Raw genomic sequence first — 143,408 nt, 5'->3', positions numbered from 1 at the left:
GAGCTATGAAACCTGAGGAGGGAGTCCGAGCAAATGTGCGGTTAGTCCGAACACAGGAGCCCTTGTGTGGCTTGTGACTGCCCCAACGTCCAGGAGCTATGGGCTCTGATTGTAGGGCACTGAAGCTCCAAAGATTGTCACACTGGCCTGGAATGTATTTGGGAAATGTTGACTGAAAAAAATAGAAAATTCCCTTAAGCTGATTACATTTTGCAAATCCAATCAGTTTCCCACGTTGATTCAACATCACATTGAATTGTTCTGTTGACATGACGTGGAAACAATGTTGATTCAGACTTTTTGCCCAGTGGGGTACGGCCTTGGCCTCCTGCCAGTTCTCTCTAGTGTTGGTAGGGGTCTCCACATAAAGGTGTTAAAGTGCTCTTTGTCTTCACAGGAAACAGAAGAGCGGAGCGTGAGCCAAATAGAGCTTCTGTGCAGCCGCCTCTATAATAACATCAACACCCAACCAGGCTGAACTAGGCTATGAAGCGCCCAATCAGCTCACAGAAGGCCACACCAGGCCAAAGCACCCATGTTACTCATGAGTGTGTGTTTGTGTGTGTGTGTGTGTGTGTGTAAGCACGTGTTTGTTTCTTCTACATGTACTGCAGAAATTGATGTTTTAGATTCCAGCAGTGGATCACGTCTTCTGCTGGCTCCAAGTGTCTTTCCAGACAATCATAGTACATTCATCCATAATTAGGGTATAATGACAGTATACTAACTCTACAGGTTACTCATACCCTATCACCCAGGAATAGAGACAGAACAATCCAATTTGACTGTCTATATACAGTGCCTTCGGAAAGTATTCAGATCCTTTGACTTTTTCCACATTTTGTTACATTACAGCCTTATTCTAAAATGGATTAAATAAAAAAAAATCCTCAGCAATCTACACACAACACCCCATAACGACAAAGTGAAAATAGATTTTTAGACATTTTTACAAATGTATTCAAAATAAAAAACAGATACCTTATTTACATAAGTATTCAGACCCTTTGCTATGAGACTCGAAATTGAGCTCAGGTGCATCCTGTTTCCATTGATCATCCTTGAGATGTTTCTACAATTGATTGGAGACTACCTGTGGTAAATTAAATTGATTGGACATGATTTGGAAAGGCACACACCTGTCTATATAAGTTCCCACAGTTGACAGTGCATGTCAGAGCAAAAACCAAGCCATGAGGTCGAAGAAATTGTCCGTAGAGCTCCGAGACAGGATTGTGTTGAGGCACAGATCTGGGGAAGGGTACTAAAACATTTCTGCAGCATTGAAGGTCATCAAGAACACAGTGGCCTCCATCATTATAAAATGGTAGAAGTTTTTCCAGAAGGACAACCATCTCTGCAGCACTCCACCAATCAGGCCTTTACGGAAGAGTGGCCAGACAGAAGCCACTCCTCAGTAAAATGCACATGACAGCCCGCTTGGAGATTGCCAAAAGGCACCTAAATACTCTCAGGCCATGAGAAACGAAATTCTCTGTTCTGATGAAACCAAGATTGAACTCTTTGGCCTGAATGCCAAGCATCACATCTGGAGGAAACCTGGCACCATCCCTACGGTGAAGCATATTGGTGGCAGAATCATGCAGTGAGGATGTTTTTCAGTGGCAGAGACTGGGAGACTAGTCAGGATCGAGGCAAAGATGAACGGAGCAAAGTACACAGAGATCCTTGATGAAAACCTGCTCCAGAGAGCTCAGGACCTCAGACTGGGGCAAAGGGTCACCTTCCAACAGGACAATGACCCTAAGCACACAGCCAAGACAACGCAAGAGGTGCTTCAACAAAGTACTGAGTAAAGGGTCTGAATACTTATGTAAATGTGATATTTACATTTATTGATTTTTAATAAATTAGCAAACATTTCTAAAAACCTGTTATTGCTTTGTCATTATGGGGTATTGTGTGCAGATTGATGAGGAAAAAAACTATTTCAGCAATTTTAGAATAAGGCTGTAACCTAACAAAATAGGGAAAAGATCAAGGGGTCTGAATACCTTCCGAAATCACTGTATATTTATAAACTAGGTTTGAGCCCTGAATACTGATTGGCTGACAGCTGCGTTACAACAGACTGTATAGCACGGGTATGACAAAACATAACTTTTTACTGCTCTAATTACATTGATAACCAGTTTATAATAGCAATAAGGCACCTCTGGGGTTTGTGATATATGGCCAATATACCATGGCTAAAGGTTGTATCCAGGCATTCCGCGTTGCGTCGTCCCTAAGAACACCCCTTAGCCGTGATATATTGGCCATATATTTAAATATCTTACTATATATATTTTACTGTATTTTATTTATTTTACCACAGTATATATTTTCCTAGAATACATCACACAGTGGATTCTTTAAAGAATACATTTTTAATCCTAACTCATGAGTCCTGTGAAGTTATCTCAATTGCTCTTTATTTTATAAAAATATTTACATATTACAATTCAGTTCAGTATAGTGTATGAGTACACTCAGTGAATTACCTTACAGCACACATACTGTGTAAATGATATGCATAGGTATTGATGAAATAAAAATAATTTTTCACAGGGACATGCCGTATGAGTGCCTGTATTTAAAATATGGAGGAATGTTGTGTGTAAAGGTGTTTTGGCAATGGACTACACATGAGATGATATTTATTTAAGAAATAAATATATCTAAGAAATACTATTGACATCTGCTCAGCCCTGTTTGCGTCAGGCAGGCTAAATGACAAGATGTTACCTCTAATACCTCATGATCTATGCCAAAGGTCATATACTGTATCCCATTTTTCCAACAGTCAGGTCAAGGCATTCAATATTAGGGGCACAAGAACAAACTATGCATTCATGAGAATAAAAAGATACAGTTTGTGCAAAGATAAATACATATAATTATTCTTTTTTTTGGGGGGGGGGGGGGGTCACAACTGTGGATAAGTGACACAATAGAAAGTACAAGCACACATCCACACACAGAGGTTCTCAAACACCTGTACTGTGTTAGTCTTATGACTCAGGTTTCTCAGGTCCAGAATCCTTCCAGCCACTTAACAGGCAGGTTTGGGTTCTGACCCATAAAGGATTTGGAACCATTGAGGTCCAGAATGTTTCACTTCAGCTCCAGGTACTGGGGTAAGACATTATTCCAGAACTGTTGGGATTCTTGGGTACTTTTGGCCTGTTTTCCCCCTGTGGTCATCTGTTTGGTACGGGCTGCTGGTTTGGGTTTCTCCCTCGGGGGATCTTCCATCCCTTTCCTGCTGGGGGGAGCTGCTTTAGGTGGTACGCTTTGTGAGCCTTTCTTTTTCCCTTTTGCATATTTTATCTCTTCCTCCTCTTCTTCCTCCTCCTCTTCCTGTTCTTCCTCCTCCTCTTCCTGTTCTTCCTCCTCTACCTCTCCCTCATCTTCTTCTTCAATACTATCTTTCCCTTCCTCTCCCTCCTCCTCTTCTCCTTCTTTACTATCTTTATCGTCATCTTCTTCCTCCTCTTCTCCTTCTTTACTATCTTTATCTTCATCTTCTTCCTCCTCTTCTCCTTCTTTACTATCTTTCCCTTCCTCTTCCTCCTCCTCTTCTTCTTCTTTACTATCTTTATCTTCCACCTCATCTTCTTCCTCCTCTTCCTCCTCCTCTTCTCCTTCTTTACTATCTTTATCTTCCTCTTCATCTTCTTCCTCCTCTTCTCCTTCTTTACTATCTTTCCCTTCCTCTCCCTCCTCATCTTCTCCTTCTTTACTATCTTTATCTTCCTCCTCATCTTCTTCCTCCTCTTCCCCCTCCTCTTCTTCTTCTTTACTATCTTTCTCATCTTCTTCTTCCTCAACTTGTTCTTCTTTAATATATTTTTCTTCCTCCACTTCTTCTTCTCCTTCCTCTTCACCTTCTTCCTCTCCCGTTTCCTCCACCTTCATCTCCCCTTTCTGTTCCCCTGCAGCAGCTTCTTCTAATTCACCATCAATTTCTTTATTTTCTTTCCCTTCTTTTTCATCTCCCTTCTCTTCCCCCTTTTCTCCAGCCTCCTCTCCCTCTGTGTCTTTTCCATCTACTTCCTGTCTATCTTTTTTTTCTTCCTTCTCTTCCTCCTCTTCCTTCTCCCTTTCCTCTTCTTGTTTGTTCGCTTCCTCCACTCTCTCTTCATCCACTTCGATTTCCTCTTTCTCATCTTCCTGTTTTTCACCATCTTCCTCTCCTTCCTTCTCACCCTCATCATCTCCTTTCTCCTCTTCATTATTCTCTTCTCCTTCTTCCTGATCTTTACTTTCTTCCTCTTCTTCCCCTTCACCCTCTTCCTCCCCTTCTCCCTCCTCCCCTTCTCCTTTATCATCTTCTTCTTCCCCCTCATCTTCTTCTTCGCCCTCCTCTTCCTCACTTTTTTCATCTTCAAGTTCCTCCTCTCCACTAGCATCTTCCTCCTCTGCCTCATCATCCTCTCCTCCCTCCTCTTCCTCCTCACCCTCTTCGACTTCACCGTTCTCCTCTTCACCTTCATTTTCATCCTCTTCTTCCTCACCATCAACTGCTTCCTCTTCTTCTCCTACATTGCCCTCACCTTCTCCACTTTCTGCACCATTTTCCTCATCGTCATCCTCTTCTTCTTCCTCCTCCTCACTTACACTTGCCTCCTCTTCTTCACTTTCACAACCTTCCTTACCCTCTCCCTCTCCTTCCTCATCTGTTCCACTCTCTCCCTCTCCTTCCTCCTCTCCTGACTCGGTAGCTTTACTTTCTTCACTCTCTGATTCTTCTGCTTGTTCATCTTCCTCCTCTTCTGCTGATCCCTCACTCTTGCTCTCAGCCTCACTTCCTGATTCATCACCACCCTCCTCCTTGTCCTCTTTGTTTTCATCCCCACTCTCTTCATCACTGGACTCTTCTTCACTCTTATCCTCCTCTTCCCCCTCTCCACTTGTCCCAGAACCACTCTCTCCCTCTTCTCCTTCCCCATCACTCTCTTCACTTTTCTCCTCTCCCTCCTCCTCTAGGCTTGCCTCAGAATCACTCTCTTTGCTCTCCTCACCCTCTCCTGTCCCCTCAGAATCACTCTCTTTGCTCTCCTCCCCCTCTCCTGTCCCCTCAGAATCACTCTCTTTGCTCTCCTCACCCTCTCCTGTCCCCTCAGAATCACTCTCTTTGCTCTCCTCCCCCTCTCCTGTCCCCTCAGAATCACTCTCTTTGCTCTCCTCACCCTCTCCTGTCCCCTCAGAATCACTCTCTTTGCTCTCCTCACCCTCTCCTGTCCCCTCAGAATCACTCTCTTTGCTCTCCTCACCCTCTCCTGTCCCCTCAGAATCACTCTCTTTGCTCTCCTCCCCCTCCGCGCCCTGGCTCTCTTCACTCTTCTCTTCTCTATCCTCCTCTCCTTCTCTGCTGGCCACAGAATCACTGTCTTCTGCTTCTCCCCCTTCGTTCTGTTCACTGCTCTCTTCCAGACCCTTACTACTCATGTCATCCTCCCCCTCCTCTTCTTCCAGACCCTTACTACTCCTGTCATCCTCCTCCTCTTCTTCCAGACCCTTACTACTCCTATCATCCTCCTCCTCCTCTTCTTCCAGACCCTTACTACTTCTGTCATCCTCCTCTTCTTCCAGACCCTTACTACTCCTGTCATCCTCCTCTCCCTGTCCCTTTGTGAAATCTTCATGTTCATCATTCTCAGCCTCTGACCTTTGACCTCTACTAGTGTTTTCATCGTCATCAACCTCGGCCTGACCTCCTGACCTGTCACTAGCAGCCTCTGTGTTGTCTGGGTTCTTCTCAGAACTCCTGCTCCCTGCTTCCTGATCAGAATTCCCAAGAACACTGATGCGTATGGCGGTCCTGTTTCTTTGCGCTACTGCACTGGGATCTGATGTTGAAGAGGAGGAGGAGGAGGAAGGCTGGGTGATGGCGCTCTGTTTGGTGAACCTCTCTACCCGGCTGGACCGCCGAGGAGGAATAGAGGTGGCTGTGTCACTCTCTGACTGAAACCCCCTCACACTTGTCACCGCCTCACTCAAGACCCCCATGGCTACGCCTGCCACCCCCACGGCTGGAAGGAGAGAGGCTGCATCGCTGAGAAATCCTCCCCAGCCAGGCTCCCCCTCCTGGGATTCACCAATGGTATCTTCCCCTGGGACCGCCACTCTATCTTTGACCTGTGAGACAGCCAGTGGCTCTCTAAGCTCAGACTTCACTGACTTCTTATCCCAAGTATTTTGAGGCATTGCATCTGATAATGACAGTGATGCAGATGGTGCTTTGGCCTTTGAGGTAGGTTCTACTAAGATTGGTTGGCTGGAAACCTCTGTTGGCTTGCTTTTCACTTTCACCGGGGTTCCATTCAACTCAGTCAATTTAGCTTTAACCTCTTCAGGTTTAGGCACATTTTTTGTTTTGGTGGGTGCACTTTTTGTTTCTGTGACTTTGCCTTTATCTTTAACTGCCATTTTGTTCCCCTCTGTTGTCCCTGACTCTTTGAGAGTAATAGACTCTCCAGTCTTTTGTTCATTCACCTCTTTTGCCTTCCTTTGTCCCTTTATTGGAGTCCTTTTACCTTCAGATGGTTTGTTCTTCTCTACTACCTCCTTAGGAATCCTCTTTACATTCAAAGGAGTGCTTTCAGCCACAGTTTTAATTGGAATTGGCTCCTTTTCCACAGGTTTACCTTTAACTTTGACTGTAGAGGATTTGGCCTCTTGAATGTTACTTTTCACAGGGGTGGATTTGACCTCTAATTGTTTACCTTTAACTTTGACTGGAGCGGACTTGACCCCTTGAATGTTACTTTTCACAGGGGTGGATTTGACCTCTAATTGTTTACCTTTAACTGAAGCGGACTTGACCCCTTGAAGTGGTTTATTTTGAACTTCAATAGTTTTAGTATCTTCCTTTGCCTCCTTACTTCTGATCTTTACAGGGCCTTTACCTTTCATCTCTGTACCTTTATTCACCTCAGACAACTTGCTTTGATCATGCTTTGGAGTGCTGGGTTTAGACACAGATATCTGGACCTGACTGTGTTTAGGAGTGCTAGGTTTTGATTCAGATAACTTGCTTTGTTTCCTTGCAGGTGTACTTAGCTTAGACCCTGCTTTACCTGTGCTTTGAAGATTGCTCTCTAGTTTACTGGTTTTCACTTTAAGGCCAGCCTTTTCTGTTGTCAAAGTGATGTTCTCCTTGCCCCTGGCTGGGGTTTGGGGGTTCTGAGGGGTCTTTAGTGGTTTGGAACTCTTTGTGGGAATGGCCTCTGCCTTCAACGAACTCAAACTGGAACTTCTCTGGAGCTCAGTGGGAAGGGCTTTATGGGAAGGTAGCTCCTCCTTCCTGTTGATCAGGGTTTGTTCAACCTTCCTCTCTGCCTCCTTCACAGATCTCCAAAGAGCCCTACCCTTTTTATGTCCCTGGAGAGATGAGAAAGAGACAAGGAGACAGAGAGAAAAGAGAGGAAGTGGCAGAGAGAGAAAGACAAATAAAAGAAAGAGAGAGGAGGGTAACGTTTTGCAAAGAGAGAATATTCAGAGGGTAAGGTAGAAAGAGAGAAGGATTTGAAACATGAAGAGTATACAGTAAAGTGTAAAGCAGAATAAAGGAGCCAAATGTACAGTGAAATAAAGGAGAAAGGAAGACAGACATGTAGATGCCAGTCCTTCTTTCCTGTCCCTCATAGTAAATACGCTAACATACCTTATCCTTCTGCTCTGCAGATGTAGTCCCAGTCTCATCGCCAGAATCTCCTCTCGATAGTGATGCCTGCCTCAAAAGGAACGGGACACAAGTCTCACAACCAAACTCAACATCTCATTTAACTATGTTGAGATACGTTAATAACCTACATACAAGCTCTTACATGAAACAACTATAAAGGGTTACAACACAAAAGCCAGAACCTTCCTTCCATCAGGAATGTAAACAAGTATGGGTAGTCAGCTTTCCTGCAGGCAAACATGAGCCTGTATAATAACTGCATAACAGAATAAAAAGCAGAAACTGGTAGGAAGAACTACGACACGTGACGATGAAATCCATCTATTTTCCCCCCCATCCCTGCTGGAAATAAATCATAATCCAAGTTAATGAGAGGGTATTGAGGTGTTATGCAAAAGCAGACCGATTCGCTCATTGCCACGGCAACCTTTATTAGAAGCCTTTCCATTCAGTCCATTAACACATCCACCTTCATCATCGGGTGCCAAACTCCTCACATATTATACTTCAGAGACTCTCTATGGAATGGATTAAACACGTATCCACGTACAGTATACACACAGGCTCATAGCACACAACACACTCTAGAGGTTCTGTGTATAGAATGACCTAAAGTGCATGGGAGACGCAGCACAACAAAAATAAATGCCTGGTCTTCCCAGCATCATGTGTTTTTCTAGCTGCTCTCTCTCCTCCATGTCGGTTGTTCACACTGCTGGGTTTCACTGTGTGCTGAAACAAGAGTGGGCCGATGAAGACCACGATGAAGATGTTGAAAACGTTGTGCATGTATCAGTAAAAGCAGTGTTAGGGTGTGTGTAGCGAAATACTCTTGTCCTCCGAACACAGGAAACTCCCTCACAGTCTCCCTCAGCAGGAGTCATGGAAAGATGGGCGTGAAGTGTGTCGACATCCCAGTCACGTCAAGACTACGGATTAGCTATGAGCCAGGAGGAGCTGTGTGTGTGTGTGTGTGTGTGTGTGTGTGTGTATGTGTGTATAATTACATGTGTGTATGTTGATGAGAAGAATGGCGGCAGGGACAGCGATTAAGCTCAAACCCATTTGTTTATTGGCATCTCTAACGCTGAAGCTGCAACAGGAGATTTATGACATGTTTTCTTGGAAAAGCAAATGAGCAGGAGACAGACGCAGAGACAGACGCAGAGACAGACGCAGAGACAGAGAGACAGACGCAGAGACAGAGAGACAGACGCAGAGACAGACGCAGAGACAGACGCAGAGACAGAGAGACAGACGCAGAGACAGAGAGACAGACGCAGAGACAGAGAGACAGACGCAGAGACAGAGAGACAGACACAGAGACAGAGAGACAGACACAGAGACAGAGAGACAGACGGAGAGGCAGATGGAGAGACAGACGGAGAGACGGAGAGACGCAGAGACAGACGCAGAGACAGACGGAGAGACAGACGGAGAGACAGAGGGAGAGACAGACGGAGAGACGCAGAGACAGACGCAGAGACAGACGCAGAGACAGACGGAGAGACAGACGCAGAGACAGACGGAGAGACAGACGCAGAGACAGACGGAGAGACAGACAGAGAGACAGACGCAGAGACAGACGCAGAGACAGACGCAGAGACAGACGCAGAGACAGACGCAGAGACAGACGCAGAGACAGACAGAGAGACAGACGGAGAGACGCAGAGACAGACGCAGAGACAGACGGAGAGACAGACGCAGAGACAGACAGAGAGACAGACGGAGAGACGCAGAGACAGACGCAGAGACAGACGGAGAGACAGACGCAGAGACAGACGCAGAGACAGACGCAGAGACAGACGCAGAGACAGACGGAGAGGCAGACGGAGAGACAGAGAGACAGACGCAGAGACAGACGGAGAGAGACAGATGGAGAGAGACGGAGACAGCCGGAGAGAGACAGACGGAGAGAGACAGATGGAGAGATGGAGAGACAGACGGAGAGACAGACGGAGAGACAGACGACTGCGTGGTTGAGCCCGACTCCAACACCATCATTAAGTTTGCTGACGACACAACGGTGGTAGACCTGATCACTGACAACGATGAGACAGCCTATAGGGAGGAGGTCAGAGACCTGGCAGTGTGGTTACAGGACAACAACCTCTCCCTCAACGAGGCAAGACAAAGGAGATGATCGTGGACTACAGGAAAAGGAGGGCCAAATACACCCCCATTCACATCGACGGGGCTGCAGTGGAGCAGGTTGAGAGTCCACATCACCAACAAACTAACATGGTCCAAACATACCAAGAAAGTCGTGAAGAGGGCACGGCAACACCTTTTCCCCCTCAGGAGACTGAAAATATTTGGCATAGGTCCCCAGATCCTCAAAAGTTCTACAGCTGCACCATCGAGAGCCTCCTGACCGGTTGCATCACCACCTGGTATGGCAACTAGTGATGCACCGATATGTCATTTTTGACCGATACCGATTTCCAATATTTTCCTTCCCAAAAAACCCTGATACCGATATTTAAATGTTTTGCTGCCTTTTAAGCATTCTAGTACAGTTAAATAGTTAACACACACACACACACACACACGTGAACATAGCGGTCTAAGGCATCTCAGTGCAAGAGGCGTCACTATAGTCCCTGGTTCGATTCCAGACTGTATCACATCCGGCCGTGATTGGGAGTCCCATAGGGCGGCGCACAATTGGCCCAGCGTCGTCCGGGTTTGGCCTAGGGTAGGCCGTAATTGTAAATAAGAATTTGTTCTTAACTGACTTGCCTAGTTAAATAAAGGTTACACACACACACACACACACCACACTGACCAAAAGGGTTTTGTTGGCATTTTGTTGGCATTTATCAAAACATAATCAAAACCTATTTCTTTCACTTACTTGCTGTGCTGTTTCATTGTTCATTTGTTCAGTCTTTTCATTCATCCAGGATTTCATCATACTGTCACGTTCGCTATCTTCAAACTCCCGATCATAAATAAACCAAGGTGCAGCGTGCATGGAATTCCACATCTTTTAATGAAGATGAAACTCACCAAACAACAAAACAGGAGAAAAACGAAATGTGACGTTCTGGGCTGCTCACAGGCAGCTACACAAAAACAAGATCCCACAATCACAGGTGGGAAAAGGGCTGCCTAAGTATGGTTCCCAATCAGAGACAACGATAGACAGCTGCCTCTGATTAGGAACCATACTCGGCCAAAAACAAAGAAATAAACAACATAGAATGCCCACCCCACATCACACCCTGACCTAACCAAATAGAGAAATAAAACGTCTCTCTAAGGTCAGGGCGTGACACATACATGTCAAGCAGTGAAGTTTCAGCTCTGTCTGTCCGTGGCCTCCGTGTGCACTGTCACTGTGTCAGTTTCCATTTTGTCTAGCTGTGTATGTAACATTTCACGTAAACCCTGTCTCTTGTCTGCATCGAAGTAGCAGCCCTTGTACATAGCGTCGAGCACGGTGGCGACACAGTAAAGAGAGAATGCCACCGAATCGCTTGTTCACAGCCTGTCGGCGGTTTAGTTGAGCAGACGTTTCAATGCCATGACAGAGGGTATCACGTCTGCGCAGGCACAGTTGATGAGCTTATTTCTCCAGTCAGTTGTTCGAATGGAGCTAGCTAGTGTGTTCATATTTCCAAGTTTCAAACATGTTCTCAAATACCATTGAAATGGCAGCAGCAGTATGACAACCATCATATTCATGAGCATGCAATACGACTTTCCTCAGTACGAAATCCTCGACGACCCACTGTGCTGTCAGACTCAGCATGCTCATTGGGCTGATATCGCTGGTCCAAATGTCAGTCGTGAAGTTAATAGCAGTGACGCTATTACTGTGTAACTCCGGTAGGGCAACATCTGAAAAATGGCGCACTTGGTAGTGTGTACCAGTGTCGGTGAAAGCCAACATCACCGATGACAGAGAACGGTTGATTGTCAAGGGCAAAGAATTCCATTATCTTGGCGTTAATGGATTTCGCCTTAGAGTTGTCTCGCTGAAATGTTATGTTTGACTTGTTGAATGCTCGATCCACACAGCAGACATTGTGGGCTAGGTTAAGAATGCTGTGTTGCACGTGTAGTGCAACATTTTACGTGGCGTCATCATGTCATGTACAGTTGAAGTTGGAAGTTTACATACACTTCGGTTGGAGTCATTAAAACTTGTTTTTCAACCACTTCACAAATTTCTTGTTAACCTCTCTAGGGTATGTGGGACGAAATCGTCCCACCTAGTCAACAGCCAGTGGAACCGAGTGGCGCGAAATACAAATACCTTACAAATGCTATTACTTCAATTTCTCAAACATATGACTATTTTACACCATTTTAAAGACAAGACTCTCGTTAATCTAACCACATTGTCCGATTTCAAAAAGGCTTTACAACGAAAACAAAACATTAGATTATGTCAGGAGAGTACATAGACACAAATAATCACACACCCATTTTTCAAGCTAGCATATAATGTCACAAAAACCAAAACCACAGCTAAATGCGCACTAACCTTTGATGATCTTCATCAGATGACACTCCTAGGACAATATGTTATACAATACATGCATGTTTTGTTCAATCAAGTTCATATTTATATCAAAAACTAGCTTTTTACATTAGCATGTGACGTTCAGAACTAGCATTCCCACCGAACACTTCCGGTGAATTTACTAAATGACTCACGATAAACGTTCACAAAAAACATAACAATTATTTTAAGAATTATAGATACAGAACTCCTTTATGCAATCGCGGTGTCAGATTTTAAAATAGCTTTTCGGCAAAAGCACATTTTGCAATATTCTGAGTAGATAGCTCGCCATCACGGGCTAGCTAATTTGAGACCCACCAAGTTTGGCGTTCACTAAACTCAGAATTACTATAAGAAAAATTGGATTACCTTTGCTGTTCTTTGTCAGAATGCACTCCCAGGACTTCTACTTCATCCACAAATGTTGTTTTGGTTCAAAATAATCCATAGTTATGTTCAAATATCCTCTGTTTTGTTCTTGCGTTCAAGACACTATCCGAACGGTGACGCGCGGACGCGTATCGTGACAAAAAATTTCAAAATATTCCATTACCATACTTCGAAGCATGTCAAACGCTGTTTAAAATTAATTGTTATGCGATTTTTCTCGTAAAATAGCGATAATATTCCGACCGGGAGACGTCTTTTTCGTTCAAAGACTGAAAATGTAAAATGGCCTCTTCACGTGCCGCGCGCTCCCGTCTCATTGTTCTCAGATCGACCACTATCCAAATGCGCTACTGTTTTTCAGCCATGGGCTGCAAAGTCATCATTCAACGTACTGGCGCCTTCTGAGAGCCTATGGGAGCCTTAGAAAGTGTCACGTTACAGCAGAGATCCTCTGTTTTCGATAAAGAGAGTGTAGAAGGCCAAGAAATGGTCAGAGAGTCTGACAGAATGTCTGACAATTTGTTGTCCTTCTGTTGCATCTCTATCGAAAATACAGCATCTGTGCTGTAACGTGACACTTTCTAAGGCTTCCATTGGCTCACTAAAGCCACCAGAAAGTGGAATGGGGTGTCTGCTGTCTCTAGGGGGGACAGTGAGACTGGAGATGTGCGGTCACGAGAACTCGCCATGTTTTTCTTTCTCTCTTTGAATGAATACAACGTTGCCCGGTTGGAATATTATCACTATTTTACGAGAAAAATAGCATAAAAATTTATTTTAAACAGCGTTTGACATGCTTCGAAGTACGGTAATGGAATATTTTGATTTTTTTTGTCACGAAATGCACTTGCGCGTTACCCTTCGGATAGTGACCTGATCGCACGAACAAAATGGAGGTATTTGGATATAACTATGGATTATTTGGAACCAAAACAACATTTGTTGTTGAAGTAGAAGTCCTGGGAGTGCATTCTGATGAAGAACAGCAAAGGTAATCCAATTTTTGTAATAGTAATTCTGAGTTTAGGTGACCCCGAATTTGGCGGATGTCAAAATAGCTAGCCGTGATGGCCGAGCTATGTACTCAGAATATTGCAAAATGTGCTTTCACCGAAAAGCTATTTTAAAATCGGACATAGCGATTGCATAAAGGAGTTCTGTATCTATAATTCTTAAAATAATTGTTATGTATTTTGTCAACGTTTATCATGAGTAATTTAGTAAATTCACCGGCAGTTTTCGGTGGGTATGCTAGTTCTGAACATCACATGCTAATGTAAAAAGCTGGTTTTTGATATAAATATGAATTTGATTGAACAAAACATGCATGTATTGTATAACATAATGTCCTAGGAGTGTCATCTGATGAAGATCATCAAAGGTTAGTGCTGCATTTAGCTGTGGTTTTGATTTATGTGACATATATGCTTGCTTGGAAAATGGCTGTGTGATTATTTCTGTCTATGTACTCTCCTAACATAATCTAATGTTTTGCTTTCGCTGTAAAGCCTTTTTGAAATTGGACAATGTGGTTAGATTAACGAGAGTCTTATCTTTAAAATGGTGTAAAATAGTTGATTGTTAGAGAAAATTGAATTGTGGTATTTTAGTTGGTTTTGTATTTCACGCCGTGCAATGCCATTCGCTGTTGGCTAGGGGTTCCGCAGGCGGAACGGGGTTCTGCTAGCGGAACGTCTGTCCTCAACAGGTTAAATTACAAAGATGAGCACTAACCACACTGCGCCTTGGTCTACTCCATTCAACAGCCGTTACAGAACTACCCACCTACAGCGTGGTAAGGAGGAGCAGAGGGTTTAGGACTCCTGGACTTGGGAAGATATACTGGACGGAAAGGGACCCTGGAGACAGGCTGGAGAATACCGCCGCCCGCCGGAGGAGATAGAGGCAGCGAAGGCAGAACAGTGTTTCTGGGAGGATCGGCTGGCACGGCAAGAGGAGGAGAGGCAGCCCCAAGATTTTTTTTGGGGGGGGGGGGGCACACGGGAAGGTCGGCGGTGCCGAGGATGGAACCAGAGCCAGTCGGGGTGAAGTTGGAGGTGAGCAAAGGGAGCGAAGCAGAGACAGTGAAGGAGTTGATGGGGAGATTGGAGGAGAGAGCTATGAGAGAGCTGCTGTGTTGGTGCATGAGGCACGACATTCACCCTCCTCGAATTGATGTCACCTGAGTCAGCTCTCCATACTCGTCCTGAGGTGCGTACTAGCCGTCTGGTGAAGACTGTGCCAGCCCCACGCACCAGGCCTCCTGTGCACCTCCCCAGCCCTGCACGTCTTGTGCCTGCTCCCAGAACCAGGCCTCCTGCAAGTCTCCCCAGCCTGGTGAGTCCTGTGCCGGCGCCCAGAGCCAGGCCTCCTGCATGTCTCCCCAGCCTGGTGAATCCTGTGCCTGCGCCCAGAGCCAGGCCTCCTGCAAGTCTCCCCAGCCTGGTGAGTCCTGTGCCTGCTCCCAGAGCCAGGCCTTCTGCATGTCGCCCCAGCCTGGTGAATCCTGTGCCTGCGCCCAGAGCCAGGCCTCCTGCAAGTCTCCCCAGCCTGGTCTGTCCTGTGCCTCCTCCACGGACCACGCCTCCAGTGGGTCTCCCCAGCCTGGGGAATCCGGCGCAGCCAGAGTCGCCCGCCTGTACTCCGGCGCAGCCAGAGTCGCCCTCCTCCCCTATAGGTTCAGGTTTTGTGGCCGGAGTCCGCACCTTTGGGGCAGTGTATATATATATTTTTTGAGCAGTGTATATATATATATATGTATATGTATATATATATATACTGCTCAAAAAAATAAAGGGAACGCTTAAACAACACAATGTAACTCCAAGTCAATCACACTTCTGTGAAATCAAACTGTCCACTTAGGAAGCAACACTGATTGACAATAAATTTCACATGCTGTTGTGGAAATGGAATAGACAACAGGTGGAAATTATAGGCAATTAGCAAGACACCCCCAATAAAGGAGTGGTTCTGCAGGTGGTGACCACAGACCACTTCTCAGTTCCTATGCTTCCTGGCTGATGTTTTGGTCACTTTTGAATGCTGGCGATACTTTCACTCTAGTGGTAGCATGAGACGGAGTCTACAACCCACACAAGTGGCTCAGGTAGTGCAGCTCATCCAGGATGGCCAATCAATGCGAGCTGTGACAAGAAGGTTTGCTGTGTCTGTCAGCGTAGTGTCCAGAGCATGGAGGCGCTACCAGGAGACAGGCCAGTACATCAGGAGACATGGAGGAGGCCGTAGGAGGGCAACAACCCAGCAGCAGGACCGCTACCTCCGCCTATGTGCAAGGAGGAGCAGGAGAAGCACTGCCAGAGCCCTGCAAAATGACCTCCAGCAGGCCACAAATGTGCATGTGTCTGCTCAAACGGTCAGAAACAGACTCCATGAGGGTGGTATGAGGGCCCGACGTCCACAGGTGGGGGTTGTGCTTACAGCCCAACACCGTGCAGTACGTTTGGCATTTGCCAGAGAACACCAAGATTGGCAAATTCGCCACTGGCGCCCTGTGCTCTTCACAGATGAAAGCAGGTTCACACTGAGCACATGTGACAGAGTCTGGAGACGCCGTGGAGAAAGTTCTGCTGCCTGCAACATCCTCCAGCATGACCGGTTTGGCGGTGGGTCAGTCATGGTGTGGGGTGGCATTTCTTTGGGGGGCCGCACAGCCCTCCATGTGCTCGACAGAGGTAGCCTGACTGCCATTAGGTACCGAGATGAGATCCTCAGACCCCTTGTGAGACCATATGCTGGTGCGGTTGGCACTGGGTTCCTCCTAATGCAAGACAATGCTAGACCTTATGTGGCTGGAGTGTGTCAGCAGTTCCTGCAAGAGGAAGGCATTGATGCTATGGACTGGCCCGCCCGTTCCCCAGACCTGAATCCAATTGAGCACATCTGGGACATCATGTCTCGCTCCATCCACCAACGCCACACCACAGACTGTCCAGGAGTTGGCGGATGCTTTAGTCCAGGTCTGGGAGGAGATCCCTCAGGAGACCATCCACCACCTCATCAGGAGCATGCCCAGGCGTTGTAGGGAGGTCATACAGGCACGCGGAGGCCACACACACTACCGAGCCTCATTTTGACTTGTTTTAAGGACATTACATCAAAGTTGGATCAGCCTGTAGTGTGGTTTTACACTTTAATTTTGAGTGTGACTCCAAATCCAGACCTCCATGGGTTGATAAATTGGATTTCCATTGATTATTTTTGTGTGATTTTGTTGTCAGCACATTCAACTATGTAAAGAAAAAAGTATTTAATAAGATTATTTCATTCATTCAGATCTAGGATGTGTTATTTTAGTGTTCCCTTTATTTATTTGAGCAGTGTATATATATATATATAATTTTTTTTTTCTTAACTATTTTTTTAACTGCATTATTGTTTAAGGTCTTGTAAGTAAGCATTTCACGGTAAGGTCATTTCACGGTAAGGCGCATGTGACAAGTAAAATGTGATTTGATTAGAATAAGCAGGAATCCGGAATCCTCCAACCAAGATTTCTAGAAAACCTGATATTTTTGGGGAAGCTACTGTAACTTTAAAACCTAGACCAAAGTAATGAGCCATTCTGATCCCAGGCCAAAGACATGGAGCCCACATACCTGACAATAGCAAGACATCAAACCTAATACACAAACAGATCTATAACACATACAGGGCCTTCAGAAAGTACTCATACCCCTTGACTTTTTCCACATTTTGTTGCGTTACAGCTTGAATTTAAATAGATTAAACTGAGATGTTGTGTCACTGGCCTACAGACAATATCATAGTGTCAGAATGGAATTATGTTTTTAGAAATGTTGACAAATTAATAAAAAGTCAATAACTATTCAACCCTTTGAGGCAAGCCTAAATAAGTTCAGGATCAAAAATGTGCTTAACAAGTCACATAATATGTTGCATGGACTCTGTGTGCCATAACAGTATTTAACATGATCTTTGAATGACTACCTCATCGCTGTACCCCACACATACGATTATCTTTCACATCTACTCCCGCTCCACCGCTCGACATCGCCGGTTTACTAACCACCGGTCCTGGCAACCCATCATTACGCACACCTGGACTTCATTACGTCCCCTTTATTTAGCCCTCTGTGTTCATCAGTCCTTAGGTGTTATTGATTGTGTCTTACGTTCAGTATGCTTCCCATGTTTGTGCTTTTGTATCTGTTCTGTATTAAACTCACCTTCTGCACCTGCTCTCTGACTAACATTATCTGTTAGGTCCCTTAGTCGAACACTGAATTTCAAACACAGCAAAGACCTGGGAGATTTTTCCAATGTCGCGCTAAGAAGGGATCTGATTGATAGATGATTTTATATATATATATATATATATATATATATATATTTTTTTTAAAGCAGACATTGAATATTCCTTTGAGCATGGTGACGTTATTAATTACACTTTGGATGGTGTATCAATACACCCAGTCATTACAAAGATACAGGCATCCTTCCTAACTCAGTTGCCGGAGAGGTAGGAAACCACTCATGGATTTCACCATGAGGCCAATGGTGACTTCAAAACAGTTACAGAGTTTAAAGGCTGTTTATTTTATTTAACTAGGCAAGTCAGTTAAGAACAAATTCTAATTTTCAATGACAGCCTAGGAACAATGGGTTAACTGCCTTGTTCAGGGGCAGAACGACAGATTTTTACCTTGTCAGCTCGGGGATTCAATCTTGCAACCTTCCGGTTACTAGTCCAACACTTTAACCACTAGGCTACCTTGTGATAGGACAAAACTGAGGATAAATCAAAAACATTGTAGTTAGTCTAAAATACTAACCTAAATGACAGTGTACAGAATAAAAAAATATTCCAAAACATGTATCTTGTTTGCAATAAGGCACTAAAGTAAAACCGCAAAAGTGGCAAAAACTTTATGTTCTGAATACAAAGCATTCTGTTTGGGGCAAATCCAACACAACACATCACTGAGTGCCACTCTTCATATTTTCAAGCATGGTGGTGGCTGCATCATGTTATGGATATGCTTGTCATCGGCAAGGACTATGGAGTTTTTTTTTTAATAAAAAGAAACGGAATAGAGCTAAGCACAGGCCAAATCCTAGAGGAAAACCTGGTTCAGTCTGCTTTCCAACAGATACTGGGACACAAATTCACCTTTCAGCAGGACAATAACCTACGACACAAAGCCAAATCTACACTGCTTACCAAGACGACATTGAATGTTCCTGAGTGGCCTAGTTACAGTTTTGACTTAAATCGGCTTAAATCTATGGCAAGACTTAAAAATGGCTGTCTAGCAATAATCAACAACCAACTTGACAGAGCTTGAAGAATTTAAAAAATAATATTGTGCAAATATTGTACAATCCAGGTGAGTAAAGCTCTTTGAGACTTACCCAGAAAGATACAGCTGTAATCGCTGTCAAAGGTGATTCTAACATGTATTGACTCAGAGGTATAAATACTTATGTTTTCACTTTGTCATTATGGGGTATTGTGTGTAGATGGGTGATAAAATATATATTTAATCCATTTTGAATTCAGGCTGAAACACAACAAACTGGAATAAGTCAAGGGGCATGAATACGTTCTAAAGGCAGTGTAGTACACATTATAATATTTTAGAATAAAGCCGCTGTACTCACCAAGTTTGATAACGTGTCCTTTTCATCCTCCATATTCTCAATGAGCATCAGGCTCTCGGGGGCTTCTGTCACTGTGTCCTCGTTCCTCTCTGTAAAAACACACAGAGAACACTGGGATAGGTCATAGAATATGGGTTGCAGTTATGCCTACAGCATGTGGCCATATAGTTTTGCGAAAAAGGTGAGACAGCATTGTAGGATTCAACTACTGTACCTGTCTGTGGTGAGGTGGGACTCCGAGAAGGGCTTGGGTGCCCCTTAGACAGCGTTTTGGGGTATTGGTTGTAATCTGTGGGCTTTTTAAATGGGCTTTTAGGGGTCAGTGTGGGGTCGGGGATGAGTTTAGGCATGGATTTGAAGGACTGTGAGGGGCTAATGGGTTCTTTACATGTGGATTTTGATGATTTTGACGGGGTGGGCTTCTTCTTCTTAGGGCTGGACTTTGAGGAGAGTGAAGGGCAGGGAGGGTCTGGGAATGTGAATTGGGGTGACCGTGATGGTGTTAAAGGGGGTTTACCTCTGGGTTTCAGTGACAGAGAGGGACTGGGGGCGTTGTTTGGGGAGGGATTGGAGGACAGTGAGGAGGTGGAGGGGTCTTTACATGGTGTTCTGGAGATGCGGATGTTCCTGGACACGGGAAGGGAGGTGTTGAAGAAGCCAGACATCAGAGGAGGAAGGTTACGGAACATCTGGCCAAACTGCTCTGGAGAACACTCCTGAAACAGACCATACAGATAAGTAAACTGAACAAAAATATAAACGCAACATGCAACAATTTCAACAATTTTACTGAGTTACAGTTCATATAAGGAAATCAGTCAATTTAAATAAATTCATTAGGCCCTAATCTATAGATTTCACATGACTGGACAGGGGTGCAGCCATGGTGGGCCTGGCAGGGCATTAGCACACCCACTTAGTAACCAAACCCACCCACTGGGGAGCCAGGCCCAGCCAATCAGAATTAGTTTTTCCCCACAAAAGTGCTTATTACAGACCAAAATAATCCTCCGTTTCATCAGCTGTCCGGGTGGCTGGTCTCAGACGATCCAGCAGGTGAAGAAGCTTGATGTGGAGGTCCTGGGCTGGCGTGTTTACATGTGGTCTGTGGTTGTGAGGCCGGTTGGACGTACTGCCAAATTCTCTATAACGAGTTGGAGGCGGCTTATGGTAGAGAAATGAATGTTCAATTCTCTGGCAACAGCTCTGGTGGACATTCCTTTCTTCAGCATGCCAATTGCACGCTCCCTCAAAACTTGAGACATCTGCGGCATTGTGTCGTGTGACAAAACTGCACATTTTAGAGTGGCCTTTTATTGTCCCCAGCACAAGGTGCACCTGTGTAATGATCATGCTGTTTAATCAGCTTCTTGATATGCCACACCTGTCAGATGGATGGATTATCTTGGCAAAAGAGAAATGCTCACTAACAGGGATGTAAACACATTTGTGAACAAAATTGGAGAGAAACAAGCTTTATGTGAGTATGGAACATTTCTGGGATCTTTTATTACAGCTCATGAAATATGGGACCAACACTTTACATGTTGCATTATTATTTTTGTTCAGTACTGAATAATGGCTGCATAAGGGCTCAGTTGCTCCCTCAGGCCATATTAGTACTAAAGTGAAGTGATTGAGACTGGTACACACAAAGTAGGCTACTACACATGACCATTACCAGAGAGGAAGAGGTGAAGCGAGAGGCTCCACTCCAGTCAAAATCTGTCCATGTGAGAATACAGCTATAAGCAGACCAAGTGGGGATTTTTGGTATCAAAGGCTAAGAGAAAGTGTCAGATTTGGTCAACAAGAAATATGATTGTTAATTTGCCACGTGAGACTTATTTGATCGAATAGAAGTTTAGTAATGTTTAGATTGTTACTTAAATAAGTGGCCAAACGTGGCATCTCGGCAGCTTTGAGAAAATATATTTTATATTGGAGTTGTGTCTGTTTGTTCACACACATATCTGCCCTTTCATTGGCTAGAATGTCCCTCCTGATCTCGCATCCACCCACCTGCCTTTACGCCTTCACGATAACGACTTCTATTGCTGGGCGCAGACCATCTCATCATTATATACAGTATCTCTGCAGAAATGTGATGCAACACTGCTCCCTAGTGAAGGCAACCAAACACCACAACTCTGTCACTCCTTGTAATCAACACTCCGGTTCTCCTTTCTGAAACGTTCTGATGCTGTGGCCCAGTGCTCACCCTCTCCCTGCGGCGGGCCCTAGCAGACAGGGTCCAGAGAGGAGGTGCGGTCGGTGGGTTGGACATCAGGAGGGAGGGGTCCATCAACAGCAGCTCAGTGTAGGTCTCCAGAGTCTCCAGAATGGTCTCTGTGACATCATCTTCCTCTATCACCACTTCCTCAACCTCTGGGCGTCTGGGCATAGCCAGCACCAGCATGTGAGAGCTGCCACCTGCCACCTGAACACACATGCACAGTATTAGCACATGCACAAACACAAACACACTCACACACAAACCCACACAGCTTGACTCACTGACTGGACACTGTATTTGAGGAAGCGTGGGCACAGTGTTGGTCTGAACTGGTTGGTGAAGTTCTCTTCCCCCAGTCCTAGTTTACCATGGCGACCATCCCCAAAGGTGTACAGAATCCCACTGTCTGGAGGGTGAGACATGGGGTCTCAATGGAACATGCTCAGGTTTCAAATGTCTGAATGACAACTTCTATTCAACAGTGTATACTTAGTAGAATAGATTACAGTAGAATAGAAGCTTGCCTGTGATCACAGCGGTGTGGTTCTCTCCACAGGTGACGTGACTGACTCTGCCGTTCCGGAAGTGGACCAGTGCTTTGGGCAGAGGTGCTTCGAATAGGAAGGTCCCATGGCCCAGCTGACCATGCTGACCCCGCCCAAACGTGTACACATCCTCCTCTGGAACACGGAGAGGAAGCAAGAGAGAAAGAGAGAGAGAGATATACGCCTTCAATAGGGGGAAACACTGAAGCAATACAAACACACCCTAAGAACCAAAAAGGAACAGCTGGATGGAATTGAGGAATCCATAGAATCAAACCACTTCTGGGAGAATTGGAATAAATGAAACAAATCTCATCAGGAGGAATTGGCTATGCAAAATGGGGATATGTGGAGAAATCGCTTTACAAACCTCTACAGCAATATAGCAAAGAGCCCAGAACAAAAAGATTTTCAAGAAAAATTACAAATCCTTGAATCAGCAGTCAAAGACTATCAGAATCCTGTGGATACCCCAATTACAGAAGAAGAATATTGGAAAAACTACGCACTCTCCAACCCAAAAAGGCCTGTGGTGCTGATGGTATTTTAAATGAAATGATCAAATATACAGACCACAAATTCAAATTGGCTATACTCAAACTCTTCAACATTATCCTCACTGCAGGTATTTTCCCCCCGATATTTGGAACCAGGGATTGATCACACCAATCTATAAAAATGGAGACAAATTTGACCCAAATAATTACAGAGGAATTTGCGTTAACAGCAACTTGGGGGAAATTCTCTGCAGTATTATAAATAGCAGACTACACCATTTCATTGATGAACACAACATCCTGAGCAGAAGCCCGATTGGATTTCTAAAAAATGATCGTACAACAGACCACATTTACACCCTCCACACTCTAATTGACAAACAAGTAAACCAAAACAAAGGCAAAATCTACTCGTGTTTTGTAGATTTCAAGAAAGCATTTCATTCAATTTGGCACGAAGGTCTTTTTTATGAACTAATAGAAAGTGGTATTGGAGGGAAAACATATGATGTTATTAAATCAATGTACACTAAAAACAAATGTGCGGTTCAAATTGGCAACAAGCAAACAGACTTCTTCTCTCAGGGACGGGGAGTGAAACAGGGCTGCCCAGTAAGTCCAACACCATTTAACATCTACATTAATGAATTGGCAAAAACATTAGAAGAATCGGAAGCACCTGGTATCACCATACACAACACTGAAATCAAGTGTCTGCTGTACGCAGATGGCCTGGTGCTGCTGTCTCCCACTAAAGAGGGTCTGCTGTACACAGATGACCTGGTGCTGCTGTCTCCCACTAAAGAGGGTCTGCTGTAGACAGATGACCTGGTGCTGCTGTCTCCCACTAAAGAGGGTCTGCTGTAGACAGATGGCCTGGTGCTGCTGTCTCCCACTAAAGAGGGTCTGCTGTACGCAGATGACCTGGTGCTGCTGTCTCCCACTAAAGAGGGTCTGCTGTAGACAGATGGCCTGGTGCTGCTGTCTCCCACTAAAGAGGGTCTGCTGTAGACAGATGACCTGGTGCTGCTGTCTCCCACTAAAGAGGGTCTGCTGTAGACAGATGACCTGGTGCTGCTGTCTCCCACTAAAGAGGGTCTGCTGTAGACAGATGACCTGGTGCTGCTGTCTCCCACTAAAGAGGGTCTGCTGTAGACAGATGACCTGGTGCTGCTGTCTCCCACTAAAGAGGGTCTGCTGTAGACAGATGGCCTGGTGCTGCTGTCTCCCACTAAAGAGGGTCTGCTGTAGACAGATGGCCTGGTGCTGCTGTCTCCCACTAAAGAGGGTCTGCTGTAGACAGATGACCTGGTGCTGCTGTCTCCCACTAAAGAGGGTCTGCTGTACGCAGATGACCTGGTGCTGCTGTCTCCCACTAAAGAGGGTCTGCTGTAGACAGATGACCTGGTGCTGCTGTCTCCCACTAAAGAGGGTCTGCTGTAGACAGATGACCTGGTGCTGCTGTCTCCCACTAAAGAGGGTCTGCTGTAGACAGATGACCTGGTGCTGCTGTCTCCCACTAAAGAGGGGTTACAGCAGCACCTAGATCGTCTTCACAGGTTCTATCAGACCTGGTCTCTGATATTCCAAAAAAGGTCCGGAAATCAGGATGACAAAAATAAATTCTATTTGAACACAGTTCTATTAGAACACACCAAAAACTACACATATCTAGGACTAAATATCAGCAACACAGGTAGCTTTCACATGGCTGTGAATGAGCTGAGAGACAGAGCAAGAAGAGCATTCTATGCCATTAAAAGGAACATCAAAATCGAAATTCCAATTAGAATCTGGCTCAAAATATTCCAATCGGTTATAGAACCAATTGCTCTATATGGCAGTGAAGTATGGGGTCCACTCTCTAATAATGAATTCACCAAATGGGACAAACATCCAATTGAAATACTGCATGCAGAGTTTTGCAAGACTGTATTGAAAGTGCAAAGAAAAACTCAAAATAACGCATGTAGAGCAGAATTGGGCCAATACCCCTTTCTCATTCAAATAGAAAAAAGAGCCATCAAATTTTACAACCATCTAAAAACAAGTGACCCCAAAACATTCCATCACACAGCTCTACAATGTCAAGAGATAAAACCAGAGAAGAGTCCCCTCAGCCAGCTGGTTCTGAGGCTCAGTTCACAAACCCAAACCAACCCCATAGAGCCTCAGGACAGCACTCAGAAAATCGGGCCCAACCAAATCATCACAAAACAAAAAGAAAAATATATCACCTATTGGAAAGACACCACAAAAAATCTAAGTAAACTTCAATGCTATTTAGCTGTGACTGATAGAAAACTGAGGAAAACACTGACTAGGTACAGACTCAGTGAGCACAGTCTGGCTATAGAGACCGGTCATCACAGACAAACCTGGCTGCCCAGAGAGGACAGGCTGTGCTCATTCTGCTCCAGGGGAGAGGTAGAGACAGAGCTGCATTTCCTATTACACTGTGACAAATACTCAGACCTAAGAGAAAATTTCTTTCCCAAAATTATAATTCAATACAAAGAATTTGAAACTATAAAAGATTAAGAAAAAATCTAATATTTATTGGGCGAAAAGCCAAAATGTGCAGTTTTAGCAGCCAAATATGTGTCCCCCTGCAACAACCTGAGGGACAGCCAGTGAAAAGTGCAATGTAATGTCGATAATATTTCCCATCTTGTTTAGTTTAGTCTTTCATACCTGGTCATGTGTCTTCTCAGTCTTGTTGACACTGGTCTACTACCATCGCTTTAATGTATTGTTGTTCTGATTAATATTGTTGTTGTAGTTGTTGTTAATGGTAACCCCATGTCCACTACTACTATTATTGCTGGTGGTCCCACCATTTATTTATATATGAATATATATATATATTTTATATATATAGAGATTTTTTTTCTATATGTATACTTTGACAATGTAAGTAATAATGAACTTGCCATGTCAATAAAGTCAATTGAATTGAATTGAGAGATAGAGAGGTATAGAGGAAGCAAGAGAGAGAGAGAGGTATAGAGGAAGCAAGAGAGAGATAGAATGGTATAGAGGAAGCAAGAGAGAGAGAGAGAGGAAGCAAGAGAGAGAGAGAGATAGAGAGGTATAGAGGAAGCAAGAGAGAGAGAGATAGAGATGTATAGATATAGATAGAGAGGTATGGAGAGAGAGAGCTATAGAGAGAGATAGATAGAGCGGTATAGAGGAAACAAGAAAGAGAGAGAGAGATAGAGCAGTATATAAAGAGGTATAGAGGAAGAGAGAGAAAGAGAGAGATAGAGAGGTATAGAGGAAGAGAGAGAAAGAGAGAGATAGAGAGGTATAGAGGAAGAGAGAGAAAGAGAGAGGTATAGAGGAAGAGAGAGAAAGAGGTATAGAGGAAGAGAGAGAAATAGAGAGATAGAGAGGTATAGAGGAAGAGAGAGAAAGAGAGAGATAGAGAGGTATAGAGGAAGAGAGAGAAAGAGAGAGATAGAGGAAGAGAGAGAAAGAGAGAGATAGAGAGGTATAGAGGAAGAGAGAGAAAGAGAGAGATAGAGAGGTATAGAGGAAGAGAGAGAAAGAGTGAGAGAGAGGTATAGAGGAACAAAGAGAAAGAGATAGATAGAGAGGTATAGAGGAAGAGAGAGATAGAGAGGTATAGAGGAAGAGAGAGAAAGAGTGAGAGAGAGGTATAGAGGAAGAGAGAGAAAGAGAGAGATAGAGGTATAGAGGAGGAGAGAGAAAGAGAGAGATAGAGAGATATAGAGGAAGAGAGAAAGAGAGAGATGGAGAGGTATAGAGGAAGGGGAGACAGTCACAAACTGGAAACAGTAGACAGACTGTTTAATTGTATTAACAGTACTGTATCTATGAGTTAGTATTAATAGTATTTCCCAGAGGTATTTACTTGTGAGTGCCACTGTGTGCTCCCCTCCACAGGACACTTGGATGACCGGGTCCTGGATGCCTTCCACCTGCTGAGGGACTCTGTGATTGGCCAGCTGGTCAGGGAATAGACCCAGCCTTCCGTTCCGACTCTCCCCAAACGTGTAGAGGTCCCCGTCCACTGGAACAAGCCCAAACCAGCCACAATAACCCAGCCGAATTATTATAGGACAACAGGTTAATGGTATGCATAAGGTTCAGCTCCTCAATTTAAATGAACCCTGTGTGTGTTACCTGTGACGAACGCTGAGTGGTGGTATCCACAGGACACCCAGGCCACTGACTGCCCCACCATCACCTCTCTAGGCTCTGAGGCGTAGCTCTCTGCCCCCAGACCGATCTGGCCAACCGAGTTATCACCCCACATGAACAGCCTGCCATCCTCTGCCAACACATATACAACACAGCACAGATACTGACAGAGAAGACTGACCAACAGACAGACACACACAGTAGACAGACAGTCTGTCTGTTGTCATCGTTACCTGTCAGAGCAGCTGAGGTGTTGCAGCCAGCAGCAAGCATTTTGATTGGTGCGTGGTCAGAGAAGGGACGAATCAGGTGGAAGGTGTTTGTGTCATCACAGTGTCCCAAACCAAGCTGCCCCTCCTGGTTACTGCCAGCACCATAAACACGCCCACTCCCTGAGAAACATGGGTGAAAGCCTCATCAGTCATTGTAATGGCACATATTCTTAACATGTTCTATAGTAATGTAGAGTAAAATAACTTGGTTCTTTTACATGTGCACACAATTGTGTGGTCTCTTCCACATGCTGCAAACTTCACTTTTTCAGTCTTCAACACTAAAGAAAAAAAAAACGTGTTTTAACGTTACAAAACTTTGACAAAATGTGAGTGGAACATAATCCTTGTACATGATGGACTGACCTTTCACAGCAGTGGGCTTGTTGACGTTGATGTTTAACCCCAGTCCTAGCTGACCGCAGGTATTACTTCCAAACATGAACAGCCTGCTATGGCCTACACATAGGAGAAGACTCAGTAGGCTCCACTTATTTTTCATAAACTGCTATTAAACATAATTATACTGTTTTTATGTATTTCTTTGTGTCTTTGAACAAGTAAATACTATACATGTCTTGAAGTAAAAGGCATTTTGTTCATAACACTGTTTGATTACAGGTCCATTAATCAACTGATAATGAACCATTGATAATGATTTACCAGCATTTTATAAACAACAAACGAGCTATGTATTGATCGTTTTATACAGTGTCCCCAAGTCAGCCAGTCATATGGGAGAGTGTAAGTTACATTATTGATCACCTGTTACGACAGCAGTGTGATCACCCCCACACGAGATTTCTTCTGGATGGTCATTCTTCAGCCAGAATTTACTGGGCACATTATCAGCAAACTTGCTCTTCCCAAAAGTGAAGATTGCTCCTGTTTCTGTTAGGGTAAAAAAAAAATTTAAGACAGAAGAGAAACTATGACATTTCATAGGAGTTTGAGGAAATATCAGGTGCTATAATTTTGCACTACATGATTTCACTACTAGGCTTCACAGCAGTAGGTAAATCCTAATGCCAACCGGTTATCACGTATTTAGGTCGCTGCAAGCCAGAAATAGCAACAGGTTAACTAATGGTCCCTACCATGAATTACTGTCTAGTGCTAGTATAGCAACTATTGAGCTAAATAACAGCCATATGCTTCAAAAAAGCGATTCGGACACAGGTTTCCTAACCAGGTATTTCATGTTCCGTCTGACCGGTCATCTCTTCCCTGGTGTCGGCTCACCTCGCATGTGCCAGTCACATTCCTCGGCAGAAACAATCAGCGGATTTCAGAAGCTGAGCGCCGGTCTACGGCACTGGACGTGACCAGTGTGAGCAACAATAGCGGAATCGGCGGTTTGCCTTCAAAATAATCGTCTCCCATTGAAACTGATGCAAACTGATAAAAAATTGTGGAATCACGCCACAATTGTATTAAAGGAAAACTATATTTTGATATTTGTTTAATTAATCCATTGTTGTTATAGTCCCAAATGTTTTGCATGTCAGTAATCAAGTTTTGAAGATATGTAACTTTCAAAATACATATGATGAAAAATGCACCATACAGGCCAGATTTCTGTATTTTATGAATGTTCCTCCTTTTCTTTTGCAGAGTACCCTCAGGTGGTTCAGGTGCTTCCTCCCCTCCTTCTCCAGACACTCTATGTGGGCACTCCAGGACATGTTTTCTTAGAATGTTACCCCAAGGAACTTGGCTGGAGTGCCTTTCCATACAGTTTAAGGTGCACTTACTTGGTTATTTTGGGGTGCCTGGAGAAGAGGACGCACTGTGTCTTCAGGGGATTGAGCTTGACCGTCCACAGATTTAACCCAGTTCTCCATCTCTGTTATGCTCTTCTGTAGCTTCTTTCCAGCATGGACAATGTTTTTGGAGGAGGCCCAATAACAGAGATCGACTGCGATCTGGGCCACTTGTCCGTCTCTTGGGTGGGGGAAATAAATATCACAGATGTATATTAAAAACAGTAGAGGACAGACGGCGGAGCCTTGGGGTTCTCCCGCCTCTGGAGAGAACCTGAATGATGTGGCTTCTCCCACCCTCACAGCGGTCTCCCGCTGATTTAAAAAGCTGTTTAAAAGAGTGACCATCTGAGTGGGGAGTTTCAGGTTCGTATCCTATAGCTTATAGATGAGCCCATTGTGCCACTTCTTATCGAACGCCTTTTCAATGTCCAAGAAGACAGCCACCATTACCTCTTTTTTTGTCAGCCTCAGGATGTCGTCAGTAGTTGATCTCTTCTTGACAACGACAATCTTTGGGACTGGTAGGGACATCTCAGGGCTTCATCCCCTCTTCTATCCCTCTTCTCCATGTATCGGTCTGGTGAAGGTCAGGTTTGGCAAAGTACAAGGGGAAGGGGGTGATGGAGTTCTCCTTGATTTATTTATCTCAACTTCATGTAAACAAACTTTAATGGATTTAAAGTGCAGTCAAACCAGATTTGATGTTGCTAAAATGTAAGCTTCTATCACAGTGCCTATCCTCTTCCTGTAACCCGTAGGTGTGGTAGGAAATATAGTTGGCATGTAGGTTTCTCACTTATGTATGGCACAAATTGCAGCATGGGGGAGGGGAATGGGCAGGGTATATGGAAATGAAAACTGTAGTATTTAGTATAGTTAAAAAAGTGTACCGTTTTTGCGGACATTACTGTAGTATTTACTTCAGTCTTTTTTGGGGGGGCTAATACTGTAGAATTTACTATAGTATTCTATAGTATACTACAACATTCTCTGGTACGTACTACACATGATCGAGTGATACTACAGTGTGTAGTATAGTATTTTACAGTATACTACAGTTTACTATAGAATTCTATAGTAAGTACAGTAGAATTCTATAGTAAACAGTAGTATGTTTTCATGTGAGCAGACACTCACAGAACACAACTGTGACGAGTTTTCACAAATATTAGCGTCGTACCGCTTATTGTGGGACAGTTGTGTTCTGTTGGTGTCACTGAGTATGCTGATACCACATTTCATGGACCCAAGATCTATAAGTAATTCTGTACATTCCAATATCAAATCAAAGTTTATTTGTCACGTGCGCTGAATACAACAAGTGTAGACCTTACAGTGAAATGCTTACTTACAGGCTCTAACCAATAGTGCAAAAAAGGTATTAGGTGAACAATAGGTAGGTAAAGAAATAAAACAACAGTAAAAAGACAGGCTATAAAAGTAGCGAGGCTATAAAAGTAGCGAGGAGGCTATAACGAGGCTATAAAAGTAGCGAGGCTCCATACAGACACCGGTTAGTCAGGCTGATTGAGGTAGTATGTACATGTAGATATGGTTAAAGTGACTATGTATATATGATGAACAGAGAGTAGCAGTAGCATAAAAGAGGGATTGGCGGGTGGTGGGTGGGACACAATGCAGATAGTCTGGGTAGCCAATGTGCGGGAGCACTGGTTGGTCGGCCCAATTGAGGTAGTATGTACATGAATGTATAGTTAAAGTGACTATGCACATATGATAAACAGAGAGTAGCAGCAGCGTAAAAGGAGGGGTTGGGGGGGGGGGGCACACAATGCAAATAGTCTGGGTAGCCATTTGATTACCTGTTCAGGAGTCTTATGGCTTGGGGGTAAAAACTGTTGAGAAGCCTTTTTGTCCTAGACTTGGCACTCCGGTACCACTTGCCATGCGGTAGTAGAGAGAACAGTCTATGACTGGGGTGGCTGGGGTCTTTGACAATATAAGTATGCTCCAAATGCAATTCTGAAGTCTATACATCCACAGTGCGACTTCAACTGTTTTTTTGGTGGGTAAAATTAACTCATTAATTTATTTTGTTTAATTTATATAACGACATTCCAACCTTGTTTAGCATTACCTAGTCTAGTCCAATTGTGGCATGATTCCACTATTTTCATCAGTTTGCGTCAATTTCAAGTCGGCTTTTATTTTGAAGGCAAACCGCAGATTCAATTATTGTTGCTCACGTTGTTGTTCACAACAAACACGTAGTGACGTGAGTGTGCATAAAGCGGTGAAGGAGGAGTGCCCTCACACCCGACAGTAATCAGCACCAATCCGGAGAAGAAGAAAAGTCAACCTACCAATCTACGTGCGATATTTGGTGAGACGAAACCCCACCCTCTCTACTCAGAGTGGATGCAGGCAACAACACATACATGCTGTTTTCACTTTTTTCATTCAACTTTATTTTCTTTCAGATATCAATTTATACAATTATAGTATTTTAATCAGTCATGACAACAAAAATACTTGCCATGAAGAATTCAGTGTTCTATGGACTGAAGACTCTCCAAAGTATCCATGCTAGGGATTTTAGGTAAGAGAAGTAACGTTAGTCAGGAACGTTGGCTAGCTAGCACGCGGATTAATTGGTAGTGTCAAAGTGAGCTCAGCTGTCAGGCAAAGTAGTTTACAGTACAATCTATATCCATCGTTTAACATTCAGAGTGCCACACTGTATTTGTTGTGTTTTTGAGATTTGTAAATGCACATTTTTGAATGGGGAGTCTGTCTATTTTTATCTTCTTGTCATTTGCAGCATTGGAGCACTAGCTCTGGGTCCGGTCAACCTCAAGGGTCGCAGTTTCCTGACTTTAAAAGACTTCAGCTCAGATGAGATAAAACATCTTCTATGGGTGGCAGGTGACCTAAAGCACAGGATCAAACATGAAAAACAGGTACAGTCAGGATCCATGTCACTAACACAAGTTTTAGTTTCAAATGGAAGATTTATAATGCACTGCTGATCGAGTTCAAGTGAGATAACGGTCACTTCTATTTTCAGTACCTTCCTCTTCTTCAAGGGAAGTCGATTGCCATGATATTTGAGAAGAGGAGCACCAGAACTAGAATGTCCACAGAAACAGGTGTGAGTTACATTTGTGTCAGGGTCAGGGTATGGTCTATCTACGCTTTTGGAGTAGAGAAATACCAAAATAGCTACGCCACTCATGTTGGGTCATGCATAGGGAGTGGTTCAATTAAAAGTAATTTCAAAAGCCTCTTACATCATTGTGGATATTTAAGATACAGCAAATACAAGTTCCCACATAGCTTTTGTGCTGTGATTTTAAATGTGTGGGTGCATTGGAAAGTTCAGTTGCATTCTTTCATGGGGTCACAATGGGTCAGGAATCAGGACTAATGCAGAACACAATAAAACTGCTGAAAAGACACTCTCCCTCCATTTGTGGCAAATTTAACTCAGTTAGACTCACTTCTCCCTACTATTTCACCTTGCTATCCTCACATTTGTATCTATCTCAACCACATAGTTTTCCCCTGTTTTGTAAAGAGGAACATTGCATTGCAGATAGAAATGCATGATGAATGGACACAACTGTCTTCCATGTGGAATATGCAATTACTTTCTATCAGCAATAGTAACATTTTGTGTGTTTGAATAAGCCCGTTATAACGTGTACTTCCTGCAGGTTTTTCTCTGCTGGGAGGACACCCCTGTTTCCTCACGTCTCAGGACATCCACCTGGGAGTGAACGAGAGCAGCACAGACACAGCCAGGTCAGTCAGCCAAGGCCACAGAAATGGCCAACTTTTTGCTCCTTGACGACACCAGTTTATCATCACCATTGAAATAAAACTTTATAATGTGTGTGTGCAGGGTTCTCTCTGGGCTGTCAGACATAGTCCTGGCACGGGTGTACAGCCATACTACTCTGGAGGAGCTGGTGAAGGATGCCTCCATCCCCATCATCAACGGCCTGTCTGACCTCTACCACCCCATCCAGATCCTCGCAGACTTCCTCACCCTGCAGGTACTGAAGCCTAACAAACTGGGATGAAAACTTGTCACCTTTCGGTGATATTTGCCATTTTGAAGGGATTCGTGTAGATCGGAGGAGAAACCTTTTTTTGGGGGGGGGGGCTTTGGATGACTACTGGCTGGATGCGAAAGAGTGATCCATGTTTGGAGCAATACTGGCTGGATCCAAGGCTCAGCTAATCGTTCACATAACAGCAGAATGCAGCACGCGACTGGAGAGAGAAGAGACAACCAATTTACTAGTTACAGCATCAGCACGCGCTCTGGAAAGAGCTGAGAGAGGAATAGCAGTTTGCCAGTTAATTTACAGCAGCGCGTCCCCTGAACGATAACGAACAGGTAAAGTAGGTGAGAAGCCTGACCACGGAGATGGGATGAAAAGGTGAAGCGTACTTCATAAGCTGTAACCGAAAAACAACTGGCATTTGAAAAGTTTGAGGTGAGGGAGAAAGTGTGGTGGAACAAGTATTGTTAGCATTGTTAAGTATCTTGCTAGCTGATCGAATTCTCCGTTAGCTAGCCAGAGAAATGTTGAGCAACATTAGCCAACTTAACTGATCAAATAAGTTAGTTTATGGTGTGAAAATGAGCTGGCTCATAAAGTCAGACAGCTAACGTTACAACATCAGATGAGCTAACGTTAGTAACCTAACCAATTCGACTCCTTGCCGTTCCTCAAGTTATAACGCGTTAGTTGCTTACTGGACCCTGGCAATCTGTGAAACGTTAACTAGCTAACGAACTAACTACTATATGTGAACTAAAGTTCTCTACAGTATGTGGTTAATTTTCAGAATGAGAAAATTAGGTGAAAATGAGGAGTTGCTTGTTAAACAAGTGGATTCAGGGATCAAGTGTAGCTGGAGCTGGACCTGGTTTAAGCTGGATGCCACTAGAGGTGAAAGGAACACCACACACTTTCCCTGTTTCTCACTTTTTCAATACAGTGGATAAAAGGGGTATGCCAGGTGTACTCTCTGCCTGAAAGAGATCAATTATGCCAACAAAGGGTATCATGCTCTGCTGGCACATTGTAGAACAGATGTCCACAGGCAGAAAGTGTACAATGTAATAATGTACAGTGTAGCCCAAAGATATTGTTTTTTTGTGTTGAATTTGACAGTAATGCGTGTGTGAGTGATGGGGGATTATTATTATTTATTTATTTTTACCCCCTTTTTTTCTCCCCAATTTTGCGATATCCAATTGGTAGTAGTTAGTCTTGTCTCATCGCTGCAACTCCCGTACGGACTCGGGAGAAGTGAAGGTCGAGAGCCATGCGTCCTCCGAAACACAACACAACCTAGCCGCACTGCTTCTTGACACAATGCCCATCTATAACCCGGAAGCCAGCCGCACCAATGTGTCGAAGGAAACACCGTACACCTGGCGACCTGGTCAGCGTGCACTGCGCCCGGCCCGCCATAGGAGTCGCTAGTGTGCGATGAGACAAGGACGTCCCTGCCAGCCAAACCCTCCCCTAACCCGGACAACGCTGGGCAATTGTGCGCCGCCCCATGGGCCTCCCGGTCGCGACCGGCTGCAACAGTCTGGACTCAAACTCAGAATCTCTGGTGGCACAGCTAGCACTGCGATGCAGTGTTTTAGACCACTGCGCCACCCGGGAGGCCCCCCACCTGGGAGGCCCCTGATGGGGGATTAAGCTATTATAGTTTATTTTTTACCATTTTAATTGATAAAAAATTCACAGTAAGGTACTTAATTGTTACCCAGAAATGATTTGATATTGAGATAAAAACAACTGCATTGGCCCTTTAACCCCAACCTAATTCTAACCAATTCTGTAAATACCGTTTTGCAGGTCAGGAGTGTCTGTATAGCCTTTTCCGACTGTGCCAGATTCAAAATGGCGCCGCTCTGTGTTTTACAGGAGCATTATGGTTCGTTGAGTGGGCTGACTGTAAGCTGGATCGGAGACGGAAACAACGTGCTGCACTCCTTCATGATGACCGCAGCCAAACTGGGTGTCCATCTTAGAGTCGCCACGCCCAAGGTACAGATTCTCCCCTACCCATCGCTCCCTTTTCCTCCTTTATATATCAGTTTATTGTTAGTGGCCAAGCCACTGTGTGTTGTGGCCTGTGACGTGTACTGGAGCTCTCTGTATCTTCACTCTCAGGGTTATGACCTGTATAGTACTGGTAGTGGAGCTCTAACTAACCCCATCACTCTGTATAGTACTGGTAGTGGAGCTCTAACTAACCCCATCACTCTGTATAGTACTGGTAGTGGAGCTCTAACTACCCCATCACTCTGTATAGTACTGGTAGTGGAGCTCTAACTAACCCCATCACTCTGTATAGTACTGGTAGTGGAGCTCTAACTAACCCCATCACTCTGTATAGTACTGGAGCTCTAACTAACCCCATCACTCTGTATAGTACTGGAGCTCTAACTAACCCCATCACTCTGTATAGTACTGGTAGTGGAGCTCTAACTAACCCCATCACTCTGTATAGTACTGGTAGTTGAGCTCTAACTAACCCCATCACTCTGTATAGTACTGGTAGTTGAGCTCTAACTAACCCCATCACTCTGTATAGTACTGGTAGTGGAGCTCTAACTAACCCCATCACTCTGTATAGTACTGGTAGTGGAGCTCTAACTAACCCCATCACTCTGAATAGTACTGGTAGTTGAGCTCTAACTAACCCCATCACTCTGCCCTGCCTCCCTCTCAGGGTTATGACCCAGACAGCAGCATCATTCAGGAGGCACAGAGACTCTCCAAACAGGTGAGAATTTCTAGACTTATGGCGTCAGACTCTTTATTAGGATTGTATTACCTGGTTATTATTATTCTGATCCATACTAATGGTGTCAATACCAATAGCACAATGTCCTTCATTTTGTCTGCTATGTGTCAGCATGGGACCCAGTTTCTCCTGACCTCTGACCCAGTGGAGGCAGCTCGAGGCAGTAACGTCCTGGTGACAGACACCTGGGTCAGCATGGGCCAGGAGGAGGAGAAGAAACAGAGGATCAAGGACTTCCTTGGCTACCAGATCACCATGCAGGTACATACAACAATAGACTCAAATAGTGAATCAATTGATGAGTATTCTCTTGCTGAATACTAACCCTCCCCAGGCAGCCCCCCTACCTCTAATCCCTTTATGTATGTGCCTAGGGGTTAGGGGTAGATTTGGAATGAATCAATCATCATTTCTCCTGGTTATGTCCACCCCAGACAGGAAGTGTGGCGAAGCCAGACTGGACCTTCCTTCACTGTCTTCCACGGAAACAAGAAGAGGTAGACGACCAGGTGTTCTACTCCCCTCGCTCACTTGTCTTCCCTGAGGCTGAGAACAGGAAGTGGACTATCATGGTAAACTAAGCTGTATACAGTAACAATATATAGTTAAATGTGGACTAATAGTAGTATTTGAATGAAGTTAAAGTTGCCTTTTTAGGAACTCAGTCGGGGTCTCAACTTACTGTTGAGTTAGAATAGTAGAATACAACAGATGCAATTTAGAAATGTGGTTGTGCATCAGCAGTTTTTCTCTTATGTCAGTCACTCAATAAGCCCATGTCAGTTAAACATTTTTTGATTGGTAAGTTAGCTGGCTAGACTATCTAAACTTGTAGTAATCATGGTCGAATTACTGACCGAGGGCCCCCATTGATTTTGTTAGTCACTCTCACTCAGATATCCTATTAAAAGCAAAATGTGTAGAATTGCAGGAAATTGGCTTTAAAACTGCACATTTTTCTATCCGCCCCATGGCAAAATGTGTAGAATTACAACTTGCTTTAAGACTGCAATATTTTCTCTATGTCCCATGTGTAGGAAATTAACTTAACAGTTTTTTAAATCTCTGCTGTCAAGAGCGGGGCTGTCAAATTGTTTTGCTCACAAGATGGGGGGGGGGCCCCCAACAAAAAATTACTTAGGGCCCCCAAAAGGCTAGGGGCGGCTCTGACTGCATGTGTGGATATAGGGGCGGCAGGTATTCTAGTGGTTAGAGCGTTGGGCCAGTAACTGAAAGGTTGCTGAATCGAATCCCCAAGCTGACGAGGTACAAATCTGTCGTTCTGCCCCTGAATAAGGCAGTTGTTCAGGGGCACTACTGTTCCCCGGTAGGCTGTCATTGTAAATAACAATTTGTTCTTAACTGACTTGCCTAGTTAAATAAAGGTTCAAAAATAAATGTAATATGGATGTGGATACACAGACCCACCAGCCACTGCGGCCCCGTGATGGGTTCAGATCTTTTTTGTGGCCCTCACCCCATTCAAATTTGACCTCTTTATTCTCAAGGAGAGATTCTTTCTCTTCTTTTATTTGTGCCTCATGCTCTCTTTAATTATTTATTTCTCTCCATCTCTGCAGGGTCTGATGGTCTCTCTGCTGACTGACTACTCCCCCCAGATCCCCATGCCCAGATTCTAACTCTATCCCTACTTGCCAAAGGTATCCTAAGTTTACAGTTTTGTAATACTACAAAACAGCGCTCGGTCAAGTACTTGATTGACTTTGTAGTCTGCCGGGTACATTGGAGCCTGCCAGGTACATTGGAGCCAGTTTTAAAAGTGCAAACTTAAAATGTGCACTTAATGCATGAAAGTATTTTACAAATGTATTTGAACCAGGTCTGAATCTGAGAGAATAAAAGCTTGTTTCTTTGTATTGGACATGTGATTTGTATACACAATTCTAGTTTGTTTAAGATGTTATGGAATTGATTTTGTGGTTACAAACAAATAAAAGTGCCTCAATATGAACAGGCGTTTTCTGTCCTTATAACACTACTTTCTTAGTTTACCAACAACTGCAAATTTGACCAAGTCTTTGGGGAAATGCTGCATTCCATGTGGTGCACCACAGAGATAGCTAGCATGTGCACCTAACGTTACCCTGCTCAGATTTGGCTGGGAATATTAAATGTATCCTTCCACATACAGGTTGCATCCAAATAAACAGAATTACAATGTCATGCACAAATAACGTTTGTAGAATGTAGGAAATTTAGCACACCATTTGCAACAAAAGTCATGTCTACACGACTTCTGCTATCAGAATACGAAGCTCGATTTGAAAAGACGGGTCTAGACGCACAAGTCAGTCGCTTTGTGTTTAGATCTGTCTGACCACTTTAAGAAGTGGTCAAGGGATGCATTGTGTGTGGATTTCTCCTCAGTCTGGACGCAATCAGGCTACCGAAAGCGCATACAGTGGGCGACATCATCAGCACTATTCCCACAAGTCTCCAGAAACAAGTTTGATTTTTGTATTTGTATTTTGAAACATGTTCCTAGCGTGTGTTTGCTTGCCTCATAAATGCTAGCCAGCCAGCTAATATTTAGGAAACCTGTTTTTTTTGTGCTAACTAAAACTATTTTATGCTAACTCGTTTGCAGTCCCTTTAGCAATGCTTGCTATGTTAGCTTGCTGGCTAGCTAGAGGTTCGCTGGTTACTTAGCAACAGAAGTTAGCTTCTGTCATCGACTACTGTTGTGTTGTATTTTTCCTGTTCCATCGTTTGTAGAATGCATACTTTCATTTGAATATAGTCCGGGAACAGACACAATGTGGACACATTTAAAAGTAGACACAAGGTGTTTTCGGAATGTCATGATCAGAACTCCATTATCAGAGTACAAAATCTGCATGAACTGTCAAGTCTAGACACGGCCTAACAACATATGTATATTACATTGCATATAGAACAAGCTAATATCAAAAGCACAATAATAATAATGCAACCCCAATGTATTTGACCCATTCCCCTTTGTGGCTATCTGCTGAATGAACCCAGAGAGGAAGAGGTGAAGTCAGCATATACAATGAGTATACAAAACATTAAGAACGCCTGCTCTTTCCATGACAAGACTGATCAGGTGAAAGCTATGGTCCCTTATTGATGTTACTTGTTAAATCCTGGGGTGCCATTTAATGTTAGGAATATGTTCTTAATGTTTGGTATACTCAGTGTACCCCACCGTCTTTGATTAAAATGTGTATATTCTCCAGTTTACTGTGTTCCATAAAGAGCAATGGAAACATTTGGTTCAGAGAGCACTACACCCCCTAACTTCTACAGGAGTGAGATAAAAAAAACAAAGAAGATAGATTTGGAGTTAGATAAACGTGGATTTATTGTCAGGAACATATACATGATGCTACCCTCCACAACATAACCTTCACTCCAAATCAAAACTCAAAACCTACAACCTGATTTTGGACGGAATTACGGAATCACCTGGAAGGCTTACAACTACCAAAGATTATTATTCCAACACTTTACAGCAAATGCTCTGTAAAACAACAGAAACCTGAGAACACCATCCAACCTGGTACTGAGTGAGTAATGTTTAGTCTGAAGCTCTATTTTATTTCCTAAAGCCAAGAAGAAAAATACATTCAATTACTTTATAAGGACTGAACGCTAAATTAAGGCTGCCAAGCTTGATACAACTTCAATTAGCACTGATGTGTCAGGTGAGAGGTGTCAAAGTCCTTCAGCCCAACAATGGCAGGAGAGTCGCACAGTCTGCTCAAACCAAATGGAGAGGCCTTAGAAGCTGCCTCCTGCTGTTCAGAGGTAATTAAATACAGTACCCTGTGTATGTAAAGAATGAGAAGGCAAGAAAAGATCACAAAATGAAGCTCCTTATGGAAAATCAAGAGACACTTTTTGCTGACTATTATAAAAATGGGAACATCAACAACCTCATCTTCCACACAAACCATCCCCTGGCATGGCACAGTGCTATATTAACCAGACCATCCCCTGGCATGGCACAGTGCTATATTAACCAGACCATCCCCTGGCATGGTACAGTGCTATATTAACCAGACCATCCCCTGGCATGGTACAGTGCTATATTAACCAGACCATCCCCTGGCATGGCACAGTGCTATATTAACCAGACCATCCCCTGGCATGGCACAGTGCTATATTAACCAGACCATCCCCTGGCATGGCACAGTGCTATATTAACCAGACCATCCCCTGGCATGGTACAGTGCTATATTAACCAGACCATCCCCTGGCATGGCACAGTGCTATATTAACCAGACCATCCCCTGGCATGGCACAGTGCTATATTAACCAGACCATCCCCTGGCATGGCACAGTGCTATATTAACCAGACCATCCCCTGGCATGGCACAGTGCTATATTAACCAGACCATCCCCTGGCATGGCACAGTGCTATATTAACCAGACCATCCCCTGGCATGGTACAGTGCTATATTAACCAGACCATCCCCTGGCATGGCACAGTGCTATATTAACCAGACCATCCCCTGGCATGGCACAGTGCTATATTAACCAGACCATCCCCTGGCATGGCACAGTGCTATATTAACCAGACCATCCCCTGGCATGGTACAGTGCTATATTAACCAGACCATCCCCTGGCATGGCACAGTGCTATATTAACCAGACCATCCCCTGGCATGGTACAGTGCTATATTAACCAGACCATCCCCTGGCATGGCACAGTGCTATATTAACCAGACCATCCCCTGGCATGGCACAGTGCTATATTAACCAGACCATCCCCTGGCATGGTACAGTGCTATATTAACCAGACCATCCCCTGGCATGGTACAGTGCTATATTAATCAGACCATCCCCTGGCATGGCACAGTGCTATATTAACCAGACCATCCCCTGGCATGGCACAGTGCTATATTAACCAGACCATCCCCTGGCATGGCACAGTGCTATATTAACCAGACCATCCCCTGGCATGGCACAGTGCTATATTAACCAGACCATCCCCTGGCATGGCACAGTGCTATATTAACCAGACCATCCCCTGGCATGGCACAGTGCTATATTAACCAGACCATCCCCTGGCATGGTACAGTGCTATATTAACCAGACCATCCCCTGGCATGGCACAGTGCTATATTAACCAGACCATCCCCTGGCATGGCACAGTGCTATATTAACCAGACCATCCCCTGGCATGGCACAGTGCTATATTAACCAGACCATCCCCTGGCATGGCACAGTGCTATATTAACCAGACCATCCCCTGGCATGGCACAGTGCTATATTAACCAGACCATCCCCTGGCATGGCACAGTGCTATATTAACCAGACCATCCCCTGGCATGGCACAGTGCTATATTAACCAGACCATCCCCTGGCATGGCACAGTGCTATATTAACCAGACCATCCCCTGGCATGGCACAGTGCTATATTAACCAGACCATCCCCTGGCATGGCACAGTGCTATATTAACCAGACCATCCCCTGGCATGGCACAGTGCTATATTAACCAGACCATCCCCTGGCATGGCACAGTGCTATATTAACCAGACCATCCCCTGGCATGGCACAGTGCTATATTAACCAGACCATCCCCTGGCATGGCACAGTGCTATATTAACCAGACCATCCCCTGGCATGGCACAGTGCTATATTAACCAGACCATCCCCTGGCATGGCACAGTGCTATATTAACCAGACCATCCCCTGGCATGGCACAGTGCTATATTAACCAGACCATCCCCTGGCATGGCACAGTGCTATATTAACCAGACCATCCCCTGGCATGGCACAGTGCTATATTAACCAGACCATCCCCTGGCATGGCACAGTGCTATATTAACCAGACCATCCCCTGGCATGGCACAGTGCTATATTAACCAGACCATCCCCTGGCATGGCACAGTGCTATATTAACCAGACCATCCCCTGGCATGGCACAGTGCTATATTAACCAGACCATCCCCTGGCATGGCACAGTGCTATATTAACCAGACCATCCCCTGGCATGGCACAGTGCTATATTAACCAGACCATCCCCTGGCATGGCACAGTGCTTTATTAACCAGACCATCCCCTGGCATGGCACAGTGCTATATTAACCAGACCATCCCCTGGCATGGTACAGTGCTATATTAACCAGACCATCCCCTGGCATGGTACAGTGCTATATTAACCAGACCATCCCCTGGCATGGCACAGTGCTATATTAACCAGACCATCCCCTGGCATGGCACAGTGCTATATTAACCAGACCATCCCCTGGCATGGTACAGTGCTATATTAACCAGACCATCCCCTGGCATGGCACAGTGCTATATTAACCAGACCATCCCCTGGCATGGTACAGTGCTATATTAACCAGACCATCCCCTGGCATGGCACAGTGCTATATTAACCAGACCATCCCCTGGCATGGTACAGTGCTATATTAACCAGACCATCCCCTGGCATGGCACAGTGCTATATTAACCAGACCATCCCCTGGCATGGCACAGTGCTTTATTAACCAGACCATCCCCTGGCATGGCACAGTGCTATATTAACCAGACCATCCCCTGGCATGGCACAGTGCTATATTAACCAGACCATCCCCTGGCATGGCACAGTGCTATATTAACCAGACCATCCCCTGGCATGGCACAGTGCTTTATTAACCAGACCATCCCCTGGCATGGCACAGTGCTATATTAACCAGACCATCCCCTGGCATGGCACAGTGCTATATTAACCAGACCATCCCCTGGCATGGCACAGTGCTATATTAACCAGACCATCCCCTGGCATGGCACAGTGCTATATTAACCAGACCATCCCCTGGCATGGCACAGTGCTATATTAATCAGACCATCCCCTGGCATGGTACAGTGCTATATTAACCAGACCATCCCCTGGCATGGCACAGTGCTATATTAATCAGACCATCCCCTGGCATGGCACAGTGCTATATTAGCACACTACCCCTCAGTTAAGAGAGGGGGTGTTAACGAGGGTTGAAAACTCAGGATACTAGACAACGAGGACTCTGAGTCAGCTAATATATATCTCTATAAGTCTGGAACAGTAATGGTACAGGGCAACCCCAAACAGTTTCAGCTGGACCTTCACCTAATCAAAGAATTAGCCCAGCAGGAGAAGCTCTCCTTTGAGAAAGATACCCCGAGCGGGTCAGACCAGACCTCTTCATTATATAACCCCACAGACGAGCAACCCCAAGCAGAAAGTCAACCTCCCAGCACAGAGTACTACTCCCTCATTGAAATGAAGGATACATTTACCCAGCTGGAGGAAATGGCAGGTGGAGCTGGAACAGCAGGTGATTACACTCCAGTCAGCACCGACCCAGACAACAGTCCAGCACAATAACACCCCCTTAACCAGACCCGGAGAGCTGGAGGTGGAGAGAGACATATCTGCACTCTGGACTGTGGTGAGAAAACTTCAATATAAAAAGCAAGAGCAGGAGAAGAACTGAGCACTAGAGGAGAGGATCAGACTGCTGGAGGAGAGGATGAGGGGGATGGCGTGTGACAGAACAACCCACTAGAGAGGTGGTCACCCCTGCAGAGAAGCCAGCAGACCAGCCCTTCTCAGCTCCCAACAAAAGTCTTGACATCACAGCAGAACAGTCCACACCAGACCCTGACCATAGCGTTAACATCACAGCAGACAAATGAAGAACCCCAAGCCCAGGGGATCTGACCCCCTCTGAGCACCCCCCCTGTCAGCCACCCTGATAGCCCTCCTGACAACCCCCCCCACACCCACTGAGGACATACACAAGACACAGATTGTACTCCTTATGGACTCAAATGGGAAATAAATACAAGAAAAAAAACGTTTTCTCAAACACAGTGTGTCTAAACTCTGGTGTCCAGTAGGAGTGGAGCTAGGCACTGCAGGTCCTGGATTAACCTCTACATCACCAGAGGAACAGAGGAGAATTAGGATAAGGGTATGGCTAAAGGCTATAAGATCTGGCCATCTAGCACGTTCGGGAACAGAGAGTAAAAGGAGCAGGTTTCTGGGCACGATAGCATAGATTCAAGGCATAATGTACAGACAAAGGTATGGTAGGAAGAGAGTACATTGGAGGTAAACCTAGGCATTGAGTAATGATGAGAGAGATATAGTCTCTGGAGACGTTTAAACCAGGTGATGTCATCGCATATGTAGGAGGTGGAACAACATGGTTGGTTAAGGCATATTGAGCAGGGCTATAGGCTCTACAGTGAAATGAGACAGTAATCACTGACCAGGACAGTAATGGACAAGGCATATTGATATTAGGGAGAGGCATGCGTAGCCAAGTGATCGTATGTGTCCAGTGAGTAGTTGGGCTGGCTGGGGACACTGCGATTCAGACAGTTATCAGGCCGGGGCTGGCAAGCTATCAGTTAGCAGGCCGGAGCTAGCAAGCTTGTATAAGGGCCTTAGAGGGACGTCGCGATGGGGGAAAGTCTGTTCTTGTTGTCATTGCAGGCAATCTCAACTCTGTGCGTTACAGGGAAGACATCCTCCTCCCTCATCTGGTACCCTTCCTGCAGACTCATCCTGACATGACCCTCCAGCATGACAATGCCACCAGCCATACTGCTCATTCTGTGTGTGATTTCCTGCAAGACAGGAATGTCAGTGTTATGCCATGGCCAGCAAAGAGCCTGGATCTCAATCCTATTGAGCACGTCTGGGACCTGTTGGATTGGAGGGTGAGGTCAAGGGCCATTCCCCCCAGAAATGTCCGGGAACTGGCAGGTGACTTGGTGGAAGAGTGGGATAACATCTCACAGCAAGAACTGGCAAATCTGGTGCAGCCCATGAGGAGGAGATGCACTGCAGTACTTAATACAGCTGGTGGCCACACCAGATACTGACTGTTACTTTTGATTTTGACCCCCCCTTTGTTCAGGGGCACATTATTCCATTGCTGTTAGTCACATGTCTGTGGAACTTGTTCAGTTTATGTCTCAGTTGTTGAATCTTATGTTCATACAAATATTTACACATGTTAAGTTTGCTGAAAATAATGCAGTTGAAAGAGAGAGGACGTTTATTTTTTTTGCTGAGTTTATATCCCCTGACTAGAATCCCCATACTTTAATGAAGACAGCTTCTCCATCCTGGAGGGGGAAATCAATCATTTCCAGGCCCAGTGACATGTACTGGTCTGTGGCGACCTAAATGCCAGAACTGGACAAGAACCTGACACCCGCAGCACACAGGGGGACAAACACCTGCCTGGAGGTGACAGCATTCCCTCCCCCATATGCCCCCCTAGGCACAACTATGACATCATAACCAACAAAAACAAGTCACAACTCCTGCAGCTCTGTCGCACGCTGGGTATGTACATAGTTAATGGTACACATATAGCTCATCTCTTGGCAGTAGTACTGTAGACTACTTTATCACTGACCTCAACCCAGAGTCTCTCAGAGCGTTCACAGTCAGCCCACTTACACCCCTATCAGACCACAGCAAAATCACAGTCTACTTGAACAGAGCAATACTCAATCATGAGACATCAAAGACAAAGAAACTGAGTAATACTAAGACATATTGTCGTTTGGAAACCTACCAAAAAACAATTAGGCAACAACAAATTCAATCCCTTTTAGACAACTTCCTGGACAAAATGTTCCACTGTAATAGTGAAGGTGTAAACTTGGCAGTAGAAAATCTTAACAGTATATTTGACCTCTCAGCTTCCCTATCAAATCTAAAAATCTCAAATAGAAAACTGAAGAAAATGAGAAACAATGACAAATGGTTTGATGAAGAATGCAAAAATCAAACAAAGAAATTGAGAAACCTGTCCAACCAAAAACATAGAGACCCGGAAAACCTGAATCTACGCCTTCACTATGGTGAATCACTAAACAATACAGAAATACATTACGGTAAAATAAGGAACGGCACGTCATCGATCACCTCAATGTAATTGAAGAATCCATAAGCTCTAACCACTTCTGGGAAAATTGGAAAACACTAAACAAACAACAACACAAAGAATTATCTATCCAAAATGGAGATGTATAGGTAAACCACTTCTCCAATCTTTTTGGCTCTATAACAAAGAACAAACAGCAAAAAGATATACATGATCAAATGCAAATCTTAGAATCAACTATTAAAGACTACCAGAACCCACTGGATTCTCCAATTACATTGAATGAACTACAGGACAAAATAAAAACCCTCCAACCCAAAAAGGCCTGTGGTGTTGATGGTATCCTAAATGAAATGATGAAATATATAGACAACAAATTCCAATTGGATATACTAAAACTCTTTAACATCATCCTTAGCTCTGGCATCTTCCCCAATATTTGGAACCAAGGACTGATCACTCCAATCCATAAAAGTGGAGACAAATTTGACCCCAAATTTGACTGTGGGATATGCGTCAACAGCAGCCTTGGGAAAATCCTCTGCACTTTCATTAACAGCAGACTTGTACATTTCCTCAGTGAAAACAATGTACTGAGCAAATGTCAAATTGGCTTTTTACCAAATTATTGTACGACAGACCACGTATTCACCCTGCACACCCTAATTGACAAACAAACAAACCAAAACAAAGGCAAAGTCTTCTCATTCTTTGTTGATTTAAAAAAAGCCTTCAACTCAATTTGGCATTAGGGTCTGCAATACAAATTGATGGAAAGTGGTGTTGGGGGAAAAACATAAACAATTATAAAATCTATGTACACAAACAAGTGTGCAGTTAAAATAGGCAAAAAACACACATTTCTTCCCACAGGGCCATGGGGTGAAACAGGGATGCAGCTTAAGCCCTACCCTCTTCAACATATATATCAACGAATTGGCAAGGGCACTAGAAAAGTGTGCAGCACCTGGCCTCATTCTACTAGAATCTGAAGTCAAATGTCTACTGTTTGCTGATGATCTGGTGCTTCTGTCACTAACCAAGGCCTACAGCAGCACCTAGATCTTTTGCACAGATTCTGCCAGACCTGGGCCCTGACAGTAAATCTCAGTAAGACCAAAATAATGGTGTTCCAAAAAAGGTCCAGTCGCCAGGACCACAAATACATATTCCATCTAGACACCGTTGCCCTAGAGCACACTAAAAACAATACATACCTTGGCCTAAACATCAGTGCCACAGGTAACTTCCACAAAGCTGTGAATGACCTGAGACACAAGGCAAGAAGGGCATTCTATGCCATCAAAAGGAACATAAAATTTGACATACAAATTAGGATTTGGCTAGAAATACTTGAATCAGTTATAGAACCCATTGCTCTTCATGGTTGTGAGGTCTGGGGTCCGATCACCAAACAAGAACTCACAAAATGGGATAAACACCAAATTGAGATTCTGCATGCAGAATTCTGCAAGAATATCCTCTGTGTACAACGTAGAACACCAAATAATGCATGCAGAGCAGAATTAGGCCGATACCTGCTAATTATCAAAATCCAGAAAAGAGCCTTTAAATTCTACAACCACCTAAAAGGAAGCAATTCCCAAACCTTCCATAACAAAGCCATCACCTACAGAGAGATGAACCTGGAGAAGAGTCCCATAGGCAAGCTGGCCCTGGGGCTCTGTTCATAAACACAAACAGACCCCACAGAGCCCCAGGACAGCAACACAATTAGACCCAACCGAATCATGAGAAAACTAAAAGATACATTGGAAAGAATTAACAAAAAAAGAGAGCAACCTAGAAGGCTATTTGGCCCTAAACAGAGAGTACACAGTGACAGAATACCTGACCACTGTGACTGACCCAAACTTAAGGAAAGGTTTGACTATGTACAGACTCAGTGAGCATAGCCTTGCTATTGAGAAAGGCCGCCGTAGGCAGACCTGGCTCTCAAGAGAAGACAGACTATGTGCACATTGCCCACAAAATGAGGTAGAAACTGAGATGCACTTCCTAACCTGTCGCACAAACTCCAAAAAGTTCTGGGACACTGTAAAGTCCATGGAGAATAAGAGCATCTCCTCCCAGCTGCCCACTGCACTGAGGCTAGGAAACACTGCCACCACCGATAAATCCACGATAATTGAAAAATTTCAATAAGCATTTTTCTACGGCTTGCCATGCTTTCCACCTGGCAACTCCTACCCCGGTCAACAGCCCTGCACCCCCCACAGCATCTTGCCCAAACCTCCCCCATTTCTCCTTCACCCAAATCCAGTTAGCTGATTTTCTGAAAGAGCTGCAAAATCTGGACCCCTACAAATCAGCTGGGCTAGACAATCTGGACCCTCTCTTTCTAAAATGATCTGCTGCAATTGTTGCAACCCCTATTACTAGCCTGCTCAACCTCTCTTTCGTATCGTCTGAGATCCCCAAAGATTGGAAAGCTGCCGCGGTCATCCCCCTCTTCAAAGGGGGAGATACTCTAGACCCAAACTGTTACAGACCTATATCTATTCTACCCTGCCTTTCTAAGGTCTTCGAAAGCCAAGTTAACAAACATATCACCGACCATTTGGAATCCTACCGTACCTTCTCCGCTATGCAATCTGGTTTCACAGCTGGTCATGAGTGCACCTCAGCCATGCTCAATGTCCTAAACGAAATCATAACTGCCATCGATATAAGACAATACTGTGCAGCCGTATTCATCAACCTGGCCAAGGCTTTCAACTCTGTCATTCACCACATTCTTATTGGCAGACTCAACAGCCTTGGTTTCTCAAATGGCTGCCTCGTCTGGTCACTTCTCAGACAGAGTTCAGTGTGTCAAATCAGAGGGCCTGTTGTCCGGACCTCTAGCAGTCTCTATGGTGGTGCCACAGGGTTCAATTCTCAGGCCAACTCTTTTCTCTGTATACATCAATGATGTCGCTCTTGCTGCTGGTGATTCTCTGATCCACCTCTACGCAGACGACCCCATTCTGTATACTTCTGGCCCTTCATTGGACACTGTGTTAACTAACCTCCAGACGAGTTTCAATGCCATACAACTCTCCTTCCGTGGCCTCCAACTGCTCTTAAATGCAAGTAAAACTAAATGCATGCTCTTTAACCGATCGCTGCCCACACCTGCCCGCCCGTCCAGCATCACTACTCTGGACGGTTCTGACTTAGAATATGTGGACAACTACAAATACCTAGGTGTCTGGTTAGACTGTAAACTCTCCTTCCAGACTCGCATTAAGCAATCCAAAATGAAATCTATAATTGGCTTCCTATTTCGCAACAAAGCATCCTTCACTCATGCTGCCAAACATACCCTTGTAAAACTGACTATCCTACCAATCCTTGACTTCGGCGATGTCATTTACAAAATAGCCTTCAACACTCTACTCAGCAAATTGGATGCAGTCTATCACAGTGTCGTGTCTTTGGGGCACCATTAAACTAAAGACATGTTTATCAAATAACTCCCTGCAATTATTATTACGCGATTAAACTGATTAATCATTTAACTGTAATTAACTAGGAGATTGGGGCACCAAGGAAAATATTCAGATTACATTTTTTTTGTTCGTACTGGCCCCCCGTGGGAATCAAACCCACAACCCTGGCGTTGCAAACACCATGCTCTACCAACTGAGCCACACGGGACGGGGATTACAAAGTTATAATTTTCCTAATATAACTTTCCTATATTACAACATTATATATTATATTATATTATCTGACCGATTATCTTCTGGTTTAAATGGTGTATTCTTTACCTCGTCCAGTCTCATTCCAAACGTCATAAATTGTTATCTGCACGAACCCAGTCTTCACTAAGTCATCCATACATCAATTGTCTTAAAATGATTTATTTACTAAACTAAGTAATTCACAGAAAGCATACAAACAGTAGTTATCGTTACAAAGAATTGGTAGAGTAATGTGCCCTAGTGGGCTAAACCGGCATGGCGGCTTGTTAAACAAAAGAGTAGTGGGGGGGTCAGCGTAGAAGGCACAACAGAGTTGATAAATATTAACAATTGATATGCGAATCCTTTGCACGTGAACGCTCACTCATTCGGGAACAATTGCAATCAATATATATTTACGCTCAGTGTGTCGTCGGGATCCTTGTTGGAGAGTTTTTGTCCTGTTGGAGAGTTTTATCCACGTTCTCTCTCTCTCTCGGTTAGGATGGATCTTTCAAAGCGACATTCATTAATGTCGTTATAGAATGGATGTTTCGTCGGTCTTCGCGTTCAATGATACCGGATTTCTAGCTGCAGACTAGTAATTAATATCAAAGACTTGTTATTATTCTGTCGGTATCGATAGTCTAAATGTTTAACCACGTGGTATGGTTAAACTTCAGTAGAGGGATGCATGGTCAAACCTTGGCTCTCTCTTCTGAGGTAAGCTGGTCTGGTGAAAGAAATTCTGGGTGGGGGTTTTATACTGAACATAGAAAAGCCTGTCACATGACACCTTGTCCTGTCTGTGTCCCTGGGGGCGTGCCGATGACTTAGTTAAACTTTTGAACAGAAATACAATTCTCTCACATTAACATCAGTACATAGCATCTCAACATATTCCAAATAGCTTTATCCTTATTAATCCATTTGATACAACCATTTAGATGTAAGTCCCATAGCTGAGGCTATTATATAAACATTATTATGGTAATATGGCAATATTGTCTCTCATGGGTTTCATAAAATTGTACCAAGCGGACCAGTTCGTAGCTGGATTCTTCACTGATCTTTTATACCTTCTCCAGAACAAAAATGTCGTTCGGTTCTCCAATTCTGTGAGGTGGAAGAATCCTTTGTTCTCTCCATGAAAACACACTGTCTCTTTACTGTGGCCTGTTAGGCAGGACATTCCCTTTGGAATTTACGACCGCCTTCACACAGCCTTGTGTCAGAAGTATAGAGGTCGGGGGATGGTGCATAGAAAACCCAGAGGGCAACGTCATGACAACAGTGTCATCCGTTTTGTCACCAAAGCCCCATATACTACCCACCACTGCGACCTGTATGCTCTCGTTGGCTGGAACTCTCTCGTCATATTTGTCGCCAAACCCACTGAGTCCAGGTCATCTATAAGTCTTTGCTAGGTAAAGCCCCACCTTATCTCAGCTCACTGCTCACCATAGCAGCACCCACCCGTAGCACGTGCTCCAGCAGGTATATTTCACTGGTCACCCCCAAAGACAATTCCTCCTTTGGTCGCCTTTCCTTACAGTTCTCTGCTGCCAATGACTGGAACAAATTGCAAAAATCACTGAAGCTGGAGACTCATTTCTCCCTCACTAACTTTAAGCACCAGCTGTTAGAGTAGCTCACAGATCACTGCACCTGTACATAGCTCATCTGTAAATAGCCCATCCAACTGCCTCATCCCCATATTGTTATTTATTTATTTTGCTCCTTTGCACCCCAGTATCTCTACTTCCACATTCATCTTCTGCACATCTATCACTCCGCGGTTTAATTGCTAAATCACCACTATGGCCTATTTGTTGCCTTACCTCCCTAATCTTACCTCATTTGCACACACTGTATATAGATTTTTTTATATTGTGTTATTTTTGTGTATGTTTGTTTATTCCATGTGTAACTCTGTGTTGTTGTTTGTGTCGCACTGCTTTGCTTTATCTTGGCCAGGTCGCAGTTGTAAATGAGAACTTGTTCTCAACTGGCCTACCTGGTTAAATAAAGATGAAATAATAAAAAAATAAAAATAAACTCCTGCCCAATGTATGACTATATTAGAGACACATATTTTCCCCAGATTCACAGATCCACAAAGAATTTGAAAACAAACCCGATTTTGATAAACTCCCATATCTTTCTGGGTGAAATACCACAGTGTTCCATCACAGCAGCAAGATTTGTGACCTGTTGCCACAAGAAAATGTCTTAATTCTTTTGGAACTTCTGTGAGTGTAATGTTTATTGTTCATTTCACTTTCGTATATTATCTACTTCACTTGCTTTGGCAATGTTAACATGTGTTTCCCATGCCAATAAAGCCCCTTGAATTGATACACTCAGGATTTAAGTAGCGTCACATAAGGTACTCACTCACCGACAATAACATTTTATTTGACAAACTCATCAGGTGAGAGTGCGAACGGAGTCCCCCATTACCAGAAATTATGCAATCGAGAATTCCACATTTGGGAAAATCTCAGGGGTCAGTACAGCCGGAGTGCAATGGCTGATCCTCGCCCTGCGTGAACCGTCTTTTTGATCACGGTATCGCCCTAGCCAGGGATTTATAGGTTGGTGAAGAGCTACTGATTTCAGTACAAATGTTATCGGCTAACGGTTACCACTTTGGATCCTGATAATAACGCATCATATCGACCAGGGGGTTCGTGACATTTATGAATGCAGTTGTGGAATGAGCGGTGCAAATGAGATTCATTTTGTTTATGAGATTATATTAGTATCGCGTTTTTTCCCATGATGCAACACGGTATACATTATTGATACGTTTACCTTTTAATATCTAAACGGCTGTCTAATATCACAATATCACAAGGTGATGTACCAAATTCTGAAATTACGTTTGTGCACATAGCCAAACGAATGACACCAAATATATATGTTTCGTAGCAATTCAGGCATTGTAAGCATAGTAGTTTCCTTGCGCTTGTGTTCTGCGCTCAGTAAAACATGTAGCAATTAGACCATCGACCACAGGGTGGCAATGTGCATACAGCCCCTAGATACGGTTTCCACCAGATTCCACAGCCACACAATCAAAATGGTCTATATCGTAAAAATGTTGGTCTTCATTGAAGGTTAGGCATACGGTTAGCAATGTGGTTGTGGTTAAGATTTGAAATCAAATTTAAAGAAGGTAATTTTAGAAAAAGGTGGGGTTTAGCCATCATTTTGACTTTGTGAATGTGGAAGCTAGTAGCGACCCCCAGATATGGGGAAGAGGACCCATAGCCCAGTGGAGACACAGTAGCCTACTACTTCCTCCACAACAAGACAGAGTAGGAGGCTGGGCTAAATTACAGTAATAGTACGCGGGATAAACGTTTTTCTTAGCAGTAACTGTTACATGTATTTATGCATAAACCATGCACATCACTCACTTTACGTTTTTGCAGGTAGGTCGATATAGCCAGGCCACAAGTAGGGTACACCTAAATTGTCCACCACATCCACAAATGCATTAGACTACATACAACCATTTGGCTAATTGTTATCATGCAGATTAAAGCTCTTTATCCAAACTAAATAGAAGAACACTTTTAAGTTCTCAACTATCCCCCTTCATCAGGTGGGTGCACTCATTGGCCTAAGTAGTCTTTTTACTCACGCGAGATGTTATAATTACTAATTGTACAAAATAATAATAATAATATATATAAATAACTAAACCCAAAAGGGTTGCCTATTTTTGTAAAAATATATATAAACGGTTTACAATGTGGCAGTACATCATACCAATGTCTAATACGTTTTTGTATCAGTTGAATTTTGTATTATTTCAATTCTATGAATGTATGTATGACAAATCCACTCTGCTTTTCATCATAAAGTAAATTCAGATGTGGTTGGAAAACAATTAATAGTAGGACAATTTTTGAACAGAAGTTTAAAATTATCAGTGAAAGTAGGCCAATAAGCAACGTTGGAGACAGTTCCACATGAAAGCCCCTACTTATAATTGTGTCAGTCCCTCTTGCTGTTGCTAACTGTAACTTTTGAAAATGCATCGTACTCGTGAATTTAGTGGTGGGTCGTGCGAACAAAGGTCCATTCCTGAATTTGCAACTCGCCTCAAGAAGATTCATTTCTGAGTGCGTTGGTTGGAACGTCATCGCTCTCCATTTGTGTGTTCATTGTTAGCAGCAGCAAGCAGGCAGGTTGGCGTGTGCCTTCACGAAAAGGCACCCAAAGAAACATTACCACAATCACTACATTTGGAAACAGACGACGGCGTTTCTTGTTATTTTCTCGCAAAAATAGTGTTTTATATTCGTTTGATAATGTCGGTGGGCATCGAGTCGGGATTCTCAAGCGAGGAGGTTCTGAACGTTCGCTTCCCACTCCACCGGGCGTGCAGGGATGGAGATATCGGTGCGTTGTGCTCGCTTCTTCAGTGTACCTCAAACCCGGCGGACCTAGCAGTGGAGGACTCTTTCTACGGCTGGACACCCATACATTGGGCTGCTCATTTCGGAAAGGTAAAATGATTTATTATTTTGTTTACAATGAAATTATAGCGAAAAGAGGCAAGGCCTCCAGCCACTTTCAGTAGACAGGCTGACACTGAATGATACACATTCACGAAGCTAGCTAACGTACCATAATTTGATTAATTGTTGCCAGGAAATGGTTTGAAACATGTACTTTGTAGGCTACTCTTTCTCTATATAGGCTAATGTAATGTGAAATTTGACATTGGGACTGTTGAAAATGAACAGACGTGTGCCTCCAGCTCAGAAGAAAGTGTAATGGCCTGACTGACTAGACTCCATCAAGCAATCAACGAATATCGTTCAGCCGTCGACGGCAAATATTTGTTATATCTGTGGCGGGCTCGATTGTTTATTGGTTGCGGTGGGAACCAATAACCTGCAACGCGCCAAAAAGGCAGTTTATAAACACGCGGGGATCCTTCCCATGCGGAAGTGTTTACGTAAACATAGTAAACAAGTCGACTGAAGGACGATGTGTGCATGGTTTTAAATCAGCCTCATCACTGACTAAATACTAATGCATTTTGAGAGAGCAGAGTAAAGTACAACAACAATAGCGACACTGTATCAATTGTAACGTCTATGTCAAACAAACAGAGAACAGCACCCCCTGTCCATGTCCCTGCCTGGTTAGTGATGTGTGCCTATCTCAGCCCCAGGCATAGGTTCTAAAATCCAATCAGCCATTGACTCTGTCTCCTCTGTGCTGCTGGGTGAACATGATTCACCCTGAGTTACTGTATCCTGATGGGAATTAGGGATGTTTAGATGAAACAGCTGGGTTTTAAAAATAGCACAGGCATGGTCTGCCTCACTTAATGACTGACCACAAGGCATTTTGTGTTTGTGAGAAGCAGTTGTCTTACTTGTGTTGATCATAAAAGAGGAACTCACACCGACACTATATTGAGCATGGCCAACGTCCAGGTTACACCGCTGTGTTAAATGTCCTGCTACATCAGACACTGCTACAGCACTGCTGGAGGAAAACACGTTTGTTCAAGCCAATCTGAGGGTCAGCCTTGAGATTGTATTTGCATGGGGCAGGGATGCGTAATCATCGGCCTGTGGGCCCCCTTTTGGAATGCCCTCGGATCCAATAAAGTGTGTGTGTGTGTGTGTGTGTGTGGATCTATCTACATTGTGGAATAATAGTGAAGACATCAAAACTATGAAATAATGGAATCTTGTAGTAACCAACAGTGTTAAACAATTCTAAATATATTTGAGATTCTTCAAAGTAGCCTTGATGACAGCTTTGCACATTCTTGGCATTCTCTCAACCAGCTTCACCTGGAATGCTTTTCCAACAGTCTTGAAGGAGTTCAAATCCCACACATGCTGAGCCCTTGTTGGCTGCTTTTCCTTCACTCTGCGGTCCAACTCATCCCAAACCATCTCAATTGTGTTGAGTTCGGGTGATTGTGGAGGCCAGGTCATCTGATGCAGCACTCATCACTCTCCTTCTTGGTCAAATAGCCTTTACACAGCCTGGAGATGTGTTGGGTCATTGTCCTGTTGAAAAACAAATGATAGTCCCACTAAGCGCAAACCAGATGGGATGGCGTATCTCTGCAGAATGCTGTGGTAGCCATGCTGATATAGCAGACCAAAGGACAGATTTTCACCAGTCTAATGTCCATTGCTCATGTTTCTTGGCCCAAACAAGTCTCTTCTTCTTATTGGTGTCCTTTAGTAGTGGTTTCTTTTCAGCCATTAGACCACGAAGGCCCGATTTCACGCAGTCACCTCCGAGCAGTTGTTGTTGAAGAATCTAACATATAAAATATATTTCGATTTTAACACTTTTTTGGTTACTACATGATTCCATATGTGTTATTTCATAGTTTTGATGTCCTCACTATTATTCTACAATGTAGAAAATAGAAACCCTTGAATGAGTACTTGTGTCCAAACTTTTGACTGGTACTGTATATATATATGTGTGTGTGTTTAGAAACTCAGTGGGGTCTAAACTTACTGTTGATAGGTAGAATAGTAGAATAAACAAGGTGCAATTTCAAAATGTGGTTGTGCATCAGCACTTTCTCTTATGTCAGTCACTGACAGTACCTAAATAAGCCCATGTCTGCTCAAATGTTTTAGATAGTCTAGCCAGTTAACTTACCAGCTAACTTCCCAATCTAAACTTTGCCTTTGCTCGGTGGTTGATTTTTATCTGCTGTGTAGTGCTAGGGAAAAAACAAAACGTGCACCCAGGGGGGTCCCAGGACTGAATTTGGGAAACCTCATCTAGGCTAGTTAGAATTGATGCATTATTATATTACTCTGGTGGTGGTTAACTGGGTGTGATTGTACTGGCTGTAAAAATAACCCTAGGGCGGGATTTGATTACAGGAAGTAGTCATACTGTAGGCCTTTGTCTTTTGATTTATTGTTACACTATAATGTTTTGCTTGAAGGACTGTGGATTACCTCATCAAGGCAGGACAGACACAGCAGAGTGTTTTCTATTACTGTATTGGTATTTAGTAATACAATTAATTTCTCTCTCACACACACAGTTGGAGTGTGTGATGCGTCTGGTGCAGGTGGGCTGTGGGGTCAACTCGGTGACCACGAGGTTTGCTCAGACGCCCACTCACATCGCTGCATTTGGGGGCCACCCAGAGTGCCTGCTGTGGCTGCTGCAAGCTGGTGCTGACATCAACAGACAGGTACAGTGCACATGGATGGACACACACACACACACTTACCAAAACACACACGTCTATGTGCGCACACACACAGCAGGGTTTCCGTTAACAGGTAATAGCCGGCTTTTGTCCAATCTTTATTTAATAGAAAAGCCATTAAATAAAATGCTTGTGGCCAATTGTCCGGGAGAAGAAATCCCATTGTAAAATGTTTTTTAGCCTATTCATTGATTTTAGTTGATTTCAGTTGATTGAAATGCATTTGACTGGTCCTGGTTATCGGTCTATATGTTAATTAGCATACTTTAGTGGAATTAAATTGGCGTGTGTACACAGTATATTTATTATGTATCTTATTTATCACACATGTACAGCATACAGATACAGAGCCTTTGACTGGAAAATCTGTCAGACAGCGCAAGAAAAAAACCAATGCATATAGGTCCGTTAAATGAAAATGTTGCTGGTCAAATGTCCGGCACCACATTTTCCTAACGGAAACCCTGACGCATGTCCGTATGTAGAGGAAAGGGGGGCAGACCTAGTGAAAATGACGTGTGTGTGTGTGTGTGTGTGTGTGTGTGTGAGAGAGTGAGGCTGAGCTCAGACTGATCCTATCAGAGGGATCATCCTGGCTTTGGGCCACTCGACCTGACCCTTGACCCCTCTGGACTAGTGCCTGTTTACACAAAAATAAATTCAATGTGGCGGTTGAGAGGAAAAGTACCAAGGCACTTGCAAGAGATTCTGTTTTGAGGTTATCGTCGTTATTGAATCCTTAATACCCGTTCAACGCTGCGTTTGAAGAGCCCCAGACAGCCTGCTTCTGCCCTCATGTTGTTGGATTAAAGACTGAAAAGCCTGTCTGAGCCCCAGGCCACTAGTTGGTGTGCATGTGTGCACGTACGCTTATCTACATGTGAAAAGCCAATAGGGTTTGCATTTAGACTTGACGTCAACGTGTGAGAATGTGTGTGTTCTTCTGTCATGCTCTTTTGTTTCTGCTCCTGTCTTGTGTACACACACTTCACTGACCATCTCTGATGCTTCACTGCACCGCTCAGAGAAATCAGATTAGTAGGTCACGATTACACAACACTTAGCTGCATCTCCTCTTGGCTTGCTGCAACACATCCCTGTTTTTTCTAATACAGCCTACATTTAAAATGTCCCTGATCCAACACGTTTAAAAATTAGCCATCCAGTTTCCCCTGCATTAAACACATCACCCTCTTTTAAAGGCCCAATGCAGTCAAAAAGGTGATATTCCTGTGTTTTTTTTTTATTTCCACACTCCTCCCCGGACAGTCCTAGCAAAATTTCTTGCTTGAAAATTGCTCTTTGCTAAGAAGCTATTTTTGTTTCTGTGACCATTATACATTTTTTAAAAATGTATTATTATGTTTAAATAAATCACAGTAAGCTCCTTTTACATTTTTCCCCAGAAATGATTTGATATTGAGATAAAAACAGCTGCATTGGCCCTTTAACCCCTCCCTCCCTTGTGTGGTTTTAATAGAGCCACCCTACATTCCCTGGGTGTGGACAAATATGGCTATGGATGGAGGAGGGATTTTGTTTTGAAAAAATCTGTCTCTTCCAGCACCTCCCTCACTTTCTCTCTTCTGAAGGAGGGATCTATTTTGAAAAATGCTCTTACTACCTTGCCACCGCCCTCCCTCTCTACCACCTTCCTCCCTCCCCCTCTCTTTCTCTCAGCCTGTGGCCCGCTGTGTAGCTGGGGTGAAGAGTTCAGGGTCTGCCCCTGGAGCACTCTATCCTGGTGTGGGAGAGGGGGAGTGAGGCTAACCGGCTGCGTATTATTGCCGCACTAGAAACCAATGTGAGCAACTCATTCAGTTTGTGTAAATACGGTGTAACATGTTTATTTCTGTCTGTGTATCTCCTGTCTCTCTCTCAGGACTATGTTGGTGAGACTCCTATCCATAAGGCTGCCCGTGCAGGCAGTCTGGACTGTGTCAACGCTCTCCTGATTCAGGGGGCGAAAGCTGAGTAAGTCGAGCTACTGCACCCCCTGTGTGCTCGGTCTTCCACTCACTGTAACATCCAACATCTCCCATATCTACAACGTTTACAGGAGGACTCCATCAACTCAAACAACCTGTACTTTCTGGTACGCTTGACACTGTGCTCCATGTTCAAACGGTGGAAATTGGTCTATGTTGTTGTTGTTGTTGTATGGGTCTTGGGTTCTCTAGACTGATAAGGAAGTAGAATTACTACACAACCAGTGGAATAACCCCTGTAGTTACCCTGTATCAAGCTAGTAACTGCATGCATAGATATACCATGTTTAACTTTTTATTTTCAAAACTTTAACAATGGTAAGCGCTATAGCTGCCTGTACTTACACTTTGTTAGAAGGTCATTTCATGAGTTATGTCCTTAGTCAGTAGTTACTCAGGAATTGCGGCTATGAAAAGTTGTTGCTGAGATGTCCACCTCAGTGTAAGTCCTGTTACTGTAGCAACCAGACAGGACAGCAGAACCATTCATTTCATTGGAGAGATACACATTTCCAGATAAATGAAGAAACAATAAAAGATTCATGTTAACTTCAATCTGAATCCCATCATGTTGCTCCACTCTCCTTGGCTGTGCCTCTGTTTGGGCCATCTGAAGTCACAACACTACCTACACCAAGGGATTCTAACTATTCCTGGAGAGTTACTTGTGGTGCAAGCTTTTGCTCCAGACCTGTAGTCATACCTGACTCAACTAATCATGGTATTCTGTTTGGAGCATGATTAGGTGCACTGAGTGTGTGCACTCAGGGCTGAAACAAAAGCATGCATACCCAGTCCCTTTCCAGGACCTAGTCAGGTGTTTGAGACCCTACTCTTTAAACTGGTCTGAGAGAACCTCACTCTTCAGCACTAGGCACTATCTGAACATGGAGCTGTGCCTTTACAGGAAAACAAGTTTTGATGGAGTTCTCCTGCAAATGTGACCCGTGAGCTTTACCATATTGAAAATGTTATTTGGATGTTATGTTTAAACTGTAGATTATGATTTGTATAATTGAGAGCCTTTGTCTTCTTTGTTCACATGTTGATTTGGTAAGTGTATTTCTATAGTTGTAGCGGCTGACCAAATGCACATTTCCTCCTTGAATGAACGCAGAGAGGGGAAAGGGCTGATTCCTGGTAAATCTGAACAAAACATCCTTTTTACTTGCTTGGAGATGACACTGAAAACCCATCATCCCTTAATGAGTTTCTGCCCTCACTCCTCATCTTATTTTCTTTGACCCAAACGATGTGAAAGGATTGGAACGGTTAAAAATTAGGCAATGTGGCAGAAACACCGCATAATGAACTTGTCACCTATCCAGTCCTTTCTCACCATTGGAAATAAATGAAGACATAGTTGAGAGGAAGTTAATATTATCTGTAGGTAGCCAGCCATAGTCTCCCATCACTACAAAAGGGCTTGTCACGATGCATACAGACAGAGAGATGGACAGGGAGCAAAGAGAGACCTACTGAATTAGTATGAATTATCTTAAATTCCCTCCTCTGTTCTTGCCCTTTTCAAAATGTCAGTAGATAAGTTCAAATTTTAAATAAATAGGAGAGATTCCCAGCCTTGTAATGGAGAAGAAAATGATATGCCGTGCAATGGCTGCCATGATCTGAACCAAGGATGGAAGCTGTTGCCATTTTCTAAAAGCTTGTTTGGTGATTTGGCAAACACGCAGATTTGTAGTGAAACTACACCAGCCAGTCAGCTCCGGTGGCCAAGGTTCCAGGTAGCTGGTGAGTGGTTTACCTGATGTGAACTACACACCTCACCCTAGACAGCTGTTTTTGTGGTTCAGCAGTATTTTAGGTTTGTGTAACTCTAGAAGGAACCATAAAAGAAAGTTATTGTTGACGCCAACAGTTGTTAATCCCTCACGCCCTCAGTATGTTTTCCAGAGACTCTGACTTCTAAATGGACACATTCAGAAACATACAACCAGCCAGTCCTGTTTGTTGTCTTTTGATTGAGTGCTATTTGATATACCTGAGGAATTGCAGTATGAAGTGAAGATTACATACTCACTTGCAAGACTTAAAAGGTGTGTTTGAGGTGATTAGAATGGATACAGGAGAGGCTCTGCTCCCCATACTGTGGATGTGCTCCTAAACGTTCTCAGTGCCAGCTACTTTATCTCCTTACAAGTAAATGGGTTGATTGTTGTCTGAAACAGAAAGTGCCTCACCAAACGTCAACAGAGATGAATCTCATGGGGAGGGTAGACTGTACCTGCGCTGTCCCACAGATGACGGATGTAAAATGGACAGTCTCTCATAGGGAGAACTTTTTTTTTTGTCCTTTTAAAACGGATGGATTTTTAATATAGGCCTGCATTTGTTCTGCTGTCAATTATTCTGTAGGTTAGACGCTGCCTGAGGCAAACTGCATTGATTGATATTATTTATACTAGTCACACACAGATAGTGAAAAGTTAGTACATGTATTTAGTAAAGGCTACTACCATGCCCTGCAAATATGGCTCTTCCAACAGTTTTAGGATGTTCCTCATTGTATGACCAAGTGCCATCGTGTTTAGGTAGACGGCAATACTAGAATCCTACTACAAGAGTAGTTTTAAAACCTTGACAAGAACACATCTGTTTGCATGGACAAGACGCATTGTTGACAGCAGCCAGCAGAGATGGTCTGTTTGACAGGGATCTAATTATTTCACAGCAGATTTTGAATGAGTTGCTATATATAATTTTATTTTTGATTTATGTTTTTCTGGATCGAGGACAAATTGCACACAAACATTCATAGTTTAATTCTGTCAAGGGAATTTGAGGCAGAAATAGTTGTTTTTTAAATCCTCTTCGTCTCATCTGTGGGACAACCGGTATACATTTTCAGCTGTCCGTCATTCATAACCCGAACACACACCAGAAACTACCAGTGAGTTTATATGCCATGTGTTATTTTAACACTGCCTGGGTTTACGATATAACTGTTACTAGAACCTTTCTGATTAGGAAGAAACTAAACGACATGTATTGCCAGGGAGAAACAGAAACCAGCAGGACACTGCAGCGCTTTAGGGTTTGAGTTGGAGGCCTACATCCCTGAACTAGTGAAATGTAACATCTCTTATTGCAGGTGGTCATAAGCTACTCTGCTCCTTATTTAAGCTGACATGCAGTGAGTTATGCCATACTGCATTGAGGTGAAGTGTATTTTAGTTTCTGGCAGGCATTATGACAATTCTTATAATTCTCATCAAGTAGAGAGTTGCGACCTAACCAAACGTTGTATTACTTAAATGAGCCTATAGTTTTGCTTGTCTTTGAACGACACATAAACCCGAATGCCAACAAATGTAGACAATATTGTTATAGTAATAGTTAACCCAGGTAGAAAACTAAAATAAAACTTGGTATGTCAATTTCATTTAAAATCACTGGTGTTGGGGGGGGGGGGGTAACATCTACATTATGTTCATTCTTCTGATGAAATGTGCATTTGGTTACCAGCCACTGAACTATTTTGAAAGTTGTTTATGACTGTTTTTCCCTAAAGGTCCTAGAAATGCTATTGTACAGCTGTTTGAGTTACTGTTTGATGTCACCATGTTTTCTTTGACAGCTGTAGCTCATGTTCTGTTTCTGATGGCCCAGCATTCTATAGTAACAGAGAAAGCAAACCAGACAGGAGGCTCATGGCATTAGATTCTTTTTTGTTTACAATACATTCTCAAATTCAAAAATATTGCCCGTCTAGAAAGTGACCTAAGAAATTATAGGTGAAAATAAAATGAATCACAACCTTAAATATATATTAATGTTAGCCTCGTCTCGTTATTACCAAGCAGTAGTTTTGTCCCCTGCATGCTTCCATTGACCTATGGTGCTTCAAAGGGCCCAAGGGTTTAACCAATAGCAAACTGATTGTAAAATGTAGGCTAATCAACGTGAAACTAGCTTTTATTTTGGCTTCTGAAAGACAAACTATAAAGGGTGTAAAAATACTAATCTCCGCAGGTTTTGGATGGACCCATTTTCTCCTGTGCTCCGTGGTTACTTCCACATCTGCTCAGTTCCCAGAGATGGAGCTGATAAAACTGAAATGGAAACCCATTTGACCATTGATTTACATGTATGGCTCAGGTTATAGCCTTTAGTTTTCGTCCTGTGTTAAAGGTAGCTATAGTTTAAGTAAATCTAGCATATCGATGCTATTAAGAGCAAAAAATACACTACATGGCCAAAAGTATATGTGGACACCCCTTCAAATTATTGGTTTCGGCTATTTCAGCCACACCCGTTGCTGACAGGTGTATAAAATTGAGTACACAGCCATGCAATCTCCATAGACAAACATTTGCAGTAGAATGGCTTGTATGGAGGAGCTCAGTAACTTTCAACATGGCACCATCATAGGATGCCACCTTTTCAACAAGTCAGTTCGTCAAGTTTCTGCCCTGCTAGAGCTGCCCCGGTCAACTGTAAGTGCTGTTATTGTGAAGTGGAAACATCTAGGAGCAACAGCGGCTCAGCTGCGAAGTGGTAGGCCACACAAGCTCACAGAACAGGACTGCCGAGTGCTGAAGCGCATGTAAAAATCATCTGTGCTCGGTTGCAGCAACACTACGAGTTCCAAACTGCCTCTATAAGCAATGTCGGCACAATAACGGTTACAAGCCTAAGATCACCATGCGCAATGCCAAGCGTCTGCTGGAATGGTGTAAAGCTCGCCACCATTACTCTGGAGCAGTGGAAACGTGTTCTCTGGAGTGATGAATCGCGCTTCACCATCTGACAGTCTGACGGATGAATCTGGGTTTGGCGGCTGCCAGGAGAACGCTACCTGCCTGAATGCATAGTGCCAACTGTAAAGTTTGGATGAGGAATAATGATCTGGGGCTGTTCTTCATGGTTTGGGCAAGGCCCCTTAGTTGTGTTGAAGGGAAGTATTATTTTTTTTCTTTTTTGTTGTACTTTTACCCCCGTTTCTCCCCAATTTTGTGATAGCCAATTGGTAGTTAGTCTTGTCCCATTGCTGCAACTCCCTACGGACTCTGGGGAGGCGAAGGTCGAGGGCCATGCGTCCTCCGAAACACGACCCTGCCAAGCCGCGCTGCTTCTTGACACACTGCTAGTTTAACCCGGAAGCCAGCCACACCAATGTGCAGGAGGAAACACCGTCCAGCTGGCAACCGAGTCAGCTTGCAGGTGCCTGGCCCGCCACAAGGAGTCACTAGATCGTGATGGGACAAGGAAATCCCAGCTGGCCAAACCCTTCCCTGACCCGGACGATGCTGGGCCAATTGTGCGCGAGCTCATGGGTCTCCCAGTCACATCCGGCTTTGACAAAGCCTGGGATCGAACCCGGGGCTGTAGTGACGCGTCAAGCACTGCACTGCAGTGCCTTAGACCGTTGCGCCACTCGGGAGGCCTGTGAAGGGAAATCTTAACGCTACAGCATACAATGACATTGTAGACGATTCTGTGCTTCCAACTTTGTGGCAACAGTTTTGGGAAGGCCATTTCTTGTTTCAGCATGACAATGCCTCCGTGCACGAAGCGAGGGCCATACAGAAATGGTTTGTCGATCGGTGTGGAAGAACTTGACTGGCCTGCACAGAGCCCTGACCTCAACCCCATCGAACACCTTTGGAATGAATTGGAACGCCGATTGGAAGCCAGGCCTAATCGCCCAACATCTGTGCATGACCTCACTAATGCTCTTGTGGCTGAATGGAAGCAAGACCTGCAGCAATGTTCCAACATCTAGTGGAAAGCCTTCCCAGAGGAGTGGAGGCTGTTATAGCAGCAAAGGGGGACCAACTCCATATTCGATGAGCACTTGTCCACATACTTTTGGCCATGTATGCAAGCTCTCTCGCTTATGTTGTGAATCATCAGAGAATGCTGAACACTTCATTTGAACTTGATCAGATGGGTGGCAATGTCCACGTAGAGGAGACGGCGTCGATGCGCTAGTCTAATAGTCATGTTTATCCTTTTTAGTGCTATTGACCCATTGAAGCATGCAGGCTAAATAAAATGTGCGTATTAGTTTGAAATAGAACATTACTAAAGCCCTTTTGAAAACTTACATTTATTATAAATGGCAATGCTACATAAATGCATTCAGCTTTAAATAACCTCTACAAACAACATTAGGCTGTGTTATTGGGCCTACCGTTCACCCACCAGCTCTAATTCTACTGTAAACGTAGCTCTCAGTTGCACGCAGACGTTCCCACACAGACTGGTGCCAGGTTTACACGACTGCTTCCTTTGAATTCTGGAAGTTATGTCTACACCAGCCAGATGAATGTTTGTTTGAGGGGAGCTTTTTTAAATTTAAATTAACTGCTGACAAAGGAAATTTGTTTTATTTTTGTAAGATTAAGCCGCATGTAAACAGACTTATTTTGACCGGCGGCAAATACAATTGAACAGCCTACAGTATGAATCATATGCATAAATATTGCATTTTCTTACTGTTGCCAACTGTACGTTTATCATGATATTGAATAGTACATTACATTTTGAACTTTCAAATGCACCCAACCATTTTAAAGTTGTTACTCTCAAAATACTTTGTCTAAGCTGTTATCTGGTGTAACTATCAGATGATTGCACACTCCCTTGTTTTGATGCTGTATTGATGGAAGGCGTCCATGCCAAGCGCCACCATTAGCAACGCCCTCTGTCATTAATGTGTTGCATGGCACAGTTCCACCAGGAGGATTCAATTCTGAGATTTTTTTTTAAATGTTCCTGTCTACCTAAACGGTCCATCCCTTTTCCCTTCACTGTGACGCATTCAGTCGTTGAGCCAAAAACATCTCAATCTTGAAATGTATTTCAAAATAATTAGAACTAATATGGGTGAACTAATACTATAACTTCCTTTTTGTTCTTAATCAAATAGGGATTTGATCTGATATTCCTTGGTCAAACTTGTCCCCCATTTGGGGATATAGCTACATTGTTGCTGCTGCTACACAAATTGTTAATAGATATTTATTGTACCATACTTCTCTCTGCGTCTCATGAACAGAGCTCTCACTTCTGAAGAGGACATTTGAACCTTGACCAATCACAGAAGTCGCTGTCATGGCTGCTGTTGCGCTGTGCTTTTTCTGCTTTGCCACTTTACTCCAGTACTCTTTCCCCTTCCTGCTTCTCGCCCCTCAAGAGGAACCCCTCCTGATCTTTGCTGTGACTTTCACCTGACCTTAGATTGACCTTCTCCTTGGCCATTTTGAGCGAAGATGGTGAATAAATTAAATGTCCAACTCAGGCAGTTTACCATAGAATTTTTTTCTCTCTCTCACATTTCTGGTCTACTTAACGGGTGGTTCTCCCATAGACACCAATGTGATAGCAGCTAGGTCTGGTCTACGAACCAGAAAAAATGAGGGAGATTTCTCGCTTCCATCTGATTTGAGCTCTTGTCTGCTCCCCCTCTGTTTCCAGTCTGACTTACCATTTAACTGACCAATACCGCTGCATTGTGCTACACTATTTACTTCAGAGGCCAAGCCTATTCAGCTTCTCAAACCACAACATGAAGAGCAGCTAGAATGACTTCTCTTTAAGATAGACCCAAATATGCAGACCATGGACATTTTCTGAAGCCATGGAATGTGTCCTTGTTTGTCCCCGAACCATCTCAACGAGCCTGAAACATGATTATCATAATGAAGAGTAGCTCAACCATCTAGCATAGTGTTTTCTGCATCTCAAGACTCAAGTTCAACATAGCAAGACTATGACCTATTTTTTGGGGGGGGGGTTCGATAGTGGCAGTACATTAAAACCGTAGCTTGTTATTCTGGACACGTGCTTTTCTTGTGCCCTGATCATCTTGAATAATCCGGCGCAAACATCTCAGCCTGCAGACTTGGTTGTATTCTATCGTTTTTGATTCAGGCCTTTTATTTCCCCGTTAACACACTACTGCCCTTTTTCCAGATGACATTTGGCAATTGACCTAATCTCTTGGTATCATCGATCTGAGATCTTCGTCAATACATGCAGAAGAGCAGCAAGTGGCGGCAGCATTCTGTTCAGGGAATTTCAGGTCAAACATTCTAGTTCATTAAAATGTATAAATATATGCTTAAAATATAAATTTATATTAGTTAGTTTCACTCAAATAGTCATCCATTTCAATTTTGACAAACATTCAGTCAACCTCGAATACCTAAAAACATGCATAGATCGTTTTGATGTTTAACACAATATTTTATTTCACTTTTGCGTTCTCCTTTTGGATTTCTTGTCATGAGCCTCAAGCACATTCAGGATTTTACAATGAGCTCCTCTAGGGGGAAAGCTCAGCATAGGTAGTTGATAAATCCTCCCGGGTAGGGTAGTGAATAGTTCAGAGTAGCACAGTCTCTAGGGTCAAACAGTGCCTGAACTATTTAACTGTATAATGCTAACAATTCTGTCATAATGGTTCTTAACTGTCATATTATACCTTTTATAGGGCCTATACTATTTCTGCTGCGTAGAAGAGAAACTGTTCTGTTTTTGAATGTCACCTTCAGTATTAACCCTATGATACCATAAGATCTGTTTTAATTATCTGATCTTCTGTCACCTTTTCCCTTATGAAAGTGGCATTAAGAAAGAAATACTCCAGAAAAATCTTATGATCTCTTCTTCTTTTGTACTGTTAACAAATAAGACTCAGAAACCTCCACGTCTCAATGTTTTGCAGCCATTGAATTCGAAATGACTTGATTTTTTCAAGTAATCCTAGAAAAGGGGGAGAATAGACACTGCAGAGTCTGCCCCGTTCCCTGGGATAGCCGTACTGTTGTGGCATTGAGTGTTCTCACTATCGCTTCCTATCTACACACTGGCAAACTGTTGAGGTATTTCTTGCGGTGATTGGTTTTAATGCTAGGACATTTATGAATATTTTTAAAAAGTAAATTTCTTTAGACATGTTTAGACCTGCATGCTTTGCTTAATATTACCTGTTCCTGTATTTATTTGTTTGTTTCTGTTTGTAAACTAACCGTAGGACCCATTTATGAGTAGTGAGCTTTAATCAGTCACAGGTCAGCATGATTTTAGGATCTCTCTTGAAGGTGATAGGCTAGCAACAGAAGACAGTGGCTGTGTGCTCAGAACTCAAAAGCAAAGCATACCAGGCATTTAAAAAGAGAAATTAACGCTTCCTTACTTACTGTTCAGATTCGGACATGGTCATGATCATTTCAAATCCAACAGGCTGATTCTTCAAGGTACTGTATCATTCTTCAGCATTTCACACACAGATGACGGGTCTCACTGACAGGACATTATGATTTTGTTTATTATTGTAGATATCATTATGGGGTGTGTTGAGGTTAAAATAAGGATGGCCTTAATTTCCCCCTCTCTACCTGACCTGAACCATAGATTCATCAAACTTTTCAGCAAAGCAAAACATCTAAGTGGATTGATTACTTTGTCACTAGAGCACTGGTTTCCAACCTGCGGTCTGCAGCAGTGTACAGCAGGTTTTGTGCAATAAAATAAATATCTTCCATATTTATAACAGTTGGGGGTATTAGTGGTATTATAAGCAATTTTACATTACTTTTCACAATGCAAATTAATAATAGGCCTTTTAATTTGTTACATTGATTGCTAAAATTCACTAAATGTTATGTTGAAAAAATGATTAAACTCAAGCTTTTGATGGTGATTTAGTCATCCCTGTAAGAGAAAAGGTTGGGAACCGCTGCACTAGAGGAACCAAATGGGAGCAGAGGTGCTGGGATGTGGTGAGAGGTTTGGAGATGGAAGAGGGGAAATGCAAGGCCTCCCTTATCTAAAGGATTTTCCCTGAGCAAGACAGCAATTAGCCTGTCGTTGTCCATGCCGACTCTGACATGTCATTCGATAGGCTCCCCTGCTGAGGTATGTGATGCGTTACACCAGGGACAGAAAAAAAGCAACAAAAAGAAAACTGCAGGATTAAAAACCCACTTAACTAAGTGTTTTTATTGGACATTCCGTCTTAACGCTAGGCACCTTTACAATATTCAGGGACGTGAGATCTGATTCAAATGCACAAAATACATTGTCTTCTTGACTTACTAGCCATAGTTTATTAATGGATTACTGTAGATGTTTGAGTCAAAACTTCTAAAACAATCTTGCCATGTTGTATTTAATCAGTACATGAAAAGGAACATAGGCTAACTGCATACAAATCAAAACATGCCTTTTATTGTGCTGGAACAATGTTTTTGGGACCTGTCTCCAAATATAATTCACAGGAGACTGGGGTATTTCCTATTGCTTATTGACCTATTTAAAGACAAGACAACACATGCAGAAAGAGTAACAGAAAATAGAGACTACAGTGGGGCTTGGATCCTGTGAAGGGAAATACACCATTATTATCAAGCTTTAACAGCATTCTGAGCACAGTGTTGCCAAAATAGAAGGGTTACTATGGAGACGCTTGGAGATTTTGATAAGAGTTGGAGAGGGACAAGAAGAAGAAGAAAAACCTACTCCATCTCCATAATTAAGAATGAAACAACAGAACTCCAGCTGAGGATCCAAAGTTGAGGGTTTAGATTAGATGTCCATTACTGGGTTTGAGTCAAAGGCCATTACTGACATGCCAATTGATGAATACATCTAATAATGCTGAGATTCTAATGTCGTCTACCAACTCATTCAAGTGCAATAATTAATTGAAACATTAAAGTCAAATTGGCAGTGAAATATATTTTCCCTCTGTCTCAGCAGTTGTATTTCAGTAGCTGGAGGTCATGTATGTAGCTGATATTCAGTTTGAGGGTTCATTAATGAAGTTGTAGTGACAGTTTACTTAAGGGGTGGTCACAATGCCTCAATTGCCTTTGGTGAATGGACATTTATCATCAACACTTCAATTAAAGTCTCACTGAGGGTTTTTCAGACTGGATGCCAGTCTGTTTCTGCTATAGCCAACTCCTTTGTCGTTGTCATGGCATCATAATGATAATCAATCAAATGTATTTATAAAGCCCTTTTTACATCAACCGATGTTAGTGCTATACAATAACCCAGCCTAAAACCCCAAACAGCAAGCAATGCAGATGTAGACGCACGGTGGCTAGGAAAAACTCCCTAGAACGGCAGGAACCTAGGAATAAACCTAGAGAGGAACCAGGCTCTGAGGGGTGGCCAGTCCTCTTCTGGCTGTGCCAGGTAGAGATTATAAAAGTACATGGCCAAGATGTTCAAATGTTCATAGATGACCAGCAGGGTCAAATAATAACAATGACAGTGGTTGTAGAGGGTGCAACAGGTCAGCACCTCAGGAGTAAATGTCAGTTGGCTGAGTAGTTAAAGGATAAACGGTGACATCCTTGCAATGGGGACCACTTTGTGTACAAAGGAGCATCACAGAATGTTTCCCAGAAATGTTGGTAGTTGGCTTCTTTTTCTGACTACTTTCATGTGTTTCAGTCACATTTATTCTACATATTATGCAGAATGTAATGTAATCAAATTTGAGGGGAAAAAACTATGTAAACGTGTGGTTTATCTGAAAATGTTTTAATATACTTCATATACAGGTAAAAATAAAGGAAACGCCAACATAAAGTGTCGTAATAGGGCGTTGGGCCACCACGAGCCAGAACAGCTTCAATGCACCTTGGCATAGATTCTACAAGTGTCTGGAACTCTATTGGAGGGATGTGACACCATTCTTCCACGAGAAATTCCATCATTTGGTGTTTTGTTGGTGGAGGAAAACGCTGTCTCAGGCGTCGCTCCAGAATCTGTTCAATTGGGTTGACTGAGACAGCCATGACATATGGTTTTCATGCTCATCAAACCATTGTGACCACTCGTGCCCTGTGGATGGGGACATTGTCATCCTATGGGGGCCTACCCAGCCTTTTTATACATGACCCTAAACATGATGGGACGTTAATTACTTATTTAACTCTGGAACCACACATGCTTAGTGTACAATATACTTTGTACCGGCATTTACTCTAGTGTTTCCTTTATTTTCAGACCTTTCCCTGTTATATTCAATGAAGATTGGTGGGGGCTACAGTCTGTTCATAACATCATGTTGAGTGCTCCATTATTTTCTTCACTCAATAACTGACAGGATCTGTGTGGGGTGATGAAAGCTTGGCCATTATGATAGTACAGGTAAAAGTGTATGGGTAAAGCGTTACGCATCACATGTCACTCATTAATGTAACGTCATAAGGTAGTCTGAGGAGCAACCTGTCACTTTGGATATGTTTCCACAGGCAGCCCTATTGTAATCTCTCTTTTTACTAACTGGTCTTTTGACCAACAGATCTGAAAAAGATCTAATGTGAAAAGATCTGAACTGACTGGTCAAAATACCAATTAGTGGGGAAAAAATATCAGTATTGGGCTACCTGTCTAACCCCAGCCATTGGTACTTTTGGGTGTATGCTATCCTATCGGTTACTCCAGGATCTGATTACACATTATGGTCAAATTATGGCTCCCGAGTGGCGCAGCAGTCTAAGGCACTGCATCTCAGTGCTAGAAGCGTCACTACAGACACCCTGGTTTGAATTCAGGCTGTATCACATCCGGCCGTGATTGGGAGTCCCATAGGGCGACACACTTGGTCCAGCGTTGTCCGGGTTTGGCCAGCGTTGTCCGGGTTTGGTCATTGTAAATAAGAATTTGTTCTTAACTGACTTGCCTAGTTAAATAAAGGTTAGAAATTATTGTATTGAAATCTTATTTCCATGATTTCTTAAAGCCCATGTGCTCTAAAAAAAAATACTATTGATGTAAACAAGAACACTTTTTCGCAGTTTAACTCTTCGCTATTTTTCTTTATAAAAAAAACTTAAAAGGATCTTTAGTCGGTGTAATTTATCCATAATAAATCAGTCAAATTCAAGGAGGTGGAGTTTCTACCTTTTATTTTAATCCCTATATTTTAATGACATCTGGTCTTTGTTAGTTACAGCAGGGGGTGGGTCCAGGCCTGGGATTGGATCAGAAGGTTAGGGGTTAGGCTGTAGACTGTTCCTCCTTAACAAAGTGGGACAGAATGGGAGATTATTGGTGGGATTATTTCTAAACTCTGACCTTTCCCTTCCTAATAAGAGACAATTCTTTCATCAGCGCCTCATTATTTGGGTCATAGTTCAGATATAAATAGACTGAAAGATGGGTCTCTGTGTGTGTACACACTGCATATAACCTACATAGTATCATTTAGTTTGGTTGATCATAAACTATATCCTGTTTCTCCCTTCAACATATTCACTTGCAGAGTTGGGTTGAAATGTTACCTGATTACCTATACAAAAATAGGATATTTCTCAGAGAAGCCAGAACAGAATACTTTGGCGTCTTGTTCTTTGTGCACATCGTGTTCCCCACACTGGTTGTCTCAGATTCTCTGGCACCCTGAATGATTGTTACTCCTCTTAGTGAGACCCGTCAGTCTACATGCTCACAACAACATTCTATATAAACAAAGCTGTTGCTTGAAGGTAGAATCTCTTGGAAGCGTTAATTTTTGTTTTTTCAAACTTGGTCAGAAGGGGGGGAATATGTATGCAAGTTAATCATGTGATTTTTTTATTTTTTTATTCAACAGAGAAATGTGATCTCAAGCACGTTATTTACAGTGCGTTGTGTTTGTATTTTTGTTTGACTGCACATTAAGATAGTAATAGGGAGTGTAAGAGAGACAAAGCAGTGAGTTTATGAATGAGTGAACCGTATCTAAACTGAAGTGTGTGTGTATATAACTTTCTGGATGTCACTGGGTTGCTGCACCTTTCACTTTATGTATATTTACAATTGATATTTCTACAGTACATCCATAAGATGATCCTACGACCACGTACAGCAACACAAAACAATGGGGTAGTTTCTCAGATTTCATTTGTTCTTAGTGCATCATTGGAATCTAAGAGAGGCACACACTGCCCACAGAAGGTCAAGTGTTCCCATTTTCTCATTTCCAAATAGAAGTTCATTCCTTGACACACAGGCCTGCCTCAACCCTCTTCCCCTCACAAAGACCTGGTTGTTCGTCTTGCACAATCATTTTGCCGCAGAATCCAATGGTGTTTAGCCTCAGAGACAAGTGTGGAACTGTTCTCCCGCCAGCCAGCAGAAATTTTGGGCAATTGGCTTCCAGACAGTCAAGCTGATGGCCTCCGTTTGCTTAGAGTATTTTTCTAGACACTTCCAGGAAATGAATTGAACCGGTTCCATGGCAGCGCAGACCTCTATCCTTACAAGGGAATGTTTTTGGTCTGCTACAACGCGTGCCAGGACAGGAACAGTGACCTGGAAATTCTTTACTTGTTTATGACCTACTTAGAAGCAGGTCTTTTTGGTCTGGCCCTATTTGATAGCTTTATATTTGGCTTCGTACCCAGGTTAGAGTAGTACTATATTTTAGACTCATTTGCTTTGACACTCACTTATCCCTTTCACATTTTTTACCCAATGATTTAAAAATCCAAGCCGAGAGCCGCCCAAACACTGATGCAAGAGTGACGCTAATAAGCTGAAGTGTTACCCACCCAGTGACATCCTTGTCTTATTGATAGCATATCTAGAAGCATTATGGAAATCATGCTCACTGCATTGCTGTTTGCTCATTCATAAAGTCCTACTGTAGGTTTATTACAGGTTTATAGCGGCAACAGAAAATGACTAAACAGACTGTTATGCACACGCCTGAATCTGAGACCAAATCACCCATTGGTATTGATGTTGTCTGTTGCGATACCAACGTGGATGGTATGGTGTTTTCTTAACCTTATTGGGCCCTTCTGATTGGATGCCAGCCACTTTGACACCATGACATGTCTGTTTTCATGTCATTTTTTTTATCTTCTTAAACAGTGAGTGGCACTGAGCTCCAACTCAGTCTTTTTCACTTTCCTATCCTGGAAGAACGAAGACATCTTTGGTCATTCTTGTTCCTTGAAGATTACTCTGCCATTCTGTTCGCTTCTTCTTTCGCTTTTCCTTTCCCTGTCTTTTCCCTTTATTTTTCTTTTTTTTTTCTTTGTCATCAAAACATGGACATCATGGATGTAGTGAAAAAGGCCGCTTCCCCTGATATGTGCCTAACCGATGAGGAGTTGGAGGACCTCTGAACGCCTGTCCTGTGGCCTGCAGTTGGACCATATTTAGAAAGAGAACATTGATCCTGTTGCCAGTCTCTTCTACTCACTTTGTCAAGATTGTCATTATTCAGCTTTTTTAGACCTAAAGTTTCAAAGGCACTTTTCTTAAATTCTCTCATACATACATTTTCACAGAAAATAGACTTGACCATGATTTTAAACCTGCTCAACATCGCTGTACCTGAACGTCAAGAATTGACACCACCTTGCATAACTTTTAATGTGAAGGAAATGTCTTCCTTTGGAAATTTGTGCCAATTTGAGATGTCACCAATCCAAAACCGAAAAATTCCTCTTTGTGATGGCTTTGAACTGAACTAGTCCATGATCTCCAAGGACGTACATTTCTTCTGCTCAATCTTTCAGACGTTTGATACCAGGAATCAACCTAAGGAATATTTTGACATTTTGAACAATCTATTTCTGGGATGTGGAAATGATTTTGGTTTTGAGATTCACGCATTATTCAAATGTATGTATAACAGTTGTTTATCATGTTCTCTTGCAGTGGACATATTTACGTGTCATTTAAAAATTAATTTTATTTCCAAAACCTTAAATTATAATAAATAAAGGGGGGAAAATGATCTAATAGGATCAGTCGTCATCTCTCCCTCAAAGAGATGATGATGGTGATGATAGGCTAGCAGAGGCAGTCAGGGACCTGTGTGTTTGTGTATGTGAGATTGTGTGTGTGTGTGTGATCCCTGGCTATGGCAGGGTGTGGGTTTCTCTAACACTCTCTTCTCTTATTGCACAGTATGAGGAACGCTAGTGGGCTGTCCGCTGCTGACCTGGCCCATGCCCAGGGGTTTCGCGAGTGTGCCGAGATACTATCCAATGCCCAGAACCTGCAGCGGTACCAGAACCTGACCCAGCTTAATGGCTTTGGTCTGAACGGTGCCATCCAGAACGGAGGCCACTCCCACCCTCTCATTCAAGGGCGGAGCCTCCTTAACGGGGCACCAAATAGAAAGAGGTCGTTTGATAACATGGAAGACAATCAAATCAAGAAGGCCAGAACTGAAGGTTAGGTTTTTGCATTTGTTAGCATTTTTTTATACTTTATAAAAAATAACCTAATCAAACCTGGGAGGAGGTTATAAATGTTTTTCATGACTTTCCATAATTATACGTGATAAAGCATCAAGTGTCAAAACCTCATAAAATCCTGTTGTAAAACCAGGATTAACCTTTGAGTGCTGGCCTATTGTGAATCTGGTTGAATACATTATTGTTCCCTTAGTTGTGCAGCGTTACAATGAGCAGTATGAAGAAGGGGATGGGAGGGGACTTACCAGTGGCTGCTTGCCAGGGCTCTGATGTTGACATGTGTAAATGCATGGCTTGTTTTATTGGACTTCTGCAAACTCTGGAGTAGAATTGTGAGCGGTTGCCAGGAAGTTGATTGACGCTGCAGGGTATCAGGTAATGGGGCAGTGGATGATTATTACTGAATGAAACCTACAATTGGACTTTGGACTCACTTAGTAAGGTTGATTATTCTAGCATGCTAAATAGTAGTCTCCCCTTATGCCCAGGCAGCTGTGCATGATGGAATGGCCTCTTTGGGACTGTAGGGTATTCTGCCCTGTATGTTGTGTTCTCATCTAGTCCTGTTCTTTATGGTAGTTCAACACGCTCATCCACTGCTCTCACCAGGTCTGTGCCTGCCGCTGGGGATGCTGAACGGAAATGGGTTGGTCTGCGGTGTCGGAGAGGTACTGATGGAGAGCATGCACCAGGAGAGTATGGAGTCAGCAGCGCCGCCGGCAGTGAGCTCAGGTGGGCCAGGACCCTTTGCGTTTGGGATGAATGGGTCTGCGCCGGTGCCAGGCCTGGTGGGCCAGGGGGGAGTGGAGGTGTCTACCCCAGCCGCTAAGGAGCAAGAGATCTTCACTGTGGCCTCCATGCAGATCCCCTGTCGCTGCACTAACTCCTACGCCTACCTGTAGAGGCCTTAGTGTGTTGAGTAAGAGTGTTGACCCTCCTAGTGGTTATATCTTGGTAGAATGTCCACCAGGCCCCCTGGCCATGTTTTCCAACAGATGGCATTACTTATTTGGCATGGTGTTTTTGGCATGGTATTGTTGGGTTTTTGGCATGGTATTGTTGGGTTTTTGGCATGGTAATGTTAAACTTTTGCAGTTCTAAAAAATATGGGTGTAAATAACTTGTATTGTACACATTGTACATACATGTTATGAAAAACATTGCCTTGCTACCATAATCGCTAGAGAAACATGAGTTTGTTTTGTTTTACCGGTAGCTTTGAATGATTCACAAAATTCTTGTTAAAAAATCTCTTGTGTTTTTGGCAAAGCCCCTTTAGGATGAGTGAATTCTGTTTTGCACAATTATCCTTCCACCTCCCCTACATTGCACAATGTTAACTGTAATAACGTTGTCAAATGATAATTACAGTTCTTTAATGTAGAAATGCCCACACCTTGTGGACAATGTACTGAAACAAGCCTCCGTTTATGGAGAAGGTTAGAGTTCAAGTCACTGAGGCTGCACTGACGTTTCCCTCTGCATCATGAATATGCAATGACAGAATTCTGCCCTTTTTATGATGATGAGTTAGACAGTGATGTGTTTACTGAGTACTGTATTTAGTGGTGCCATTGTGACGCCACTCCGCCCAATAAGGGGCAAAAGACAGAATTTGTCCATCTCATGTCAGAATGAAGAGGCCACTAGAGAATGTTCCTGCCCTCAGTGTAATAAGATGAAGCATATTTTGTTTTATTAGTTACATTTCCCCCTCTGAGAATTTTTTTTATTAACTCGTCTTGTAGCTATAAAGCTATTTAGTTTTTTTTATACAAGAACTCTTATGCCAAAGCATATCTTTACATAAATATATAAAGTACATAAACCTTCGCTATGCAGCTTTTCTATATTATGTGAGCTTTTAGGTATTTCCAAGGTGCTATTTGAACTGACACTGTCCTGTTAGCTAGCAGACTGTAGACTTTGGTTCTGTTAGACACTTCTAGTGCCCCTTCTTTCTGCTTTTCTAGGAGAGGACTTTGTACGCTTTTCTGTATAGTCTAGTACCTATTGTGTGTGTGGTGTTGAAAATGGTGTAAGTTTATATTGACTGTTTTTCTAAGTGTTGGCTTGTTTTGTTGTATTATAATGTACTATTGCTTTGCTGACTTCACTAATGACAAAAGTTAAATGTTGATATGATGAGTGATTAGTAGTGCTACCATTTTCACGAAACAAGGGGAAGCTACTCTTTCCTAAGGCTGGAAATCGTTTTTTGAGAAAAAAAGAAAGGAACCTTCGTAAATATATTGTTCAAACTTAAAATCCCTCCTCCCATCCATCTGCTTCATACATGAAGGACAATTGTTCTGTCAAGGAATCTGCCCTGCACTACTATTCAGTCTGTACAGAATCACAAATGTTAACGAGTAGATTGCATTTATTAGAGCTTCTGATGCTCAGTGCTGAGTAGTTTTGTATACTTTTAAACTCATTAAATGTTCATTCCTTTGAATAACATGGTGGCTTTGTTTTTTTTTTGTGTACATGAGAAAGAATCTCAACATTGGTCTGAACACAGAGAAATCTATTTAATCTTTCAATTGAAGTGCCCTGAATGATTGGGAGGTTTGGCACCCTCTAGTGATATTGACATGTCTGGGCAGGCCCTCAGTTGTGCTGTTTGTTTCTAACAGGCTGACTACACAGTGCGTTGCAAAATAAATGTAGAAATCTATATTATTCAATTATTGCACCCACTGCTCGCGCGCGCCAACAAGCGTCTGCGTTGCCAAGGGCTAAAATAGAAGTCAGTTCTATTTGTGATGCAAATTGCGCTGCAAGTCCTGCCTCTCCCATCTCATTGGTTTATAGAAGCAGGTACCCACGTGCCATCTCTTCATTGGTTATACACACGTGGGTGACTGAAAGACGAACGAGGTCAGTAGCGGTAATGCACCTAATTTATGAAAGTTGCCAATCGCAATATAAAGTCAAGAGAAGAAAAAGCCTAGGAGGAGAGATGCCTAGAAACGATTCGGTTGACTGTTTGTGTGGATTAATTGTCGGAGTAGAGGACCTTGAGTTATTTTACTTGAAATGCACAATGTTTATATTCCAGGACAAATTAGCTAGCAACAGCAAGCTAGCTAAATAGGACAGATTAGCTAGCAAGTGCTAGCTAAATTGCCATAAATGTTTAATGCTTTTAGAACTGTCCCCAAATTAATGTAATTGGTTCAGAGTTTGTTTTGATATTTTAACCTGCGTGTCGTGATCGCGTTTGGTGTGGGGGGACAAAATACATTTATGCACAGTTGGGTTACTGGTTTTACCTCGGTAACCCATTACCGCCACCGACCTCGTTCGTCTTTCAGTCACCCACGTGGGTATAACAATGATGAGATGGCGCGTGGGTACCTGCTTCTATAAACCAATGAGAAGATGGGAGAGGCAGGACTTGCAGTGCGATCTGTGTCAGAAATAGAACTGACTTCTATTTTAGCCCTTGGCAATGCAGACGCTCGTTGGCGCAATAATTGAATAATATAGATTTCTAAATTTATTTTGCAATGCTCGCGCACGCAACGCGAGCGGTGTAGTCAGCCTGTTAGGATTATGCCCCATTACAGCAAGTTAAAATCTTGTTTCTAGGACTATATGATAATGTCTCATAGAAACCATCTTAAGTGTGGTGTTTTATGACGTTGTTGTCTGTTGACGTTTATAAGGGACTTTGATCGTCTCATCTTGCCTGAACCAATGGGAGTGGGGAAGGGGGAGAAACTAGGGTAGTGTGCCAAGGAGGAGCAGTGATTGGTGTGTCAATATAACCAGGAAGAGTACAGTGAATCAGGATGTGACCCAGTGCAATCAAGTACAAGTGTGAAAGATACCGAGATTATGTAAAATTTTCTGGAACCCATTTGGCAACATCGATTTGAATTCCTGCATAGATTGAGTCACAGGTTTACAGTTTCTGAAATGTTCATCTCTATGGGGAATAGTTGTGCAAAACAAAATCAATTTGTATATATTTGCTTATCTCTTTGAGTATGAAGTTGTGGCCCCGTACTGGCAAACACAGTATTTGAAATTATTTTGACCAGGTGTCTCATTTCCAATGGCAGGTGACCCTCTAGAAGCAGGGTTAGGGTGTGAGGGGACCCCCTTAAACAGGCACTGCCCCCCAACACACCTGAATGGGTGTGACTCTACCATCGCACCTGCCGACATCGTCCCCCACCACGTCTACAGGGATGCAGCAGAGCACATGGTTGCCACTGGTAACGCGGGCAGCCAGGTGGAACACCAGACATCGGTGAAGGCAGAGCAGCAGTACAACCATCAGCAGTATAACCATGCCCTGTTCAGCACCATGCTCCTCTACCACGGCTCCTAAGGTGGAAGGATCCCGTTGTCAGGCCATCCCTCGGTTTGCCTGTCATTTACGCTTGATATAAGCAAGCATTCATACGCCTTAAAACCATGAAGTGAGTTGAGTGGCTGCTTCTTTATATGGTCATTGTGTTGTTTATTTATGTAAAGGGAAGGGCCATCTCTCCTAAAAGGGAGTGTTTACTTTCCAATTTATGGATATGAAATGTTCTGTAAAACAGTTACTTGTTTCGTGATACATTTTTGTGATGTGAAAAGTCGTTTTTGAGTGGCTAAAGAAAAAGCTATAGTAAAGGCATATACGGCATTCTCTTTATTTTCAACTTATACAAATGTTTTTTAAACTCTTTTTGTTCAGTTATCCTTGGGTCAAAACTAGCCTGAATGTAAATGAAAGTGTTATGTCAGATGTCTCAAATGAGATGGGTTTTTCTGAGTAATGAAATGATGCCTCAACCTTTGAAACCCTTGTTTGTTTAAAGAATGTCTTAACTATGATGCAGGTTTTGTTTTGTCATCCTCGTTCATCTGTATCCTGATGAAAATTAAATGACCTAAAAGCACATTGAGATGTGATTATTCTTTAATTGTCAGAAGATGTAACTATGCACTAATGGATGGGGAACAATACAGTATGCTATGATATTGAAATACAGATAGGATATTGAACTACTATCCTCTATGCCTCGTATAAAGATTGAATATTTGAAGATCTGTTTATTCAACAAGTAAACTGAAATTTAACTTCCAAATTGTACACATGGGATTGGAATTTCAATGTACTTTTTGTACAGACTGAAGTGACCCTGGGTGCTCTGGACCCTCTGTTGGATTGCATATGACATGACCAGTGAAATTTACATTTACATTTTAGTCATTTAGCAGACGCTCTTATCCAGAGCGACTTACAGTAGTGAGTGCATACATTTTTCATACTGGTCCCCCATGGGAATCGAACCCACAACCCTGGCATTGCAAGTGCCATGCTCTACCAAGCGAGCCACACGGGATCTGCTGGAGCGTGTGCTACGGGTGGGTGTTGCTATGGTGACCAGTGAGCTGAGATAAGGCGGAGCTTTACCTAGCAAGGACTTATAGATGACCTGGAGCCAGTGGGTTTGGCGACGAATATGTAGCTAGGACCAGCCAACGAGAGCATACAGGTCGCAGTGGTGGGTAGTATATAGGGCTTTGGTGACAAAATGGATGGCACTGTGATAGACTGCATCCAATTTGCTGAGTAGAGTGTTGGAGGCTATTTTGTAATTGACAAAGTCAAGGATCGGTAGGATAGTCCATTTTACGAGGGTATGTTTGGCAGCATGAGTGAAGGATGCTTTATTGCGAAATAGGAAGCCAATTCTAGATTTAACTTTGGATTGGAGATGCTTAATGTGAGTCTGGAAGGAGAGTTTACAGTCTAATCTGACACCTAGGTATTTGTAGATGTCCACTTACTCTAAGTCAGAACCGTCCAGAGTAGTGATGCTAGTCGGGCGGGCGGGTGTGGGCAGCGATCGGTTGAAGAGCATGCATTTAGTTTTACTAGCATTTAAGAGCAGTTGGAGGCCACGGAAGGACTCTTGTATGGCGTTGAAGCTCATTTGGAGATTTGTTAACACAGTGTCCAAAGAAGGGCCAGATGTTTTCAGAATGGTGTTGTCTGCGTAGAGGTGGATCAACAAATTACCTGCAGCAAGAGCAACATCATTGATATATACGGAGAAAAGAGTTGGCCCGAGAATTGAACCCTGTGGCACCCCCATAGAGACTGCCAGAGGTCCGGACAACAGACCCTCTGATTTGACACACTTAACTCTATCTGAGAAGTAGTTCGTGAACCAGGCGAGGCAGTCATTAGAGAAACCAAGGCTGTTGAGTCTGCCGATAAGAATGCGGTGATTTGACAGAGTCGAAAGCCTTGGCCAGGTCGATGAAGATGGCTGCACAGTACTGTCTTTTATCGATGGCAGTTATGATATTGTTTAGGGCCTTGAACGTGGCTGAGGTGTACCCATGACAAGCTCGGAAACCAGATTGCATAGCGGAGAAGGTATGGCGGGATTCGAAATGGTCGATGATCTGTTTGTTCACTTGGCTTTCGAAGACTTTAGAAAGGCAGGGCAGGATGGATATAGGTCTGTAGCAGTTTGGGTCTAGAGTGTCTCCCCCTTAGAAGAGACGGGGGGACCTGGGGGCTTAACAATCTTTAGGAAGCATGATCATTACACAGGTGCACCTTGTGCTGGGGACAATAAACGGCCACTAAAATGTGCAGTATTGTCACAACACAATGCCACAGATGTCTCAAGTTTTGAGGGTGTGCGCAAATGGCATGCTGACTGCAGGAATGTCCACCAGAGCATTGAATTTTAATTTCTTTACCATAAGTCACCAACTTCGTTGTAGAGAATTTGGCAGTACGTCCAACCGGGACACAACCGCAGACCATGTGTATGGCGTTGTGCGGGCGAGCGGTTTTCTGATGTCAATGTTGTGAACAGAGTGCCCCATGGTGGCGTGGGGTTATGGTATGGGTAGGCATAAGCTACTGACAATAAATTGCATTTTATTGATGGTATTTTGAATGCACAGAGATCCTGTGACGAGACCCTGAGTCCTATTGTCGTGCCATTCATCCACCGCCATCATCTCATGTTTTAGCATGATAATGCACGCCCCATGTCGCAAGAATCTGTACACAATTCCTGGAAGCTGAAATTGTCCCAGTTCTTCCATGGCCTGCATACTCACGTTCGTGATTTTTTGTTGTTGTTGTTGTTGGGGGGGGGGGGGTGCTCTGGATCAACATGTACCACAACTTCGCACAGCCATTGAAGATGAGTGTGACAACATTCCACAGGCCACAATCAACAGCCTGACCAACTGGATGCAAAGGAGATGTTTTGCAGTACATGAGGCAAATGGTGGTCACATTAGATACTGACTGATTTTCTGATCCACGCCCCCCCCCATTTAAAAAAAAAAGTTATCTGTGACAAAAGATGGATATTGTTGCATGTTGCGTTTATTTTTGTTCAGTATAATTCCCTTGGTGGGGCACTGGTATGATTCTCCTGACATGTTCAGAACTTATTATCACACACCGCAGGATAGAAAGAATACAGGTGAGATTGCATAACAGAATGCAACAATATGCAGGCAGTTATAATATGATGTTGTACTGAACTGCTACCGAATAGCTGGGTGTATAAAGTGATTTACTCCTTTGCCAAGCACTAACTTGTTTTTAAATTTTAACTAGGCAAGTCAGTTAAGAACAAATTAGTATTTACAATGACGGCCTGTACCGGCCAAACCCGGACGACGCTGGGCCAATTGTGCACCGCCCTATGGGACTCCCAATCACGGCCGGTTGTGATACAGCCTGGAACAAAACAGTACATTTATTTGTATTACCTTTATATATTTAGTTTACGATGGCTACTCCGGAAAGAAGACGACTGATCTCTCCATTTACTGTTCACGTGTCAGAACACCCGTTTGTCACCTGTCGCCCAAGCCTGGCCGACCTTGATTGCTGGACATTTATTGACCTCACTATACAAATTCCACGTCATTGTAACCCCGCCCCCCGTCAAACACGATCTCAAAGCTAAAGGAAAAAAAGAAAAATAGGGTGAGACTATGTAATTGGACACGTATTAATCATTGTTTTTTGATACATCATACGCCATTCAATTCACATACTTAAGGAAGAAGTAACACATTCAAGGAAAAATACATTAAAAGTTAAATTATCTCTGTATCGTTTTACTTAAGAAGAATACACTAAATACGTCGCCTATTTGCTGAAGTGGTATCGCCTAATAAACCACGCACTAGCGGCTAGGGTAGGAGGATAGGATTTCAGAGGCGACAGCGAAAAAGGAACTGAATGTTGTTGTAAACACAACATTAACCAGTTAGCTATATTATAAATACATTTTGTGTAAACAAAACAGTACATTTATTTGTATTGCCTTTATATATTTAGTTTACGATGTCTACTCCTGCAAGAAGACGACTGATGAGAGATTTTAAGCGGTGAGTTGAACATTTTTCACGGGTGGTGTTAATGATATGCCTGAAGCTAGCTTGTCAGCTAAGGGTACTTGGCTAGCTAGCTAACGCGTCCAAGTCATCCAGCCGTCTATTTGATGATATTTGGGGTTTTATCTAGTTGAACAAATTTGCAATGTTGCATTGAAAATAGCGGATGTTTTACACAACAGTCTGCCGCTAAAGTCGACCCTGAAACAGTAGCGACTTATTTCGTCAGCAAGCTAGCTTGCTTACAATACTTGACTAGCCAGCTAACGTTACTTGGCTAGCTAAGAAAACAACTCGTTCTCCAAGGCGAGTCACCATAGTTAACTCGCAAACGAAACTGAGTTAAATTAACTAGACGTCATAAAATTACTCAGGTTGGGTTTAATATTTCGAGGGATATTTTTGCGACATCCTTGAACTTTATATCAAACCATAACGTTTATGAATACGAATGACTTTTAGCTAAACACTAATCTAGGGCTGATGCATTGGTTGATAATATTGCAAGTAAATTAAGAGTTCACTAATTCAGTAATTTTTCGACTTGTAATATACTACAGCTATCAGTTTGAAAATAGGGCTAACAAGTCCTTAAGTTAGATAGCAAGTAATTTGAAACGTGGAAGTTTTTTTCCCCTTCGGACCCCCATAGGCTACAAGAAGACCCTCCGGCTGGCGTCAGTGGTGCCCCTTCCGAAAACAACATCATGGTGTGGAATGCAGTCATATTCGGGTAAGAAGGTGAAGCGCAACCGGTCCGATGTGCACATTGACTGTGTTGTTCTGTCACAGATGTTAAGTAGAAATATTACATTAACACCTAGCCAAAGATCTACTCATAAGGAGGAGCCTAGCTTTACCTTTACTCCTTAACTTCTATGGGCTAGGTGGGACGCTAGACCTGAGGGACACAGCCAGTGAAATATCAGGGCGACAAATTCAAAAACAACAAAATGTCATAATTCAACTTTCTCAAACATACAACTATTTTACACCATTTTAAATATACACTTCTCCTTGATGTAACCACATTGTCCGATTTCAAAAAGGCTTTACAGCGAAAGCAAAACATTAGATTATGTTAGGAGAGTACATAGACAAAAATAATCACACAGCCATTTTCCAAGCAAGGACATGTGTCAATAAAACACAGCTAAATGAAGCACTAACCTCTGACGATCTTCATCAGATGACACTCCTAGGACATTGTTACACAATACATGTATGTTTTGTTCAATCAAGTTCATATTTATATCCAAAAACAGCATTTTACATTGGCGCGTGATGTTCAGAAAATGTATTCCCACCAAAACGTCCGGTGAATGTGCACATCAATTTACAAAAATACTCATCATAAACGTTGACAAAATATATAACAATTATTTAAAGAATTATAGATGGACTACCCCTGGATGCAACCGCTGTGTAAGATTTTAAAATAGCTTTACGGAGAAAGCAATTTTTTTTCAATATTCTGAGTACATAGCTCAGCCATCACTGTGAGCTATTCAGACACCCGCCAAATTCGGGGCAACATAAACTCAGAATTAGTATTAGAAATATTCTCTTACCTTTGCTGATCTTCGTCAGAATGCACTCCCAGGACTGCTACTTCCACAAGAAATGTTGTTTTTGTTCGAAATAATCCATATTTATGACCAAATACCTCCGTTTTGTTCGTACAGATCACTTATCCAAAGGCATAACGCGCGAGCGCGGAACGAGAGACAAAGTCAAAATGTTCCATTACCTTACTTAGAAGCATGTCAAACGCTGTTTAAAATCAATCTTTATGGTATTTTTTTACGTAAAATTGCGATAATATTCCAACCGGACAATAACATATTCATTCAGGAAGAAAAAGAAGGAACGGCGTGCTCGCGTGACCGCGCATATCCAATCCCTTTGTTGCCAGTCAGACCACTCAGTAACTGAGCTCCTATTATCTGCCCAGTGAAAATGCTCAAACCACTTTCTGAAGGCTTTAGACAGTCAATGGAAGCCTTAGGAAGTGCAACGTCCCCCACAGACACTGTAGCTTCGATAGAAAATCAAAAGAACTACAATTCTCAGACTTTCCACTTCCTGCTTGGAATTTTCTCAGGTTTTTGCCTGCCATATGAGTTCAGTTATACTCACAGACACCATTCAAACAGTTTTAGAAACTTCAGTGTTTTCCATCCAAATCTCCTAATAATATGCATATTCTAGTTTCTGGGCCAGAGAAGTAACCTGTTTAAATTGGGTACGTTTTTCATCCGGCCGTGAAAATACTGCCCCCTAGCCCAGACATGTTAACTTAGTGACCCCATAACCTGTTAGGGACAGACGTTCCGCTAGCGGAACGCCTCACCAATATCCAATGGTATAGCGTGGCGTGAATTACAAATACCTCAAATGCAAAAACTTCAATTTCTCAAACATATGACTATTTTACACCATTTTAAAGACAAGACTCTCCTTTATCTAACCACATTGTCCAATTTCAAAAAGGCTTTACAACGAAAGCAAAACATTAGATTATGTCAGGAGAGTACCCTCCCAAAAATAATCACACAGCCATTTTCAAAGCAAGCATATATGTCACAAAAACCAAAACCACAGCTAAATGCAGCACTAACCTTTGATCTTCATCAGATGACACTCCTAGGACATTGTTATACAATACATGCATGTTTTGTTCAATCAAGTTCATATTTATATCAAAAAACAGCTTTTTACATTAGCATGTGATGTTCAGAACTAGCATACCCACCGCAAACATCCGGTGAATGTACTAAATTACTCACGATAAACGTTCACAAAAAACATAACAATTATTTTAAGAATTATAGATACAGAACTCCTTTATGCAATCGCGGTGTCAGATTTTAAAATAGCTTTTCGGTGAAAGCACATTTTGCAATATTCTGAGTAGATAGCCCAGCCATCACGGCTAGCTATTTTGACACCCACCAAGGTTGGCACTCATCAAACTCAGATTTACTATAAGAAAAAGTGGATTACCTTTGCTGTTCTTCGTCAGAATACACTCCCAGGACTTCTACTTCAACAACAAATGTTGTTTTGGTTCGAAATAATACATAGTTATATCCAAATAGCTCCGTTTTGTTCGTGCGTTTAAGTCACTATCCGAAGGGTGACGCGCCGGCGCATTTCGTGACAAAAAAATTCAAAATATTCCATTACCGTACTTCGAAGCATGTCAAACGCTGTTTAAAATACATTTTTATGCTATTTTTCTCGTAAAATAGCGATAATATTCCAACCGGGCGACGTTGTGTTCATTCAAACACTGAAAGAAAAAAATGGAGTCGTCTCGTGCACGTGCGCCTCAGTGTCATTGTTCTCAGCAGGACCACTCACAAAAACCCCTGCTGTTTTTCGCCCAGAGACTGGAGAGCTATCATTCCACTTTCTGGCGCCTTCCTAGAGCCAATGGAAGCCTTAAATGTCACGTTACAGCAGAGATGCTGTATTTTTGATAGATGCCCTAGAAGGAGAACAAATTGTCAGACAGGGCACTTCCTGTATAGAATCTTCTCAGGTTTGGGCCTGCCATATGAGTTCTGTTATACTCACAGACACCATTCAAACAGTTTTAGAAACTTGAGTGTTTTCTATCCAAATCGACTAATTATATGCATATTCTAGTTTCTGGGCAGGAGTAGTAACCAGATTAAATCGGGTACGTTTTTTTATCCGGCCGTGAAAATACTGCCCCCTATCCCAAACAGGTTAACAGGCGGATCCCGTTAGCGGGATCGATTTGACAACAGCCAGTGAACTAGCAGAGCGCCAAATTCAAAACAGCAAAAATCTCAATTAAAATTTCTCACACATACAAGTATTATACACCATTTTAAAGATAAGATTCTCCTTAATCTAACCACATTGTCCGATTTCAAAAAGGCTTTACGGCAAAAGCAAAACATTAGATTATGTTAGGACACCACCTAAACAAGAAAAGCCACACAGCCATTTTCCTAGCAAGGAGAGATGTCACAAAAACCAGAAATACAGCTAAAATTAAGCACTAACCTTTGATGATCTTCATCAGATGGCACTCATAGGACTTCATGTTACACAATACATGTATGTTTTGCTCGATAAAGTTCACATTTATATCCAAAAACCCCATTTTACATTGGTGCGTAATGTTCAGAAATGTTTTCCATCCAGACTTTCCGGTGAATGAGCACACATATTACAGAAATACTCATCATAAACTTTGATCAATATACAAGTGTTATGCACAGAATTATAGATACACTTCTCCTAAATGCAACCGCTTTGTCAGATTTCAAAAAGGTTCACGGCGAAAGCACAATTTGCAATAATGATTACAGCCCAGAAGACACCAACAACAAGCAAACAGAAACCCGCCATCTTGGAGTCAATAAAACTAAGAAATGACATTATAAATATTCACTTACCTTTGATTATCTTCATCAGAATGCACTCCCAGGAATCCCAGCTCCACAATAAATGTTCGATAAAGTTTATCTTTATGTCCAAATACATCCATTTTGTTCGCGTTAGGTTCACTATCCAAATCCACAACGCACGTGCTTACTTAGTCCAGACGAAAAGTCATACTACAGTTTGTAGAAACATGTCAAACGATGTATAGAATCAATCTTTAGGTTGTTTTTAACATACCGTAAATTCTGGACTATAAGCCGCAACTTTTTTCCCACGCTTTGAACTCCGCGGCTTAAACAATGACGCAGCTAATAGATGGATTTTTCCCGCTTTCAATTTTTTTTCTTCCAAAAAAACACATTCTGTGACGTGCTCAGTTTTTTGGCGGCATGAAGCTTTCATTAGACCAATGAAATTGCCGAATGGGTTAAGGTCAAACAACTTTTTTGTTTACTGTTTAGATTAAATCGAGCGCTCTCAAACTTCCCATCATTCTGATTACGGTAGTCATTTTGTCACCATCATCATGGCAAAGACATGGAGAAATGCATATGATGCAGCTTTCAAGTTGAAGGCGATTGATCTGGCTGTTGGAAAAGGAAATAGAGCTGCTGCACGGGAGCTTGGTCTTAATGAGTCGGTAATAAGACGTTGGAAACAGCAGCGTGAGGAATTGACTCAGTGAAAAAAGACAACTAAAGCTTACTGCTAATTTGTTTTTTGTTACAAGCCGTGTTTCGTTAAAGCCTGTAAAGTTAATTTGTTTCAATGTACCGGTAGGCACCTGCGGCTTATAGACATGTGCGGCTTATTTATGTTCAAAATAATATATATTTTTTTAATTCAGTGGGTGCAGCTTATATTCAGGTGCGCTTAATAGTCCGGAAATTACGGTATATCTTCAATAAAATTCCAACCGGACCTATCCGTTCTCTTTAGGAATGAATATGAACTTAGCTCGCTCCCAAGTCTCTGCGCGTGACTGAACCCATGCCTTATAATGGGACACCTACTTCCTTGGGCTGTTATTCCCTTCAAATTCACCATAGAATCCTCAAACAAGGTTCTAAAGACTGTTGACATCTAGTGGAAGCTTTAGGAAGTGGAAAATGAACCCTACGTCACTGTATACTGTAAAGGCAATCACTTGAAAAAACTACAACCTCAGATTTCCCACTTCCTGGTTGGATTTTTCTCAGGTTTTTGCCTGCCATATGAGTTCTGTCATACTCAGACATCATTCAAACAGTTTTAGAAACTTCAGTGTTTTCTATCCAAATCTACTAATAATATGCATATCCTACCTCCTGGGCACGTTTTTCATCCGGCCGTGAAAATACTGCCCCCTATCCCTAAGGATCCAAGGACCTTGTGTTCATTTCAGATGTAACAGTAGACTGGCAGAGAACAGCCAAATACTCAAATTTTTAAACGTGAATCGATTCACAACTGCGATACGGTTCAATAAATATAAAGCCCTTTACTTTCATATCACAATTAACACAAATGCAAAAAAACAAACACATATACTGTTTTAACCGACTTTATCACAGTTGCAGCAGACCGTATTTTTCAGTGACAACACGTTTCTGGTGGCCTTTCGTTATACACAGGTGTTCAGCGCATGCTAAATAGCTAAGTACCACAAGTTGTCGCTCTGTCTTAAGTAAACACAGGCTCTAACATGGAGAGATGTCGGTGTGGGAACTCTAACCCTATAAAGGTGTGTATCTATTTGTGTTTTTCTCGCCGATATGAAAGATAGTCCTAATGCTCCCAAAACGGTACCGCAAGTGATGCATGTTAATGTTCAGACTTAGCGCCAGGGCTCTTAACAGAACTCCCCTTTACAGAAGACGCCTTCTTCCAATGACTCTTATGTGTAATATCATGGAACTGGGTGAGAGACATGGTAAAGGGCTATGTAACACCATGCTCCATCAGCAAATATTTCAGAGCTGAGTTTGGGTTCTGAAACAGCCGTTGCTAGTTATTGGTCATTCTGTGAGAGCCAGATCGTGTCAAGACCTTTTTAGGCCAATGATGCCAACAATTTCAAGTGAATTATCTGCTCATTGTAATGTACCTTCTTCATCCGTATAACTTAACCTCTATGGGCTAGGTGGGACGCTAGCGTGCCACCCGTGGTGCACTCCATCAACAGCAGGTGCATTTCAAGAGCGGCAAATTTGAATCCAAATAAATGTCAAAATTCAAATTTTTCAAAAATACAACTATTTTACACCATTTGAAAGATAAACATCTCCTTAATCTAACCACGTTTTACGATTTCAAAAAGGTTTTACGGCGAAAGCATAAATTTAGAGTATGTTAGGACAGTACATTTACAAGAGTTGTGTGTAATGTTTTGTCAAGTCAAAGACAGGGTCACCAAAACCATAAAACCAGCTAAAATGATGCACTAACCTTTTACAATCTCCATCAGATGACACTCCTAGGACATTATGTTAGACAATGCATGCATTTTTAGTTCTATGAAGTTCATATTTATATCCAAAAACAGCGTTTTACTATGGCATTGATGTTGAGGAAATCGTTTCCCTCCAACAACCGGCAGTCAAGTCAGCGTCACAAATTAAATAATTAAAATTAGAAAACATTGGTAAAATATTATATTGTCATTTAAAGAATTATAGATTTACATCTCTTGAACGCAATCAACTTGCCAGATTTAAAAATAACCTTACTGGGAAATCACACTTTGCAATAATCTGAGCACTGCGCCCAGAAAAATACGCGTTGCGATACAGACTAGACGTCATGTTGGGGAGATCTAAAATCGAAAATACTATGTAAATAATCCATTACCTTTGATTCTCTTCATCAGATGTCACTTCCAGGTATCACAGGTCCATAACGAATGTAGTTTTGTTCAAAAAAGCTCATCATTTATGTCCAAAAATCTCCGTCTTGTTAGCACATGATCTAAGCCAGCCGGACTTCTCGTCATGAACGAGGGGAAAAAATATATTTACGTTCGTTCAAACATGTCAAACGTTGTATAGCATAAATCATTAGGGCCTTTTTTAACCAGAACATGAATAATATTCAAGGTGGACGAATGCATACTCTTTTATAACGTATTGGAACGAGGGTACCCAACATGAACTCGCGCGCCAGGTGTCTAATGGGACATCATCGTTCCATGGCTCTTGTTCGGTCAGATCTCCCTCCAGAAGGCTCAAAACACTTTGTAAAGGCTGGTGACATCTAGTGGAAGCAATAGGAAGTGCCAAAATATTCCTCAGCCCCTGTGTTTTTCAATGGGATAGGTTTAAAGTCAATACAACACATCAGGTATCCACTTCCTGTCAGAAAATGTCTCAGGGTTTTGCCTGCCAAATGAGTTCTGTTATACTCACAGACACCATTCAAACAGTTTTAGAAACTTTAGAGTGTTTTCTATCCATATATAATAAGTATATGCATATTCTAGTTACTGGGTAGGATTAGTAACCAGATTAAATCGGGTACATTTTTTTTATCCAGACGTGCAAATGCTGCCCCCTAGCCCTAACAGGTTAATGGGGAACTGACACATTAATATTTCATGCACACACAAACTTTCAATGTATTTATTTCCCTTTACAGCCCAGAAGGGACACCTTTTGAGGATGGTGAGTACAGCACTGTACACCCCATTCTTTGTGTTTGCATACTCTGCAGTTAAGGTTTGTGTGACATTGTTGAATTGATAAATTCCACATTACTTATCAACTCCCTGTTTTATCTAACGGCGGTATTGCAGACAATGCAACAGCTGTAATTGCAAAATCGTTTTCTAACATTCTTGGTTGCGTGATATTAGCCGTGGTTCTAATTCATATTCTCCCTCCATCTTTTATATGTTCCAGGGACATTTAAGCTCACTGTTGAGTTCACAGAAGAATACCCCAACAAACCCCCCACAGTGCGATTTGTGTCAAAGATGTTTCATCCAAATGGTATGTTGTCACAACGACAGTAGCAAAACATTCTGATAATGATTAGTATTGCCTACAAAGGTTAACACTATTTTTACCCTTCCATTTTATTTAGTGTATGCAGATGGGAGTATATGTCTGGACATTCTACAGAATCGATGGAGTCCAACCTATGACGTATCATCCATTCTTACCTCTATCCAGGTAGACAAATTTCATGTTTTCCATGCATCCTCCTGTCAACATTTAGTCCTACTGCGACAGAGCAGAGATAAGCCACAACAGACCTTAGACTTCCCATACTGAACATCCTGAAGTGCCATAAGTCATGGTGCATATTCCCACTGTTATGCCACACTCCCTGTGCTGTAGAATGCCTGTCTCATCTACTCTGTTGGCCTATCACCCCTCTCTCCCTTCCCTCCTTCCAGTCCCTGCTAGACGAACCAAACCCCAACAGTCCGGCCAACAGTCAGGCGGCCCAGCTTTACCAGGAAAACAAGAGGGAGTACGAGAAGCGTGTGTCTGCCATTGTAGAACAAAGCTGGAGGGACAGTTGACCACACCCTCTCCCTTCTGTCCCCAGCACTGAGCTGTGTGTGACTCGAGTTCTAGTGGAGTACATCTTCATTTAGTTTTTCTTTTAAGCTTTTATGCACTTTACCTCTCCCTTCCCTTGTAGAACCTTTTTTTCTGACACGCTTGGAGTGATTGTTTTACTTTTTTTTGTATTTTCCCCTCTCATTTTGGCCTATTGGGACGTATGTGCTGAATCTTGCCTTTGCCACCACGCTCTTCAATTGAGGACCATTTTTGGATGTCAATTACCTTGCCTCATCCCTTCACTGAAACAAATGAGTTGGACTGATTTTGTTTAATGTTTGGAAGAAATATCAATTATGATAACCTAGCTTGTAGGTTTCTTCTTTGGTGTGCTCCCCTTTATATCAAGCTCATTTTACAAAGCAGCATCTGAGCTATCAAGCTCTACCTTTCTTTGGACAATTGCTGCCCATGTTCATCCTAAACACCCTGATTGAGAATCAGACCCACAAGCTTAACCCATGTCTTTGCTGTGTTGTGAGCTGTTACATGCATGACAGTGAGTGCATTCATGTTGTTCAGTACCCTCAATGTATATAGGAAAACATACATCTGGATTTATGTACAGATTTTGCACTGGTTGTCCATGTCATTTTTTCCAGCACTTGTAAATAAAGGCATAACTACCTTTACTGTAGTACTGTTTCTCTTGGACACCGACAGTAAACCATGTGCTCCCTACAGTATTCATCAATCCACTCTATATTTAGCATTTGTGGCAAATAATGTGATATCAGTGAAACTAGCTTCAAAGTTCATGCATCTGTTAACCTCTTTCAACACACAATATTGAAGCAAACCTTAATGAGAACTCTACACATCTAAAACCAATCACAATTGCAGAACCGCATGGAGTGATTGTGTACACACACAACACCAAATGACACGTTATTGCTTTGCTATTGACTGACAGTACGCAAAGAGCAGAGGGGGAGATGTCATTTGCAGAACCCCTTGGTAAGACTGTTTGGGGTTTTAGTCTAGGTTTCTGTAAAATGGGCTTTCATAAATACATTTGATTTAATACTACCGTTGGACTAGATACATTTAATTCACCTTACCGGTGTCAAGTGAAAGTCCTCACGAACACAGGCCCGTTGCCAAGGGGATTTGGCATCACGCACGCCGTCAAACATTTCCAACTGGATCATCTCCAATGCATTTTGCTAGGGCAGTCCTATCAGTAATGGCACTTCAAGCAAAGGGCAGTCACATATCAGTACATACACATGTGATGACAATTCAACAGAGGAAGTTCATAGATGTATTGCACAATCTTGGATGAAATGTTTTATTTGTTCGGAGGAGCATTATGGTTGCATGCATGATACAGCAGCGTCAATCATTGGTGTGGCTATTTGATAAAATAATCTATTACATTATGCTGTATCTGCTCTAAACCAGTGGTCGTGAACCAGGATGTCCATCTTCCAGTACAGCATTTACTAAAATAAGTCCCTCTTTCCAAATAGCATTGGGAGTAGACAAAACTAACCTAACATGACCACGATGTCCACTGGGCTAGGTAGAGAAGCTACCTGTTGTAGGCCCTTTCCTTCTTCGCCCTCTCTAGGGCCTTGTCCATGGTCTTCTCATTCTCGCCCCTGCATTTGGGGCAGAACCACTTCCCCTTAGGCTTGTGATCCAGCGCCACACAGGAGAAGTGGAACCACTCGATGAGACACTCGTCGTTATCACAGCCAATCATCTCGCCGTAGGATACCTGTTCACACAGGCAGTAGGTGGGCTCGTCTGGGTCGATGGGCAGATCTAGGGGTGACACCTCCCTCTCTGACTTCCCCTTTGACCTCTTCTTCTTCTTGGACGACAACGTTTTGGCCCTCTTCTCTCTGGGTACCCCCATGCCCACCTCATCAACATGACCCATGCTTCCATAGCTCTCCCAATTCTCTCCGCTTTTCTGCCGCCGTGACCGTTTCCCGCCAGACTTGTCCCCCCCACCGACTGAGCACAGCGTCACCTTGTCACGCCTCTTGTCATGGTGACCTGCTTTGCCCGGAGTTGTTTCTGCCGACGGCACTATGGAGGCTGCGGTCGTCATGGCAGTTGATGTGGGTACATGGGTATCAGGGTTCTCCTTGGAGGCGTGGAGGAGCTCAGAATGCCAGTCCACCTGTCTGCTACAGTTCTCCACCAACTCCACCTGGAACAGTACAGAGTGAGTATATATATAATATATATATATCACACACTGTGGGTTTTGATCAAAAGGGTGACATACAGTACCAGTCAAAAGTTTGGATACACCCACTCATTCCAGGTTTTTTTCTTTATTTTTACATTGTAGAATAATAGTAAAGACAAACTATGAAATAACACATACGGAATCATGTAACCAAAAAAGTTTTTAATCAAAATATATGAGATTCTTCAAAGTAGCCACCTTTTGCTTTGGACAATATTGGCAATCTCTCAACGAGGTTAATGAGGTAGTTAACTGGAATGAATTTCAATTAACAGGTGTGCCTTGTTAGTTAATTTCGGCCAATCCGTTGTGTTGTGACAAGATAGGGTTGTTACGCAGAAGATTTCCAAATATAGCTAAAAAGACCAGGTCCATATTATGGCAAGAACAGCTCAAATAAGCAACGAGAAATGACAGTCCATCATTACTTTAAGATGTGAAGGTTAGTCAATGCAGAAAATGTCAAGAACTTTTAAAGTTTCTTCAAGTGCAGTTGCAAAAACCATCAAGTGCCATGATGAAACTGTCTCTCATGAGGACCGCCACAGGAAAGGAAGACCCAGAGTGACCTCTGCTGCAGAGGATAAGTTCACTAGAGTTACCAGCCTCAGAAATTGCAGCCCAAATAAATTCTTCAGAGTTCAACAGACACATCTCAACAGCAACTGTTCAGAGACTGTCAATTGCTGCAAAGAAATTACTAAAAGGACACCAATAAGAGACTTGCTTGGGCCAAGATGGAAATCTGTCCTTTGGTGTGATGAGTCCAAAATTGAGATTTCTTGTTTCCAACCCTTGTGTGTTTATGAGATGCAGAGTAGGTGAATGGATGATTTCCGCATGTGTGGTTCCCACAGTGAAGCATGGAGGAGGTGGTGTGATGGTGCTTTGCTGGTAACACTGATTTATTTAGAATTCAAGGCACACTTAACCAGCATGGCTTCCATAGCATTCTGCTGCGATAAGCCATCCCATCTGGTTTGCACTTATTGGGACTAGGGCGTATACAGCATTTTATGATATACCAGTATTGATGCAGGGACCAGTTTGGGTTTTTACTTTACCTTCTATACCAGTATTTGAATGTTTGGTTTGTTAAAATGTGATACGCCATGTGTAATGTCAAATTTTTATAGTTTACGTCGCTACTTAAGTCATCTCTTTCCGCCATTTTCTCCCATGCCACTTTCCACGCCCCGTCACTGAAGGAGCGCATTCGACGTTCAACCACGAGACACTTGCGTTCAGTCTGCATGGTCAATGCTGCTTTCACTTTGCTTATAAATCAACTAGCGTTCTATAATGACACGATTAGTTTGTTTCTTACGTCAGCAAACAGCTAGTTTGTCTTTTCTTAGCAAGTTGCCCTAAATCTTGTGAGACTAATTGTTAGCCGCTAATGCTAATAGATACTGAGTAAGAGCAAACGTAGCTAGCTAATACAGGTGATAGTGTAGACCTAAATCAGCATGTTGTTTGTGCAACAGCATCTTCTAAATCAAAGAGGAATATGCAAAGCAAGAATGTTAGCTACATGAAGTAGCTAAGAGAAAACATGCAATGTAGCCAAAGCTTACAGGGTCCCCTAGGAAACACTTATCAAACCTTTAGTTCCTACCCTGTCACAATAACTCCTCCCTGGCATTTTAATTAATTGTCATCTCAAAACACTATTCAAAGTGCCCACTATTATATTCTAACAATAGAATTAGAATAGTCATTCTATTTCCAAGATTCCAGCAGTTCTGCTCTAATTCGCAAGTCAAATCCCAATTGCAACGTTTGGTTAAAAATAAGTCTTAGATTATTTGCCCATATCATGCAGCCCTATGTGGCAATTCTCAATTGAGCAGAGGTTGTAAAGTACTTAAGTAAAAACACTTTCAAGTACTACTTAAGTCTTTTTTGGGGTATATGTACTTTATTTTACTACATTCCCAAAGACAATACTGTAATTTTTACTCCATACATTTTCCCTGACACCTAAAAGTGCTTGTTACATTTTGAATGCTTAGCAGGATAGGAAAATGGTCCAATTCACACTATTGTCAAGAGAACATCCCTGATCATCTAATGCCTCTGATCTGGAGGATTCACTACACACAAATGATTTGTTTGTAAATGATGTCTGAGTGTTGGAGTGCGACCCTGGCTATCTGTAAAAAAAAAAAAAAAAAAGTGAAATGGTGCCATCTGGTTTGCTTAATATAAGGAATTTGAATTATTTATACTTTTACACTTAAGTACATTTTATTCATAAAATATTAACTTTTGATACTTAAGTATATTTAAAACCAAATACTTTTAGACTTTTACTCAAGTAGTATTTTAATTGGGAGACTCACGTTTACTTGAGTAATTTTCTATTAATGCATCTTTACTTAAATCAAGTATGATAATTGGGTACTTTTTCCACCACTGCAACTGAGTGCAGGAAATGCAGAAGTGATAAGTGCTGAAATTTGTATATATATATATATATATATATATATATATATATATATATATATATATATATATGTGTGATATAATATTTTGGCCATATCGCTCAGCCCTAAGTGGGACTATCATTTATTTTCAACAAAACACACCTCCAGGCTATGTAAGGGCTATTTCACCAAGGAGAGTGATAGAGTGCTGCATCAGATGACCTGGCCTCTACAATCACCGGACCTCAACCCAATTGATATGGTTTGGGACGAGTTGGACCGCAGAGTTAAGGAAAAGCAGCCAACAAGTGCACATCTTATGTGGGAATTCCTTCAAGACTGTTGGAAAAGCATTCCAGGTGAAGCTGTTGAGAGAATGCCAAGCATGTGCAAAGCTGTCATCAAGGCAAAGGGTGGCTACTTTGAAGTATCTCAAATATATTTAGATTTGTTTAATACTTTGTTGGTTACTACATGATTCCAGATGTGTTATTTCATAGTTTTGATGTCTTCACTATTATTCTACAATGCAGAAAATAGTAAAAATAAAAGAAAACCCCTTGAATGAGTAAGTGTCCAAACTTTTGACTGGTATTGCAAGTTGGTCAAGGAGAGTGACCAATATGGGCTTTGTTACAGCCTCATCCATCAATATTATTGCTTTTCAAGTTGGAAAATCAAACTTCTTCAGGATTGGTGTCCTGTCCGCGGGACGGTTGAGCTAACGTAGGCTGACGTGATTAGCATGAGGTTGTAAGAAACAAAAAAAGATTCCCAGGACATGTACATATCTGATATGGGCAGAAAGTTTAAATTCTTGTTAATCTAACTGCACTGTCCAATTTACAGTGGCTAATAGAGTGAAAGATTACCATGCTATTGTTTGAGGAGAGTGCACAACTATGAACTTGAAAATGTATCAATAAACCAATAAGGCACATTTGGGCATATTTGAATAGATATGCAAGATTTCACTGCATCACTCAAACTTTGCACATACAGTGCTGCCATCTAGTGGCCAAAGTCTAAATTGTGCCTGGGCTAGAATAATTCATTATGCCCTTTCTATTGCATTTCAAAGACGGTACAGAAAAAAATACCAAAAAAGGTTGTTTTTTTCTTTTGTATTATCTTTTACCAGATCTAATGTGTTATATTCTCCTACATTCCTTTCACATTTCCACAAACTTCAAAGTGTTTCCATTCAAATGGTATCAATAATATGCATATCTTTGCTTCAGGGCCTGAGCTACAGGCAGTTAGATTTAGGTATGTCATTTTAGGCGAAAATTGAAAAAGAGGTTTAAGCAAAGTTCATATAAAAAGGGAAGACACCTTTGTCCATAAATAATAATACAGGCAGCCAGCCACGTTCACGCACCATCTGCCCAGCAATCTGGATCTTCTCATCTCCCAGCTCCTGGCTGCGGATAAGAGCTCTCTGGATGGCCAGCTGAAGTCTATGCCGCTGGAGAGGGTCGGACTCCAGACTGTAGCGCTCATAAGCATCATCCAGCTCTTGCAGGCCATCTGAGACAGGGGGGAAAAACAAGAAGATGCAAGAGATGTAACAAACATGGCCCATAGATTGCGTAAAGTGGATGGAGTGGCAGTTTTATTATGGATCTAAACAAGCGTGTATTACGCTAGTAAGCTAAATACATTTACATAACTTGACGTGGATATTGTTTTAATTTTACATAGAATAGTAGACACCTTTTATTCAAATTGTAACTTAATCAAAAGATGCACAGGCTAGCTAGCTTGTATCTGGATGCAAGTAACCAGCTACTTCTAGAAACTAACAGCGTAACTTCAGCTAGCTATGTTAACAGACTAGTAACAGTTATGTAAACTAGCTATGTTGATTAACGTTACCTAGCAGGTAGCTAGCAAAGATGGTCAGTGGACGAAACGTGAACGATTTACCTTGATATTTAGCATCAATTTCCTTCATAAGCGACACACTCCTCTGTAGGTCGAAAGGCAGTGATTCGACCAAGTCCAAATATTCTTCCACATAATTTGTAACGACATGGACCGGGTCGCCGTTAGCCGGATTTAGCATTCTCGTCTGTCAATGTCCACAAAAAAAGAAATACAATTGTTACACAGAACATCCTTCTTCTACAATATTATGGCACACAGAACATCCGAAACTCATAATCCTACAGTACACGTTGGACGAATAAAAAAAACATATTTGCAATCTCTTTAACGTTTGAGCTGACCTTTTCCCTTACTGTATCCATGAAAACTAATTCCGCTATCTAACGTTTAACAGGAGGAAGCTAAGCTAACAGCTACCATTAGCTAGCTAGTAGCAGTAACGTCGCTTACAGCCTTCACACTGATTACGGTCTGAACACGCAAACGACCCATTTTTACTCACCAGAAACGTTGTATTTTCCGTTTACTGAAGCTCATACAATGTATTCAACCCAACTGGAGAATATTCTAACGGTGCATTGATTGCAGCGTGAAGAACGGTAAACTTGAGTTGAACAAATAAACCGGTTTATTTTGAGCATGCGCATCCTGTGAAACAAACTTGACATGTGTCGATTTTTGTTGTTGTTGTGAAGATACTTTTTTGGCAACGACGTTTTTTATCTGTTGTGTCTGTTTGTTTATTGTTTTAATGCATTTAGTTTACAATTATGCAGATCTTGTGAAAATGGTTGATGCCTGACATGCTTGATGTTACATCTTAGCTTGATACAGTTCCAGTTTTGCTCTGATGTTATGAAGGCGATAACCCGCCATATCGGAAATACAATGTATGCGCCCTCTGGTGGCAGTATGACAGAATGGCAATTATTTAAAATGTAAACAAAGTTTCTCTCCATCGCAGACATTTCACACTGTTTGAGCTGACAGTTATCATTGATACATTGGATAATCTAACTCTGTGCAACACTGTGAGGAAGGTAGAAGACAGAACAAAGAAGTGAACTCTCAATCAACATTTTAATATTTACAATGTAAAAGATGTTTCTGACAAAAACAGGAGACCACACCGGTGCCACACTGTCACTGTAAGATTCTATTCTGGATGACAGTAAAGATAGGAATGTCATGATGGAATAGGATGAACTGTCTGGAAGGAAATCACAGAGAATTCTATGCTGTAAATCATCAAGTATTATTAAATGTGTTACATAGTATGTGTACTGTTTGAAGTCTGTTAGGTAGTCTGATAATATTGATGTATAATCATCTCAGCTCAGCCTTGTGTGCCCCTTTAATACTGAAGTGCTGGCTGTCAACATTTTTAAAAGCCAACGAGGCACTTTGAGGAAAATAAAATAGACTCCAGTGCAGAGGGAATATTTCATAGACACCTTTTCTTTATCCATTTAAAAATCATTAAAGTCTAGTTTATTTAGCACCAATAGACGTGGTTTCATATGTTGGAGCCCTACTTCTTGTATTATTTCTTGTTGATTAAACAAAGTCTTAGGTCGAGATTCAATAACGATCACAGGTTCTCGAACAATGCAGCTTTTTAAGGCAATGTTACTGCGTTCATGGAAATTGCAATCGTGGTAAAAATAAACTGCAACGTCGGCTCAATTGGAAATTACGGATTGAATCCCGGCCTTAGCTTTCCTGTCTGGAGGAACAGACTAGCTACAGCTAAAAGATCTGAAACGTTTTGATAGTTGGGCTCTTTGGCCCAATGTCAATGATTATAGAGAATGGATTTTCAGGATTCCCATGGAAGAGCGTGTCGTTATGTCTATGTACTGTATGCATGTATGTAAGTGTATGTACAGTATGTATGCATGTATGCAAGTGTATGTACAGTATGTATGCATGTATATAAGTGTATGTACAGTATGTATGCATGTATGTAAGTGTATGTACAGTATGTATGTAAGTGTATGTATAGTACGTATGTGAGTATCTTGGACCCCTCCCTGTAGACCGTTCTCAGCTCTCAAATAGTTTTTTGAAGGCGGAGCTGATCTCCTGGATCATGTCTGTGGTGGTGGTGGCTCGGCCATGTTTGTGAAAGGCCTGTCTGTTACACTGTCTGGTCAGAGAACAGGCCCCGAACGCTGCCACCACTGATGGGTTCACACTGAGGCAGAGATTGGAGAACACATTACAGTTACAGCAATGACAAATAAACTGTAAAATTAGGCCAACTAAGTAACAATGGCAGCCCCTTCTAATGTTCTCATAGAACTATATTCATTTTGGCCATGTCAGTGTATAAGCACATAATGTTAATGAATATGGTACCTTTTAGTCATGTCTGCTGAGGAGGTATATGCCCAGTGTGCCAGCACTCCCAGAGAGCCAGATAGGAGGTCTCCTTGCCCCCCACACCTACGCCCGCTGCCCTCCTGTCTGCACAAGATCACTGGACACCACAGGACACAGTCAGAGCTTTACAGGAATATGTGTGAATGTAGCATTTAGTCTAAGTGTAGCTGTGCGTGTGTGCATGACAGACACTAACCCTTGTTGCCGTCAGTGATAAGGTCTTCCTCCCCCTTGAGCACCACAGTCAGGTTGCCCATGGCAACACTGAGCTCCATGGCACTCCTCTGATGGTCACTGCTATCCAGAGGCTCATGGTGCTGAAAAAGACAGACAGACAGTAGGATAATGATAAACACACACACACACACAGAGCTGAACTGGCAGACTCACCATAGCCTCATACAACCGGGTGAATTCCATGTAGTTGGGAGTGAGGATGCCCTTCTGGTACCCTTGGATGACTGATGGTTGCTGAGCAACCAGCCACAGCCCGTCCTATTGGTGGAACACACAATCACTGCACATCTTTGTGAAGAAATCTAAAATCTATTAACAAAGTGAAAATATGTTTTGTGTACAGTACTTACTGCATCAATAACAATAGGAATATCTCTTGCTTTGGACTTCTCAATTACTTCCTGAAGAGAGAAAAAAAAAGAGTCATGAAAACATTGGTAATATGTCAACTGTCAACTAAAATTGACTGTGTGTGTTCAGTGTCCCATGTGCCTTGGCGTTTTTCAGCAGCATTTCGTCTCTGCCCAGCCCTGGGCCCACCACCAGGCAGTGGAGTCTGGGGAGCCATTTCTCCATCTCCTCCACTGCATTGGGGCTGTCCCTATAGATAATATTAACACAGTTATCATCAACAAAGACATCCATTATATGCACACTGCTTACAAATAGGCTTCCATTCCGAGACAGAACTTACAGCACAGGATGAACTATGAGCTCCGGACTGTAGGATTTGATCACTGTCACTGCAGCTTTAGTGCAGAATACGTGTGACAGGTCGGCTCCCTGGGAAGTGATACAGCAGAGGTTTTGTCGTCATATCAATGTCTCCACCAGAGTAAAAAATGACACAGGACCAAGAAAGCTACTTTGTGCTTACCACTTTCAATGCAGAGATAGCAGCAAAGTACGGAGCTCCTGTATACCTTACCATGACAAGAAAAATAATTAGAAAGAAGGATGGAACGAAAGAAGGATACAAAGAAGAACATTTTAGAATATCTTTGGTACCTCACACAATATGGGTATACTCCAGAAAACCTTCATTTAGAAATCCAAGTTAAAGGTGGGGCTGGGTCACTTGGATAACTTACTCCTGACATCCCCCAATAATCCCAATCCGCCCATCTTGGCCTTTGTGCTTTTTAGACGTCAGCGGAGGGACTATATTCTTCACCAGCGGAAGGATATCATCCATTCCTCGGCGTGCTGCTGTCCCAAGGGAGAAGGAGCGCTCGAGGACTGAAAAAGGAGAGAGAAGTATTCAGAGTTTACTTAAAACTTGTCGCTTACCTGCTTGTGTGTGCATTTAGTTCAGCCTAGATGTCTTTGTGGGTCTGTTTCAGCCTTATTCAGTTCTGTTTGACCTTCTTGTCGACAAGCAGTCTCACCAGAGCTGGCCATGGTTAAACACAGGCCAACTGAGTAAGAGAAGCAAATACCTAAACCTGCGTTGGACTGTGGTTGACTGTGGTAGCTGGGCCACTCAGCCTGGGACTGGGGCGAGCGGACTCGGCGGTGACACGACCGACCACGCCTCATTTGGCCGGAGGCGGACATGGGCACACCGGGCTGCATGTTGGACTCCATGGTATTCAGAGCAGGCGGCATTGCTGTGTTTGCGGTAGCTGTGGCGACGGGGTTCCTGGTGGCGATGCTGGAGAACATCTGTCCCAACACCTGGAGCATGTGGAGCTCGCGGGCATGTTCGGCTTCTCGCCGGTGGTCCTCGGCCTGCAGACGCTGCTCCTCCATCTGGTAGAAGCTCTGCTCAGCCTCGGCACTCTGCTCCAGGAGCCGCTTCGTCACACTGTCCAGGGCCAGGTCGACGTGCCGCTTCTTGGGCCGCTTGGAGGACGGTCCACCAGCTGACTGGCTGCTGATCTGTCTGACTGTAGTGCCTGTTGACGAGGAGTGGATGGAGTTTGAGAGCTGCCACTGTGGTAGTATCGGTATACTAGATATGGTTGATTTTACAAATACGGGCACTTTTTGGATGTTTTTGAAAATGAAACCTCTTGAAACTGTTTTTTTAATCTATCTGGAAACAAGATCAAATAGTAGCTGAGACCATATTATTTAAGAATATATATATTTTTTTATAGGTTTCCCCAAATACCTGAGATGAAATGTCATTACCACCACATAAAATTATCCATATATGCCTTGATGATACTCAGAAACATGCATTTACCACATCAAAATCTTAATATTTGACATTTTAGGAATTATCTTAAGAACAAGCATATAAGGTTCACATATGGGAATCATCATCTATAGTAATTTAATACACATTTTCCTAAAAAACATGTACCGTAATGGTAATGACTTAGCGTTGTGGTAATGACAGTGTGGTGGAAATTACATTTCATATAAAACTGATGAAAAATACCATTAAACATTTTGAACGTCACAGGTGTACATGTTTCATTTTATTGAAGATATAGAACACAACATTAAAAACCTCAAAAAACAAAAAGGTTACATGCCTCAAGAACTTAAAGCATATTTCAGAACAATTGTTGGATTCAATGCATTAGGCAGAAATACATCTATAAGGTTGTAAACACTAGGTGACATTAAACAAATTGTTGTTCACTGGCTGCAGTCTATTGATTCAGACTCACTCAAGATTATGCTCTCTATTGCTTAACGAGAGAGCAAATGTCCTCCCAGACTGCGCCATCAGGCATCATATGCCATTTGGTCACTGGATGAGGCTCAGGGACAAGCCCAAGCACATTCTCTGGTTGGTACCATACAATTTCCTCTCTCCTTGGCCAAAAGAATCTGTTTGCTCTCACACGACTCATCGTCTTGACTAGAGCACTGCTCTCTGCATCAACACCTTGTATAATACCAAGGTAAGGGTCGTCATCATATTTCACAACACACCACTTTCCAATCAGTCTCTCATGTATGTCTGCAATGGGCAGTTTTGCACTAAGAAATAGTTGTGGTGCTGTGCAGGTTGAGGTGAAGATTGTGCTTTGTCTGCCTCTGTTTGTTGAATTATCTCAGTCTGTGGGCCAAAACAATCACAGATGTGGAGTTGAGCACCAACAACTTAGAACTCTCCATGTGATTTGTCCTGGAATGGCAGTGACGATCTGTAAACAACATAGAAGATTTCTTAAATTGATGAATATACAGGAAATCTAACACATTCTGTTAACACCTTCAGTAAACACTTAAATGTTAGAATGAAAAGATAGTGATTTGAAAATCTACAATTTGATCTACATTTTGTAATTACAAATCTATAGTTTTACATTATACATATTACCTGGTGTATTTTCATTGTTCCACGGGTCATCTCAATACGATCTGGAAGCAGGAGATCAATTTTCTCAATCTCTTGCTCTGTGACGTAAAATAGCTTCACATTTGACTGCTCTTGGGAAAGTTCCTCGTAGAACCCTTCCATTCTGAAGGTCCATTCCTCTTGCCACCATGGAATCAACTTCTCTTCACAGCTGCGTCCAGCCTTCAATTGTGCTCAGGTAGAATAAATTATTCTTGGATCTGTACTGTGTGGTTGGTCCATCACTTACAACATGGAAGACAGTGGCAGATGGATTCAACTCATGAAGGTGGGAGAGAACTTTGGAGAGATGACTAATACATTTAGTCATTACCACCACATTGTCCTTACCATCACAGTTCATTATGTGGTGGTAATGACATGTGGTGGGAATTACATTTTTACAGTATTTGGTCATAAATAGCAGGGATTCTAGCATGAAGTTGAACAGCAAGCATACAATGTATCCTAAATAATTATTTGATGAAATTACAGCCAATTTGGTAATGACGTACAATATCTCAAAACATATTTACCTTTATTTTCTGTCATTTCCTGGCATCAAACTCTGAATCTCCCTCCATGAGCTCCACTGTCTCTATTCATAATAACCAAGTACACAAACTAAGAAAAAAAAAAAAAACTCATGTAATTTTCTTGTCATGGTGGTAATGACACAATACTTAGAGACTACTGTAGTGTTTTTTTTTAAAGTAGCAAATGGCTTATGCCCATCTAATATGTAAACTCAGCAAAAAAGAAACGTCCCTTTTTCAAGACCCTGTCTATCAAAGATCATTCATAAAAAAAATCAAAATATCTTCATTGTAAAGGGTTTAAACACTGTGTACCATGCTTGTTCAATGAACCATAAACAATTAATGAACATGCACCTGTGGAACGGTCGTTAAGACACTAACAGCTTACAGATGGTAGGCAATTAAGGTCACAGTTAGGAAAACTTAGGACACTAAAAAGAGGGCTTTGAACTGACTCTGAAAAACACCAACTGAAAGATGCTCAGGGTCCCTGCTCATCTGCGTAAACGTGCCATAGGCATGCTGCAAGGAGGCATGAGGACTGCAGATGTGGCCAGGGCAATAAATTGCAATGACCGTGCTGTGAGATGCCTAAGACAGCGCTACAGGGAGACCGGACGGACAGCTGATCGTCCTCGCAGTGGCCGACCACATGTAATAACACCTGCACTGGATCGGTACATCTGAACATCCCACCTGCGGGACTGAGGGCTTGTAGGCCTGTTGTAAGGCAGGTCCTCACCAGACATCAAGGGCAACAACGTCGCCTATGGGCACAAACCCACCATCGCTGGACCAGACAGGACTGGAAAAAAGTGCTCTTCACTGACGAGTTGCGGTTTTGTCTCACCAGGGGTGATGGTCGGATTCGCGTTTATCGTCTAAGGAACGAGCGTTACACCGAGGCCTGTACTCTGGAGCGGGATCGATTTGGAGGTGGAGGGTCCGTCATGGTCTGGGGCGGTGTGTCACAGCATCATCGGACTGAGCTTGTTGTCATTGCAGGCAGTCTCAATGTTGTGCGTTAAAGGGGAGACATCCTCCTCCCTCATGTAGTACCCTTCCTGCAGGCTCATCCTGACATGACCCTCCTGCATGACAATGCCACCAGCCATACTGCTCGTTCTGTGCATGATTTCCTGCAAGACAAGAATGTCAGTGTTCTGTCATGGCCAGTGAAGAGCCTGGATCTCAATCCCAAATGAGCACATCTGGGACCAGGGCCATTCCCCCCAGAAATGACCGGGAACTTGCAGGTGCCTTGGTGGAAGAGTGGGGTAACATCTCACAGCAAAAACTGGCAAATCTGGTGCAGTCCACGAGAAGGAGATGCACTGCAGTACTTAATGCAGCTGGTGGCCACACCAGATACTGGCTGTTACTTTTGATTTTGATCCCCCCTTTGTTCAGGGACACATTATTCAATTTCTGTTAGACACGTCTGTGGAACTTGTTCAGTTTATGTCTCAGTTGTTGAATCTTGTTATGTTCATACAAATATTTACACATTAACTTTGCTGAAAATAAACGCAGTTGACAGTGAGAGGACGCTTCTTTTTTTACTGAGTTTATATAGTTTCTATTTTACTCTTTTTTTAATCAGGTGCATTAAATATTTTCTAATTATCAAGACTTCTGTAAGTGTAATACATAGCAGAATGCCAAAAGTCAGTGTGAGACAGGGCAAAAATAAAATGAAACACTGAAAGCTGAAAAATAGGTTAAGGTAATTTTAGTCTCTACTTAATGGATGTGAAATAATAAATCTAAACTAACATTGTAACTTAAATCTAACCCTGTGACACAAAAAGGCCCGTATTTGCAAAATAAAACATAATAACAATGTAATGTCATGCCATACTAATGGTACTTACTATTTCCCACTGTCACAGGGATGGGAGGGTATTCGACCTTCACTTGGGTCTCTGGGTAGGAGCATTCCCCTGTGCTCTCCAAGTATGGGTCCTGTGGAGGGTCTGTGTCCACTTCCTCCTCGGTCTCATCCCCCACGGCCCCACTGTCTAACAACTCCTGGGGGTCAATCTGGGGACGGCTGCTTAGTATCCTCTCCATGGCATCGTAGAACTTGCAGATTTTGTGGTATTGTCCATTGTTCCTCAGGTTGCCCTCCTTGGCCAGGATAAACTGCCTTTTCAGGCTTTTGATTCGCACCCTACACTGCTCTGGGGTTCTTTCGAACCCCATAATTCCCAACCTTCGGGCGACGTCGCGGTAGACATGACTGTTTCGGAAGTTTCCGCCCAACGCCGTCTGGATGTCCCGCTCCCCCCAGATATTCAGCAAGGTTCTGGTTTCGACATCCGACCAGAGAAAGCCCCGTGTTGAATTGGCGAGCATAATTATCAGGTGCGAGAACAACTGATGCGTAACTTATCTTTTAAAGCACGCAGTACAGTCAGAACACCAAGAAAGGTTGGCAAGTCAGCTGGTGAACAAGACTAGCTAGCTAGCAGCAGGAACCGGTATCAAACCTCGACATTCAGAGCCTGATTAAGAAAGGCTATAACGACCAGGTAACATTTTACCTGGACATGGATGGCGCACATTCAGCAGCCAGATGTTGTTTTTCAGACAGTGCACTTTCATACAATGGAGATTAGTGTCTGCAAAACTGATTATGGGCCCCTACCATACACTCGAGTACCGCAACACAAACGGTCCTTGATATCCGGAATCCTTGGGACGTCACTACCCCCATTGAAGTTGAAACGCAAAATGGTTAAGGTAAGGTTAGGGTTTAAGTTAGGGTTAGGGTTTAAGGTAGGGACATCCCAACGATTCCGAATAGCACTGACCTAAAACCACCGTCAGGGACAGCATGTGTACTACATCACAGGGATTAGCTCGCAGAGCTCCACTGGGTCCTAAAGGAAATAGTTCGCTTCAGGGATTGTGGTGTATAAAAAGTGACAGCGACGTAAAAATAGAAATAAAAAAGCAGTACAGTATTTGTTGTTTCCACTTTACCGTCATCGTTCATATAGGTTACAGCAATCAACAGTACAACAGTAGAGGCAAAAGACAACCAAATATCCAAGTTTGCATGATTCGGTCGTCCTCTTGCGAGCCTATTAGAGGCCGTAGGTAAACCGTGTAATGAGAGGTGGCCCGCACACACTGGCAGTTCTTACTTAAACACGAATTGTGAGTTACTGCTGAAAATAGGATAAATAGACGCTTCACTGGGACGAGAGGCGCTAAAAGATCCAAACAAAAACAGAAAGTGTGTTGAGAGGATCATAGAACTAGATAACGGACTTATCTTTATATCTGTGTCATTATAGGTCTGGCAGCGATCTCCATTTTGAAGTAGTTAATTTTCTTCTTCACGATTGGCTGATCTCTCCTGATGAGCCGTTGGACATGACTCCAACAGGGTTATCGGGAGGGATCAGCCAATAAAGTCGGACATTCCACCCAGTTGACTACATTAAAATGGTGGAAGCCCTCGATGGCACTTTTCATGCTAAAATGGCCTGAAAGCCACTAGAGGCCTCCAGAGCTATATAATATAAGATATAAAATGTAACAAGCAGTAAATAAAATAATATATACTGGGGTGCCGGTACAGAGTCAATGTGCGGGGGCACCGGTTAGTTGAGGTAGTATGTACATGTAGGTAGAGATAATTGAAATGACCATGCATAGATGACAACATAGAGTGGTGTGGAGAGGGGGCAATGTGAATAGTCTGGGTAGACATTTGACTAGATGTTCAGGAGTCTTATGGCTTGGGGGTAGAAGTTGTTTAGAAGCCTCTTGGACCTAGACTTGGCGCTCCGGTACCGCTTGCCGTGCGGTAGCAGAGAGAATAGTCTATGACTAGGGTGGCTGGAGTCTTTGACAATTTTTAGGGCCTTCCTCTGACACCGCTTGGTATAAAGGTCCTGGATGGCAGGAAGCTTGGCCCCAGTGATGTCCTGGGCCGTACAGTCTACCCTCAGTAGTGCCTTGCGGTCGGAGGCCGAGCAGTTGCCATACCAGGCAGTGATGCAACCAGTCAGGATGCTCTCGATGGTGCAGCTGTAGAACCTTTAGAGGATCTGGGGACCCATGCCAAATCTTTTCAGTCTCCTGAGGGGGAATATACAAGTACCAGTCAAAAGTTTGGACACACCTACTGATTCCAGGGTTTTTCTTTATTTTTACATTGCAGAATAATAGTGAAGACATCAAAACTATGAAATAACACATACGGAATCATGTAATAACCCCCCCCCCCCCCCCAAAAAAAGTGTTAAACAAATCAAAATATATTTGAGATTTGAGATTCTTCAAAGTAGCCACCCTTTGCCTTGATGACAGCTTTGCACACTCTTGGCATTCTCTCAACCAGCTTCATGAGGTAGTCACCTGGAATGCATTTCAATTAACAGGTGTGCCTTGTTAAAAGTTAATTTGTGTAATTTCTTTCCTTCTTAATGAGTTTGAGGGAATAAGTTCTGTTGTGACAAGGTATTTTTTGTATTTATTATGGATCCCTATTAGCTGCTGCCAAGGCAGTAGGTACTCTTCCTGGGGTCCAGCAAAATTAAGGCAGTTATACAATTTAAAAAACATTACAATACATTCATTACAGAATTCACAACACACTAAATGTGTGCCCTCAGGCCCATACTCCACTACCAGATATCTACAACGCAAAGTCCATGTGTATGTGTGTGTATAGTGCGTATGTTATTGTGTGTGTGTATGCATGTGTCTGTTTGTGTTACTTCACAGTCCCGCTGTTCCATAATGTGTATTTTTACCTGCTTTTTAAATCTAATTCTATTGCTTGCATTAGTTACCTGATGTGGAATAGAGTTTCATGTAGTCATAGCTCTATCTAGTACTGTGCGCCTCCCATAGTCTGTTCTGGACTTGGTGACTGTGAAGAGACCTCTGGTGGCATGTCTTGTGGGGTATGCATGTGTGTCCGAGCTGTTTGCTAGTATTTAAAAAACAGACAGCTCTGTACCTGCAGCTTGTCAACACCTCTTACAAAAAACAAGAAATGAGGAAGTCAATCTCTCTTCCACTTTGAGCCATGAGAGATTGACATGCATGTCATTAATGTTAGCTCTCCATGTACTTTTAAGGGCCAGCCATGCTGCCCTGTTCTGAGCTAACTGCAAGTTCCCAAGTCCCTCTTTGTGGCACCTGACCACACGACTGAACAGTAGTCAAGGTGCGACAAAACCAGGGCCTGTAGGACATGCCTTGTTGATAGTGTCGTTAAGGCAGAGCAGCACTTTATTATGGACAGACTTCTCCCCATCTTAGCTACTGTTGTATGTTTTGACCATGACAGTTTACATTCCAGGGTTACTCCAGGCAGTTTAGTCACCTCAACTTGCTCAATTTCCACATTATTCATTACGGGATGTAGTTGAGGTTTAGGGTTTAGTGAATGATTTGTCCCAAATACAATGCTTTTAGTTTAGAAAATATTTAGGACTAACTTATTCCTTGCAACCCATTCCGAAACTAACTGCAGCTCTTTGTTAAGTGTTGCAGTCCTTTCAGTCACTGTAGTAGCTGACATTTATAGTGTTGAGTCACCCGCATACATAGGAACACTTGCCTTACTCAAAGCCAGTGGCATGTCTTTAGTAAAGATTGAAAAAAGCAAAGAACCCTCTGTGTTCTGTTAGACAAGTAACTCTTTATCCACATTATGGCTTTACACCCCCTGCTATAACACATACGTTTTTTCAGCAGCAGACTGTGATCGATAATGTCAAAAGCTGCACTGAAGTCTAACAAGACAGGGGCTGTTTTTCATGGTTCGGGCTAGGCCCCTTAGTTCCAGTGTAGGGAAATCTTAACGCTACAGCATACAATGACATTCTAGACGATTCTGTGCTTCCAACTTTGTGGCAACAGTTTGGGGAAGCCACTTTCCTGTTTCAGCATGACAATGCCCCCGTGCACAAAGCGAGGACCATACAGAAATGGTTTGATGAGATCGGTGTGGAAGAACTTGACTGGCCTGCACAGAGCCCTGACCTCAACCCCATCGAACACCTTTGGGATGAATTGGAACACCGACTGCGAGCCAGGCTTAAATCGCCCAACCTCACTAACACTCTTGCAGCTGAATGGAAGCATGTCCCCGTAGCCATGTTCCAACATCTAGTGGAAAGCCTTCCCAGAAGAGTGGAAGCTGTTATAGCAGCAAAGGCGGGGCCAACTCCATATTAATGCACATGATTTTGGAATGAGATGTTCGACGAGCAGGTCCACATACTTTTGCTCATGTAGTGCATATCAAGGTGGCAAGGCATATGAACTATAGGTTATAGAGCAAACAACTCAATTATCACAACACACTTTTTCCCCCTGGCTTGGCTTCCCCAGTGATTTTACCCACACACAGCTACTGCAAGGGACACATAGGTCAACAAATATATTTCGTAGCTATTCATCTGATTGCTAAAGTTGATTAAAAAAATTCCATTAACCAGCCATCTATCTTGAAACTTCTGGTGGAAAGCTAGCTAACGGTAGCTTACTCCTACCAACAGAGTTCACCTTAGCTAGCTAGCAAGCAAACAAGCAAGGTGGACTCCAGCTAGGTTTCAAAAAAACAAACTAGCTACATAATTGGTAGCTATATTCTAAAGACTAGCCAGTTACTGACGATTACTATTTTTGTCATACTTTGTTCCCCTGCCTGTTTATTGATGTATGTGTGACCTAAAGTTGGCAAGAAAAATGCGCCTCATAATTTTACTGCAAATAGGCTGTTGTTTTCATATAATTTGGCTGTTTATGGGGCTTGTGCACATTTACATGTGTTACTGGCTAAGATCATTCTTATTGTTAGGGTTGAACTGGCTATTTGTTTGCATAACTTATATAATATACTGGGGAAGCTATGCTACAATATTAAGTATATGAACTACGGATAAATCAACTGCTGAAGACAAGAAGAACTACACCCGGAGACAGGAGGTGCGTCACGAGGCTGGGACCAGCCTGCACGCCGACGATAGGAGGAGCAAGTTTAAACCACGCTCCTCCCCCCTCTGACAGGCCAGCATTGAGCGGGAACTATCTCTGTCAGAGTATATAAGAGAGAAACAAAGGATGTGTCATTCTCTTCTCTGTCTGCCCTGCGAGGTGTCACAGAGAAACCGTATATATACGAACCACCCATTTACCACACACGTGTTTGCATTAATTAAAGTACAAATAAAATCAGAAGTTACTATGTGCTGACTATTTTGTTCTGATACCAGAATTGAATTGACGCAACTTTAACATTATTCTTGTTTTTGTTGTATTTCAGGTGGTGGCATTGCTGACAGGCCAGCATGCTGATAGGCCAGGGGCCATATTGACAAAGAATCTCAGAGTAGGAGTACTAATTTTAGGATCAGTTTTGCCTTCACACTGAGTACAATTACATTGTCAAGGGGGAGGTTATCCTAGATAACTATCCCTACTCAGACGCTTTGTGAATATGGGCCTTGGAAGAAAGCTGTTGCCAAATACCTTGCACAGCAGTCGTTTCACCACAGGACCCTAGAGCAGGGGGTCGGCAACCCTGTTCTTGGAGTGCCACAGGTACTGCAGGATTTTAGTTCGCTTGAATGTTTGCTACGTTGCGGAACGGTTTGTACTGAATGCCACGCTTTCCCAAAACGTTCTTGAACAGACTTTGAGATACGTTTGCTCCGTTGGGTGGGTGTGCCAGGGTGTGGCTTGAAGCAATGAGTGAGGTATTTTAAAAGGGCAGCGGTGCATTTTGAACCCACAACCCCACCCCTCCCTGTTTTTCAACTGGTCGTTCAGTACAGCAACATTTCCGTTCAACTGAATGTTCTATTAAGTTTTTATGTGCTGAACGCAGCCCTGACCAACTCAGCTAATTGATCAGCGACTGGATAAATTCAACACACCTGGTCTTCCAGGTTGGTTAAATCAATCATTGACTAATACAGGCCCTAGAGGTATTAGTCAATGCTTATGAACTGAATATTGTATGTGAATTTCAATCTATCAAATCAAATTCTATTGGTCACATACGCCTATTTAGCTGATGTTATTGCGGGTGTAGCGAAATGCTTGTGTTCCTATATCCAACAGTGCAGTAATATCTAACAATACAACCAAATCTAAAGTAAAAGAATGGAATTAAGAAATACGTAAATATTAGGATGAGCATTGTCAGAGTGGTATTGACTAAAATACAGTACAGTATATACATATGAAATGAGTAAAACAGTATGTAAACATTATTAAAGTGACCAGCGTTCCATTTAAAGTGACCAGTGATTCCATGTCCATGTACATAGGGCAGCAGCCTATAAGGTGCAGGGTTGAGTAACCAGGTGGTAACCGGCTAGTGATGGCTATTTAACAATCTTATGGCCTTGAGATAGACTGAAAAACAGATTATCTCGGTCCCAGCTTTGATGCACCTGTACTGACCTCGCCTTCTGAATGATAGTGGGGTGAGCAGGCTGTGGTTTGGGTGGTTGATGTCCTTGGTGATCTTTTGGCCTTCCTGTGACATTGGGTGCTGTAGGTGTCCTGAAGGGCAGGCAGTGTGCCCTTCAGGACACGCGGTCTGCCGTTGACACGCGGTCTTGCCGTTGGGCAGACCGCACCACCCACTGGAGAGCCTTGCGGTTGCGGGCAGTGCAGTTGCCGTACCAGGTGGTGATACAGCCTGACATGATGCTCTCAATTGTACATCTGTAGGCCGTCATTGTAAATAAGAATTTGCTCCTTCAATTTGTTGAGGGAGAGGTTATTTTCCTGGCACCCCTACGCCAGGGTTCTCACCTCCTCCCTGTAGACTGTCTCGTCATTGTTGGTAATCCGGCCTACTACTGTTGTGTCATCTGCAAACTTGATGATCGAGTTGGAGGTGTGCGTGGCCACGCAGACATGGGTGAATAGGGAGCACAGGAGGGGGCTGAGTACGCACCCTTGTGGGGCTCCTGTGTTGAGGATCAGCATAGTGGAGGTGTTGTTTGCTACCTTCACCGCCTGGGGGCGGCCCGTCAGGAAGTCCAGGACCCAGTTGCACAGGGCGGGGTTTAGACCCAAGGCCCACGAGCTTAATGATGAGCTTGGAGAGTACTATGGCGTTGAATGCTGAGCTATAGTCAATGAACAGCATTCTTACATAGGTATTCCTCTTGTCCAGTTTGGATAGGGCAGTGTGCAGTGCAATGGTGATTACATCATCTGTGGATGTATTGGGGCGGTATGCAAATTGAAGTGGGTCTAGGGTGTCATGTATGGTGTAGGTGAAATGATCCTTAACTAGCCTCTCAAAGCACTTCATGATGATGACAAAAGTGAGTGCTACGGAGCGATAATCATTTAGTTCAGTTACCTTTGCTTTCTTGGGTACAGGAACAATGGTGAACATCTTGAAGCAAGTGGGGACAGCAGACTGGGATAGGGAGAGATTGAATATGTCTGTAAACACTCCAGCCAGCTGGTCTGCGCATGCTCTGTGGACGCGGCTAGGGATGCCGCATGGGCCGGTAGCCTTGTGAGGGATTACACGCATAAATGTCTTACTCACGTTGGCCACGGAGAAGGAGAGCCCACAGTCCTTGGTAGCTGGCCGTGTCAGTGGCACTGTGTTATCCTCAAAGCAGGCAAAGGTGTTTAGCTTGTCGTGGACACCGACTGGTTTTTCCTTTGTAGTACATGATTGTCTGTAGACCCTGCCACATAGGTCTCGTGTCTGAGCTGTTGAATTCCTCTTTGTCTCTGTACTGACATTTTGCCTGTTTGAGTGCCTTACGGAGGGAATAATTGCACTGTTTGTATTCGACCATATTCCCAGTCACCTTGCCGTGGTTAAATGCGGTGGTTCGCGCTTTCAGTTTTGCCTGAATGCTGCCATCTATCCACTGTTCTTGGTTTGGGTAGGTTTTAATAGTCACAGTAGGAACAACATTCCCTATACACTTCCTGAAGAACACTAACAAAAGGGTTGAATTGTTCAGCAACATGTGCAGGAAATTCTAACATTTATTTTATTTATTTAACCAAGTAGGCTAGTTGAGAAGAAGTTCTCATTTGCAACTGCGACCTGGCCAAGATAAAGCAAAGCAGTGCGACACATACACATGGAATAAACAAACATACAATCAGTAATACAGTAGAAAAATCTATATACAGCATGTGCAAATGAGGTAGGATAAGAGAGGTAAGGCTATAAATAGGCCATGGTGGCGAAGTAATTACAATATAGCAATTAAAAACTGGAGTGGTAGGGTGTGCAGAAGATGAATGTGCAAGTAGAGATACTGGGGTGCAAAGGAGCAAGATAAATAAATACAGTATGGGGATGAGGTAGATTGGATGGGCTATTTACAGATGAGCTATGTACAGGTACAGTGATCTGTGAGCTGCTCTGGCAGCTGGTGCTTAAAGCTAGTGAGGGAGGGAGGTAAGAGTCTCCAGCTTTAGAGACTTTTGCAGTTCGTTCCAGTCATTGGCAGCAGAGAACTGGAAGGAGAGGCAGCCAAAGGAAGAATTGGCTTTGGGGGTGACCAGTTAGGTATACCTGCTGGAGCGTGTGCTAAGGGTGGGTGCTGCTATGGTGACCAGTGAGCTGAGATAAGGCGGGGCTTTACCTAGCAGAGACTTGTAGATGACCTGGAGCCAGTGGGTTTGGCGACGAGTATGAAGCGAGGGCCAGCCAACGAGAGCATACAGGTCGCAGTGGTGGGTAGTATATGGGGCTTTGGTGACAAAATGGATGGCACTGTGATAGACTACTCAACAAATTGGATGTGTGTTGGAGGCTATTTTGTAAATGACATCACCGAAGTCGAGGATCGGTAGGATGGTCAGTTTTACGAGGGTATGTTTGGCAGCATGAGTGAAGGATGCTTTGTTGCGAAATAGGAAGCCGATTCTAGATTTAATTTTGGATTGGAGATGCTTAATGTGAGTCTGGAAGGAGAGTTTACAGTCTAACCAGACACCTAGGTATTTGTAGTTGTCCACATATTCTAAGTCAGAACCGTCCAGAGTAGTGAAGCTGGATGGGCGGGCAGGTGCAGGCAGCGAACGGTTGAAGTGCATGCATTTCATTTTACTTGCATTTAAGAGCAGTTGGAGGCCACGGAAGGAGGGTTGTATGGCATTGAAGCTCATCTGGAGGTTAGTTAACACAGTGTCCAAAGAAGGGCCAGAGGTATACAGAATGGTGTCGTCTGCATAGAGGTGGATCAGAGAATCACCAGCAGCGAGAGCGACATCATTGATGTACACAGAGAAGAGAGTCGGCCCGAGAATTGAACCCTGTGGCACCCCCATAGAGACTGCCAGAGGTCCGGACAACAGACCCTCCGATTTGACATACTGAACTCTATCGGAGAAGTAGTTGGTGAACCAAGCGAGGCAATCATTTGAGAAACCAAGGCTGTTGAGTCTGCCAATACGAATGTTATGATTGACAGAGTCGAAAGCCTTAGCCAGGTCGATGAAGACGGCTGCACAGTAATGTCTTATATCGATGGCGGTTATGATATCGTTTAGGACCTTGAGCGTGGCTGAGGTGCACCCATGACCAGCTCTGAAACCAGATTGCATAGCAGAGAAGGTACGGTGAGATTCGAAATGGTCGGTAATCTGTTTGTTAACTTGGCCTTGAAAGACCTTAGAAAGGCAGGGTAGAATAGATATAGGTCTGTAGCAGTTTGGGTCTAGAGTGTCTCCCCCTTTGAAGAAGGGGTTGACCGCAGCAGCTTTCCAATCTATGGGAATCTCAGACGATACGAAAGAGGTTGAAGAGACTAGTAATAGGGGTTGCAACAATTGCGGCAGATAATTTTAGAGAGGGTCCAGATTGTCTAGCCCGGCTGACTTGTAGGGGTCCAGATTTTGCAGCTCTTTCAGAACATCAGCTGTCTGGATTTGGGTGAAGGAGAAGTGGGGGAGGTTTGGGCGAGTTGCTGTGGGGAGTGCAGGGCTGTTGACCGGGGTAGGGGTAGCCAGGTGGAAAGCATGGCCAGCCGTAGAAAAATGCTTATTGAAATTCTCAATTATTGTGGATTTATCGGTAGTGACAGTGTTTCCTAGCCTCAGTGCAGTGGGCAGCTGGGAGGAGGTGCTCTTATTCTCCATGGACTTTATAGTGTTCCAGAAACTCTTTGAGTTTGTACTACAGGATGCAAATTTCTGTTTGAAAAAGCTAGCCTTGGCTTTCCTAACTGCCTGTGTATATTGGTTCCTAACTTCCCTGAAAAGTTGCATATCACGGGGGCTATTCGATGCTAATGCAGAACACCACAGGATGTTTTTGTGCTGGTCAAGGGCAGACAGGTCTGGAGTGAACCAAGGGCTATATCTATTCCTAGTTCTACATTTTTTGAATGGGGCATGCTTATTTAAAGATGGTGAGGAAGGCACTTTTAAAGAATAACCAGGCATCCTCTACTGACTTGATGAGGTAAATGTCATTCCAGGATACCCCGGCCAGGTCGATTACAAAGTCCTGTTCGCTGAAGTGTTTTAGGGAGCGTTTGACAGTGATGAGGGGTGTTCGTTTGACCGCAGACCCATTACGGATGCAGGCAATGAGGCAGTGATCGCTGAGATTTTGGTTGAAAACAGCAGAGGTGTATTTGGAGAGCGAGTTAGTTAGATATCATCCTATGAGGGTGCCCCTGTTTACGGATTTGGGGTTGTACCTAGTAGGTTCATTGATCATTTGTGTGAGATTGAGGGCATCAAGCTTAGATTGTAGGATGGCCGGGGTGTTGAGCATGTCCCAGTTTAGGTCACCTAGCAGCACAATTCACATATGGTGTCCAGGGCAGAGGGTGGTCTATAGCAAGCGGCAACGGTGAGAGACATGTTTCTGGAACGGTGAATTTTTAGAAGTAGAGGCTCAAATTGTATTGGTACAGACCTGGATAGTAAGACAGAACTCTGCAGGCTATCTCTGCAGTAGATTGCAACACCACCCCCTTTGGCAGTTCTATCTTGTCGGAAAATGTTGTAGTTAGGGATAGAAATTTCAGGGTTTTTGGTGGTTTTCCTAAGCCAGGATTCAGACACGGCTAAGACATCCGGATTGGCAGAATGTGCTAAAGCAGTGAATAAAGCAAACTTAGGGAGTAGGCTTCTAATGTTAACATGCATGAAACCAAGGCTTTTACAGTTACAGAAGTCAACAAATGAGAGCACCTGGGTAGTAGGAGTGGAGCTAGGTACTGCAGGTCCTGGATTAACCTCTACATCACCAGAGGAACAGAGGAGAAGTAGGATAAGGGTATGGCTAAAGGCTATAAGAACTGGCCGTCTAGCACGTTCGGGAACAGAGAGTAAAAGGAGCAGGTTTCTAGGCACGATAGCATAGATTCAAGGCATAATGTATAGACAAAGGTATGGTAGGAAGAGCGTACATTGGAGGTAAACCTAGGCATTGAGTAATGATGAGAGAGATATAGTCTCTGGAGACATTTAAACCAGGTGATGTCATCACATATGTGGGAGGTGGAACAACATGGTTGGTTAAGGCATATTGAGCAGGGCTAGAGGCTCTACAGTGAAATAAGACAGTAATCACCTACCAGGACAGTAATGGACAAGGCATATTGATATTAGGGAGAGGCATGCGCAGCCAAGTGATCGTATGGGTCCAGTGAGTGGTTGGTCTGGCTGGGGATCGGAGGGGTTCCGTGCCCCGTACCGGCAGTAGAAGGGGTCTGGATATTGTAGCCGAGGAGTGGGCTTCAGGAGTAGCCCAGGAGCCCTCGCCGCGAGATTGGCCTAGCATGGGCTAGCTCCAGGCTAATTGGTGCTTGCGCCGGGACGGAAAAGTTAGCCAGGAGTAGTCAACCCGGGTTGCGGTTAGCTAGCTTCAATGGTCCAGATGAAAAGGTTCAGAGTTTGCGGTAGGAATCCGGGGATATGGAGATAAAAATAGGTCCGATATGCTCTGGTTTGAAACGCGTTGTACGAACTGGCGAGAGCTTTCCGAGCTAAAGGTTAGCTGATGCGCGCTAGCAGTGGTTGGCTGACTGATAGCTGGTAGCTAGTTAGCTTCAGTTGAGTTCCGATGTAAGTAGAAATACTTTAGAAAAAACCCCAGATCCACACCACATTGGGTGAGGTGGTTTGCAGGAAAGTATTTTGAAGTTGAGGTTTAGGAAAAATATTAAAAAGAATGCGAAGAAAAGGATCTAAAAAGATATATACATTGGACAAGACAAAGACAAAGATGTCTGACTGCTACGCCATCTTGGATTGAAACATGGCTTTGGTGATGAAAGGTACATCATGCATTTATTGTCATCTTCCTAACAGGCCAGTGCATGAAGACTGTGGCCTTCAGTGGTACCGGAAGCAGGGGCCTTACCTGGAAGCACAGCAAAAGTCTCCCTCTGTCTCACAGCCATTCTGTCAACATGTATTGTATGTAACCACTCAAATTCATACCAACAGCTACAGACGCAAGCACTGACTTATATTCACTTTGTCTACTTGTCCTATTCTTCAATCTTGCCTGGGATTTATATATATTTTAGTTGACACACCTGTGTGATGTCTGATATACATGAATAAATATGTATTCACCCTGGACATGAGACTTACATTTCCTTTAGACCTTTTGAATCATAAGCTCCAAGTGTTGTCTTTGTGTTTAAGTTACCACAGAAGTTAGTGAAAGTTAGTGTGACAAACATGCTATGAAAAAGTTATTGTTTTGTAATCTAACAAAAACGTTTAAATTAGTTTCTTTAAAACTATTGCATTTGGTCATCCACAAAATGTGGCCTTGAAAGCCTTGATAGTTGTATCCTTCCTCTGGGAACTGTCTGCCTATAGCTGACAACAGAGTGGCAGGTTTTATTATGTGCTGTTCTACAGTTCCATAGCCCAGCAGACTCACTTCCGGATAGGCATGTTAGTTTTGATAAGTCTGCTGGGCTATGGAAAAGTTTTACAGGGAGCATGAGTTTTGGCATAAGTACAGTAAATCCAATCCAACCAGTGGCTCTGGATAATATGCTATGTCATCACACAGGCAGACTGCCACAGTGAAGGAGGTTTACGTGGTGCATCATGTTTACTATTATGAGTGGAGCTTACTTCTCTGTGCTCTGGAGAGGTCGCAGGTCAAGGCTCTGGAGGTCCTAGGACCATTCTGTTTCTGTAGCACATGGAGAGAGGTAGTGAGAGCCTGCACACGTGACATCCCACTGGCCCAGGGCCTCCTGCCTAGTATCATGCAATGTAAAGGAAAACAATATCATGACTTTCTGACAGAGTGCTCCATGTTCCTGCTGGTAGCATGCCTCAACCTGGATGCAGAGAAATCTCCTGCCTTGTAGTATAGTTGCATCTATCTCCAACAGGCTCCAAGAAATCAGATGACAAACCTACAGAGATTAACAAAAGAAAATCTAAACTGTATTTAGGATTCATGTATCAGTTTGCCTATTTTACATTAATGTCTGTAAATGACAACAATTGATCCTATATAAAGTATGCATGCCGTTTTGTAATAACGGCTATGACAAATTACGTGGCATACATAGTGTAACGACCCTGGGTTTATAAACGCGGATATCGACTCTGCCGCTTGAGCATGCTTTTGCGGTACAGTCGATAGCACGCTGGACTTCGGGCTAGGAGGTCGAGGGTTCGAGACCTGCTCCCTGCTGTTTCATTACATAATGACTTTATAACTAGAAAAGATACTTATTTTATTGCACCACGTCTCATCATAACAATTGCTAAGACAAACAGCAAATTCCATTATTGTGGTTTATCTGTATTGTGGCTAGCTTCACATGGGTGACTTACTCCATCATGACAACATGTTCCTCCTTATTTGATTGTAGTCAGCTAACTGCTAGCTTATTAATTAAGTACCATGCATTGCTTCTGACATGCCACGATCCTGCTTGCTTTACATCTGACAGATATTTAGCTACTGTAGCTAGATAGATAATAATGGTTTATGATAATTACAGTTTAGTTCATTATCTAGCTAGCTAAGTGTAAAACTGATAGTATGGCTGTAAAACGCTGCTAGATAGCCAACTCGACTTTATCCATTGCAGCCAAGCTAGCTGGCTTGACACTCAGTAACGTTCATTTACCATGCTTTTCGGCTATAAGAACTGGCCGTCTAGCACGTTCGGGAACGAACAGAGAGTAAAAGGAGCAGGTTTCTGGGCATTGAGTAATGATGAGAGAGATATAGTCTCTGGAGACGTTTAAACCAGGTGATGTCATCGCATATGTGGGAGGTGGAACAACATGGTTGGTTAAGGCATATTGAGCTCTACAGTGAAATGAGACAGTAATCACTAACCAGGACAGTAATGGACAAGGCATATTGATATTAGGGAGAGGCATGCGCAGCCAAGTGATCGTATGGGTCCAGTGAGTGGTTGGTCTGGCTGGGGACACAGCGATTCAGACAGTTAGCAGGCCGGGGCTAGCAAGCTAGCAGTTAGCAGGCCGGAGCTAGCAAGCTAGCAAAAGGGCCTTAGAGGGACGTCGCGATGGGGGAAAAGTCTGTTTTTGCCGCCTCGTGTGGTGACGTCGATAGACCAGTCGTGGAATTAGTAGGGTTCCAAGCAGCAGAGGGATCCAAGTCCAATTGGCAAAATGGGTATAGTGGTCCGAGAAACTGTCCGATGGATCAGCTAACAGTCCAATATGCTCTAGATAGCTAGCAGGCCGCGGTTAGCAGAATGGGCCAACTGAACATTCTTCTCCCCCATCCCGGCCGACTCCTTCTTGCCTACTCCTTGGTCTTCTTCTTGGTTCAAAACTAGATGGCTGTAGTCAGGTGACTTATTGTCAAAAGCAAACCACTTGTAACACAGCCCACCTGGTGAAGGCAGTCAAGGGCTTAGTGTTCCAAAACTGTTCACCTGTTTCTAAACTCAGCAAAAAAAGAAACGTCCCTTTTTCAGGACCCTGTCTTTCAATTATAATTCGTAAAAATCCAAATAACTTCACAGATCTTCATTGTAAAGGGTAACGAACTTAAGACACGAACAGCTTACAGATGGTTGGCAATTAAGGTCACAGTTATGAAAACTTAGGACACTAAAGAGGCCTTTCTACTGACTAGAAAACACCAAAAGAAAGATGCCCAGGTCCCTGCTCATCTGCGTGAACGTGCCTTAGGCATGCTGCAAGGAGGCATGAGGACTGCAGATGTGGCCAGGGCAATAAATTGCAATGTCCATGCAGTGAGACGCCTAAGACAGCGCTACAGGGAGGACCCGGACGGACAGCTGATCGTCCTCGCAGTGGCAGACCACGTGTAACAACACCTGCACAGGATCGGTACATCCGAACATCATACCTGCGGGACAGGTATCACTGGCAACAACATCGCCTATGGGCACAAACCCACCGTCGCTGGACCAGATAGGACTGGAAAAAAGTGCTCTTCACTGACGAGTCTCGATTTTGTCTCACCAGGAGTGATGGTCGGATTCGCATTTATCGTCAAATGAACGAGTGTTACACCGAGGCCTGCACTCTGGAGCGGGATCGATTTGGAGGTGGAGGGTCCGTCATGGTCTGGGGCAGTGTGTCACAGCATCATCGGCCTGAGCTTGTTGTCATTGCAGGCAATCTCAACGCTGTGCGTTACAGGGAAGACCTCCTCCTCCCTCATGTAGTACCCTTCCTGCAGGCTCATCCTGACCTGACCCTCCAGCATGACAATGCCACCAGCCATACTGCTCGTTCTGTGCGTGATTTCCTGCAAGACAGGAATGTCAGTGTTCTGCCATGGCCAGCGAAGAGCCCGGATCTCTATCCCATTGAGCACGTCTGGGACCTGTTGGATTGGAGGGTGATGGCCAGGGCCATTCCCCCCCAGAAATGTCCGGGAACTTGCAGGTGCCTTGGTGGAAGAGTGGGGTAACATCTCACAGCAGAACTGGCAAATCTGGTGCAGTCCACGAGGAGGAGATGCACTGCAGTACTTAATGCTTCTGGTGGCCACACCAGATACTGACTGTTACTTTTGATTTTGACCCCCCCTTTGTTCAGGGACACATTATTCAATTTCTGTTAGTCACATGTCTGTGGAACTTGTTCAGTTTATGTCTCAGGTGTTGAATCTTGTTATGTTCATACAAATATTTACACATGTTAAGTTTGCTGAAAATAAATACAGTTGACAGTGAGAGGACGTTTCTTTTTTTGCTGAGTTTACATCAAGCAAGGACAATGTTCCATTTGTTATTTTTTGTGTGCTTATATGGTGGGTGTGCGACACAGCAGCATATAATATATTTTATCTCCAATCCCCCCCCCCCCAAAAAAAAAATTCATATCATATTGATACATTGTTGTTCGATGTTGCTAATGTGTTACAGGCCGGCTCATAGCCTGTGGCAAAAAAAAAAAAATGAGGGGACATCAACAACCGGTAGAGAGAGAGAGAGAGAGAGAGAGAGAGAGAGAGAGAGAGAGAGAGAGAGAGAGAGAGAGAGAGAGAGAGAGAGAGAGAGAGAGAGAGAGAGAGAGAGAGAGAGAGAGAGAGAGAGAGAGAGAGAGAGAGAGAGAGAGAGAGAGAGAGAGAGAGAGAGAGAGAGAGAGAGAGAGAGAGAGAGAGAGAGAGAGAGAGAGAGAGAGAGAGAGAGAGAGAGAGAGAGAGAGAGAGAGAGAGAAAAAAAAAAAAAAAAAAAATTTTAATACCCTGAGCCCAGGTGGCTCCAATCACGCCAGCTCCAATCACTAACGACCCTCCTCTGCCTGCAGGAGGAACCGCCCCTGCACTGCAGAGGAGGGGCCGTAACAAATGTGAAACATGGCCTTTAAACGTTGAACACGTTCTGTCATACTGAACTCAGCCCAAGCAAATGCAATCGATCAATGTACCGTAGCATTGATCTACCGAGGGTGTGTTAGATGCCACCCACCAGAGGTGGAAAAAGTACTCAATTGTCATACTTGAGTTAAAAGTAAAGATACCTTAATATAAAGCGACTCAAGTAAAAGTGAAAGTAACCCAATAAAATACTACTTGAGTAAAAGTCTATAAGTATCCGATTTTAAATGTACTTAAGTACGGTGGTGGAAAAAGTGCTCCATTTTCATACTTGAGTAAAAGTACAAAGTAAAAGTAAATGCTATACATCAAATCCCTTAAATTAAGCAAACCAGGCGCCAACATTTCCTTGTTTATTACTGTTTTTGACAGCCAGAGGCACACTCCAACACTCAGACATAATTTACAAAGGAAGAATTTATGTTTAGTGAGTCCACCAGATGTGAGGCAGTAGGGATGACCAGGGACGTTCGCTTGATACGTGTGTGAGTTTGACCTTTTTCCTGTACTGCTAAGCTTTCAAATTGTAACTAGTACTTTTGGGTGTCAGGCAAAATGTATGGTGTAAAAAGTACATAATTTTCTTTAGGAATGTACTGAAGTAAAAGTGAAAGTTGTCAAAAATATAAATAGTAAAGTAAAGTACAGATACCCCAAAAAACGACTTAAGTAGAGCTTTCAAGTATTTTTACTTAAGTACTTTACACCACTGCCACCCACATATGTTTGCTTGACACCCCTTCATTATCATATCAGAGGAAGAAATACAGAAATAAATGAAGAATAAAATGAAAGAATGTGGGATTCATTATTTAAATAATATTTTATCTATTTATGTGTGCTATCATTGACTCATCCATTTATTTATCTATTTATATGTGCATTTATGTACTTATTTATTTAAGTTTGGACACACCTACTCATTCAAGGGTTTTCCTTATTTTTACTATTTTCTAAATTGTAGAATAATAGTGAAGACATCAAAACTATGAAATAACACATATGGAATCATGTAGTAGCCAAAAAAGTGTTAAACAAATCAAAATATATTTGAGATTTGAGATTCTTCAAAGTAGCCACCCTTTGCCTTGATGACAGCTTTGCACACTCTTGGCATTCTCTCAACCAGCTTCATGAGGTAGTCACCTGGAATGCATTTCAATTAACAGGTGTGCCTTGTTAAAAGTTAATTTGTGTAATTTCTTACCTTCTTAATGCATTTGAGCCAATCAGTTGTGTTGTGACAAGGTAGGGGTGGTATACAGAAGATAGCCCTATTTGGTAAAAGACCAAGTACATATAGCAAGAACAGCTCAAATAAGCAAAGAGAAACGACAGTCCATGATTACTTTAAGACATGAAGGTCTGTCAATGCGGAACATTTCAAGAACTTTTAACGTTTCTTCAAGCGCAGTTGCCAAAACTGGCTCTATGATGAAACTGGCTCTCATGAGCACCACCACAGGAAAGGAAGACCCAGAGTTACTTCTGCTGCAGAGGATACGTTCATTAGAGTTAATTGCAACTCGGATTGCAGCCCAAATAAATGCTTCACGGAGTTCAAGTAACAGACACATCTCAACATCAACTGTTCAGAGGAGACTGCGTGAATCAGGCCTTCATAGTCAAATTGCTGCAAAGAAACCACTACTAAAGGACACCAATAATAATAAGAGACTTGCTTAGGCCAAGAAACATGAGCATTGGACATTAGACCGGTGGAAATCTGTCCTTTGGTCTGATGAGTCCAAATTTGAGATTTTTGATCTCTGCATGTGTGGTTCCCACCATGAAGCATGGAGGAGGAAGTGTGATGGCGTGGGGATGCTTTGCTGGTGACACTGTCTGTGAATTATTTAGAATTGAAGGCACACTTAACCAGCATGGCTACCACAGCATTCTGTAGCGATACGCATTCCCATCTGGTTTGCGCCTAGTGGGACTTTAATTTGTTTTTCAACAGGACAGTGACCCAACACATCTCCAGGCTATGTAACGGCTATTGACGACCAAGAAGGAGAGTGATTGAGTGCTGCATCAGAAGACATGGCCTCCACAATCACCCGACCTTAACCCAATTGGGATGGTTTGGGACGAGTTGGACTGCAGAGTGAAAGAAAAGTAGCCAACAAGTGCTCAGCATATGTGGGAACTCCTTCAAGACTGTTGGAAAAACATTCCTCATGAAGTTGGTTGAGAGAATGCCAAGAGTGTACAAAGCTGTCATCAAGGCAAAGGGTGGCTACTTTGAAGAATTTGTTTAACACTTATTTTTGGTAAATACATGATTCCATGTATGTTATTTCATAGTTTTGATGTCTTCACCATTATTCTACAATGTAGAAAATAGTTAAATAAAGAAGAACCGTTGAATGTGTAGGTATGTTCAACCTTTTGACTGGTACTGTATATATCTATTTATGTGTGCATTTATTTATCCATTTAATTGTAATCAAGGCAGCTTTGGTCCACCATACTTAAAAGAAACTCCACTGAAAAAGCATAATATGATGCAAAATGCATCATACTGGGATGATTTCTGTATTTTGAAAGTTACATATCAATGGACAAATGAAACAAATACCAAAATATAGTTTTTCGGTGGGGTTTTCCATTAAGTTCTCCTAACCTGCTATGAAAAGTAAAAGCTGATGTTAATTTGACTAAATCTGGATCCATGACCCTCCAAGCTTTTTCTAACCGTAACCTGATTCTCTTAACCTGGTACGTTAATTCTCATCACCTGCTGCGTAAATTCTCCAGATCTTCTAAGTAAAGTTAAATCTGACAGCAAATTGACAAAAGCTGGATCCCTTCTAGCCATGACCCTTCAAGCTTTTAAATCAACGTCCGGTTTCATCACAGTTTTTGAAGTTTACTTTCAACAAATGGACGAGAGAGAGGGAAGAGCTGTGGTCGTCTAACTCGACGTGTTTGTTATATCGAGATGTTGATTGTATAATCGATTGAATTCTATCGAACACCCAAGACGATTTCGGTGGGTTTTAATCGGTTGATGTCAAGATGACAACGTGCACTTTATCTGTAAACTAGTGCTTTTAAATGAAAGTGAAGTACAGCATCGAGTGTGTCTCTGCTAGACCGCTGAGGAGGGTTGCCAAGCGGCGCGGGTCAAGAACCATGCCCGAACTTTCCAAGATGAGGAAGCCCGACGTCAAAGTTGTCATTCTGGGCGACATGAACGTTGGGAAGACCTCGCTGCTTCACAGGTACACGGAGAAGAAATTTAAAGACACCATCAGCACCGTCGGAGGGGCGTTTTTCCTCAAGCAGTGGGGACCCTACAATATCTCAATTTGGGACACCGCCGGTAAGGTGTTCAATATTGACTGTTATGAGTAAGGGCTCGTTTAGTAGGTCTTAGACTTTAGTTTCCTCAATGTTTGATCTCCACCGCCTGTTTTAGAGAACCTCTACACATTTAAAAATCAGTGTAGCCTGACATTATTTAATTTCAAGTCAGTTAAGAACAAATTCTTATTTACAATGACTGCTACCCCAGCCAAACAGGTACGACAATTGTGTGCCGCCCTATGGGACTCCCAATCACGGCCGGTTGTGATACAGCCTGGAATCGAACCAGGGTCTGTAGTGACTCCTCTACCACTGAGATGCAGTGTCACTTGGGAGCCCCATAGGCTCTTTACAATGGTCAGCTCTGTTGTTGATTTTCTGTGTTGACTTGTGGAGAGCATGTGACTACACCACCTAAGGGTTGCTTGGCCTGTACAGCCCCTTTCATGACTAAGTGTTAGATTAGTGATCTGGTTTACCAGTTTAAATATTCTACTGAACAAGAATCACAATGTCACACAAGTCGACGCCTGTTACCTTTTTGACTAGATCATATTGTGCAGAGTCAATACAATTGCCTTGAAATCATGGCTAATTCATTCATTCCCCAAAACCCATATCATGTTGTAGTTGGCAATGTGGATGAGGTTATAGCACATGATTTTATGTAGTACTAAAACGTTATCTGATGCTCAGGGACAGTAACATTACATTTTATATTGCTACATTCATGAAAGGTTAGGCTATATCATTCAAGATCTGGTGTTAGGCATTGGGCTGGGGGTTGCCAGAAGATACCGACCCTACCGTTACGCTTGTTTACACTGAGCTACACTTGGGTCAGATGGCAGTCATGGTTACATTAAGACACTATGGTGCCGGAGCGAGATATGGGTTGGAAAACTTACCTCAATGCAGCGACGGGATATGCCACTGTACTCCAAATGTTAGTTATCGCACTGATACATAGAGAAGATTTGAAATACTGCTTGTTTTAAAGGAGAACTGCCCTTTTCGTCGTCATGCTACAAGACATGACCAAAAGTATGTGGACACCTGCTCGTCAAACATCTCAATCCAAAATCATTGACATTTATATAGAGTTTGGGTACTTGCTTCAGCCACAAGGACATGAGTGAGGTTGGGCACTGATGTTGGGCGATTAGACATGGCTTGCAGTCGGCGTTCCAATTCATCCCAATGGTGTTTGGAGTTGAGGTCAGGGCTCTGTGCAGGTCAGTCAAGTTGTTCCACACCGATCTCATCAAGCCATTTCTGTATGGGCCTCGCTTTGTGCATGGGGGATTGTCATGCTGAAACAGGAATGCGCTTTCCTCAAACTGTTGCCACAAAGTTGGAAGCACAGAATCGTCTAGAATGTCATTGTATGCTGTAGTGTCAAGATTTCCCTTCTGGAACTAAGGGGCCTAGCCTGAACCATGAAAAATAGCCCCAGACCATTATTCCTCCTCCACCAAACATTACAGTTGACACTGCATTCGGGCAGGTAACGTTCTCCTGGCATCTGCCAAACCCAGATTCGTCAGTCGGACTGCCAGATGGTGAAGCGTGATTCATCACTCCAGAGAATGCGTTTCCACTGCGCCAGAGTCCAATGGCGGCGAGCTTTACACCACTCCAGCCAACTCTTGGCATTGCGCATGGTGATCTTAGACTTGTGTGTGGCTGCTCGGCCATGGAAACCCATTTCATGACGCTCCCGACAAACAGTTCTTGTGCTGACGTTGCTTCCAGAGGCACTTTGGAACTCGGTAGTGAGTGTTGAAACCGAGGACAGATTTTTAGGCTCTACACGCATCAGCACTCTGTGGTCCCGTTCTGTAAGCTTGTGTGGCCTACCACTTTGCGGCTGAACCGTTGTTGCTCCTGAATGTTTCCACCTCACAATAACAGCAATTAAAGTTGCCCGGGGAAGCTCTAGCAGGGCAACAATCTGACCTTTTTGGAAAGGTGGCATCCTATGACTGTGGCACGTTGAAAGTCTGAGATCTTCAGTAAGGCAATTCTACTGCCAATGTTTCCCTATGGAGATTGCATGGCTTTGTGCGCGATCTTAGACACCTGTCAGCAAAAGGTGTGGCTGAAATAGCCGAATCGACTAATTTGAAGGGCTGTCCACATACTTTTGTGTGTGTATACATAGAGTAGCCAGCAGTAGCCACCGCAGCCATTTTGGAATGGCAGTGTCAGCCAATCAGCTCCTTTTTGTTGTTCATTGTGATGTGTCATTTCCTAATGGCTGATATGCCAACTGCTGCCTCGCATGAGGACGAAAAGGGCAGTTTTCTTGGAAAACTGGAACTATTTTAATCTTCTCGATAGAGCAGTGTGGATAAAGGTCAAATTTGTAGAACAGTGGCATATCCCATCCCTGCATTGAGGTTCGTTTTCCAAGCCATATCACACGCTGGTTCCACGGTGTCTTAATGTAGGTTAACCAAGTTTACCTTCCGACCTCAGTGTAAACAAGCGTAATGGTAGGGTCGCTGTCTTCTGGAAAGGCCAAATGTACAAAATCAAGGACCAGTTGATATAAAGAGACAAAATGCAACAAATCAAGTCAACATTTTGTAATGATGACAACCGGTTTATTCCTGTGTTACCCAATCATAGACTGCCATCTCAGGGTTACCCAATCACATTTGCACAAGTCTAGAGGTGGTGCACGTAATGTATTATGCAATGGTGACTTAATTACGATATTGAATTCACCAGAGTTTCGTTGAATGATGTTTTGGTTGTTTAGACCTGAAATGTTTCAGAAAGACACGAAGGCCTGAACTGTACATTCAGTGTTTTTGAAAGCCCCCAGGCTCTCATCATAGGTTGTAACCTGGAAATAATGACAGGAATTGGTTTGGTTATCTGTATCAAATTGGCATTTTCTAATATTCTATAATAACAGGGGAGATGTGACATCCGGATATATGACCCACATTTTGACCATCCTGGGCCCATATTTACCAAGAGTCACTGTACTTTTATTTGGCCTATTTAGCGATTTCCTTACGAACCAAGACAAAAATAGACCATGACTTTGGGGAATTTCGAGAAAAGTAATCCTTAGAATGGTCCTTTTTGTAGGAAGGATTCTTGACTTATATTTGACATTTGTATCTAAATCTATAATTGAGAAATAGTTTATCAAATTTGGCAAATGTATGACATTTTGGGCTTACCCAAGCCTCCTTTAAGACTCCGTAATGTTTCATCTGTAAGTGCTACAAAGCCGAATTGGTGTAACATGAGTAGTATTTTGATTTAAGTAATATTTGGTTTTGCATTAATTTATGAATATTGAGAACAACACTTTTGATTTGGCAAAAGTTTCATGATACTGTGTAACATAATATACTCTATGGGCTTATCAACGTTCCAAAGTGGGATCTCTGCTACTTTTTGAAGTTATTGCCCATTTTATACAGAGAAACCAATCGCAGGCCTCTTTTTACTTGTATCAATGCACATTCAGCAAATCACCAACAGGGGGTGACCATTATGAATCCATTTTCACTTTGTTTGTAATTCTTACAAATTGATCATAACTCTAAAAGTAGACTTATGCACTTATCATTCACCGCAGCTAAAAGAAAGGTGACTTGGTCATATGACACTACAATGGGATAAAATGACTTAGCAACATGATGTTGGTCAATTTACCGTAAGAAACTGGTGACAAAATGCTCAAATGAGTGTGTTTAATTTACTTTCACAGCATTGTCAGAAGTTGTATGGGGCTTAGGCCTAACTCCAGTCAAGTGACTGTCTGTGATGTTGGTTTAGAAAGATAGAAAAACCACTTAGCCATAAACCACTGAGGCACATAAACACTATTTCCCGTCCCTGCTCCATATCCCCATGACCTCTCTGCAGGATGCTGTTGTCTTCAGTCACTCACTGGGTTAGGGTTACAGTAAAGGGCTTTGCTTTCTGATTCAGTCACAGTGCTATTTCCACATGAGGTTAAAATAGGAAGTTAATCTAGTTATATGATTGTGCAATTAAGGCATAAACTGTTTTGGAGTGGATGATTGACAGAAAATAGTAGGGCTCAGATGTTGCAACTTCCCCCAAATCCTCAAATCTCTTGCCACGTAGGTGTTCAACCATAAAATGCTTTTCATTCAATGTTTATGGAGGTATGTTCATTCAATAGAGAATTGCATCAGAAATACAATAGGGTTTGGACTATCAACTATCTCACAAACAATTTCAAAGATTTTGCTGAGTTAGTTCATATAAGGAAATTGGTCAATTGAAATAAACTCATTAGGCCCTAATCTATGGGTTTCACATGACTGGGCAGCCAGGTCCACCCACTGGGGAGCCAGGTCCAGTTTCCCCACAAAAGGGCTTTATCACAGACAGAAATACTCCTCCCAAATTCTCTAAAACAACAGATGGATGGATTATCTTGACAAAGGAGAAATGCTCACTAAAAGGAATGTAAACACATTTGGACATAACATTTTTATCTTTTTTTGCTAATGGAACTTTTTTAAATCTTTTTTTCAGCTCATGAAACATGCGACCAACACCACATGTTGCATTTATTTTTGTTCAGTATTGTTCAAACGTTACAGAAGTTTACTCAAAATGTAGCATTATTATATAGAATGTCATTATGGTCACAAAGTGGTCGCTGTTTAATCGAAAAGTCACTGCTCCATGGTCAGAACGGCGCTTACTTCCAACCTCAACTGGCGAGCTAGCTAGTGGCTGCAGGTTTGTGTGTGATAATGTGCTAAATACAAAACAAAATAGAGTAAAACTGATAGTATGGCTGTAAAACGCTGCTAGAAAGCCAACTCGACTTTATCCGTTGTAGCCAAGCTAGCTGGCTTGACACTCAGTAATGTTAGTTTACCATGCTTTTCGGGCCATCTGGACATTCCTCTCACCCATCCCGGTCGACTACTAGCCTATTTTTTAATTTTTTCTTTATTTAACTAGGCAAGTCAGATAAGAACAAATTCTTATTTTCACTCTAACCACGAGGCTACCTGCCTACTCCTTGGTCTTCTTCTAGGTTCAAAACTAGATGGGTGTAGTCAGATGACTTATTGTCAAAAGCAACCCAAGGCAGTCAAGGGCTTAGTGTTCCAACTGTTCACCTGTTTCTAAACTCAGCGAAAAAAGAAACGTCCCTTTTTCAGGACCCTGTCTTTCAAAGATAATTCATTAAAAATCCAAATAACTTCACAGATCTTCATTGTAAAGGGTTTAAACACTGTTTACCATGCTTGTTCAATGACCCATAAACAGTTAATGAACATGCACCTGTGGAACGGTCGTTAAGACACTAACAGCTTACAGATGGTAGGCAATTAAGGTCACAGTTATGAAAACTTAGGACACTAAAGAGGCCTTTCTACTGACTCTGGAAAAATACCAAAAGAAAGATGCCCAGGGTCCCTGCTCATCTGCGTGAACGTGTCTTAGGCATGCTGCAAGGAGGCATGAGGACTGCAGATGTGGCCAGGGCAATAAATTGCAATGTCCGTACTGTGAGACGCCTAAGACAGCGCTACAGGGAGACAGGACGGACAGCTGATCGTCCTCGCAGTGGCAGACCACGTGTACCAACACCTGCACAGGATCAGTACATCTGAACATCCCACCTGCGGGACAGGTACAGGATGGCAGCTGTTGCCAAAAAGATATAGTAACGGGCTCCCGAGTGACGCAGTGCTAGAGGCATCACTACAGACCGTGGTTCGATCCCGGGCTTTATCACAACCAGTCGTGATCGGGAGTTCCATAGGGCGGCACACAATTGTCTCAGTGTCGTCCGAGTTAGGGCAGAGTTTGGCCATGGTGTAGGCAGTCATTGTAAAATAAAAACATGACAAGGAATGCCCACACGCATTTCTATATTATTTTCAACCTAAGAAATAAAAGGTGTACAAATGCAGCAAAGCGATACAGCCCACTCAACGTGTGAGTGGCCTTGTACAGATCCAACTCTGGGTGATGACCTCAAAGAGGAAAGGTCACGGTCAATTCCAATAATAACCATGCACACATGAATAGCAATCATACTATACTGAAGGTAAGTACAATACATATTCAAGGTCATTATTTATGTAGTGTCCACACTATAACAACACTTTACCTATATGTGCTGTTGGGCCTTTTGGCGGTAGGAGGTGGATCTGGCGTATCCACAGGAAAGGGTTTACCTAACTTTTTGCTGTGCCGGTAGGTTCTGGCGCTTGTATTTGCTACCTGTTGACTCATTGCATGTGATGCACTATGTAAACAATAGCCGAATGTAACCTCATTCTGCCTAGTAGAGGTCGCGAGTGGATCAGGAAAGTCTCCTAACACTCATTTCTGCCTGACGTAGAATTCTATGCCATTCAACGTCACTTCTTCAGGTGGCAGTAGCCTCAGTGGGCTCGTAAACAACTGGACATTATGGTTTTCAGGGGAAATGGAAGACCGAGCCTGTGATATGACTTCGTTTTTTGACATTAACAAGGAGACACTCCATTTTAACTGGATTGGTTGAGCAGTGCTGAAGAGAATATCCTCCGCCTTCATTATTATTTTTACTTCTCGTCAAGACCAGAATGTGGGTGGCTCTAGTTTCAGGTCTTTCTTTCAATCTACGTTAGGTTATAGTAGTATTTATAATAAACCAACAATTACAATCCCGGAAATGTACCCCTTTTACATGGTGTAACTTCCTGTAGAAGTTACACAGCCAGTCGCCGGCTGCTGCTCAGTCACATGCCAGGGAGGTGACTGTGTAGCGGGTCAGGGTGACGGCATATGCTTCAACCTCCCACTCACCTATAACCCACTCACTGGACCTAATATAACCCTGCAGTGTTGACTCATGCTGTACAGACACACCAAGGGGGGAGGGGTGTGGTTTAGTGTCTCCATGATCAGCCTTGTCATCCTGACTGGCCCTCCTCCCAGCAGATGTATTGTCTTCTGTTTTATTACCCTGCTTCATACTGCCTGTTTCTGGGTAGAATGGGACCCTAGCCCCACTGCTCTGCACCGACTTTTTACCCTGGAGAAAGTTCTTTCAAACAACAATCTTCCCCTCCCCTAACTCTGTTCCCAGGGATATGTCTCTGTTCCCAGGGATATGTCTCTGTTCCCAGGGATATGTCTCTGTTCCCAGGGATATGTCTCTGTTCCCAGGGATATGTCTCTGTTCCCAGGGATATGTCTCTGTTCCCAGGGATATGTCTCTTTTCCGTTGGCTCTCCTTATTTGGTGGGTTTTTATGTCAGGCAGGCTACTCCTGGATACTCAGGCCTAAGGTTTAATTACTGTACATACTGTATCTTACAACCTGTGAAACATTTCATTTGGACCTTGTTCAAAGGTTCCCTGGATTTTTGCACATATTTTGGCTGTGTGACCGTGGAGTGTTCAGGACAAAGTCTCCAAGATAAAATGGCTTTACTTAAACAAACACAAACTGAAGAGCTCTTGCATATTTCTACAACAATGGTTGCTTTTGTTTTTCAGCATTTCTCTTGCTTTTTCTCTCACTAGCTCTCTCTCTCTCTCCTTCCTCTGTGTGTAGGCTACCTGTAGTTTGGAAGCCCATTATATTAAGCTTGTGAATTTGTCTGTGGTTGTTTTTTCCTTTACTTGACATTCATTGGTCTATATAAGAACACAATCATGAATATATTTTGACTCTTGTGTATGCAACTACTCTCCTATGTGCTGAACTTGTTCTGATCATTCTTTCCGTGTCCCCCCAGGTCGGGAGCAGTTCCACGGGCTGGGCTCCATGTACTGCCGGGGCGCTGCGGCTGTCATCCTCACCTACGATGTAACCAACTGGCAGAGTCTGGCTGAGCTGGAGGAGCGCTTCCTGTCCCTGACCGACACTGCCAATCACGACTGCATCTACGCCATCGTGGGCAACAAGGCCGACCTCACAGACCTCCAGGCACAGCTGGGAGCCACCCAAGACGGCCTGACCGAGGGCCAGGGAGAGGAGGACGGGGAGAGGCCCAGGGTGCCTTCTGCCTGCCCCACCCCTCCAGCCTCTCCCGTCTCCCTGTCGGGGGTGTCGGTCAACAAGCAGGTGAGCCGGGAGGATGCAGTGGCGTTGTATGGGAGGATCCTGAGATACAAGGGTATGGAGGAGACTAACAGCCTTCCTGCTGACAAGATGTGCTTTGAGACCAGTGCCAAGACGGGCTATAACGTGGACCCTCTGTTTGAGGCTCTGTTTGACATGGTGCTGCCCTCCATCATCAGGGAGGGATCGCCCACCGTGGACCTGGATGAGTGCAGCGGGGCAGGGAAACGGCCCAGGCCCGTCTGCTGCTAGGGACTACTGAGTTTTAGACTGATCGTAAAGAGGAGTTTTCATGCTATCTCCATGTTGCTCTCCCAAGATATATTCTAAGATTTGTCAGCGTTGACCGATATGATACACATACTTTCAATCAACCATTATTCTTCCAATGAGATGCTGAGGATTGTTATGGAGTAAGGCGTTCTTGGATACCTGAGGCTCTGATGTGCATGTAATTGCATTCTGGCCAAAATGGTGTGTAGTTTGTAAATGGACTGTTTAGAAATCAATCACAGATGATTATTTTCTTGAATAAGAATGTCACATGCCTTTTTGTTCAAGAGCACAAATTGTTTGACTACCAGGGTGGGCACACTGAATTGTGTAAAATGAATCTTATTGTAAGGATGTTTTTAAATGTTTAACAATCAGCTTTGTTTGCATTTGTACGTTCTGTTGCATGTTTTTTTTTATTACATCCTTTTTTAAATTTCATTTGCACCTAATCTACACTGGACAATGTGCATTATATGTAAGACACATTTTAAACGTGCTTGATATTTTCAAAGATGATATGATAATAAAGATTCTCATTTTGAAATCGTGATGTAGTTTAAGCTGAGGTGTGAACGTCAATGCAAATTCAACGATCAGAAGTACAACAAACAAAACAATTTATTTTAGTTATGACACCATTACAATACATTTCTATGGATTCATAGCACCTAATGGTATTGAACAAATGGCCAAGTAAAGCCGTTCATCTGAAGTGAATAGTCGTGGCTGGAAATGTACAATATATAACCAATTCAACACCGACTACTTCCTAGGACCTAGAATGTGATAAAGAAATAAATGCTCTGCAGGAGGGATCGCTGACCAGGTTTGGTCCAACCAGTCCTTGTAGCTTAGACTTTGGACAGAGTTGTTTGCATTTCTGTGCTGGCTTTATTCCAGCAGAGAATGAGCTGACTGTTCATATTCAAAATGTGTACTGGGAAGTCATGGGTGAATTAAGTTCATTCAGCAGATATAAATATAAAGTAAATCAGTGCATTTTGTGATCAAAGCAATGTGTGAATGTAAGATTTGGGTAAGAGCTGTAAAATATATTGATACATACAGTTGATATATAGCGAACAAACACAGACCACAGTTTGCACAGTGGCTCTTATGTGCGAACACGATGTAAAGCTGAATAATACTGAATGTTAAGAGCAAAAACCTCAACCAAACCTAATTTACAATTGGTTGAGGGTCAGTATTAGTGAAGTGGCATTAGCACTTATACCTGAATAAAACAAACACTTTTTAAAAAACGTAATAACTGAAGCAGTACACTTAATCATTTGATTAATAACTGAAGCAGTGTGTACACACACAGGCATCTTTGGTTGTTTCAGCTGTATGTTCTTGGTATGGTCAGTTAAACATTTGGTGTATAATTATAGCTGAGGTAATAAGTTAGAGAGCATATCAAATGGGACAAACAATTAAAAAGGGCATTTACATGTATATTTCATATCGCTGCTGACTTTTTCTTAACACGGCACACTTGCTCTCCACTTGAAGCGTTCACACAGTCCTTCAGTCCTCACAAGCCAAGGTTCGGGGGAGTAGAATAAAGCTGCCCCATAGATGCTGATCTACGGTTAGTTTTGTGTTTCGGCTTCATGGCTACAGTTAGGAATTGGGGAGGGTAAGCTAAACCTAGATCTGTGCCTAAGACCAAAGGCAATAACAACCTGAATTGTGTTTGGCAGGGGGGTATGGTCACAGGAAATGACATCACAGGGTCAACGGAGACTTAAGGTGAGCCAGGTCACAGGTTCTTCATGCAGACCTGACAGCGGCTGATGCGTGAGAGGAGCTGGCCTGCTTTCAGGGTCTCTGAGGCAGGCTCTGCCTGGAAGGACTGTTCCATGGAGCTGAGCCAGAAGCTGTGTTTGTTGGCGAAGTAGTGGCAGGTGCCCTTGGCCCCGTTACACTCGATGAAGGGCGTGGTACGGAAGTCCTCCAGACAGGAACCAGGAGACGACAGAGACTGACCCCCACCCTCGTCACCTGCTGCCGTGTGCTGGGGGGAAAGGGGGATGAGAGGGAGGGGTAAGAGGTTGTATGAACACTGATACGAACATCATATTCAACTTCCTACCTATGGCATTTATATTCCCTGACGTGAAAGCACTGAACAGATTAAAGCAAATTCCCAGTAGGCTTCAATCATATTGCTTTCACCTGTCCTGCGTTTTCAGATCAGTAGAGATGAAGAATGGGAGACAAGGAGAGGAGGACACTTCAGATCGTGTAGAAAAGGAAGCAAAGAGACTCACCATGAGGAAGGAGTAGCCAATCCACAAGCTGCGCCAGCCAGCAGGGCATTGTGGGATGGTGATATCCTGGCTGTGCACGGCGATGGCGACAGACGGAGCTTCGCACACAGAGCAGCGGCTGATGTAGGGTTTGATATCACCTTCCTCCACGGGCATCATGGGAAGGGGCGCGGTGGTGGACAGCCAATAGGATTTGTCGTTGCGGCTGGCGTAGTAGCAGACGTCTCCGGGGTTGCAGTACAGGAAGGGCATGGTGTTGAAACGAGGGAGGCAGGAGCCCGCCAGACCTGGGATCAACAGATCAATTCAATCAACCATTTAACCAATAAATGTATTCATTTAAAATGATGACACTGAGCTACAGCCACTACAGGCAAATTTGAGACATCCTTACTTGTTCTATCTGCCAATCCAATCAAATCTGAATAGATACGAGTATAACCCAATAATCATGTGGTGTTTATTTCAATTTCCTGTCTTTTCGTTTTTCTTATATATCTCACCTAGGTCCTGGTTGTGGGCCTTCTCCTGGCCCTCGAAGTACAGCAGACTGTAGCCGTCCCACAGCTTCGACATGCCCACGGGGCACATGGGGGTCTGCTCTGATTGGCTGTGCTTCACCAGCAGGTATCCCACGCTCACACTGCGGCCCGGCATGCCATGCAACCCTGTAGTACCTGGGTTACCACGGTGACCTAGGGGTCAGACAGAGAGAGAGGTTCAAATGCATCTGTGCGTAATATACACAATATGTGCAATGTTTTTGTCTATGTTTTTTTTTCTAAATGTTTGTGTGGTTAAAATGTATTTACATTAAAAACATAACATTTCTGGGTCTAATAAATCACACCACTATAAAAACAGTAAATGGAATACTGGATTTAATTTGTTTCAGATCAGCATCCTAAAATCCCTTTATCAGTAAGCTAATTACAGAATGAATAATCACTACAGGCCATGGGTCATTTCTCTCATAATACACTAGTGGCTCATTCAGACCAATAACACTCTTTGATCCAAACGCTTTGGGGGAAACCAGCTCCCCATCTCCGTCTCTTAATCCAGGCCTGAGTGCTGTAATTCTAATATGCCCCGTTTCCCTGGCACACCTGCCATACTGTACCTACCTTCCATGCCCTGCAGACCAAGATGGCCCCTCCCTCCAACATTCCCACGGTACCCAGGGGTACCTGGTCTGCCACCCACCCCTGGCATACCCTTCTGCCCCTGGGGCCCGAAGTAGCCTGGAGGGGGAGATGGGGAATAGGGGTAAGGTTTAAGGGGTAAGGAAGTAGGAATATGGGGGGAAAAAATGTCAGAGAAAAGTTAGCTAATCCCACAGAAGCAACTGTATATAGAACAGTCTATTTTATTGACAACAACACAACACTGTAACTCATTCTCCTACCTGGATCTCCAGGGGGTCCTTTTGGGCCACTCTCCCCTCGTACCCCCTCTGGTCCTCGGATACCCTGAGGACCTGGAGCACCCCTCTCTCCTGGCATCCTGGGGGGTAGTGGGGCTGGGCCCTGGTTACCTGGGGCTCCTGGATAACCTGCAGGACCAGACCAGGCCACACACAGTTTGTACATGAGAAACAGGCAACTTTCATTATAATGTAGGTGATTTTCAGGTGAATTATAGTGTGGAGAGTGATATCAAACAGAGTGAGATGACATCCTTACCTGTGAGTCCAGTACTTCCCTTTGGGCCGGAAGGACCTCGGTCTCCTTGGAAACCAGACCTACCAGGAAATCCCATCATCCCTTGATCTCCCTTCACACCTTTGCGACAAAAGCCATGGCTGTTACTTTTACTGTTTCAGTGAAAGGTTAAACAGCTCAATATTCCCTGTCAGCTCAATATTCCCTGTCTGTCAAAAGTGAAACAGATAACAAAACATAATTCTGGATTGTATTTTGGAATTTCTCCTCTATACTATAATCTATACTATAATCCTACACTCTTATGAAAAAGGGTTCCAAAAGGATTCTTCGGATTTCACCATAGGGTAACCCTATTTGGTTCCATGTAGGAATTCCAAAATGTAGGAATTCCAAAACAGAATCCAGAATGATGTTTTGTTATCCTACGGGGACAGCCAAAGAACCCTTTTAGGTTCTAGATAGCATCTTTTGTTCTAAGAGTATATGATCCGTACCTTTCTTCCCAGACACTCCGCTCTGTCCTTTGTATCCTGATGGTCCCTGATCCCCCTGCTTTCCTTTCAGACCAGGGAATCCAGTGACGCCATACTGGCCAGCTAAACCCTTCTCTCCATACGGAGAGGGCTCACCAGGGAAACCACGGGGCCCAGGGTAACCTGCAAAACAAAACAAGCATTATTAGCACACCAAATACACACACAAAACACTTCACACACTACACATCCCAGAGGATTAAAAACTGTCAGTTAATCTACTCTAAATCTACACATTCCACTCCGTCATTGTCTACTCCACCTGGCAGTCCTTTGGGTCCAGGGAAGCCAGGGTCTCCTGATGGTCCAGGTCTGTCTGAGGTGCCCTGTGGCCCTTGGGGGCCCTGAAACCCTGGGGGTCCCACCTGGCCCTGGTCACCTGAGGAAAAGAAGAGAAGAGGGAGGTCTTAGACACTATAAAACACAAAATGTCCTCCAAACTTTGTAACAAAAAGATACAATGTTTCTTTAGGAGCAGTGACTAACCTGGTTGTCCTTGAACTCCCTTCAAACCCAGCGATCCGGGTGTCCCGACCTCAGAGTTGGGTATACCTGTCTCTCCCCTCGCTCCCTTAGCACCGGGGTCACCTGGGGTTCCAAAGTTATCCTGACCTGGAAGTCCAGGGATGCCCTTCTGACCCTTCAGCCCATCCAATCCGAATATACCCTTTAGTCCCGGGAAACCTGCAGAGAGGAGCAGATCAAACACAGTGTTAAGGCAAAGGTTTTTTGTGTGTGTGTGTGTGTGTGTGTGTGTGTGTGTGTGTGTGTGTGTGTGTGTGTGTGTGTGTGTGTGTGTGTGTGTGTGTGTGTGTGTGTGTGTGTACCTCTCTGTCCAGGGATGCCTGGTTGTCCATGTTTGCCTGATTCTCCGGGGATCCCAGGCCATCCCTTCGTACCCTGGTTGCCTGGAAACCCTTGTTGACCATCAGATCCTGGAGACAACAACCACAGAGAGTCAGACAGGTAACAGTCAGACACAGGCAATGAATGACACTCATTCTAATAATGTGAGCAACAGGGCAGGAAGTCAAGTCTCTTACCTATAGGTCCTCCTGTGCCAGGTTCACCTGGCATGCCCTTCATCCCCTCAATACCATGGAAACCTCCACCGCCCCTGTCTCCCAGATTCCCAATGTAGCCCTTCTGACCTGTAGGGAGAGACGAGGGCATCAGGAACACTGTTACCATGGTAACACTTCTCAGAGAGCATCTTAAGTAGACTCATTTTCTTCATCTGCACTGATCTGATAACATAGAATAGGTAAAAGCAATATGGTGGAGGCCTACCAGGTATTTGCTCTCACCAGTCCATGCAGATGTAGGATCTTAATTTGACCAGTTTTGAAGCAGGAGTAAAATAATCCTGAAGCAGGATGATTAGATTATACATATATACAGTACCAGTCAAAAGTTTGGACACACCTACTCATTCAAGGGTTTAACTTTATTTTTACTATTTTCTACATTGTAGAATAATAGTGAAGACATCAAAACTATGAAATAACACATATAGAATCATGTAGTAACCAAAAAAGTGTTAAACAATTCAAAATATATTTTTGATTTTAGATTCTTCAAAGTAGCCGCCCTTTGCCTTGATGACAGCTTTGCACATCCTTGGAATTCTCTCAACCAGCTTCACCTGGAATGCTTTTCCATCAGTCTTGAGTTCCCACATATGCTGAACACTTGTTGGCTGCTTTTCCTCCACTCTGTGGTCCAACTCATCCCAAACCATCTCAATTAGGGTGAGGTTGGATGATTGTGGAGGCCAGGTCATCTGATGCAGCACTCCATCACTCTCCTTCTTGGTCAAATAGCCCTTACACAGCCTGGAGGTGTGTTGGGTTATTGTCCTGTTGAAAAACAAATGATAGTCCCACTAAGCGCAAACCAGATGGAATGGCGTATCGCTGCAGAATGCTGTGGTAGCCATGCTGTTTAAGTGTGCCTTCAATTCTAAATAAATCAGTGCAAAGTACAGATTTCCACCGGTCTAATGTCCATCGCTCGTGTTTCTTGGCTCAAGCAAGTCTCTTCTTCTTATTGGTGTCCTTTAGTAGTGGTTTCTTTGCAGCAATTCGACCATGAAGGCCTGATTCACGCAGTCTCCTCTGAACAGTTGATGTTGAGATGTGTCTGTTACTTGAACTCTGTTCAAGCATGTATTTGAGCTGCAATTTCTGAGGCTGGTAACTCTAATGAACTTATCCTCTGCAGCAGAGGTGAAAAATAATACAATGGCGCTGGATGCTGTTTTACGGTCTCCTAACCAATTGTGCTATTGTGTGTGTTTTTTCACGTTATTGTAGCTTATTTTATACATAATGTTCCTGCCACCGCCTCTTATAATTGAAAATAACTTCTAGATATCAGGACAGCGATTACTCACCTCGTACTGGACAAAGAGTTTTTCTTTAACGAGTCGGACACGAAGGATTTACTTCAGACACCCAACAAGGCCCAAATCCCTGAGATTCGCATGAGAAAGAGACTGAGATATCGGGGACGTAGTTCGGGATGCCTTGTAAGGATTCGACGGCGAATGGGTAATTTACCTCTACCATCAGTCCTATTGGCCAACGTACAATCACTGGATAACAAAATAGACGAACTACGATCATGTATATCCTACTAACGGGACATTAAAAACTGTAATATCTTATGTTTCACCGAGTCATGGCTGGCAGGGTTCACGCTGCATCGGCAAGATAGAACAGCCACTTCCGGTAAGACAAAGGGTGGCGGTCTGTGTATATTTGTAAACAACAGCTGGTGGACAAAATCTAATAGTAAGGACGTCTCAAGGTTTTGCTCACCTGAGGTAGAGTATCTCATGAGAAGCTGTAGACCACACTATTTACCAAGAGAGTTCTCATCTATATTCTTCGTAGCTGTCTATTTACCATCACAAACGGATGCTGGCACTAAGACCATGAGCTGTATACGGCCATACGCAAACAGGAAAACGCTCATCCAGAGGCGGTGCTCCTAGTGGCTGGGGACTTTAATGTAGGGAAACTTAAATCCTCTGGTGATGTGGAGGTTAATCCAGGCCCTGCAGTGCCTAGCTCCACTCCCACTTAAATCCGTTTTACCTCATTTCTACCAGCATGTTAAATGTGCAACCAGAGGGAAAAAACTCTAGACCACCTTTACTCCACACACAGAGACACATACAAAGCTGTCCCTCGCCCTCCATTTGGCAAATCTGACCATAATTCTATCCTCCTGATTCCTGCTTACAAGAAAAAACTAAAGCAGGAAGCACCAGTGACTCGGTCAATAAAGAAGTGGTCAGATGACGCAGATGCTAAGCTACAGGACTATTTTGCTAGCACAGACTGGAATATGTTCCGGGATTCTTACAATGGCATTGAGGAGTACACCACATCAGTCACTGGCTTCATCAATAAGTGCATCGATGATGTTGTCCCCACAGTGACTGCACGTACATACCCCAACCAGAAGCCATGGATTATAGGCAACATCCGCACTGAGCTAAAGGGTAGAGCTGCCGCTTTCAAGGAGCGAGACTCTAACCCGGAAGCTTATAAGAAATCACGCTATGCCCTCTGACGAACCATCAAACAGGC

At 43.1% G+C, this 143,408-nt stretch overlaps 8 protein-coding genes, 1 long non-coding RNA gene and 1 other non-coding gene across 14 annotated transcripts in view; 4 read left to right on the top strand and 6 right to left on the bottom strand.

Moving 5' to 3' along the window:
• Positions 1–2,435: 2,435 nt before the first annotated feature.
• On the bottom strand, positions 2,436–7,397 carry rpgra (retinitis pigmentosa GTPase regulator a). Its single transcript, XM_082969134.1, has one exon. The coding sequence runs from the start codon at positions 6,919–6,921 to the stop codon at positions 3,118–3,120; it is 3,804 nt and encodes a 1,267-aa protein (XP_082825260.1). The 5' UTR covers positions 6,922–7,397; the 3' UTR covers positions 2,436–3,117.
• A 23,670-nt stretch (positions 7,398–31,067) lies between these two features.
• Positions 31,068–37,503, top strand: otc (ornithine transcarbamylase). The gene is made up of 10 exons (XM_014174203.3): positions 31,068–31,287; positions 31,510–31,648; positions 31,756–31,837; positions 32,405–32,492; positions 32,593–32,746; positions 34,646–34,768; positions 35,457–35,510; positions 35,643–35,792; positions 35,966–36,103; positions 37,112–37,503. The coding sequence occupies exons 1-10, from the start codon at positions 31,205–31,207 to the stop codon at positions 37,169–37,171; spliced, it is 1,071 nt and encodes a 356-aa protein (XP_014029678.1). The 5' UTR covers positions 31,068–31,204; the 3' UTR covers positions 37,172–37,503.
• Positions 37,504–51,517: 14,014 nt separating this feature from the next.
• LOC123730686 (U1 spliceosomal RNA) lies at positions 51,518–51,681 on the bottom strand. Its single transcript, XR_006762121.1, has one exon. It is a non-coding gene; the product is annotated as a U1 spliceosomal RNA (small nuclear RNA).
• Positions 51,682–53,218: 1,537 nt separating this feature from the next.
• On the top strand, positions 53,219–79,404 carry ankrd10b (ankyrin repeat domain 10b). Of its 2 annotated transcripts, XM_014174200.3 has the most exons (6): positions 53,219–53,609; positions 56,150–56,302; positions 58,203–58,294; positions 74,206–74,474; positions 75,108–75,230; positions 78,572–79,404. In XM_014174200.3, the coding sequence occupies exons 1-6, from the start codon at positions 53,412–53,414 to the stop codon at positions 78,841–78,843; spliced, it is 1,107 nt and encodes a 368-aa protein (XP_014029675.1). In that variant the 5' UTR covers positions 53,219–53,411; the 3' UTR covers positions 78,844–79,404. The 2 variants fall into 2 exon arrangements, with proteins under 2 accessions (XP_014029675.1, XP_014029676.1); XM_014174201.3 differs by lacking the exon at positions 78,572–79,404 and having other exon boundaries at positions 53,221–53,609; positions 75,108–76,959.
• Positions 79,405–82,662: 3,258 nt separating this feature from the next.
• Positions 82,663–92,496, top strand: LOC106586675 (ubiquitin-conjugating enzyme E2 A). The gene is made up of 6 exons (XM_014174199.3): positions 82,663–82,886; positions 83,545–83,625; positions 90,930–90,955; positions 91,193–91,282; positions 91,377–91,465; positions 91,693–92,496. The coding sequence occupies exons 1-6, from the start codon at positions 82,843–82,845 to the stop codon at positions 91,819–91,821; spliced, it is 459 nt and encodes a 152-aa protein (XP_014029674.1). The 5' UTR covers positions 82,663–82,842; the 3' UTR covers positions 91,822–92,496.
• A 645-nt stretch (positions 92,497–93,141) lies between these two features.
• On the bottom strand, positions 93,142–99,301 carry LOC106586674 (inhibitor of growth protein 1). Of its 2 annotated transcripts, none has more exons than XM_014174197.3 (4): positions 98,892–99,301; positions 98,429–98,573; positions 97,881–98,029; positions 93,142–94,028 (listed from the first exon to the last, which is right to left on the bottom strand). In XM_014174197.3, the coding sequence occupies exons 2-4, from the start codon at positions 98,565–98,567 to the stop codon at positions 93,399–93,401; spliced, it is 918 nt and encodes a 305-aa protein (XP_014029672.1). In that variant the 5' UTR covers positions 98,568–98,573; positions 98,892–99,301; the 3' UTR covers positions 93,142–93,398. The 2 variants fall into 2 exon arrangements, with proteins under 2 accessions (XP_014029672.1, XP_014029671.1); XM_014174196.3 differs by lacking the exon at positions 98,892–99,301 and adding an exon at positions 98,731–98,878.
• Positions 99,302–99,450: 149 nt separating this feature from the next.
• LOC106586673 (ATP-dependent (S)-NAD(P)H-hydrate dehydratase) lies at positions 99,451–108,312 on the bottom strand. Of its 2 annotated transcripts, XM_014174193.3 has the most exons (12): positions 106,726–107,012; positions 104,849–104,936; positions 102,451–102,909; positions 102,103–102,250; positions 101,889–101,934; positions 101,706–101,794; positions 101,504–101,612; positions 101,362–101,412; positions 101,165–101,269; positions 100,971–101,091; positions 100,751–100,871; positions 99,451–100,586 (listed from the first exon to the last, which is right to left on the bottom strand). In XM_014174193.3, exons 2-12 carry the CDS (start codon positions 104,862–104,864, stop codon positions 100,436–100,438), a joined length of 1,416 nt encoding a protein of 471 aa, XP_014029668.1. In that variant the 5' UTR covers positions 104,865–104,936; positions 106,726–107,012; the 3' UTR covers positions 99,451–100,435. The 2 variants fall into 2 exon arrangements, with proteins under 2 accessions (XP_014029668.1, XP_014029666.1); XM_014174191.3 differs by lacking the exon at positions 104,849–104,936 and having other exon boundaries at positions 106,726–108,312.
• LOC106586676 (uncharacterized) lies at positions 103,410–104,839 on the bottom strand. Its single transcript, XR_001324235.3, has 2 exons — positions 104,295–104,839; positions 103,410–104,118 (listed from the first exon to the last, which is right to left on the bottom strand). It is a non-coding gene; the product is annotated as an uncharacterized LOC106586676 (long non-coding RNA).
• Positions 108,313–126,515: 18,203 nt separating the features above from the next.
• Positions 126,516–135,877, top strand: LOC106586672 (ras-related protein Rab-20). The gene is made up of 2 exons (XM_014174190.3): positions 126,516–126,990; positions 134,732–135,877. The coding sequence occupies exons 1-2, from the start codon at positions 126,723–126,725 to the stop codon at positions 135,307–135,309; spliced, it is 846 nt and encodes a 281-aa protein (XP_014029665.2). The 5' UTR covers positions 126,516–126,722; the 3' UTR covers positions 135,310–135,877.
• Positions 135,878–135,933: 56 nt separating this feature from the next.
• The window catches only part of LOC106586671 (uncharacterized), a 127,395-nt gene continuing 119,920 nt past the window's right edge, over positions 135,934–143,408 (bottom strand). For both annotated transcript variants that reach the window (XM_014174188.3, XM_014174189.3), the window contains exons 37-47: positions 140,853–140,960; positions 140,637–140,744; positions 140,296–140,493; positions 140,072–140,188; positions 139,771–139,932; positions 139,295–139,393; positions 139,018–139,164; positions 138,737–138,853; positions 138,113–138,304; positions 137,610–137,896; positions 135,934–137,353 (exon numbers count right to left, since the gene is read on the bottom strand). In XM_014174188.3, the coding sequence (XP_014029663.2) occupies positions 137,099–137,353; positions 137,610–137,896; positions 138,113–138,304; positions 138,737–138,853; positions 139,018–139,164; positions 139,295–139,393; positions 139,771–139,932; positions 140,072–140,188; positions 140,296–140,493; positions 140,637–140,744; positions 140,853–140,960 (1,790 nt within the window). In that variant the 3' untranslated portion in view covers positions 135,934–137,098. The remainder of the gene's footprint in view (positions 137,354–137,609; positions 137,897–138,112; positions 138,305–138,736; positions 138,854–139,017; positions 139,165–139,294; positions 139,394–139,770; positions 139,933–140,071; positions 140,189–140,295; positions 140,494–140,636; positions 140,745–140,852; positions 140,961–143,408) is intronic.

This window comes from Salmo salar, chromosome 25 (genome assembly GCF_965601325.2).
Source record: "Salmo salar chromosome 25, fSalSal1, whole genome shotgun sequence".
In the NCBI taxonomy this organism is placed as follows: Eukaryota; Metazoa; Chordata; class Actinopteri; order Salmoniformes; family Salmonidae; genus Salmo; species Salmo salar.
The sequence above is the reverse complement of the archived record's forward strand: the minus strand, read 5'-3'. Positions and strand labels throughout refer to the sequence as shown.

Bases quoted from the DNA above. Each gene is read 5' to 3' on its own strand.
- rpgra (XM_082969134.1), bottom strand. From the start codon at position 6,921: ATGAAAGGTAAAGGCCCTGTAAAGATCAGAAGTAAGGAGGCAAAGGAA.
- otc (XM_014174203.3), top strand. From the start codon at position 31,205: ATGACAACAAAAATACTTGCCATGAAGAATTCAGTGTTCTATGGACTG. The intron at 31,649-31,755 runs GTACAGTCAGGA...TTCTATTTTCAG, and splicing joins GGATCAAACATGAAAAACAG to TACCTTCCTCTTCTTCAAGG. The intron at 32,747-34,645 runs GTACTGAAGCCT...TGTGTTTTACAG, and splicing joins CAGACTTCCTCACCCTGCAG to GAGCATTATGGTTCGTTGAG.
- ankrd10b (XM_014174200.3), top strand. From the start codon at position 53,412: ATGTCGGTGGGCATCGAGTCGGGATTCTCAAGCGAGGAGGTTCTGAAC. The intron at 53,610-56,149 runs GTAAAATGATTT...TCACACACACAG, and splicing joins GGGCTGCTCATTTCGGAAAG to TTGGAGTGTGTGATGCGTCT. The intron at 75,231-78,571 runs GTGGGCCAGGAC...TTCCAATGGCAG, and splicing joins GCCGCCGGCAGTGAGCTCAG to GTGACCCTCTAGAAGCAGGG.
- LOC106586675 (XM_014174199.3), top strand. From the start codon at position 82,843: ATGTCTACTCCTGCAAGAAGACGACTGATGAGAGATTTTAAGCG. The intron at 83,626-90,929 runs GTAAGAAGGTGA...TTCCCTTTACAG, and splicing joins TGGAATGCAGTCATATTCGG to CCCAGAAGGGACACCTTTTG. The intron at 91,466-91,692 runs GTAGACAAATTT...CCCTCCTTCCAG, and splicing joins CCATTCTTACCTCTATCCAG to TCCCTGCTAGACGAACCAAA.
- LOC106586674 (XM_014174196.3), bottom strand. From the start codon at position 98,751: ATGGATACAGTAAGGGAAAAG. The intron at 98,574-98,730 runs GTCAGCTCAAAC...GGACATTGACAG, and splicing joins TGGATACAGTAAGGGAAAAG to ACGAGAATGCTAAATCCGGC. The intron at 98,030-98,428 runs GTAAATCGTTCA...CCCCTGTCTCAG, and splicing joins AATTGATGCTAAATATCAAG to ATGGCCTGCAAGAGCTGGAT.
- LOC106586673 (XM_014174191.3), bottom strand. From the start codon at position 107,209: ATGCTCGCCAATTCAACACGGGGCTTTCTCTGGTCGGATGTCGAAACC. The intron at 102,251-102,450 runs GTATTTGCTTCT...CTCCTTTTTCAG, and splicing joins ACAGTCCAACGCAGGTTTAG to TCCTCGAGCGCTCCTTCTCC. The intron at 100,872-100,970 runs GTTAGTGTCTGT...TGTGGTGTCCAG, and splicing joins TATCACTGACGGCAACAAGG to TGATCTTGTGCAGACAGGAG.
- LOC106586672 (XM_014174190.3), top strand. From the start codon at position 126,723: ATGAAAGTGAAGTACAGCATCGAGTGTGTCTCTGCTAGACCGCTGAGG. The intron at 126,991-134,731 runs GTAAGGTGTTCA...GTGTCCCCCCAG, and splicing joins CTCAATTTGGGACACCGCCG to GTCGGGAGCAGTTCCACGGG.